The sequence below is a fragment of the Zea mays genome, chromosome 8 (genome assembly GCF_902167145.1).
Source record: "Zea mays cultivar B73 chromosome 8, Zm-B73-REFERENCE-NAM-5.0, whole genome shotgun sequence".
Classification (NCBI taxonomy): Eukaryota; Viridiplantae; Streptophyta; class Magnoliopsida; order Poales; family Poaceae; genus Zea; species Zea mays.
Window position 1 is genome coordinate 70,170,662 of NC_050103.1, and position 142,820 is coordinate 70,313,481.

General features: G+C 46.6%; 6 protein-coding genes and 1 pseudogene across 11 annotated transcripts; 5 read left to right on the plus strand and 2 right to left on the minus strand.

Annotated features, from left to right (window-relative positions):
• The first annotated feature begins 22,474 nt into the window (after positions 1-22,474).
• On the plus strand, positions 22,475-26,214 carry LOC100281972 (ubiquitin-conjugating enzyme E2 N). 2 transcript variants are annotated; one of them, NM_001154889.2, is made up of 8 exons: positions 22,495-22,659; positions 22,796-22,823; positions 22,970-23,056; positions 23,835-23,893; positions 25,367-25,408; positions 25,484-25,557; positions 25,755-25,852; positions 25,953-26,213. In NM_001154889.2, the coding sequence occupies exons 1-8, from the start codon at positions 22,624-22,626 to the stop codon at positions 25,988-25,990; spliced, it is 462 nt and encodes a 153-aa protein (NP_001148361.1). In that variant the 5' UTR covers positions 22,495-22,623; the 3' UTR covers positions 25,991-26,213. The 2 variants fall into 2 exon arrangements, with proteins under 2 accessions (XP_008654942.1, NP_001148361.1); XM_008656720.4 differs by lacking the exon at positions 25,367-25,408 and having other exon boundaries at positions 22,475-22,659; positions 25,953-26,214.
• Positions 26,215-28,732: 2,518 nt separating this feature from the next.
• LOC542667 (CMP-KDO synthetase 1) lies at positions 28,733-32,061 on the minus strand. 2 transcript variants are annotated; one of them, XM_035961575.1, is made up of 9 exons: positions 31,190-32,061; positions 30,638-30,683; positions 30,467-30,553; positions 30,248-30,372; positions 29,844-29,983; positions 29,716-29,767; positions 29,501-29,611; positions 29,357-29,375; positions 28,733-29,271 (listed from the first exon to the last, which is right to left on the minus strand). In XM_035961575.1, exons 1-9 carry the CDS (start codon positions 31,430-31,432, stop codon positions 29,252-29,254), a joined length of 843 nt encoding a protein of 280 aa, XP_035817468.1. In that variant the 5' UTR covers positions 31,433-32,061; the 3' UTR covers positions 28,733-29,251. The 2 variants fall into 2 exon arrangements, with proteins under 2 accessions (XP_035817468.1, NP_001105657.1); NM_001112187.1 differs by lacking the exon at positions 29,357-29,375 and having other exon boundaries at positions 28,797-29,271; positions 31,190-31,492.
• A 661-nt stretch (positions 32,062-32,722) lies between these two features.
• LOC100274598 (putative DUF1421 domain family protein) lies at positions 32,723-36,357 on the plus strand. 3 transcript variants are annotated; one of them, XM_008656442.3, is made up of 4 exons: positions 32,723-33,272; positions 33,347-33,409; positions 33,803-34,078; positions 34,860-36,357. In XM_008656442.3, exons 1-4 carry the CDS (start codon positions 33,171-33,173, stop codon positions 36,036-36,038), a joined length of 1,620 nt encoding a protein of 539 aa, XP_008654664.1. In that variant the 5' UTR covers positions 32,723-33,170; the 3' UTR covers positions 36,039-36,357. The 3 variants fall into 3 exon arrangements, with proteins under 3 accessions (XP_008654664.1, XP_035817262.1, NP_001142422.1); XM_035961369.1 differs by having other exon boundaries at positions 32,948-33,272; positions 33,347-33,494; NM_001148950.1 differs by lacking the exon at positions 33,347-33,409 and having other exon boundaries at positions 32,966-33,272; positions 34,860-36,353.
• Positions 36,358-36,957: 600 nt separating this feature from the next.
• Positions 36,958-41,237, minus strand: LOC100382308 (HSP40/DnaJ peptide-binding protein). Of its 2 annotated transcripts, XM_035961528.1 has the most exons (4): positions 41,168-41,237; positions 38,725-41,026; positions 38,177-38,628; positions 36,958-37,834 (listed from the first exon to the last, which is right to left on the minus strand). In XM_035961528.1, the coding sequence occupies exons 2-4, from the start codon at positions 39,238-39,240 to the stop codon at positions 37,396-37,398; spliced, it is 1,407 nt and encodes a 468-aa protein (XP_035817421.1). In that variant the 5' UTR covers positions 39,241-41,026; positions 41,168-41,237; the 3' UTR covers positions 36,958-37,395. The 2 variants fall into 2 exon arrangements, with proteins under 2 accessions (XP_035817421.1, NP_001168528.1); NM_001175057.1 differs by lacking the exon at positions 41,168-41,237 and having other exon boundaries at positions 37,120-37,834; positions 38,725-38,991.
• A 26,377-nt stretch (positions 41,238-67,614) lies between these two features.
• LOC103635334 (DUF679 domain membrane protein 7) lies at positions 67,615-68,597 on the plus strand. The gene has a single exon (XM_008657814.4). The coding sequence runs from the start codon at positions 67,749-67,751 to the stop codon at positions 68,457-68,459; it is 711 nt and encodes a 236-aa protein (XP_008656036.1). The 5' UTR covers positions 67,615-67,748; the 3' UTR covers positions 68,460-68,597.
• Positions 68,598-115,049: 46,452 nt separating this feature from the next.
• Positions 115,050-115,807, plus strand: LOC109941792 (uncharacterized; annotated as a pseudogene).
• Positions 115,808-122,889: 7,082 nt separating this feature from the next.
• On the plus strand, positions 122,890-124,318 carry LOC100383657 (uncharacterized). Its single transcript, NM_001176301.1, has 3 exons — positions 122,890-123,261; positions 123,331-123,944; positions 124,035-124,318. Exons 2-3 carry the CDS (start codon positions 123,443-123,445, stop codon positions 124,211-124,213), a joined length of 681 nt encoding a protein of 226 aa, NP_001169772.1. The 5' UTR covers positions 122,890-123,261; positions 123,331-123,442; the 3' UTR covers positions 124,214-124,318.
• The last annotated feature ends 18,502 nt before the right edge of the window (positions 124,319-142,820 follow it).

The following is a 142,820-nucleotide window of genomic DNA, read 5'->3' on the forward strand; positions in this document are numbered from 1 at the left end:
ATAGGAACTGGAATCATTAAATTTGGAGTTATAGATTTCAAATTATGAATTTCCTAAGGTTTAATGTGCTTGAGATAGGATTAAATGATAAATTAATTTTCTTACTGTTTTCAAGTCAAAACAGAGACACTAAATGATAGAGAATCTTATTACAAAATTTTAGAAATTGGAATGGCTCAATTTGGAGTACAAATGAATTTTCTATGAATTAAATAAGTTCTAGGAATTGTTTTTGTATTAAAAATGCATTTACTCATTCATTTATTCTAATTTTCCCTTCTCTGGATTGCGCCTCAATTTCTGGTAAGCATAGGGGCTCTGGCGCAAAAGATCCTAAGACACAGATGACACACTAGGTGGACTGCGGGTTGTAATCTCCAAAACTATAAGGGTTCATTTGCAAAACCCACGCCGCGAAGGGGTACGGGTGTCTCTGGTCCGCCCGATTGGAAATCTAGGGTCCCGATTAACCCACTAGGATGACTACCGTGCTTGAACCGAGACCGTCGATCCCCAGATCGACGATGGAAAGCAGATCTCCCAGGGAACCGATGGATCGACAACCTACGGTCGGGATTTAATGCTCCGAAACGGTATAACACATCTAATCGCAACCCTCTAACGTAGATCGCACGGCCTAGGACTTTCCTCCTCAATTCTCTCACTCCCGCGGTCAAAACAGAGGTCGACGCCGGCGGTGCACAGCCAAGGACGGCGGCGCGGCTGTTGAACCCCGCCGGAGCTGACCGAAATCGCGATACCCGCCCCTATTCTCTAATTTGACTCGCTACATCTCGATTGGGCACAGGCGAAACTGGGGAAGGAGATCTTACCGGCAATGGTCGAGGCGAAGGGTCGGCCCGTGATGCCCGATGACTCCACGATGACGGAGCACACGGATGGGGGAATTCCCTGGTCTTCCGCACCTCGGTGCGGCTGAAAGGGAAATGTGCCCTTGGGCCATTTCTAAGTATTTTGGTGATTGAGTGCAAACACAAAGTGCTTAAATGTGAATCTATGCCCATGGATGGACAAGTTGCAAATCACAAGTAAAGGTATGTTTCTAAGCCTTAGTACATTGGTTTTGTGTACTAATATCTCATCTAAGTGTTAGAAACAGGAAGAAGAAGAAAAGAAAAGAAGTGGAGAGTGGCTGTGTACAGCCAAAGGCTGTTTCGGGCTGGGGCACCGGACTGTCCGGTGTGCACCGGACAGTGTCCGGTGCGCCAGACCAGCGTGGAGCAAACCAGCCGCTCTCGGGTTTTTCTCCGGCGACTTTGGCTAAAATTCACCGGACTGTCCGGTGTGCACCGGACTGTCCGGTGAGCCAACGGTCGGCCGGGCCAACGGTCGGCCGCGCGATCGGCGCGCGACACGTGGCCGAGCCAACGGTCGGAAAGGTACACCGGACTGTCCGGTGTGCACCGGACATGTCCGGTGCGCCAACTGTGCGCAGATCTGCATCAGAAAGCAACGGTCGGATGAGCTTTTTATGGAAACAAATCGGGCACCGGACAGTGTCCGGTGTGCACCGGACTGTCCGGTGCGCCACGAGACAGAAGGCAAAGATGGCCTTCCAGATTTGTTCCCAACGGCTTCTAGCTGCCTTGGGGCTATAAAAGGGACCCCTTGGCGCATGGAGGACAACACCAAGCATTCCTACAACCTTTCTAAGCACCAAGACATTGATCTAGCGCATTCGATTCATTGTGATAGCATATAGAGCTCTTGTGGAGTTGTGTACTCTTTGAGTTGTGTTGCGAGCTCTTATTGCTGCTTGTGTGCGTGTTGCTCTGATCTTTTGAAGTCTTGTGTGCGTTGCTCATTCCCTCCCTGGCTCCGTGATTCTCTGTGAACATCTTTTGTAAGGGCGAGAGGCTCCAAGCTGTGGAGATTCCTCGCAAACGGGATTGAGAAAAGAAAAGCAAGAACACCGTGGTATTCAAGTTGATCATTGGATCACTTGAGAGGAGTTGAGTGCAACTCTCGTCCGTTGGGACGCCACAACGTGGAGTAGGCAAGTTTTGTACTTGGCCGAACCACGGGATAACCACCGTGTCATCTCTGTGATTGAATTCTTGTGGTTATTGTGTTTTTGACTCCTCTCTAGCCACTTGGCATAAACTGTGCTAACGTTTAATCAAAGTTTTGTGGCTATAAGTTTAATCTTTTACAGGATCACCTATTCACCCCCCCTCTAGGTGCTCTCAATTGGTATCAAAGCCGTTCTCTTCAAGAAAGGGACTAACCGCCCGAAGAGATGGATCCTAAGGGGAAGGGAATCGTGATCAACGACAAGGAAAAGGAGTCCTTCGTCAACGAGCCAAAAGATGATAAATCCAACGACTCTGGCTCGGGCCACAGACGTAAAGATGGGAAGAAGAAGAAGACAAGGCGCATCAAGGAGATCGTCTACTACGACAGCGACGAATCCTCTTCTTCCCAAAAGGACGACGACAACGACTACAGGAAGACGGTCAATTCGAACTTTTCATTTGATTATTCTCGTATTCCACATAGTTCGAATTCGCATTTGCTTTCCATTCCTCTCGGCAAACCTCCACACTTTGATGGGGAGGACTACGGATTTTGGAGTCACAAAATGCGTAGTCACTTATTCTCTCTCCATCCAAGCATATGGGAGATTGTAGAGAATGGAATGAAATTTGATAGCTCGGATAGCCCTATGCTTATAAATGAACAAATCCATAGAAATGCACAAGCTACTACTGTCCTCTTAGCATCTTTGTGCAGGGAAGAATACAATAAGGTGAGCGGCTTGGACAATGCCAAGCAGATATGGGACACCCTCAAAATCTCTCACGAGGGCAACGACGTCACCATGCTCACCAAGATGGAGTTGGTGGAAGGCGAACTTGGGAGATTCGCTATGATAAGGGGAGAGGAGCCAACCCAAACATACAACCGGCTCAAGACCCTTGTCAACAAAATAAGAAGCTATGGAAGCACGCGATGGACGGATCATGACGTCGTCCGCCTAATGCTAAGGTCCTTTACCGTTCTTGATCCTCATTTGGTGAATAATATTCGTGAGAATCCCAGGTACACCAAAATGTCGCCCGAAGAAATTCTTGGAAAATTTGTAAGCGGGCGGATGATGATCAAGGAGGCGAGGTACGTCGATGACGCGTTGAATGGTCCAATCCACGAGCCTCAACCCATTGCTCTCAAGGCATCGAGAAGGAAGGAGGCACTACCAAGCAAGGTGGCGCAAATTGAGGCGGCCGGACTTAATGATGAAGAAATGGCTCTCATCATTAAGCGCTTCAAGACGGCGTTAAGGGGACGCAAGGAGCATCCCAACAAGACCAAGACGAAGGGGAAGCGCTCATGCTTCAAGTGTGGTAAGATTGGTCACTTTATCGCTAATTGTCCCGATAATGATAGTGACCAGGAAAAGAAGAGTGGAAAATGGGAAAAGAAGAAGAATTACAAGAAGGCAAAGGGCGAGGCTCATATTGGAAAGGAGTGGGATTCGGATTGCTCCTCGTCCGACTCCGACAACGAAGGACTCGCCGCCACCGCCTTCAACAAGTCATCCCTCTTCCCCAACGAGCGTCACACGTGCCTCATGGCTAAGGAAAAGAAAGTAAGTACTCGAAACTCTACTTATGCTTCTTCTAGTGAGGATGAGTCTAGTGATGATGAAATAGACTATTCATGCTTATTTAAAGGATTAGATAGATCTAAGATTGACAAAATTAATGAATTGATTGATGCTTTAAATGATAAGAATAGGCTACTAGAAAAGCAAGAGGATCTCTTGTACGAAGAACATGATAAGTTTGTAGAGGCTCAAAAATCTCTTGCATTAGAAACTAAGAGAAATGAAATGCTTGCTTGTGAATTGTCTACATGCCATGATTCAATTTCTAAATTAAAGAGCATTAATGATGACTTAAATGCTAAACTAGTAGAAGCACAAAAATCTAACTCTTGTGTTGAACATGTTGAAATTTGCACTAGGTGTAAGGATGTTGATATTAATGCTTGTAATGAACACTTAGTTTCCATTTCAAAATTGAATGATGAATTAGCTAGTCTTAATACCCAACTTAAGACTAGCAAGAGTGAATTTGAAAAACTAAAATTTGCAAGGGATGCCTACACTATTGGTAGACACCCCTCAATTAAGGATGGGCTTGGCTTCAAGAGGGAAGCCAAGAACTTAACAAGCCATAAGACTCCTATCTCCACCAAGGAGAAAGGGAAGGCTCCTATGGCTAATAGTGTTAAGAAGAATCATGCTTTCATGTACTATGATAGGAGATACTCTAGAAATGCTTTTAGAAGTAATGATGTATTTGATTCACATGCTTATGACTCTTATGCTATGACTGCTTCTAGTTCTCATGTTATGCATGGTAGAAATGTGTTTAGAAGAAATGTTATTCACCAAATGCCTAGGAGAAATGTAGTTCATAATGCTCCTAGGAAAGTAGTGAATGAACCTTCCGAAATTTATTGTGCTCTAAATGCTTCCTTTGCTATTTGTAGAAAGGATAAGAAAATTGTTGCTAGGAAGTTAGGGGCAAGATGCAAGGGAGATAAAACTTGCATTTGGGTCCCTAAGAATATTTGTGCTAACCTTGTAGGACCCAACATGAGTTGGGTACCTAAGTCCCAAGCCTAAATTTGCCTTGCAGGTTTATGCATCCGGGGGTTCAAGCTGGATTATTGATAGCGGATGCACAAACCATATGACGGGGGAGAAGAAGATGTTCACCTCCTACGTCAAGAATAAGGATTCCCAAGATTCAATCATATTCGGTGATGGGAATCAAGGCAAGGTAAAAGGGTTAGGTAAAATTGCAATTTCTAATGAGCACTCTATCTCTAATGTGTTTTTAGTAGAGTCTCTAGGTTATAATTTGCTATCTGTTAGTCAGTTATGCAACATGGGGTACAACTGTCTATTTACAAATATAGATGTGTCTGTCTTTAGAAGAAGTGATGGTTCACTAGCTTTTAAGGGTGTATTAGACGGCAAACTTTATTTAGTAGATTTTGCAAAAGAAGAGGCCGGTCTAGATGCATGCTTAATAGCTAAGACTAGCATGGGCTGGCTGTGGCATCACCGCTTAGCACATGTGGGAATGAAGAACCTTCACAAGCTTCTAAAGGGAGAACACGTGATAGGTTTGACTAACGTGCATTTCGAAAAAGATAGACCTTGTGCAGCTTGTCAAGCAGGTAAACAAGCAGGAGGAGCACATCACAGCAAGAATGTGATGACCACTTCAAGACCCTTGGAGCTGCTGCATATGGACCTCTTCGGACCTGTCGCCTATCTAAGCATAGGAGGAAGTAAGTATGGTCTAGTTATTGTTGATGACTTTTCCCGCTTCACTTGGGTGTTCTTTTTGCAGGATAAGTCTGAAACCCAAGGGACCCTCAAGCGTTTCCTAAGGAGAGCTCAAAATGAGTTTGAGCTCAAGGTGAAGAAGATAAGAAGCGACAACGGGTCCGAGTTCAAGAACCTTCAAGTGGAGGAGTTCCTTGAAGAGGAAGGGATCAAGCACGAGTTCTCCGCTCCCTACACACCACAGCAAAACGGTGTGGTAGAGAGGAAAAACAGGACGCTCATCGACATGGCGAGGACGATGCTAGGAGAGTTCAAGACCCCCGAGTACTTTTGGACGGAAGCCGTGAATACGGCTTGCCACGCCATCAACAGGGTCTACCTTCATCGCCTCCTCAAGAAGACATCGTATGAGCTACTAACCGGTAACAAACCCAATGTATCTTACTTTCGTGTATTTGGGAGCAAGTGCTACATTCTAGTGAAGAAAGGTAGAAATTCTAAGTTTGCTCCCAAAGCTGTAGAAGGGTTTTTATTAGGTTATGACTCAAATACAAAGGCGTATAGAGTCTTCAACAAATCATCGGGTTTGGTTGAAATCTCTAGCGACGTTGTATTTGATGAGACTAATGGCTCTCCAAGAGAGCAAGTTGTTGATTGTGATGATGTAGATGAAGAAGATGTTCCGACGACCGCTATACGAACTATGGCGATTGGAGAAGTGCGGCCACAGGAACAAGATGAACGAGATCAACCATCTTCCTCAACTATGGTGCTACCCCCAACTCAAGACGATGAACAGGTTCATCAACAGGAGGCGTGTGATCAAGGGGGAGCACAAGTTGATCATGTGATGGAGGAAGAAGCGCAACCGGCACCTCCAACCCAAGTTCGAGCGATGATTCAAAGGGATCATCCCGTCGACCAAATTCTGGGTGACATTAGCAAGGGAGTAACTACTCGGTCTCGATTAGTTAATTTTTGTGAGCATTACTCCTTTGTCTCTTCTATTGAGCCTTTCAGGGTAGAGGAGGCCTTGCTAGATCCAGACTGGGTGTTGGCCATGCAAGAGGAACTCAACAACTTCAAGCGCAATGAAGTTTGGACACTGGTGCCTCGTCCGAAGCAAAATGTTGTGGGAACCAAGTGGGTGTTCCGCAACAAACAGGACGAGCACGGGGTGGTGACGAGGAACAAGGCTCGACTTGTGGCAAAAGGTTATGCCCAAGTCGCAGGTTTGGACTGTGAGGAGACTTTCGCTCCTGTGGCTAGGCTAGAGTCCATTCGTATCTTGCTAGCATATGCCGCTCACCATTCTTTCAGGTTGTACCAAATGGATGTGAAGAGCGCTTTCCTCAATGGGCCAATCAAGGAGGAGGTGTACGTGGAGCAACCCCCTGGCTTCGAGGATGAACGGTACCCCGACCACGTGTGTAAGCTCTCTAAGGCGCTCTATGGACTTAAGCAAGCCCCAAGAGCATGGTATGAATGCCTTAGAGACTTTCTAATTGTTAATGCTTTCAAGGTTGGGAAAGCCGATCCAACTCTTTTTACAAAGACATGTGATGGTGATTTATTTGTGTGCCAAATTTATGTCGATGACATAATATTTGGTTCTACTAACCAAAAGTCTTGTGAAGAGTTTAGCAGGGTGATGACGCAGAAATTCGTGATGTCGATGATGGGCGAGTTGAACTACTTCCTTGGGTTCCAAGTGAAGCAACTCAAGGACGGCACTTTCATCTCCCAAACGAAGTACACGCAAGACTTGCTAAAGAGGTTTGGGATGAAGGACGCCAAGCCCGCAAAGACTCCGATGGGGACCGACGGACACATCGACCTCAACAAAGGAGGTAAGTCCGTTGATCAAAAAGCATATCGGTCAATGATAGGTTCTTTGCTTTACTTATGTGCTAGTAGACCGGATATTATGCTTAGCGTATGCATGTGTGCTAGATTTCAATCCGATCCTAAGGAATGTCACTTAGTGGCGGTGAAGCGAATTCTTAGATATTTGGTTGCTACGCCTTGCTTCGGGCTCTGGTATCCAAAGGGGTCTACCTTTGACTTAGTTGGATACTCAGACTCCGACTATGCTGGATGTAAGGTCGATAGGAAGAGTACATCGGGGACGTGCCAATTCTTAGGAAGGTCCCTGGTGTCATGGAATTCTAAGAAACAAACTTCCGTTGCCCTATCCACCGCTGAGGCCGAGTATGTTGCCGCAGGACAATGTTGCGCGCAACTACTTTGGATGAGGCAAACCCTCCGGGACTTTGGCTACAATCTGAGCAAAGTCCCACTCCTATGTGATAATGAGAGTGCTATCCGCATGGCGGAAAATCCTGTTGAACACAGCCGCACAAAGCACATAGACATCCGGCATCACTTTCTGAGAGACCACCAGCAAAAGGGGGATATCGAAGTGTTTCATGTTAGCACCGAGAACCAGCTAGCCGATATCTTTACCAAGCCTCTAGATGAGAAGACCTTTTGCAGGCTGCGTAGTGAGCTAAATGTCTTAGATTCGCGGAACCTGGATTGAACTGTAGCATACATGTGTTTATGCCTTTGATCATGTTCATTCTGCATTTTGTTGCTTTTTGTGGTGCTCAAGTTGTACAAACACTCCCTGGACCTCACAAGTCCGTTGCAAAGTGATGCACATGTTTAGGGGGAGATGTGTTACAACTTGACCCTTTGAGACTAACCATGTGGTTGAGTTTGCTTGATTTAGTCTCGAAGGAGAATTGAAAGGGAAAGGTGGACTTGGACCAATGAAAGACTTCCACTGCACTCCGATGAGAGGGTAACTTATTCCAAGTCCATCTCATGACCTCTTATTGCCATTTGCTCTTAATTGAAGATTTTGGTGAGGCAATGGGGTTAAAGGGCCAAGATTGATCCCGTTTTGGTGCTTGATGCCAAAGGGGGAGAAAATAAAGGCCAAAGCAATAAATGGATCAGCTACCACTTGAGAAATTTTGAAAAAGTATAATCGAGCTTTTGGTTTGTCAAAACTCTTGTATTGTCTCTTTTGTCAAAAGTTGGCTTCTTGTGGGGAGAAATGTTGATTATGGGAAAAAGGGGGAGTTTTTGAAATTCGTGGTCAAATTTCTTTGGAATGACTCTCTTTATGCTTCAACATGTGTGTTTGACTTAGAGATAGAGATTTGAGTTTGATTTGCAAAAACAAACCAAGTGGTGGCAAAGGATGATCCATATATGCCAAAATTGAATAAAACTTAAATTTGAGTTCTATTTGAAGTGATTTTGCACTTGTTCTAGTTGCTTTATGTTGTGTTGGCATAAATCACCAAAAAGGGGGAGATTGAAAGGGAAATGTGCCCTTGGGCCATTTCTAAGTATTTTGGTGATTGAGTGCAAACACAAAGTGCTTAAATGTGAATCTATGCCCATGGATGGACAAGTTGCAAATCACAAGTAAAGGTATGTTTCTAAGCCTTAGTACATTGGTTTTGTGTACTAATATCTCATCTAAGTGTTAGAAACAGGAAGAAGAAGAAAAGAAAAGAAGTGGAGAGTGGCTGTGTACAGCCAAAGGCTGTTTCGGGCTGGGGCACCGGACTGTCCGGTGTGCACCGGACAGTGTCCGGTGCGCCAGACCAGCGTGGAGCAAACCAGCCGCTCTCGGGTTTTTCTCCGGCGACTTCGGCTAAAATTCACCGGACTGTCCGGTGTGCACCGGACTGTCCGGTGAGCCAACGGTCGGCCGGGCCAACGGTTGGCCGCGCGATCGGCGCGCGACACGTGGCCGAGCCAACGGTCGGAAAGGTACACCGGACTGTCCGGTGTGCACCGGACATGTCCGGTGCGCCAACTGTGCGCAGATCTGCATCAGAAAGCAACGGTCGGATGAGCTTTTTATGGAAACAAATCGGGCACCGGACAGTGTCCGGTGTGCACCGGACTGTCCGGTGCGCCACGAGACAGAAGGCAAAGATGGCCTTCCAGATTTGTTCCCAACGGCTTCTAGCTGCCTTGGGGCTATAAAAGGGACCCCTTGGCGCATGGAGGACAACACCAAGCATTCCTACAACCTTTCTAAGCACCAAGACATTGATCTAGCGCATTCGATTCATTGTGATAGCATATAGAGCTCTTGTGGAGTTGTGTACTCTTTGAGTTGTGTTGCGAGCTCTTATTGCTGCTTGTGTGCGTGTTGCTCTGATCTTTTGAAGTCTTGTGTGTGTTGCTCATTCCCTCCCTGGCTCCGTGATTCTCTGTGAACATCTTTTGTAAGGGCGAGAGGCTCCAAGCTGTGGAGATTCCTCGCAAACGGGATTGAGAAAAGAAAAGCAAGAACACCGTGGTATTCAAGTTGATCATTGGATCACTTGAGAGGAGTTGAGTGCAACTCTCGTCCGTTGGGACGCCACAACGTGGAGTAGGCAAGTTTTGTACTTGGCCGAACCACGGGATAACCACCGTGTCATCTCTGTGATTGAATTCTTGTGGTTATTGTGTTTTTGACTCCTCTCTAGCCACTTGGCATAAACTGTGCTAACGTTTAATCAAAGTTTTGTGGCTATAAGTTTAATCTTTTACAGGATCACCTATTCACCCCCCCCCCCCTCTAGGTGCTCTCAGCGGCACGAACAGCTTTCTCGCGCTCTGGTAAACCTGGTTGACGGCGAGACGGCACGAGCTAGTGGCGCGATGGGGGGTTTGCCGAGGCGAGTCACCGCGGCAATGGCGTACAGCGGCGGCGCACAGGCTCTAGGCATTAAATAGGGCGTGGATGGTGGCCGAGGTGTTTCAATGGCCGACGCCGGAATCCGCGGAGGTAGTTCCGCCCGCGACGGCGTTGACAAGTGCGTGGCGGGGTGCTCGCCGCGGAGTTCGCGAGCGCCGTTGCCCCGGGTGCGCGACTAAGGAGGGTGACCGGTGGGCCCCCGAGCGCAGCGAGACTGAGTCAGACCCGCGCGTTTGTGAGAATGCCAGGTGGGGTCGGCGCGTCGGCGCCAAAAACTATTGCTGTGCGCGCACGATGGGAGGTTGGCTGGTGGGGCCCAGTTGTCAGCAGGTGGAAGTGTGGCTGCGGTGTTAATTGGGCCAGCGCGCGTGGGAAGTTTTGGTGGGCTGAAATGGTGGTCAGTCAGCCCATGAAGTCCTTTATTCTTTTCTATTTTATTCTCTATCCTATTTTCTCTATTTCCTAGTTCAATTTGAATTCGAATTTGAATTCAAACATGTGCTAAATGTATTCGTAATTATATTGTAAAATTAAGAGGTATCAACTCTAAAAATATAGTTTCTCTTTGTATTATATACTCTCCTTTTCTTCTCATTTCCTTTAATCCTCCACCTCATTATCAATATTATATTTTCATTCATTTTATTACTATTGTATTAAATGCACAAACAAAACTCCAACAAGATGCACTTTCTTTTATTTTAGTATCATTGGTTTAATTTAATCATTCTTGATTCTACGTATGCTCTTTTCATGATGCAAATGAGGCACATCAAATAAGGAAATCACTATATATTCCTTGTATACAATTTTGAGTATTACAAATCCTACCCCCCTTAAAAATAATCTCGTCCTCGAGATTTGTAAGAAAAGGAATACACAAGGATTGGTTTGTAACTCGGCTTTTAGTCTATAATTGGTTCAAAAATTCAGGGTCACAAATTTTTTTATAGTCAATAGTGGTGATTTGCAGAGCATAGGTATCGAGCCACATATTATGTAGGATATAAGAAATGGATATGTTAGGGCAAGAATAGCTTGGGGTAAGAAAGTTTACGGTGAGAAAGAACTCCTTGTTGGGTGGTAATGCATCTGAAGGTTGAGTTTGACTTCTCTCCTTCCTTGACGAGGTTGATCTTCTTTGGCCTTCACCCTTAGAGTGTTGCCATCCATGTTAAGGACATATGGTTAAGATAGTTGTCGGTGGTTGGGATGGGTAGGCCCAACAAGGTTTACTTTGCTTTTAGGATAAATTGGTTGGGCAACCTATAACATAGGCTAGGTTGTGGTGGTTCCACAAATGAGTTGGTCTAATACACCAATTTAGGTTTAGCACCCATTTATAGGAATATGATCTAATCTATGTTACCAGTATTAACTAACTTGTTTAAGTAACTTACATTAGATTAGCTCAACTTAAGGTTAGACTTTGTTAGGTTAGATTAACATATCACATTAGATCAAATCTAGAATAAATTGATATGACTATTTTAGACTAGATAAGATCTAAATAAAATTTAGATTATCTCATGGTTGTTATTCTAGAGTGGGATAAATATTCTAATTAGGGCAAGATGAATCCATAAGGATAAGGTAGAATCTTTTGAGGTCAGTTAGATCTATTAGGATGAGATAAAATCTTTTCAAGATAAGATGAGTCTACTAAGGTAATAGAGTATCTTTTAAGATAAGATGGATCTATGAGTGTAGGATAGAATCTTTTAAGATGAGATGGATATTATTAGGCTAGATATTTTAATGAGGGATAACCTAGTTTATCTAGTTATTTTTATAAGCATTTTTTCTTTCCCTATATGTATATGCAGATGTAATTGTGGACATTACTCCACAACCCATCACACTTAATCAAAGATCCAAATCAGACAAATATCATAAGAACAAACACTCAAATGTATAGATACCCATAAAAAATAGTTTTGTTTTTGTTCCTAAGAATGGGTCTCCTATTCCTAAAAGTCACTTTAGGCATATGATTTCAAAGTGTGAAATCCACATTTGTCTTTAGAAGGAAAAGGTAAGAATAATCAGAGTAAAGCGGAATTAGATAATAAAAGATTAAGAAAAGTTTAGAAAGAATCAGAGTAGCAAAGGTAAGTAAGTAAGGGTTTTGTCCATTTCTATCTAGGTTTCATCCTAGAGTCAACATTCCTCTGATACCACTTTTGTCACACCCGGATTTCGAGGCACCAAGACCCGGGCGCGAACATAATCACCAGGTGTGCTGGGACCAAGTCTCACACATATGATGAATCATGGCACAGGATCGAATGTCACATCTTTACTAAATAACAGGAGTTCTATACAAAATAAATAAATAAATAATTACATTATAAGGAGACAACGGTCCAGCAACACAAAGTTGACTGGGAGACGACGGCCTAGACCTCTCACGAACACATCGCAGCATCCTCCATGCGCCTCATCCTGCGGTACCTGTTCTTGACCTGTGGGGGTGTGAGACAGCAAGAGTGAGCTCACATACATTCATCACTCAACAAGTTGTGGGGAATAATGTGCATGAACTCGCCAAAGGTGGGAGCTCACGTGAAGTGTAAGGCTTACCAAAGAGGATGGTTAGAGCTGAGCATTGCTTTTAGAGTTGGTCAAAATTTTATTAGCAATTACTAAGTATAAGTAAATACCAACCCAATTAAGTAGTAGAACAAAAGTAATAACCTCACCTGCGATGCAATGCATATGACAAATTGAGTTTAAGTTCCATAATTTAATCATGTGAGTGTCCGAGCTGCTCATGACCGTGAGCACGGCTAGTATACCAGTTTTACACTCTGCAGAGGTTGCGCATCTTTACCCACAAGTCATGTTACCCATCTGCCAAGAGACGGCCAATCCCATACACCTCTACCGAGGAGGCGAGGCAGGGTAACACTACGAGGCCTTTACAAAGTTCCACTAGCTTCAGAAAACCCGCTACAGTTTATAGGAAGCTCCAATGCAGGAATCCCTCGCATGACCGCCATCACAGCAAAATCATCCCAAGGGCCTCCCTACACTGACCACTCTCCTACTGCCCTTGCCCCTTTCGGGTAAGGTAGTCATCCACTAGCTTTCCTAATTAATCAGCCAAGGGCGTCCATAAACCCTTGTGGTAGCACTGTTTTCCCGGGTGGTTCTCCATGTTCCAATTAACATAATGATCTTAACATGAACAATAAATAACAACTGATAACAAAAGTATAATCATGAATAGTGTAATCTTCATACCCAAAACCACATAAAGCAATAGCAGGTACTACCCAAAAAGTTTAGTGGAGTCAAGGTATAAAGATAATCAAACTAGGGTAACCTGTTGGGTCCCATCAAAATTAACCTATGCAGATCATTATGATTAATCAGAACATGACTGGGTAAAAAGAAGTGATCAAGGGCACAACTTGCCTTTAATGAGCTCCTGCTCAGCTACTTCTACTTGTTGTACTTCAGAATCCACAGTGGCTTGCTCGTCTACTCGCATCAACACAATACATACATAGTATAGCAAAAATTAAAATTGCACCAAACATGTGAATAAGATACACAATAAAAATCTATACATTAAAATGAGATCATAGGAACTGGAATCATTAAATTTGGAGTTATAGATTTCAAATTATGAATTTCCTAAGGTTTAATGTGCTTGAGATAGGATTAAATGATAAATTAATTTTCTTACTGTTTTCAAGTCAAAACAGAGACACTAAATGATAGAGAATCTTATTACAAAATTTTAGAAATTGGAATGGCTCAATTTGGAGTACAAATGAATTTTCTATGAATTAAATAAGTTCTAGGAATTGTTTTTGTATTAAAAATGCATTTACTAATTCATTTATTCTAATTTTCCCTTCTCTGGATTGCGCCTCAATTTCTGGTAAGCATAGGGGCTCTGGCGCAAAAGATCCTAAGACACAGATGACACACTAGGTGGACTGCGGGTTGTAATCTTCAAAACTATAAGGGTTCATTTGCAAAACCCGCGCCGCGAAGGGGTACGGGTGTCTCTGGTCCGCCCGATTGGAAATCTAGGGTCCCGATTAACCCACTAGGATGACTACCGTGCTTGAACCGAGACCGCCGATCCCCAGATCGACGATGGAAAGCAGATCTCCCAGGGAACCGATGGATCGACAACCTACGGTCGGGATTTAATGCTCCGAATCGGTATAACACATCTAATCGCAACCCTCCAACGTAGATCGCATGGCCCAGGACTTTCCTCCTCAATTCTCTCACTCCTGCGGTCAAAACAGAGGTCGACGCCGGCGGTGCACAGCCAAGGACGGCAGCGCGGCTGTTGAACCCCGCCGGAGCTGACCGAAATCGCGATACCCACCCCTATTCTCTAATTGGACTCGCTACATCTCGATTGGGCACAGGCGAAACTGGGGAAGGAGATCTTACCGGCAATGGTCGAGGCGAAGGGTCGGCCCGCGATGCCCGATGACTCCGCGATGACGGAGCACGCGGATGGGGGAATTCCCTGGTCTTCCGCACCTCGGTGAGGCACAAACAGCTTTCTCACGCTCCGGTAAACCTGGTTGACGGCGAGACGGCACGAGCCAGTGGCGCGGTGGGGGGTTTGTCGAGGCGAGTAACCGCGGCAATGGCGTACAGCGGCGGCGCACAGGCTCCAGGCATTAAATAGGGCGTGGATGGTGGCCGAGGTGTTTCAATGGCCGACGCCGGAATCCGCGGAGGTAGTTCCGCCCGCGACGACGTTGACGAGTGCGTGGCGGGGTGCTCGCCGCGGAGTTCGCGAGTGCCGTTGCCCCGGGTGCGCGACTAAGGAGGGTGACCGGTGGGCCCCCGAACGCAGCGAGACTGAGTCAGACCCACGCGCGTGTGAGAATGCCAGGTGGGGTCGACGCGTCGGCGCCAAAAACTATTGTTGTGCGCGCACGATGGCAGGTTGGCTGGTGGGGCCCGGTTGTCAGCAGGTGGAAGTGTGGCTGCGGTGTTAATTGGGCCAGCGCGCGTGGGAAGTTTTGGTGGGTTGAAATGGTGGTCAGTCAGCCCATGAAGTCCTTTATTCTTTTCTATTTTATTCCCTATCCTATTTTCTCTTTTTCCTAGTTCAATTTGATTCGAATTTGAATTCAAACATGTGCTAAATTTATTTGTAATTATATTGTAAAATTAAGAGGTATCCACTCTGAAAATATAGTTTCTCTTTGTATTATATACTCTCCTTTTCTTCTCATTTCCTTTAATCCTCCACCTTATTATCAATATTATATTTTCATTCATTTTATTACTATTGTATTAAATGCACAAACAAAACTCCAACAAGATGCACTTTCTTTTATTTTAGTATCATTGGTTTAATTTAATCATTTTTTATTCTACGTATGCTCTTTTCATGATGCAAATGAGGCACATCAAATAAGGAAATCACTATATATTCCTTGTATACAATTTTGAGAATTAAAAATCCTACCCCCTTAAAACTAATCTCGTCCTCGAGATTTGTAAGAAAAGGAATACACAAGGATTGGTTTGTAACTCGGCTTTTAGTCTATAATTGGTTCAAAATTCAGGGTCACAAATTTTTTTTATAGTCAATAGTGGTGATTTGCAGAGCATAGGTATCGAGCCACATATTATGTAGAATATAAGAAATGTATATGTTAGGGCAAGAATAGCTTGGGGTAAGAAAGTTCACGGTGAGAAAGAACTCCTTGTTGGGTGGTAATGCATCTGAAGGTTGAGTTTGACTTCTCGCCTTCCTTGACGAGGTTGATCTTCCTTGGCCTTCACCCTTAGAGTTGCCATCCGTGTTAAGGACATATGGTTAAGATAGTTGTCGGTGGTTGGGATGGGTAGGCCCAACAAGGTTTACTTTGCTTTTGGGATAAATTGGTTGGGCAACCTATAACATAGGCTAGGTTGTGGTGGTTCCACAAATGAGTTGGTCTAAGACACCAATTTAGGTTTAGCACCCATTTATAGGAATATGATCTAATCTATGTTACCAGTATTAACTAACTTGTTTAAGTAACTTACATTAGATTAGCTCAACTTAAGGTTAGACTTTGTTAGGTTAGATTAACATATCACATTAGATCAGATCTAGAATAAATTGATATGACTATTTTAGACTAGATAAGATCTAAATAAATTTTAGATTATCTCATGGTTGTTATTCTAGAGTGGGATAAATATTCTAATTAGGGCAAGATGAATCCATAAGGATAAGGTAGAATCTTTTGAGGTCAGTTAGATCTATTAGGATGAGATAAAATCTTTTCAAGATAAGATGAGTCTACTAAGGTAATAGAGTATCTTTTAAGATAAGATGGATCTATGAGTGTAGGATAGAATCTTTTAAGATGAGATGGATATTATTAGGCTAGATATTTTAATGAGGGATAACCTAGTTTATCTAGTTATTTTTATAAGCATTTTTTCTTTCCCTATATGTATATGCAGATGTAATTGTGGACATTACTCCACAACCCATCACACTCAATCAAAGATCCAAATCAGACAAAACACTCAAATGTATAGATACCCATAAAAAAATAGTTTTGTTTTTGTTCCTAAGAATGGGTCTCCTATTCCTAAAAGTCACTTTAGGCACAGGATTTCAAAGTGTGAAATCCACATTTGTCTTTAGAAGGAAAAGGTAAGAATAATCAGAGTAAAGCGGAATTAGATAATAAAAGATTAAGAAAAGTTTAGAAAGAATCAGAGTAGCAAAGGTAAGTAAGTAAGGGTTTTGTCCATTTCTATCTAGGTTTCATCCTACAGTCAACATTCCTCTGATACCACTTCTGTCACACCCGGATTTCGGGGCACCAAGACCCGAGCGCGAACATAATCACCAGGTGTGCTGGTACCAAGTCTCACACATATGATGAATCATGGCACAGGATCGAATGTCACATCTTTACTAAATAACAGGAGTTCTATACAAAATAAATAAATAAATAATTACATTATAAGGAGACAACGGTCCAGCAACCCAAAGTTGATTGAGAGACGACGGCCTAGACCTCTCATGAACACATCGCAGCATCCTCCATGCGCCTCATCCTGCGGTACCTGTTCTTGACCTGTGGGGGGGGGGTGTGAGACAGCAAGAGTGAGCTCACATACATTCATCGCTCAACAAGTTGTGGGGAATAATGTGCATGAACTCGCCAAAGGTGGGAGCTCACGTGAAGTGTAAGGCTTACCAAAGAGGATGGTTAGAGCTGAGCATTGCTTTTAGAGTTTGTCAAAAATTTATTAGCAATTACTAAGTATAAGTAAATACCAACCCAATTAAGTAGTAGAACAAAAGTAACAACCTCACCTGCGATGCAATGCATATGACAAATTGAGTTTAAGTTCCATAATTTAATCATGTGAGTGTCCAAGCTGCTCATGACCGTGAGCACGGCTAGTATACCAGTTTTACACTCTGCAGAGGTTGCGCATCTTTACCCACAAGTCATGTTACCCATCTGCCAAGAGACGGCCAATCCCATACACCTCTACCGAGGAGGCAAGGTAGGGTAACACTACGAGGCCTTTACAAAGTTCCACTAGCTTCAGAAAACCCGCTACAGTTTATAGGAAGCTCCAATGCAGGAATCCCTCGCATGACCGCCATCGCATCAAAATCATCCCAAGGGCCTTCCTACACTGACCACTCCCCTACTGCCCTTGCCCCTTTCGGGTAAGGTAGTCATCCACTAGCTTTCCTAATTAATCAGCCAAGGGCGTCCATAAACCCTTGTGGTAGCACTGTTTTCCCGGGTGGTTCTCCATGTTCCAATTAACATAATGATCTTAACATGAACAATAAATAACAACTGATAACAAAAGTATAATCATGAATAGTGTAATCTTCATACCCAAAACCACAAAAAGCAATAGCAGGTACTACCCAAAAAGTTTAGTGGGTAACCTGTTGGGTCCCATCAAAATTAACCTATGCAGATCATTATGATTAATCAGAACATGACTGGGTAAAAAGAAGTGATCAAGGGCACAACTTGCCTTCAATGAGCTCCTGCTCAGCTACTTCTACTTGTTGTACTTCAGAATCCACAGTGGATTGCTCGTCTACTCACATCAACACAATACATACATAGTATAGCAAAAATTAACATTGCACCAAACATGTGAATAAGATACACAATAAAAATCTATACATTAAAATGAGATCATAGGAACTGGAATCATTAAATTTGGAGTTATAGATTTCAAATTATGAATTTCCTAAGGTTTAATGTGCTTGAGATAGGATTAAATGATAAATTAATTTTCTTACTGTTTTCAAGTCAAAACAGAGACACTAAATGATAGAGAATCTTATTACAAAATTTTAGAAATTGGAATGGCTCAATTTGGAGTACAAATGAATTTTCTATGAATTAAATAAGTTCTAGGAATTGCTTTTGTATTAAATATGCATTTACTAATTCATTTATTCTAATTTTCCCTTCTCTGGATTGCGCCTCAATTTCTGGTAAGCATAGGGGCTCTGGCGCAAAAGATCCTAAGACACAGATGACACACTAGGTGGACTGTGGGTTGTAATCTCCAAAACTATAAGGGTTCATTTGCAAAACCCACGCCGCGAAGGGGTACGGGTGTCTCTGGTCCGCCCGATTGGAAATCTAGGGTCCCGATTAACCCACTAGGATGACTACCGTGCTTGAACCGAGACCGTCGATCCCCAGATCGACGATGGAAAGCAGATCTCCCAGGGAACCGATGGATCGACAACCTACGGTCAGGATTTAATGCTCCGAATCGGTATAACACATCTAATCGCAACCCTCCAACGTAGATCGCACGGCCCAGGACTTTCCTCCTCAATTCTCTCACTCCCGCGGTCAAAACAGAGGTCGGCACCGGCGGTGCACAGCCAAGGACGGCGGCGCGGCTGTTGAACCCCGCCGGAGCTGACCGAAATCGCAATACCCGCCCCTATTCTCTAATTGGTCTCGCTACATCTCGATTGGGCACAGGCGAAACTGGGGAAGGAGATCTTACCGGCAATGGTCGAGGCAAAGGGTCGGCCCGCGATGCCTGATGACTCCGCGATGACGGAGCACGCGAATGGGGGAATTCCCTGGTCTTCCGCACCTCGGTGAGGCACGGACAGCTTTCTCGCGCTTCGGTAAACCTGGTTGATGGCGAGACGGCACGAGCCAGTGGCGCGGTGGGGGGTTTGCCGAGGCGAGTCACCGCGTCAATGGCGTACAGCGGTGGCGCACAGGCTCTAGGCATTAAATAGGGCGTGGATGGTGGCCGAGGTGTTTCAATGGCCGACGCCGGAATCTGCGGAGGTAGTTCCGCCCGCGACGGCGTTGACGAGTGTGTGGCGGGGTGCTCGCCGCGGAGTTCGCGAGCGCCGTTGCCCCGGGTGCGCGACTAAGGAGGGTGACCGGTGGGCCCCCGAGCGCAGCGAGACTGAGTCAGACCCGCGCGCGTGTGAGAATGCCAGGTGGGGTCGGGGCATCGGCGCCAAAAACTATTGTTGTGCGCGCACGATGGGAGGTTGGCTGGTGGGGCCTGGTTGTCAGCAGGTGGAAGTGTGGCTGCGGTGTTAATTGGGCCAGCGCGCGTGGGAAGTTTTGGTGGGCTGAAATGGTGGTCAGTCAGCCCATGAAGTCCTTTATTCTTTTCTATTTTATTCTCTATCATCTTTTCTATATTTCCTAGTTCAATTTGAATTCGAATTTGAATTCAAACATGTGCTAAATTTATTCGTAATTATATTGTAAAATTAAGAGGTATCAACTCTGAAAATATAGTTTCTCTTTGTATTATATACTCTCCTTTTCTTCTCATTTCCTTTAATCCTCCACCTCATTATCAATATTATATTTTCATTCATTTTATTACTATTGTATTAAATGCACAAACAAAACTCCAACAAGATGCACTTTCTTTCATTTTAGTATCATTGGTTTAATTTAATCATTCTTGATTCTACGTATGCTCTTTTGATGATGCAAATGAGGCACATCAAATAAGGAAATCACTATATATTCCTTGTATACAATTTTGAGTATTACATCAGTGAACAAAACCTCTTCTCCTCCCTACAAGCTACCGATCTTGTGTGGGGGTCATAGGATTTTGCCTACTGGTTTCAGAGATTTGGAGCCCGGAAATCCGGTTTGTCTCTCTGCTCAAACCCGAGGCAAATCCAGGGTTTTGTCGTGTCTAGGGCTCACGTCCCAATGCCATCTTCTGGCATGTGACAGAGGGGTTAGTTATACACGTTTTTGTCAATGGGGTCATTAGGATTCGAGCTAGGGATCAAGGTGAACACGCTTGGTCTTTGGCTCAAGGTCTGAAATTCAGAATTCTGAATTTCAGAATTCCCTATTGAGTCCCCACTTGAGAAGCTTGCTTGGGGTTTTATTTAAATTATTTTGGCCAAGCTTCCTTAATCTTTATTGTTGCTTATTAAATATACTTCAATGTTTATATTTGGCCTAAGCCATGATTCTATATTTTTCATACTCTTTTGCTTTTTCTCTTCAATTTTGCTTATAGAGCTCAATTAGGGTTTCAACATTTTGCCCTTTTGAAAAACTCATTTGTTTTGAACATGATGCTTTTAAGTATAAACTTAGTGGATCCTTTATTCTTAAGTCAATTTGATGCTCATGCTCAATTTGGTTCACATAAAATGATGGTTCTTGGGTTAGCACTTGAGAAAAACCCTAGGTGACACTGGGGTGTCACACTAGGATTCTCACGAATAAGGTTTACAAGATAAGGATCAATGACGGGAAATGACCTTAGCATGAGTCGAACGATGTTATGGTCCGTCCATCTTGTACTCCCGTAACTCCGGATCTTGTTCACCAGGGTTTTGAACCTGGTGTACGTTTCAGTTGGCTCCTGTCCTCTTTTCATGGCGAATCTCCCAAGCTCACCTTCCATCGGTTCTATCTTGGTAATCATGGTGGCATCATTACCCTCGTGAGATATTTTGAGGGTATCCCATATTTGAATGGCATTGTCCAAGCCGCTGACTTTATTGTATTCATCCCTACATATAGATGCTAACAAAACAATAGTAGCTTAGGCATTTTTTTTATTTGCTCATTAATAAAAACTAGATTATCACTACTATCAAAATGCATCTCGTTTTCCACTATTTCCCATATACTAGGATGAAGAGAGAATACATGAGTTTTGGACCTAAAGTGGTGGATTGGGCATGTTCGTTGTGAAAAATGAAGAAATGGTTCCGGTGGCAAAAACTCGTGCTTTGTATGCACCCCGACACCCGTTTTGGAATGGGTGACGTGAGGCAACGAAATTGCGAGAAACCACCCCAAACATGAGTTTTTGACCTAAAGTAGTGGATTGGGCATGTTCGTTGCGAAAAACGAAAAAATGGTTCCGGTGGCAAAAACTCGTGCTTTGTATGCACCCCGACACCCATTTTTGAAATGGGTGACGTGCGGCAACGAAATTGCGCGAAACCACCCCAAACATGAGTTTTGGATCTAAAGTAGTGGATTGGGCATGTTCGTTGGGAAAAACGAAGAAATGGTTCCAGTGGGAAAAACTCGTGCTTTGTATGCACCCCGACACTTGTTTTCGAAATGGGTGACGTGCGGCAACGAAATTGCGCGAAACCACCCCAAAACATGAGTTTTGGACCTAAAGTAGTGTATTAGGCATGTTCGTTGCGGAAAACGAAGAAATGGTTCTAGTTGCAAAAACAAGTTAAAACCCTTGCGCACTTCATGAAAATCATGTTCATGCCATGCTTGTCTTGGAAAGAAGATCAGTAGCATCCACGATGTTTTGCTCCCGATTGTTTTTTCACTGTCAACGAGGGGAGGGGATCCCCACCTGGATTCATTGCAGAATGTCGTTTTTTGCCAGATGTACCCGTCATTGTAATTGTAAGTCTTCCGGTTGTTAACATACCCCTCATCCTTACCCTATGAATCCAAACCATTAACAGACAGATTCTCCTCATAGCCCGCTTTTCAGAAAATCTCCTGAGAAAAAAGCCGAACCAAACAGACCTATAGACTAGAATATAGATGACGCTAGTGGACACCCTCTAGTGCCCCATTCAACCGACCGATTGAGACTACCCGCAGCGGCAACCGCGAGCCGCCCCTCCCCTTTCCCTGTGCACGCGTATGTGCGCTCTACGGGTGCAACGGTCGACGCTAAAATGCCCCTACACGAAACAATGGTAGTGTGAGTGTTTGAAGTCAGCTAGATCAAGGGGAGTGATGTAGCACCCTTCACTTGCAGAGTGCTACTCATTATTTAATAGTAGAATAAAAATGGTAATAAATAATGAATAGAGTTGGATAATGATATTTTAGAATTGTAGTGGGGTATAGTATAGGGAAAGAATATATAGGGAACTGCTGTGGGGCATGAAAAAATATAGGTAAAATCTAGCTGATTTGGCACAAAAGTGAGATATAGTGAGATAAATTTAGGTGAATCCTGCGGATAGCCTGACGGCTCGTTTGACCTTCGTCTGTCGTCTCGTCTCGTCCACCTCCCCAGCGGCGCGTGAAGCTTGAGGCAATCCCCGCCCTCTCTAGCCCTGCGCAACCAGTTCGGTTCCATGGCCAACAGCAATCTCCCGCGCCGAATCATCAAGGTCCGCCTCGCGAGCTGGTCGCACCCTCTCCGCTCTCGCTAGATCTATTGTGTTGCTCTTCTGCTCTGTAGAATCGGATGCTCTATCTGCTCATATCTGCTGATGGTTAACCTGTTTCGGATTTGAATCTGTGCAGGAGACGCAGCGGCTTCTCAGCGAACCAGGTGTCTGACTAGTTCCGCGCGAGCTCTCTCGGAATTTTGCCATTTTGGTGCAATTCTTAGTCTGCTGCTACTGCGCTGGTCTCGGTTCTCTAGCATGCGCATGCTGTCTGATTTTGCTTTTCTTCTTCTCCTCCTCACGCGTGCAGCACCGGGGATTAGCGCGTCGCCGTCGGAGGAGAATATGCGGTACTTCAATGTCATGATCCTTGGCCCCGCGCAGTCACCCTATGAAGGTGTTCCCCTCATTTATGGTTGGCTTTACTTGGCGTATTTTTGTATGGATAGTCTGTGAGCTTCTAATGCTGTAATGTTTACACTGTTGCATGTGCATTCGATATTGTGAGCCCCGTTTGTAGTGTTGATGTGTTTTGTAGACAATCATCATTGCTGTTACTTGTTAGTGTGTTCTCTTATCCTTATGCAGCCATACGCCTCGTTGTTTCATGGAGAATTCATGAATGAACAGTGAATTAGCATAGATGGATTACCAACATGGTCTAGTAGCAGAGTACAAGTGGTTCATCGCGTCATCGGTATGGATATAAGGCACTAAACAGGAACCTTCATATATTCATATCCATTCATCTGTGCCAAGTGCCAGTTCAAGACTCTAGAGTCTACACCTCTTAGTGGACCTGGTTTTATCAGTCTGCTTTCGGGTATCTAAAGAAGTATGTCCAACCAGAAGTACCTACTCACTTATACATATGATTAGGGGCAAAAGTTTTGACTCTTGTTAGGTTCATACTGGTGGCATATTGACTAATCTGCCCATGACAGAATCCCATTAAATCTAGCTATCATTCAATTTATTGATATTCTTATAATGCAAAAGATTCTTCACCGTCTTCTCTGTTCAATACAAAATAGGTGAAATAAGAGGTGTGTAGATAGTTATTAGGGATGCAAATAGCGACAAGTTCCCATATAATGATTTCGTGTTACCTTCTTGTGCTTATTCATTTGTTCCTGGACGCCTGATATAGTTTAGTCTGTTTATATGTTGAACAGGTGGAGTTTTCAAGCTTGAACTATTCTTGCCTGAGGAATATCCAATGGCTGCCCCAAAAGTAATTTTTTGATCAATCATGAATTTGTTAATTAAATCATTAATTGACATTTATGTTTCCATGTTATATGTGCTTTAGCATTCATTTATCTCAATTGATACGAATTGTGGTTTATTTCCTAACTACAACTGGGCAGAACCAATGTCTTAGGCTCCCATATGAGTAGGGTCTAGTGAAGGGATAAACCGAGACAAAGCCTTTTTCCCGCAAATGCGGACACACTACTTCGAACTCTGACCTGGTACCACCTCAGTGAGATAGCTCTCACCACTGCACCCTGCCCTTCTATTTCCGAACTACAACCATTTGACATATCTAATTCTGCTTGATTAACTTCAAAGTCCTATCAAGAACATATTTATGTTATGTTACTTAATAAAGCCCAGGGCCACCACCCCCCCCCCCCCTCTCTTCCATTTTGCTGTAGGCTAGCTGTCTCTTCCTGTCTTCATATATTGAGTAATTTCACTGTATATTCAGAGGCAGGTCTGATTGAAGGCCAAAGGTAGTCATTGCCCCTCCTGGTTTGACAATTTGTCAAATCGAAAGCTAACCATCCACACTTCTAAACAAAAACACTAGATTAAAGCATGCCTCTATAAGCTTAGGTGCTTCTGGAAGTTTGATCAAGATCCACCTCGTGCGCAGTTGTTTAGTAATGAAAATTTGCTTGCTTCAATTTTATGTCAGTGGTGTTTCTTCTAATGCATGTCTACAGTTTTATCCATTCTTTTTTCTTGTAGAGTCATTATGAAGTTGTACTCACTAATTTGCATTGTAATCCTAATGAACAGAAGTACTAGGAACTTGCTTTTCCTTGAAAAAGAAGCCCTAGCATTCCTAGAGTGGTTTTTAGTACTTCTGAATTCTTTTGTATTCCTTACATATATCAAGACATATTTGTTCTCCTGTTAGATCTTTTGTGCTCCATTCCAAATTGTATGTTGTCCTGACTTTTCTAGATACATTATCTTTATATTACTTTAATTATGTAACTAGATATAATGTATATCTAGGTGCATAGAAAAAACTATGTATATAGAAAAGCTAGAACGATTTATAATTTGGAACAAAGGTTGTATTATTTTCACATAATTTAAACACCTTCCTTTAGTGGTTAGATAGAAGTACAGGCCTGACGCAGTCGTGAGAAGCCTTTTCACTGGGCTAAAGGTCCTGGGTTCAACACAACCTCTACAAAAATGCAGGGACCACCCCACTCATGTAGTCATGTGGGAGCCGCGAGCGCTGGGTCTGTCCTCTGTCCTTGAGTGGTCCGATAGTACTTCTGAATTCTTATTTAACTGGTAGCAGTTATCACACGGACATGGTTAATAAATCGGGAATGTTTTTATTTACCAGTTTGGGGATCAGTGCTGACTTCATTTACAACTGTTCTGTTTATTTGATCTATCTGTCACTTTGCTGTAATATTTGCTGATGGTACTTTTACCTTAACTGCTGCTGTTACAGGTTAGATTTCTCACAAAAATTTACCATCCTAATATTGACAAGGTAGGAAAACGGTACTTTTGCCCCTTTTTTGGTTGCAAGAAAGTGATGGCTCATTTATATCATAATTAACTGCAGCTTGGTAGGATATGCCTCGACATTCTTAAGGACAAATGGAGTCCAGCTCTTCAGATACGTACAGTTCTACTGAGGTAACTGCTTACTTTATTATTTCTCTGACAAACTAGTTCTGATGGTGGGTGATATATGATGCTATACTCTGCATTGTATCAATACAGTATCCAGTTTTCGGCTTGCATATGTAGTTCTCGAGTGTCTACCTACCTCTACGGTTATAGCATATCAGTATGCTAACCATACTGCCCCCCTGACAATATTCGGTCTTCAGCATTCAGGCACTTCTGAGCGCCCCAAACCCAGATGATCCTCTCTCAGACAACATTGCGAAACACTGGAAATCCAACGAAGCTGAAGCTGTTGAGACAGGTACTTGTAGTTGCAGCAAACACAACTGAACAAAGTGGTGGATTCTGCTTCACGTTTATATTACACATGTCCTAATAATGGGCAGCCTTTGGTCTTGCAGCGAAGGAGTGGACTCGCCTGTACACAAGTGGGGCATGACAGCCAAGTGTTGTTCCAGATGTAACAACACTTCCATAGTTTGGGGTCGATTGAACACCCCTCTTGCTTGGTGTGCGCAAATTTGTGAAATGTTGCAATGGGGTAAAAAACAAAAAGCTCCAATCATGCTTTGTACTTGTGGCTGTAGCTCCGTTCGCTGCAGTGCCCATGAACATCAAAGCAGGTGTTGCTTTGTCCGTTCCTATCCGACCATCAGTTGCTTATCCCCCCTGTTCCATGTGTTGTGGCTATGAGGATTCAGATTCATGCTGCCTGGACCAGCAGTCAGCAGATAAGCTCCGGCGCGCACCCCCACCCCACCCACCCGCGCGCGCGCACACACACGTAACATAAAAAAAATGTCTGCCATAAGCTAGCCCTCCCCCGTTTTAGGGGTGTTTGAATGCAGATAATAGTAAATTGCTAAAATTGTAGAAACATCCAAACAACTTAGCTAATAGTTCAGCTATTAGCTATTTTTAGTAAATTAGTTAATAGTTAGATAATTATTTGTTAGCTAGCTAATTTTACTAATAATTTTAGCTAACTAACTATTAGTTCTAATACATTCATTTAAACAACTTTAGTACTTATCATTGTGCGTGCGCCGCCACGACAATAAACCGTATGCCGAAAGAGAGTTCCTGCCCCGTATGCCGAAAGAGAGTTCCTGTCCGATAAGCGAGTCTGATCGCGGTGGCCTGCCTGCTTGTAGTTGGGACTAGTTTTGTCAACTGTGCATGCATCTGGCGTGCTGAGGCTGCACAAGTGCAGAGAACATCGTACCCTTGCCGGACATGCCTGCGGTACACGCATCAACCTCAATAATAAACTCCATTTAAAAGTGGCAGCATCCAATGCGATGCATGGCTGGCGATCATGCATGTCACCATTCCGTGAAAAAGCAAAGGGAAGTTAACTAACTGGTTTTTTGGTCTAAAAGTAACATTGTTTTGCTTTGTCGGCGAAAAAACAAAGGAGGGCTGATGAATGTGTAGGATGGATTGGTTGTCGGCAAGTGTTAGCTGCGTTTACTTGCCTCATTAGTAGGGGCGGATCTAGGGGGTAAATTTGTAAATCCTTTAATAAAACACTGTTAAATTTAGAAAAAAATTATATCATATAGAGAAGTTGACCTTAATGATCCAACAATATTTTTGGTTAGATTCGCTATTGGGGTCACATACTTTTAGGTACGTTATTTCTATTCAAGGTATTTGGTGAACAAAAGATCGCCTAATTTTCCATGGCAAAGTCCTTAGGCCGTTTAAAGCAGTCTATCAAAAGTTGTTCTGGAATGTAGACTGTACTGTTCGCAGAGTGAAGTTTGAATATGGTTATGAGGATAGATATGCTGGAGATAGCCTTAGGGCACATACTTTTGGATATAGTATTTCTATTCAAGAAAAGTAATCCAAGTCGTTAGTCTTTTGAATACTCAGTGCGCGGTGCGCGCTGATGACCGGCCCTGAGATGGTTCAAAAAAAAGCTCGGCGATTCGAAGTCGGTCATGCGTTGCGATGGACGCGATCACGCATTCGATCGCCATCCCACTCGCTCCCTATATAAAGAGCGTTGTGATCGTCAGGGGCAGTTCAGAGTTCGCCGATCGCCGATCCCAGTCCATAGCTGCCCGATCCCGATCCCACAAGCTAGACGAGCTGCCACCTGTCAATTCTACTGCATGGTCACTGCATCCAGCTTCTGCTGGGAGATGAGGAGGCCCCGCCGCGTTCACCTGCTGGCCTGCCTTGTCGTGCTCGCCGTGATCCTAACCTCGGGGCCTTTCGTGGAAACGTCAATGGCGCGCATGATGATCCGCGGCGTAGACCCGCCGCGCGAGCTGCTACCGGCGCTGGCCGTGGTCGTAGCTGCTGAGGCTGATGACGGGCGCCGGAGCGCGGTGAAGGCGACGGCGGAGGGCCGAGGCAAGAGAGAAGTTCCAGGCGGGGCTGATCCGCAGCACCACTGAAACTGAAACACATCACTGTCTAGTGTCTTCTAGTAGGGGGGGGGGGGGGGGGGGGGGGGGCAGCGTTCGGTGGGTCAAGCTAATGATCCACTACAAAAGTACAGTATAAAAAAACATCCGATAATTTGGCCCACTAAGTTTTCGTTCCAGATAGTGTTTGATCTGGCTGGTTTGTTCCGTCACCCAATCATCAAAGTATTATGATTCAAAAAACAATACTGTATCATTTTGGCCACCTCACGAGAAGTTGTAACAACCAATCAAGCCAAATTCAATTGATGATTCAAAATGGTGGGCTTCGCCCCCCCTCCCAACAATCATGTTTCAAAACTGGTGCTTTATATAATAGAGATGGTAAAGAGCCTCTAACACTAGATCTGCTCATACCATACATAAACTCTTTTATTTAATCCAAACACTATATCATCATAAAATGGTGATTTCTACAAAGTGAAAACATTTAATCCAAACACTAGATCATCATAAAATGGTGGTTTCTACAAAGTGAAAACATGGTGCCTTCCTTTAATACAGTAGATGACCAATTAACCGTGGATGCGACATTGGATAATGCGAAGTTGTTGTATTTATTTTAGTCAGTAGTTTCAATACTTAAGTTTCCAAGAATGTATGCAAAATCTATTCTTAATAAAAAAAGTTTTATTTTATAATTTTATAGATATTTAATTTCATGACTCAGTCAGAAAGAAGGTAACCGTGGGAGTTTCATACTCATAAAACCAATTTTCACTTTTTAAAAAAAAACACCGTCACGTCATTAAAATTGTATACATCATCAACATTGTATATATGAAAACTTATTACATGTAAATGGAAGTCTAATGAAAGTTCCGATGAGTCTGGCCTTATATCAATCACGCCTCGCGGCATGGATGGGTCTTTAGCCTTTTGTTTTACACTGTCCAATTGCTTCATCTCCAGAAACGATTTGTTTTTCAATGTAAAGAAGACTGAAAGTAATGCTACTAACTACTGAAGTACAGATACAATCCACCTGCGCGCTGAACTGCTGATTGAGGACTAATGCAAGTGACATATCCAATCACTGAACGTTTTAGCAAGCACAAAACTTCAAGAAGTGATGCACCAACTTCACTTGGTATCATGCTATTCAGAAGACGGGAAAGCACAACCAAAAGTATCCCACCAAGCCAACGCCGATAGCAATGCAAAGCACTTGCTTTCTCTTCGTTTTCTACTGAATGTTTCTCGTTCGCATCAGTGCTTCGATTTTCTCAACGTCCTCGGGTGCATCCACACCATGGGCATCATGGTCCACTTTGATCACCTACAATTACAGAAAGCAAAAGGAAACAAAATTCAGTGGCCTAGGATATAAACCACAGACGGTAAGCCGGTAACACGCTACGCACCATACAAAAAGATATGCTGCTGCACACATTGAAAACATAGTAGCATTCATACAAGTCCATCATGAATAAACAGAACAAACTGCATCAGAGCACTGACAAACAGGCACTGTCTATCTCAGATTCTAGAGTTCCATGCCAAAATACCTTCATCCTATAGCCATTTTCAAGAACTTTTAGTTGCTCTAGGTCCTCTTCCATTTGTAATGGTGTTGGTGGAAGTTCTGGATATATCTTCAAAAATTTTGAATCAAAGCCCTGCGTGAGAGTGCAGTCGGTTAATTAATTAGCCATGTGAAAGTCAGTTAATCAAAGGACCATGAAGCAAATATAAATAAATAAGCATAAGGTTGATAAGATACCGCGATTCCAAGATGAAGAAGATATGGATATTTTGGATTGGCGTTCCCTGATCTGAAATGGTCAGGATCAGGAAATTTCATGTGAAAATACGGTCAATGAAAGAGTTAAATAATTACTGGTGCCTCACTTATTGAATGGAATCAGCCCTCTTGAAAAGTATATTGCGTAGCCCAGATTATCCACAACACACTTCACCCTGTTTGTATCGAATGCATCTTCTGGTTTCAGTGAAGTAACAGCTGTGCTGAAGACTGCATCAGGAGCTCGCTGCAAACCACGTTTGAAGTACAAAGAAACTCGGTCAATAAAAAGAGATCGATAGATCTGCAAAGGTGCAGGGTTTTTAGGCGTACAAGGCCAAGGTAAATTTTAAATGTGTAGCACGCAACATAATTAGAATGATGAATCCGTTATTTTTCCGGATTACGCTTAAAGAAAAGATATAGCCCCCAACTTCCAAGTGCCAAGACCATTTGATTTAAGTGAATAGAAGTACAAGAAACACCAAGACAGTGTTGTGCAAGTAACCACCTGCAGTGACATAACTACACCATCTATTATCTCTGGTTCAATGAGAGGCTCATCTCCTTGAATATTGACAACAATATCATAGTGCTTATCAAGCTTCTTTAGTGCCTCACAGCAGCGTTCAGATCCTATGTTATCAAGCAAATGCCAATAAACACAAACATTACAGTTTTACCACATAATCATGAGATAATATAACATGAAAACAACAGAAATGAGTACCGTTTTTGCAAGATGCTGATGTCATTATAACATCAGCTCCAAATCCTCGACAGCATTCTGCAATTCTCTCATCATCCGTTGCCACAACTGGGGGGGAGGCAGTGAGGCACAAGTGTGGACATGATTAACAAATGAAACCAATCAATAATTACTATTAGCCATCTTGCTTACCAACATGGTCCAACGAAGAAGCTAGCATAACTCTTTCCCATGTTCTCTGTAAGAGGAGATACACAAATTTTTAACTGGACGCGAAAACAAGAAGTAAAAAATATAAAACAAATCAGAAAAGGCAACGATACACTTTCATCGGTTCTGTATTCAGTATAAAAAGGTTAAAGTTGTCAGCACAAGGTGCAGTAGGTATTATACACATTGCCGGATTAATCGCAGACAAGAAACTAGAACCGGCCAAGACCGACAGCTATACCATTTTCCTTGTCCAAACCCCATCAAATCGAAATTCATTGAACTCAAGCCAGACTTTTTTTTATTGCTGAACACTCATTGAACTGTGAGGAATCAAGTCTGGATGACATAACGGCTCACAACATTTCGGTAAGCAACAGAACAGCTACTGTGCAGTTCAGTCTACACGGAAACAGCACAATTGGATTCGACCTCCCCTCGCAGTCCTAACCGCGAGTTGCAGGTACGATCCCCCACCCACCTCGCTCTCTCTGAAAGATGTGACGAGTCCAAGTCAGCAAGAAGGAGACGGACCTGGATCATGGGCTTGCCGAGGATGGGAACGAGCGGCTTGCCCTCGAAGCGCGTGGAGGCGAAGCGCGCGGGTATGATCCCCACCGCGCGGCTGCGGAACCCGGTCGGCCGCCGGTACAGGTACGCAACGGCAGCGGCCGCGGCCGCCGCGCCGAGCGCTAGCCCGTGGAGCACCCAGACGCGGGCGCCCAAGCCCGACGAGGCCGAGGCCGAGGAGTCGGACGACGGCGCGCAGATCGGCATCCCGGCGTCCGCGCCGGGCACGGCCCCCCTCCCCCTAGATCCGCGCGGCGAGCACTGACAGACAATGACACAGTTTCAGTTGAGGAGTCGCGCCGACCGAATCGGAATACGACGAGGTTGTCGTGGACCGTGGTGCGACGTCAAACAGGCCGTAGCCCACTCCCGTGTTGATGGGCCTCAATCGGCGTAGCCCATGTTGGCCATCCATCGTACACCGTCGGCCAACTTCGCTGACTGGACTACCCAGTACCCACCACAAAGTTAACAAGTCGTAAGCCATGGTGGGCTGGTCTGGTGGCCAAGTTGTAATTGTTGAGAGCACAAAGATCGGGTCAGAACCCAAATTTCGTGCATGGATTCGCCTGCTCCCGGTGGGCGGTGGCAGCATGCGGCACTGTGGCCCGCCCCGCCCCGCAACGCCGGCCCGGCGAAAGGGATCACCGGGACGTCGCCAGCCACATCCCACGCCCCCGCGCCGCGCAGCACAGACCACCAGGTTTTTGTGTGGCAGGGCAGGGAGGGGACGTCACCAGCCGGCAGCCAACCCCCGAATCCAAGTCAGCGTGACAGCTCACCTCCAGATTCGCTTCACCCCCGTGCCTATCCGCAGCTCAGAGCTTCGAGCCGAGCCAGTACATTTCGGCTCCGTGGGCACGCTCGCAGCCGCAGCTTTCGGGCGGGAGATCAACGTCCGGGGTTTGGAAAAGGCCGGCCTATGACCAAAAAGAAAAAAAATATGTGTCGCTCTAGATGAAACGTGGACGTGCAGCAGTGTATCTTTAGGCTAGTGCTAGTCCATCCATATATGTATGAGACTCAACCCAAGACCCAAGTTGCCAAGTTGGGTAGGTTTTGGTAAGCAAGATACCATTGACTTGTCGATTGGTCGAGCCAAACCTGCCCGTCTATTTTGAACGCGTCGTCGTCCCTAAAAACAGTGCAGGTCAGATCCACGCAGCAGCTAGCTGCCGGAGTCAAGAACGTAAAACGGTGAACGCTCTAGAAGATCCACACAATTGTAGCCGTCGTCGTAGGCTGGATTATCCTTAACAAACGAGTATACATTTCGGTGTCGCACAAATAATTGCATTCTAGAATAAAGTATGACTGCACGTCTTCCCGAGGATCCAGTTGCACTGGCAGTACGATCTACAGTGTCGCGCGGGATTAGGATTAGGACACGGTGATGGGCGCCGTGTCCACGCAAGTCGTGAAACACGATCGCTGCAAGTCGTGAAACACGCGTGCGGTGCAATAAAACCAGGCGCGTGGCAAGTGGCATTGACCCGCGCGGATCACGAGCGGCTCCACTGCACGGCAACGCGCACGGTCCAGGACCTGACCAACCGCAACGGGCAGGAGGCAGGCGCGCACGCAGGCGCCCTCGCTCGGGTCGCGTCGCGTGACCGCGGCGCCGTGCTTTTCGCTTTCCCCTCAACCACGGCTCCACCGCTCGCGGCGGGACGACTGCACTGCATTGTCGATGCGGGCGCGGAATAAATACGGCGGCCGGCGGGGGTGGGGTGGGGGTGGTGGCTCTTTGCACCGCTTTTTTCGAACGCTACTTTAGCTTTTACTCTTCTTTTCTCTTGGCTTCCGCTCCTCGCCCACGCCTCCTCCTCCAGTCCTCCCTTTCGTCGTCGCTTCCCTCCCCTTCCCGTTCGAATCCTCTGACCACCGCAGAGCCTCCCCCCTGAGGAAACCCTAGCGCAGCCGCCGACCGCCGCCGACCCGTAGCATGGCGTCCCCGGCCCGGCCCGTCGCCGCGTCCGTCTCCGGCGCCTTCGGCCTCTCGCCCGACCCCAAGCGCTGCTCCTTCGACCAGGCGCTCCGGCACAAGGTACGAGCCCGCCCGCCCGCCTTTCGATCTACCCGCGCGAGATCTCCGCGCCTGACGCGTGGGTGCGTTGACAGGAGCGGCCGGTTCGTTCATTGCTCGTTGCCGGGGATGGGGGTGCACCGTGCTGCCTTGTTCTGGTTTGTGCCAACGGTTGCGGGGTTATCGTCTGCGTTGCGTGTGACTGCGGATATGGATCTTCGTTGGCCGCTTTTGAAGCCTAGGGTTTGGGTTCTGCCTTTTCTTTTCCTGGTTATTCTGGCCCGTTGGAGTCAAAGGAGTGGACGAGTTAGCCAGTTGAGGTTTCTCGTTTGTATCGGCCGACTTTTTTATACAAATTCGTGGGGCTCTTGCTACAACTAGGGTAGCATGCCAATTAGGAGATTTTTCCTTAGGCGCCTGATGCAGTGATACGTGAAGTTGTTGTGTTTCTGTTCTCTGTAACTAGACACAGGAGAGATTGTTCATCTTATATGCTGAACTGTTATGTTCATCCTATGTGGTCTAATATGTCTGTTATCCCAATGAATCAGGATTTCCAGGAGAACAGGCTGTTGATGTCATTTGTTAATTTCCATGAGCAAGAGAAGATCTCTAAAGAAATCGTAACACACGCTATAGAAAGCTGCATGAAGAAACAAGCAGATAACCTGTTGAATTCACTGGACGTTATCAGCGGTAGGTTGTCACAGTTGGAGTTATACTGCTATAGACTGGAAAGGTCCATTGGAGAATTACGAAGTGACGTGATGGATTATCATAACGAAGCAAATCTGAACTTCCGGTGCGTTGAAAAGCAAGTGAAAGAGGTATATCATTTTTTGCATTGAAATATCTTAGTACTTTGCTGTTTTTATTTCAGCTCCATTGCATGATGCACTAGGCACTAGCACTACTGTCTGCTGCGAAGTATCATCGCCATTAACCTGAACGCTTTATGTTTGGTTTCAAAATTTTCCGTAACTAGATTCGGTCTCCTGTTTCTTGTAGACTATTATTTAAGTAGCAATTCGCCGAAGTGTTGGTTTATGACTGAACAGTACAAAATATATGTCATGAATGGGCAGTGTTTTCGAACTAAATCATGTAACTGAAATATGATGGGATGATCTGTCAGTTGAATCGTTAGACAAACTACACAAACTCAAGGTTGGATTGGTGGAGATGGAGAAAGGAGGCGCAGTAAATACGAGGGGACTTCGATCTCCTAGAGGCTGATTTATTTGTAGACAATTTTTTGTTTTAGGAATCTATTTATTAAGGGATAGAGGGATTAGATGCTGTAAGAAAGTTTCGTAAAGCTCCCCCCCCCCCCCCCCCCCCCCCCCAAAAAAAGGAAAAACATATGCTGTCTTGCTATGATTTTTCCTTGTTGGCCTAGGGGCTGCGGACCTTGGCTTCTGGTTTTTTTTAAAGGTTTATGGAATGAAATTTTCAAACAATGCCTATTGTATGTAGATATTAAAATTGTGGCAGACTAGTGAGATAAACATGATTGCTGATATCGTGTGCACATTTTTTACATAAAGTTATGTGTAACATATGGTCTCATCATCTCTATGATGACATTTTACCTACTTTCATGGACAGGTTCAGAAATCTGTGCAGGCTGTTCAGGAAAAGCAGGAGCTTGCTGAAACTCAGAAAGAAATGACCAAACTTCAGATAGTACATGAGGATTCTGCACAAAAGAGTGAAGGTACTGCTCCATCAGTTTTCATGAATAGGGAAAATGAGGTTGCCCTTGTGCCATTGCACCAAGTAAATGCTGTTCAGTCACCTCCTGTGCAATTCCAAAGTTGCAGTGGCCTTATTCTACAGCAACTGATGCCAGTCCAAGACCAGCAGCGCTCGAACCAAACCGCTGTGTACTGTATGCGAGGCCAAAGCCATCTGGAGCACAGACAGGCCCAAATGTTCGAAGCTGCTGGTCAATCTCTGCAGACACACACTCGGAAAACTCAGCCACCGACAGTAGTTGAGGTATCTCAGGTAACCAGTCAGGCACCAGAGTTCTACCCTCATCCGCAGCACCAATGGCAACATCAGACCGGCCAGCAGGTTTTCTCACAGGCAAGGCAACCACAACCACATGTACTACAGCAGCAGTACAGCAACATCCAGCAAGGTCCAGCACAGATGGTTCAGCTGCAAACGTCCTCTCCACATGCTCATAGTACACCACAGGTCACAGTAGTATATCCTCCATACGGGCCTCATCAGTCTGCCTGTGGTAATGCTGAGGCACGCAGTGGGGGCATAGTTGTGCCACCTTCATACTCTACAATTTCTTCATCCCACCGGAAGCATCATGAAGCTGCTCCTGTTTATGTACAAAGCAACACAGTTTCTGTTCCACTGGCGGAGCAGCATCAGCAGCTTCATTCACTCGGCAATGGCTCATTTGTACCTCAGCCAAGCAAAGTTAGTCCATGCGGTCTAGCGTCATATACGGTACAAGGGAATGCACAGACCTATAGCCCTGCTTATGGAAGCCCTTCCAGCAATCCTGCTACTATTGTTGCTGTCCTTAATCAACAAGCACATGGCAGTTCTCCCATGGTGCTTCATCACTTGGGACCCCAGTCAGTGCTGAACCATCCGATAGACATTGCTGAAAAGGTTACTCGGATGGGTTACTCGAAGGATCAGGTTGAGGGTCTTGCACTCCGTATGGTGGCTGCAGGCCAGCCTGCAGACCATAACCCCCTGCATGATAGGTTGAGCTCTGTTAGCCATGGTGTAGCTCCTCATGCATGGTCTGGATAGGTAAGAACGACAAATGCAGCCGTCACGCTTACTTATTACTCATGAGGTGTTTGTGTGATATATCTCGGTATGTGCTTTATTATCGTCGGAAATCTTCAGGTATTTCCTCTGGCGTCTTTTTTTATCAGCCAGGATTGCATATCCACCAGCTTATTTTTACCAGTTGGAGGATCGAGATGAAATAAGTCTGTTTAGATTAGTTAAAGTGATCCTGGCATATGTCCTGCCTTTTAATGGACACATGCTTGTAATTTTCTCGTGGACTTGCACACGCATGATTGGAATATAAAACGATACGATAATTTGTTGGTTGCTACTACTTTCTTGCTTGGTCAACTGCTCAGACGCCTGTAGACGGCTCCCTTTGGAATGTCGGAAAGTTTCCTGTAAAAATGAACTGATTCCGGTGAAATCTATATGTTCCAAATGGGACCTGAATTTTCACATAAATTACTCATATAGGATAATCTGAGCTGTGAGAAAAAGATGGATGTGCGGATGTTATTATGAGTCAACATTTTTGGGATGGTGAGATCTCTCGGGTTCCAGCAGTTCCTTGGTCCAAGCGCAGCACAGCTGCATAAACCTTCAGATCAAGGTGATGGCGGTCTGGCGCACATGAACGAACGATGTTCAAATCCACCAGTGTAGTCTAACAGTGCACGATCACCTGCAGGACAGTGTTTTACACGATGATCTGCAAGAGCAAGAGAACCTAAGATCCGGTCTAGATTTTCTTTTCAGTATAGCTTTTCATAAGTTATAAAAATATAATTCTAAATATAACTCGTTTAAAACTAATTATACATTTATTAAGTAACTAATTGCACGTTCATGAAGTAACATATGAAGTAACGAACGAAGTAACGTATGAATGTAAACTGTATGAATGTAGTTTACATTATCATTTAAATAAATGTGGAAATAAACTATATTCATTATTATTTGAATGTGGAAATAAAAACAGTGACCTCGAAAGAAGTATATTTTAGGGGAAGGAGAGTTTTTTTTTATGGAGGGAGTACAATTGCTATTGCAATAACTATTTCTCACACTAAATACAAAGAACGTACGTGTATGTGCTCAATAATTATTCCATCCGACCTTTGCAAGGCTGGAACGACATGGACCGGTGAACAGACAAGCACCACCCGTCTGGAAGATTGCACAAGGAATCCTATGCTGTGCATCTCAAGGTCTCAACCATATACCACCACTAGCTTGTTCTGTACTCAGCGCTCGGTGGCCTGCCTCCTCGTCGTCGTCGTCACGGACGCTGCAAATGGCAGCATCCCCCAGTTCAAGATCAACCAACACGAAAATGTCTGACACACAGCACACCAGAACACGAGGCGCTCTACTGCCCGAGCAGCCTCTTGACGCCGGACTTCTGGTCCGCCGAGAGCCTCGCCGGGAACTTGATGTCGAACTTTATCCGGAGGTTGCCCTTCCTGGACGGGTCCTTGGGGACGGGCATGCCCTCGCCGCGCACCACCTCCTCGTACCCCGGGTGGATCACGGAGCTGATGGGCACCGTCAGGATGCGCCCGTCCAACGTCGCCAGGCGCGCGGTGTGCCCCGTCAGAGCCTCCGCCAGCGGGACCTTCTGGGTCACCACCAGGTCGTTGCCGTCGCGGGTGAACACCGGGTGCGGCTTCTCGTCGATGATGAAGACGAGGTCCGCCGGGATCGTGTGGGGCGTCTCATTGCCCTTCTCCGGGAACGTGATCTTGGTGCCCTTCTTCCACCCGGGCTTCACGTCGATCGTTAGGATCTCTTCCACTGGCATCGTCTTCCTGCACACACACAGGGTAGCAGTGGTCAGTACACAAGCTGCAAATGGAGCTCAGCTCTCTTTTTTTAATGGGTTCTGGAGCTAGCTCACGAGCCAAACAAGTTGGCGCACCCAAATGGCCAAATACAAATAATTTAATTCAACCGAGTGAGCTACACATTGATGCAAGTTCAGCTTGAATTCAACAGCAGAAATTAACCAAGCATAAATCTGGCAGGGATCACTTCATCCAGTTAGCTCAAGCAATTTTAAGGCGTCGCCGGTTCAATTTCAAATACTATTAACTAAGAACAGTAAATAAACGATGCTGGGACCGAGATGAGAAGAGAGAGCAGGCACTTACCCACTGGCGTCAGCAATTTCCCTGGAAATCTTCATCTTCTTGGTGGTGCCCTTGTACAGCTCCTCCAGGCTGCACGGCAGCTTCCGCTCGATGGCCGGCGCCTTCACGGCACGTCCGCCGGTGTGCATGCCGTGCCCGTCCGGGCCGCCGCCGCCGAACGCAGAGCCGAACATATCGTCCCCGAAAATGGACGAGGAGAACCTCGACCCGCCGGCCCGCATGCCGGGCATCCCACTCCCGCCCATGCCGCCGAAGGGGCTGGAGCCGCCGAAGAACTCGGCGAAGATGTCATCCGCGTTGCGCGGGTTAAACCGGAACACCGTCGGCCCGTCGCCGCCGGTGGAGAAGAAGGTTGAGCCCGCCCCGCCGGCGCCCGGCGGCGGCACCTGCCCCTTGAGCCCCTCCTCGCCGTACTGGTCGTACACCGCGCGCTTCTGCGGGTCGCTGAGGACCTGCACGGCGACAACATAGAGCAAGAGCGGGTCACGACATTCGCTCGATTGGGCAGTGAGTCCGGCATGGATTTCTCCGGACGCACGCACACTTACATCGTATGCCTCCGAGATCTGCTTGAACTTGTTCTCGGCCTCCTTCTTGTTATTGGGGTTCTTGTCGGGGTGCCACTTCATGGCGAGCTTGCGGTAGGCCTTCTTGAGGTCGTCGTCGGTGGCGCCCTTGTCGACGCCCAGGATCTTGTAGTAGTCAAGCCCCATGGCTGCTGCTTTGCTTGCTTCCTTCCTTCCTTCCTTCGCGCTTCGCCGCTTTGGTTGGCGTGCCCGCGCTCGTTTGGGCGTTTTCACTGTCCTTGCGAGTTGCGACTCGGTGAGGTTTGTTTGGTACGGGGGAGGAGACGGGAGGAGACAAAAGGGGAAGTGAGAAGCGTCTGGATAGAGGAGGCCTGGAGGCGACGAGCCCGGTCTGGCGACGAGTGCGGAAGCTTCTGGAAGGGGCAGGAGCTCCCACGACTCTTCAAGTGACGTGAGACGGATGTGCACACTGCACAGACAGCTTCGGCGCCGTTTGGATCCAATGGGATACTGAAAATCCAGTTCAAAATATCTCATACAGATTCAATAGATTTTAACTGCTACAGTAGTACTACTAGTGTATGGCGCCCGCCCATGCCTGGGTATCGATCCGTTTAGCAGCATAGTATAATGTATAATGATTGTATATATGTTTGAGAGTAAATAAACATATAAGAGCAAAGCAAAGGAAACCAGGTTCCAGTGTTTGAAGTAGTTGTAAGATAAAAGGGTGTATTATAAGTTGTAACAATATTATATTGTTTCAAGCAAGTTGTACATATACATACACATTTCATAATATAAGAGATAGTTCAGTAAACTATTTATAGTTTTGAACATATGGTTTTTCTCACATTTTATGACACATTTTTTCAGTGCAAACATATAGAAGGGAAACATCGATGAGTTTAACATTTTATCTGCATATATGTCCATTTATAGTTTTGAAGAAAATGAACATATATTATAGGCAGAACATACTTCAATTGCAAGTGGTTGCACATGTATACTTAGGTCATAAAGGTATACCTTTTGCTAGATCTGAACATTAAAAATCAATGTTAATCACTTTTAAGTATGCAACATACCTTAACATAACTATGCTTCTGTAAATCAATAAATACTTCACATGAATCCTCGCAGTTTATAGTATAAAACACAATGTGTTTGCTGCTCTTTCGGCAGTTTTCATTAATAAACAACTGAAAAAAGCATCATGAGCATGAAAACTTTCTGTAGAGTTACTGAAGTGACATATTAAAAAGTATAACTATTTCTAGAGAAGAATATGCAACTTCATTTTAAGAGATGCAATGCTAAGTATAACAATGTCAAACTTGTCAAGAAATTCTCCATCAATTAATCATGGATCACCTGAAGAAAACAACAAATCAAGATACTCAGAAGTATCAAAACAGTTAGGAATCCTTAGCAATATAATAATATGGTAACAACTTATATTATTGTACCTAAGCTTGTAGAATTCTGGAGCAACTGCGCAACTTATTAGTTAGTACTAAGAAAACATCATGTAGTCACTTAAGGTTTTTGTTCTTAGAAAAAAATTATTAACAACCACCATGAGTATTAAATGCACATTAACGTAGAATATCCCCTTAGTATAAGAAAGTAGGATCACGACAATTCAAGAATGGGAGGAAGAAAATCCTTCTTACCTGAGATTGAGTAGCCTAGATTTGATCCCGCTCTTTGTGTGAGGATATGTAAAACACATATGTAGTATGTGTGGTAATAAATTATGTTTTTGTGTATACAAATTACCATGTATGGACATAAAAACGTTGTTAAATAGAATATGGCTGCTGACTTGTACAATCATTTATTTATGCAGTTAAGGGGCATGTTTAAATACTATGTTGTATATTTTCTTGAAAAAAAAGTTGGGGTAAAAAACTGACTACAGTTTGTTTATCGGATAAACTATATTGTTTCAATGGAAATTAAAAGATGAAAAGAACAACACTGCATTGTCTTCAATGGAAAAGGCATATCTGTGTTCAGTAGAACTCGTAGTTTTTGGTGATGGGTTTGTACGATCCCAAATAGCGAATGAACATATAAAATTAATAAGTAAATAAGTCAGATTTCAAGTAAAGTTAACAATGTATCGAGAAAAAGTAAGATGGTTTGTGCTTCATTATTTCACTGATTTAATTTACTGCCCTTAAAAATAGGGTTTTTAATTAATTACAGTGAACTATGTGACTCCCTTGGAACGGTATTTGTATTGACCAAGGATGATGATAATGATGATGGCAGAAATGCAAAATCACAGGACCATTAGCAGCTGAACCTCATACACCTACAATTTGAACAAAAAACAAACAAAAGAATAACCGTAAATAAGGTGTAATGCAAAATGTACATTCTGTAAGTAATGTACAACTATTAATGCCCCTGCAAATCAAATATAGATAAGGAGTATAACATCGAGATCATGTACCTCTTCTATTATGGCTGCAATGTCTCAGTGATGTAGCCTACTTTAGAAGTGATTAGAGACCTCCTCTTGCCTGCACATTACACACCAAGTCATGATAAAGGTTAGGATTAAATAATTGTCCTAAAACCATAGTGTCAAACCATCAAGATTCACATCATTATAAAAAAAATAGAATTTACTATGTCCCGTAGAATTGGAACTAAGCTTATATCCAAATCACCTCGAGCTTTCATCGGAATCAGGACGTCTTTCAAGACTCGTATGAGCTGCAATGTCTCACTGATGTAGCCTGCGTTAAAAAAGATTAGAGACTTGCTCTTGCCTGTATAGTACACACCATATCATGAAAAATGTTAGAATAAAATGATTGTTCTAATATCATATTGTCAAAACATTAAGATTCACATCATTATAAGAAAAATGGGAATTACTATGTTGCCTAGAACTGGAACTAAGCCAATACCTAAATTACCTCGAGCCTTAATCCCAATTAGGACGTCTTCCAGGAGTCAGATCATCTAAACATCACATAGGCTATAGATACCGCAATAAACAAATTCACGGAACTAAAAATTGCAACAGAGTCCACCTAGAGGATATTCATACTCCTGAAGAACATGAGAACAAATTCGATGTGTAAACCTTTTGTGACTTCTTCTCTGCCATGTGGAAGGGGCACCGACTTGCTCTCACCGGTGAACTGGTTCACACACATATGCATGGATTAATTGTTTTCATGGTGGCAGACGTAATTTCAAGCCCCTCCCCCTCCACGACGTCTTTAGATCACGAAGCGAGCAAATGGGCGTGGAGCAGGTCGATATCCTCAAACCATTCCAACTACTTGAACCTAAGCATGGGTTTGTATACCATGCGACGATGAATCTTCAAGCATTGCAATAAAGGAGTACTATAAACAGAACAGAAATAATAACCTACATGTAAATGGGGTAACTTGTTACCAAATTTTAGGGCAGGAACAGTAACCTGCATGCAATCATCGACATAAACATAAAGCAACCTGTATTTGTCGGGGACCATAATTAGGGGTACCCTCAAGACGCCTAATTCTCAGCTGGTAACCCCCATCAGCATAAAGCTGCAGAGGCCTGATGGGTGCGATTAAGTCAGGGATCAGTCCATACGAGCGACTCGATCACGCCTCGCCCGAGCCTAGCCTCGGGCAAGGGCAGCCGACCCCGAGGGGTTTCCGTCTCGCCCGAGGCCCCCCCTTTTAACGGCGGACACATCTCCGGCTCGCCCGAGGCCTTGCCTTCGCTAAGAAGCAGCCCTGACTAAATCGCCGCGCCGACCGACCGAGTCGCAGGAGCATTTAACGCAAAGGTGGCCTGACACCTTTATCCTGACACGCGCCCTCCGGCAGAGCCGAAGTGACCACCGTCACTTCGCCGCTCCACTGACTGGTCTGACAGAAGGACAGCGCCGCCTGCGCCACTCCGACTGCAGTGCCACTTGACAGAGTGAGACTGACAGGCAGTCAGGCCTTGCCAAAGGCGCCATAGGAAGCTCCGCCCGACCCAGGGCTCGGACTCGGGCTCAGCCCCAGAAGACGGCGAACTCCGCTCCGCCCGACCCAGGGCTCGGACTCGGGCTAAGGCCCCGGAAGACGGCGAACTCCGCTCCGCCCGACCCAGGGCTCGGACACGGGCTAAGGCCCCGGAAGACGGCGAACTCCGCTCCGCCCGACCCAGGGCTTGGACTCGGGCTAAGGCCCCGGAAGACGGCGAACTCCGCTCCGCCCGACCCAGGGCTCGGACACGGGCTAAGGCCCCGGAAGACGGCGAACTCCGCTCCGCCCGACCCAGGGCTCGGACTCGGGCTCAGCCCCAGAAGACGACGAACTCCGCTTCGCCCGACCCCAGGGCTCGGACTCCGCCCTGGCCTCTGCCGAACAACCTCCGCCTCGCCCGACCCAGGAGCTCGGGCTCGGCCTCGGCCATGGAAGACAGACTCGACCTCGGCTTCGGAGGAGCCTCCACGTCGCTCGACCTAAGGCACAGGCCCGCCACGTCCACAGGAAGCGCCATCATCACTCTACCCCGAGCCGACTCGGGCCACAGAGAACAAGACCGGTGTCCCATCTGGCTAGCTCCGCCAGATAGGCAATGATGGCGCCCCGCTAGCCCTGTGACGACGGCGGCTCTCAGCTCCCTTACGGAAGCAGGGGGACGTCAGCAAGGACTCAACCGCTCCGACAGCTGTCCCTCCGCCAGGCTCCATTGCTCCTCCGACAGCCACGACATCACACCAGCAGGGTGCCAAGATCTCTCCGGCTGCCACATTGGCATGTACTTAGGGCGCTAGCTCTCCCCCGCTAGACACGTAGCACTCTGCTACACCCCCATTGTACACCTGGATCCTCTCCTTACGCCTATAAAAGGAAGGACCAGGGCCTTCTTAAAAAAGGTTGGCCGCGCGGGGACGAGGACGGGGCAGGCGCTCTCTTGGGGCCGCTCGCTTCCCTCACCCGCGTGGACGCTTGTAACCCCCTACTGCAAGCGCACCCGACCTGGGCGCGGGACGAACACGAAGGCCGCGGGATTTCCACCTCTCTCACGCCCGTCTCCGGCCACCTCGCTTCCCCCCTTCGCGCTCGCCCACGCGCTCGACCCATCTGGGCTGGGGCACGCGGCACACTCACTCGTCGGCCTTAGGGACCCCCCGGTCTCGAGACGCCGACAGTTGGCGCGCCAGGTAGGGGCACGCTGCGTGTTGACGAGCAGTTTCCCGTCAAGCTCCAGATGGGCAGTCTCCAACAACCTCTCCAACCCGGGATGGTGCTCCGTTTCGGGAGTCTTGAGTTCATGTCCCTCGACGGCAGCTACTGAAAGTCGCCTAGAGGGGGGGGTGAATAGGGCGAAACTGAAATTTACAAATATAAACACAACTACAAGCCGGGTTAGCGTTAGAAATATAAACGAGTCCGCGAGAGAGGGCGCAAAACAAATTGCGAGCAAATAATGAAGTGTGACACACGGATTTGTTTTACCGAGGTTCGGTTCTCTCAAACCTACTCCCCGTTGAGGAGGCCACAAAGGCCGGGTCTCTTTCAACCCTTCCCTCTCTCAAACGGTCCCACGGACCGAGTGAGCTTCTCTTCTCAAATCAAAGCCGGAAACAAAACTTCCCCGCAAGGGCCACCACACAATTGGTGCCTCTTGCCTTGATTACAATGGAGTTTTGATCACAAGAACAAGTGAGAAAGAAAAGAAGCAATCCAAGCGCAAGAGCTTCAAATGAACACGGCAAATCACTCTCACTAGTCACTAGGGTTTTGTGTGGAATTTGAGAGGATTTGATCTCTTTGAATGTGTCTAGAATTGAATGCCTAGCTCTTGTAAGTGGTTGAGAAGTGGGAAAACTTGGATGCAATGAATGGTGGGGTGGTTGGGGTATTTATAGCCCCAACCACCAAAAGTGGCCGTTGGGAGGCTGTCTGTTCGATGGCGCACCGGACAGTCCGGTGCCCCCTGCCACGTCATCACTGCCGTTGGATTCCGACCGTTGGAGCTTCTGACTTGTGGGCCCGCCCGGGTGTCCGGTGCACACCGGACAGGTACTGTTTGATGTCCGGTGTGCCAGCATGGGCGTGCCTGACATCTGCGCGCGCTGCGCGCGCATTTATTGCACCGCAGAGAGCCGTTGGCGCGGACATAGCCGTTGCTCCTGGAGACGCACCGGACAGTCCGGTGCACACCGGACAGTCCGGTGAATTATAGTGGACTAGCCGTTGGAGTTTCCCGAAGCTGGCGAGTTCCTGAGGCCGACCTCCCTTGGCGCACCGGACAGTCCGGTGAATTATAGCCGAGTCGCCTCTGGAAATTCCCGAAGGTGGCGAGTTTGAGTCTGCGTCCCCCTGGTGCACCGGACATGTCCGGTGGCACACCGGACAGTCCGGTGCGCCAGACCAGGGGTGCCTTCGGTTGCCCCTTTGCTCCTTTGTTGAATCCAAAACTTGGTCTTTTTATTTGCTGAGTGTGAACCTTTTACACCTGTATAATCTATACACTTGGGCAAACTAGTTAGTCCAAAGATTTGTGTTGGGCAATTCAACCACCAAAATAATATAGGAACTAGGTGTAAGCCTAATTCCCTTTCAATCTCCCCCTTTTTGGTGATTGATGCCAACACAACCCAAAGCAAATATAGGAGTGCATAATTGAACTAGTTTGCATAATGTAAGTGTAAAGGTTGCTTGCAATTGAGCCAATATAAATACTTATAAGATATGCATGGATTGTTTCTTTCTTAGATAGCATTTTGGACCACGATTGAACCACATGTTTTGTTTTTGCAAACTCTTTTGTAAATCCTTTTCAAAGTTCTTTTGCAAATGGTCAAAGGTAAATGAATAAGATTTTGCAAAGCTTTTTCAAGATTTGAAATTTTCTCCCCCTGTTTCAAATGCTTTTCCTTTGACTAAACAAAACTCCCTCTAAAAGAGATCCACCTCTTAGTGTTCAAGAGGGTTTTGATATATTCTTTTTGAAATACTACTTTCTCCCCCTTTTGAACACAATAGGATACCAATTGATAAATACTTTTGGAAAACACTAAGTTTTTGAAATTGGTGGTGGTGCGGTCCTTTTGCTTTGGGCTCATACTTTCTCCCCCTTTGGCATGAATCGCCAAAAACGGAATCATTAGAGCCCATGAAATAATTTCTTCCCCTTTGGTCATAAACAAATGAGTTAAGATTATACCAAAGATGAAGTCCTTTTGCTTGCTCCCCCAAAAATGGAGAGTGGCTTGGAGCGACGGCGAGGGATGAGTTACGGAGTGGAAGCCTTTGTCTTTGCCGAAGACTCCAATTTCCCTTTCAATACACCTATGACTTGGTTTAAAATAGACTTGAAAAACACATTAGTCATAGCATATGAAAGAGACATGATCAATGGTACATTTATGAGCTATGTGTGCAAGCTAGCAAAAGAAATTTCTAGAATCAAGAATATTGAGCTCATGCCTAAGTCTGGTAAAAGATTGTTCATCAAGTGGCTTGGTAAAGATATCGGCTAATTGATCTTTAGTATTAATGTAAGAAATCTCGATATCTCCCTTTTGTTGGTGATCCCTAAGAAAATGATACCGAATGGCTATGTGTTTAGTGCGGCTATGCTCGACAGGATTGTCGGCCATTTTGATTGCACTCTCATTATCACATAGCAAAGGAACTTTGGTTAATTTGTAACCGTAGTCCCGCAGGGTTTGCCTCATCCATAGCAATTGCGCGTAACAATGTCCTGCGGCAATGTACTCGGCTTCGGCGGTGGAAAGAGCGACCGAATTTTGCTTCTTTGAAGCCCAAGACACCAAGGATCTTCCCAAGAACTGGCAAGTCCCCGATGTGCTCTTCCTATTAATCTTACACCCCGCCCAGTCGGCATCCGAATAACCAATTAAATCAAATGTGGATCCCCGAGGGTACCAAAGCCCAAACTTAGGTGTATAAGCCAAATATCTCAAGATTCGTTTTACGGCCGTAAGGTGGGATTCCTTAGGGTCGGATTGGAATCTTGCACACATGCAAACGGAAAGCATAATGTCCGGTCGAGATGCACATAAATAAAGCAATGAACCAATCATCGACCGGTATACCTTTTGATCCACGGACTTACCTCCCGTGTCGAGGTCGAGATGCCCATTGGTTCCCATGGGTGTCTTGATGGGCTTGGCATCCTTCATTCCAAACTTGCTTAGGATGTCTTGAGTGTACTTAGTTTGGCTAATGAAGGTGCCCTCTTGGAGTTGCTTTACTTGGAATCCTAAGAAATACTTCAACTCCCCCATCATAGACATCTCGAATTTCTGTGTCATAATCCTACTAAACTCTTCACATGTAGACTCGTTAGTAGACCCAAATATAATATCATCAACATAAATTTGGCATACAAACAAGTCATTTTCAAGAGTTTTAGTAAAGAGTGTAGGATCGGCTTTTCCGACTTTGAAGCCATTAGCAATAAGGAAATCTCTAAGGCATTCATACCATGCTCTTGGGGCTTGCTTGAGCCCATAAAGCGCCTTAGAGAGCCTATAGACATGGTTAGGATACTCACTGTCTTCGAAGCCGGGAGGTTGCTCAACATAGACCTCTTCCTTGATTGGTCCATTGAGGAAGGCACTTTTCACGTCCATTTGATAAAGCTTAAAGCCATGGTAAGTAGCATAGGCCAATAATATACGAATTGATTCAAGCCTAGCTACGGGTGCATAGGTTTCACCGAAATCCAAACCTTCGACTTGGGAGTATCCCTTGGCCACAAGTCGAGCTTTGTTCCTTGTCACCACACCATGCTCATCTTGTTTGTTGTGGAAGACCCATTTGGTTCCTACAACATTTTGGTTAGGACGTTGAACTAAATGCCATACCTCATTTCTAGTGAAGTTGTTGAGCTCCTCTTGCATCGCCACCACCCAATCCGAATCTTGGAGAGCTTCCTCTACCCTGTGTGGCTCAATAGAGGAAACAAAAGAGTAATGTTCACAAAAATGAGCAACCCGAGATCTAGTAGTTACCCCCTTATGAATGTCGCCGAGGATGGTGTCGACGGGGTGATCTCGTTGGATTGCTTGGTGGACTCTTGGGTGTGGCGGCCTTTGCTCTTCATCCTCCTTGTCTTGATCATTTGCATCTCCCCCTTGATTATTGCCATCATTTTGAGGTGGCTCATTTGCTTGATCTTCTACTTCATCAACTTGAGCCTCTTCCTCATTTTGAGTTGGTGGAGATGCTTGCGTGGAGGAGGATGGTTGATCTTGTGCATGTGGAGGCTCTTCGGATTCCTTAGGACACACATCCCCAATGGACATGTTCCTTAGCGCTATGCATGGAGCCTGTTCTTCACCTATCTCATCAAGATCAACTTGCTCTACTTGAGAGCCGTTAGTTTCGTCAAACACAACGTCACAAGAAACTTCAACAAGTCCTGAGGACTTGTTAAAGACTCTATATGCCTTTGTGTTTGAGTCATATCCTAGTAAAAAGCCTTCTACAGTTTTAGGTGCAAATTTAGATTTTCTACCTCTCTTAACAAGAATAAAGCATTTGCTACCAAAAACTCTAAAATATGAAATGTTGGGCTTTTTACCGGTTAGGAGTTCATAGGATGTCTTTCTGAGGATTCGGTGGAGATATAACCGGTTGATGGTGTAGCAGGCGGTGTTGACCGCTTCGGCCCAAAACCGGTCCGAAGTCTTGTACTCATCAAGCATGGTTCTTGCCATGTCCAATAGAGTTCGATTCTTTCTCTCCACTACACCATTTTGTTGTGGAGTGTAGGGAGAAGAGAACTCATGCTTGATGCCCTCTTCCTCAAGAAAACTTTCAATTTGAGAGTTCTTGAACTCCGTCCCGTTGTCGCTTCTTATTTTCTTGATCCTTAAGCCGAACTCATTTTGAGCTCGTCTTAAGAATCCCTTTAAGGTCTCTTGGGTTTGAGATTTTTCCTGTAAAAAGAATACCCAAGTGAAGCGAGAATAATCATCCACTATTACAAGACAATACTTACTCCCGCCGATGCTTATGTAAGCAATCGGACCGAATAGATCCATGTGGAGTAGCTCAAGCACCCTGTCGGTCGTCATGATGTTCTTGTGTGGATGATGAATTCCAACTTGCTTTCCCGCCTGGCATGCGCTACAAACCCTGTCTTTCTCAAAATGAACATTTGTTAATCCTAAAATGTGTTCTCCCTTTAGAAGCTTGTGAAGATTCTTCATTCCAACATGGGCTAGTCGGCGGTGCCAGAGCCAACCCATGTTAGTCTTAGCAATTAAGCAAGTGTCGAGTTCAGCTCTATCAAAATCTACCAAGTATAGCTGACCCTCTAACACTCCCTTAAATGCTATTGAATCATCACTTCTTCTAAAGACAGTGACACCTACATCAGAGAATAGACAGTTGTAGCCCATTTGACATAATTGGGATACGGAAAGCAAGTTGTAGTCTAAAGAATCAACAAGAAAAACATTGGAAATAGAATGGTCAGGAGATATAGCAATTTTACCAAGTCCTTTGACCAAACCTTGATTTCCATCCCCGAATGTGATAGCTCGTTGGGGATCTTGGTTTTTCTCATATGAGGAGAACATCCTTTTCTCCCCGGTCATGTGGTTTGTGCACCCGCTGTCGAGTATCCAACTTGAGCCCCCGGATGCATAAACCTACAAAACAAATTTAGTTCTTGACTTTAGGTACCCAAACTGTTTTGGGTCCTTTGGCATTAGAAACAAGAACTTTGGGTACCCAAACACAAGTCTTTGACCCCTTGTGTTTGCCCCCAACAAACTTGGCAACTACCTTGCCGGATTTGTTAGTAAGCACATAAGATGCATCAAAAGTTTTAAATGAAAGACTATGTTCATTTGATGCATTAGGAGTTTTCTTATTAGGCAACTTAGCACGGGTTGGTTGCCTAGAGCTAGATGTCTCACCCTTATACATGAAAGCATGATTAGGGCCAGAGTGAGACTTCCTAGAGTGAATTCTCCTAATTTTGCTCTCGGGATAACCGGCAGGATACAAAATGTAACCCTCGTTATCCTGAGGCATGGGAGCCTTGCCCTTAACAAAATTTGACAATCTTTTAGGAGGGGCACTAAGTTTGACATTGTCTCCCCTTTGGTAGCCAATGCCATCCTTAATGCCAGGGCGTCTCCCATTATAAAGCATGCTACGAGCAAATTTAAATTTCTCATTTTCTAAGTTGTGCTCGGCAATTTTAGCATCTAGTTTTGCTATATGATCATTTTGTTGTTTAATTAAAGCCATATGATCATGAATAGCATCAATATCAACATTTCTACATCTAGTGCAAATAGTGACATGCTCAATGGTAGATGTGGATGGTTTGCAAGAATTGAGTTCAACAATCTTAGCACGAAGTATATCATTCTTATCTCTAAGATCGGCAATTGTAACTTTGCAAACATCAAAATCTTTAGCCTTAGCAATCAAATTTTCATTCTCTAATCTAAGGCTAGCAAGAGAAATGTTTAATTCTTCAATCCTAGCAACCAAATCATCATTATTATCCCTAGGATTGGGAATTGAAACATTACAAACATGAGAATCAACCTTAGCATTTAAACTAGCATTTTCATTTCTAAGGTTGTCAATCATCTCACGGCAAGTGCTTAGCTCACTAGACAATTTTTCACATTTTTCAACTTGTAAAGCGTAAGCATTTTTAACCTTAACATGTTTTTTATTTTCCTTGATTAGGAAGTCCTCTTGGGAGTCCAAGAGATCATCCTTCTCATGGATGGCACTAATTAGTTCATTTAATTTCTCCTTTTGTTCCATGTTAAGGTTGGCAAAAAGAGTACGCAAGTTATCTTCCTCACCACTAGCATTATCATCACTGGAAGACTCATATTTAGTGGAGGAGTTGGATTTAACCTTCTTCTTTTTGTCGTCCTTTGCCATGAGGCACTTGTGGCCGACGTTGGGGAAGAGAAGTCCCTTGGTGACGGCGATGTTGGCGGCGTCCTCGTCGTCGGAGGAGTCGCTTGAGCTTTCGTCGGAGTCCCACTCCCGACAAACATGGGCATCACCGCCCTTCTTCTTGTAGTACCTCTTCTTCTCCTTTCGCCTCCCCTTCTTGTCGTCACCTCGGTCACTGTCACTAGATATAGGACATTTAGCAATAAAATGACCGGGCTTACCACACTTGTAGCAAACCTTCTTGGAGCGGGACTTGTAATCCTTCCCCCTCCTTTGCTTGAGGATTTGGCGGAAGCTCTTGATGACGAGCGCCATTTCCTCATTGTCGAGCTTGGAGGCGTCTATTGGTTGTCGACTTGGTGTAGACTCCTCCTTCTCCTCTGTTGCCTTGAATGCAACGGGTTGAGCTTCGGATGTGGTGGCATCATCAAGCTCGTTGATCTTCCTCGAGCCTTCGATCATGCACTCAAAACTCACAAAATTCCCGATAACTTCCTCGGGGGTCATTTTAGTATATCTAGGATTACCACGGATTAATTGAACTTGAGTAGGGTTAAGAAAAATAAGAGATCTTAGAATAACCTTAACCATCTCGTGGTCATCCCACTTTACGCTCCCGAGGTTGCGCACTTGATTCACCAAGGTCTTGAGCCGGTTGTACATGTGTTGTGGCTCCTCCCCTTTGCGAAGCCGGAACCGACCGAGCTCCCCCTCGATCGTTTCCCTCTTGGTGATCTTGGTGAGCTCGTCTCCCTCGTGCGTGGTTTTGAGCACATCCCAAATCTCCTTGGCGCTCTTCAACCCTTGTACTTTGTTATACTCCTCTCTACTTAAAGAGGCGAGGAGTATTGTTGTTGCTTGAGAGTTGAAGTGCTCGATTTGGGCCACCTCATCCTCATCATAGTCCTCATCCCCTACTGACGGTACCTGTGCACCAAACTCAACAACATCCCATATACTTTTGTGGAGCGAGGTTAGATGAAATCGCATTAAATCGCTCCACCTAGCGTAATCTTCACCATCAAAAGTTGGTGGTTTGCCTAATGGGACGGAAAGTAAAGGTGTATGTTTGGAAATGCGAGCGTAGTGTAGGGGGATCTTACTATACTTCTTGCGCTCTTGGCGCTTAGAAGTGACGGAGGGCGCATCGGAGTCGGAGGTCGATGTTGATGAAGTGTCGGTCTCGTAGTAGACCACTTTCCTCATCCTTTTGTGCTTGTCGCCTTTCCGATGCGGCTTGTGGGAAGAAGATTCTTCCTTCTTCTCTTTGTGGTGAGAAGAGGAAGACTTTTTCTCCTTCCGTTTGGAGGAGTTCTTTTTCTTCTCCTTCCTCTTGGTGCGGGACTCTTCCGATGAAGTGCTCCCGTGGCTTGTAGTGGGCTTTTCGCCGGTCTCCATCTCCTTCTTGGCGTGATCTCCCGACATCACTTCGAACGGTTAGGCTCTAATGAAGCACCGGGCTTTGATACCAATTGAAAGTAGCGTTAGAAATATAAACGAGTCCGCGAGAGAGGGCGCAAAACAAATCGCGAGCAAATAATGAAGTGTGACACACGGATTTGTTTTACCGAGGTTCGGTTCTCTCAAACCTACTCCCCGTTGAGGAGGCCACAAAGGCCGGGTCTCTTTCAACCCTTCCCTCTCTCAAACGGTCCCACGGACCGAGTGAGCTTCTCTTCTCAAATCAAAGCCGGGAACAAAACTTCCCCGCAAGGGCCACCACACAATTGGTGCCTCTTGCCTTGATTACAATGGAGTTTTGATCACAAGAACAAGTGAGAAAGAAAAGAAGCAATCCAAGCGCAAGAGCTTCAAATGAACACGACAAATCACTCTCACTAGTCACTAGGGTTTGTGTGGAATTTGAGAGGATTTGATCTCTTTGAATGTGTCTAGAATTGAATGCCTAGCTCTTGTAAGTGGTTGAGAAGTGGGAAAACTTGGATGCAATGAATGGTGGGGTGGTTGGGGTATTTATAGCCCCAACCACCAAAAGTGGCCGTTGGGAGGCTGTCTGTTCGATGGCGCACCGGACAGTCCGGTGCACACCGGACAGTCCGGTGCCCCCTGCCACGTCATCACTGCCGTTGGATTCCGACCGTTGGAGCTTCTGACTTGTGGGCCCGCCCGGGTGTCCGGTGCACACCGGACAGGTACTGTTTGATGTCCGGTGTGCCAGCATGGGCGTGCCTGACATCTGCGCGCGCTGCGCACGCATTTATTGCACCGCAGAGAGCCGTTGGCGCGGACATAGCCGTTGCTCCTGGAGACGCACCAGACAGTCCGGTGCACACCGGACAGTCCGGTGAATTATAGTGGACTAGCCGTTGGAGTTTCCCGAAGCTGGCGAGTTCCTGAGGCCGACCTCCCTTGGCGCACCGGACACTGTCCGGTGTACACCGGACAGTCCGGTGAATTATAGCCGAGTCGCCTCTGGAAATTCCCGAAGGTGGCGAGTTTGAGTCTGCGTCCCCCTGGTGCACCGGACATGTCCGGTGGCACACCGGACAGTCCGGTGCACCAGACCAGGGGTGCCTTCGGTTGCCCCTTTGCTCCTTTGTTGAATCCAAAACTTGGTCTTTTTATTTGCTGAGTGTGAACCTTTTACACCTGTATAATCTATACACTTGGGCAAACTAGTTAGTCCAAAGATTTGTGTTGGGCAATTCAACCACCAAAATAATATAGGAACTAGGTGTAAGCCTAATTCCCTTTCAGCTACGACATGATACTCCTTCCACCGCCGCGCGACGACGACAATGGCGGCCGACAACCCGCCCGCCGGCGGCGGAATCGACGACATCTTCCCCGCATGGTGGAAGAACGACATTCGAGCTCGCCCCGTCCTCTCCCCCGCCAACGGAGGAGGAGGCGGGGCAACCAAGGCCGAGCGGGAGGCAGCACTTCGTCGGCTGTCGAGCGAATCGACGTCCCCAGCGCCCCAACGGGGGGCGCGTCGGGCGTCGACTTCGCGTCTGAGACGAAGGCGAGAGCCGTCCCCCCGCGACACGCCAATCCCGAGCAAGTGGACGACGCCAGCGCGCTCGCGGAGGGCCTGCAGGACGTCGCCCTCGTACCTAAGACGACGGCGCAATCAGTCCCCGACGTGACTATGTCGCTCCTCATCGATCAAAAGGTACTGACTGATTCCCATCCTACGTCATTTCGACTCGGCCTCAACCCGCCTAGCGACCTCGCTTTGGCGGGCGCTCTCATTGAGGCGAGTGCAACCCCGCTGGGGTTTCGTATGCGACCGCCTTGGGACCGATTGACGGACGTCTCGACCTACGGACCCTCTGGGTCCGAGGAAGATGACGATCCCATCATCTGTCGGGATTTCTCTGGGTTTGGCAACCATAGTGCCATGCGGGACTTTATGACCGCATGGGACTACTGCCTCTCCGACTGTTCCGACGGTAGCCGCAGCCTTGACGACGAGGACTGCGGCCCGAGCCGCGAATGTTTCCACGTCGAGCTAGGGGATCCCTACAAAGGCAACCACCTCGGCATGCCGGAGGACGGTGATCTCCCTAGGCCAGTGCCTCGCGCCGACATCCCGCGGGAGCTAGCTGTGGTCCCCGTTCTGACGGGGGGTCACGACCTACAGCTCGAACAAGTCCATGGGGCGCAGGCCAGGCTCGACGAGGGAGCAGGAGCGCTCGAGTCGATCCGCCGGGACGTCGGGCAGGTATGGGCGGGCCAGCCCCCGGCCGGAGAAATACGTCACCTGCCCGAGGGTTTCCAGCACCGCGTCGCCAACGACGTCAGGGTCAGGCCGCCACCCGCATCCAGCGAGGTCGGTCAGAACCTGGCGGCCGCGGCGATGCTCCTCCACGCGATGCCGGAGCCATCAACCACCGAGGGTCGGCGAATCCAGGGAGAGCTCAAGAATCTTCTGGAAGGCGCTGCGGCCCGATGGGCCGAGAGCTCTGCCTCCCGAAGGCAGGGATACCCCTCGGAACCTCATGTCGCGACTTCCCGATTCATGCGGGAAGCCTCGGTCTACACCGGGCGCACGCGCAACACCGCGCCTGCGGCCCCGAGCCACCTCGGCAACGAGCACCATCGTCGCGACCGTCGGGCTCACCTCGATGAAAGGGTGCGCCGAGGCTACCACCCCAGGCGTGGGGGACGCTACGACAGCGGGGAGGATCGGAGTCCCTCGCCCGAACCACCCGGTCCGCAGGCCTTCAGTCGGGCCATCCGACGGGCGCCGTTCCCGGCCCGGTTCCGACCCCCGACTACTATTACGAAGTACTCGGGGGAAACGAGACCGGAACTGTGGCTCGCAGACTACCGCCTGGCCTGCCAACTGGGTGGAACGGACGACGACAACCTCATCATCCGCAACCTCCCCCTGTTCCTCTCCGACACTGCTCGCGCCTGGTTGGAGCACCTGCCTCCGGGGCAGATCTCCAACTGGGATGATTTGGTCCAAGCCTTCGCCGGCAATTTCCAGGGCACGTACGTGCGCCCCGGGAATTCCTGGGACCTCCGGAGCTGCCGGCAACAGCCGGGAGAGTCTCTTCGGGACTACATCCGGCGATTCTCGAAGCAGCGCACCGAGCTGCCCAACATCACCGACTCAGATGTCATCGGCGCGTTCCTTGCCGGCACCACCTGCCGCGACCTGGTGAGCAAGTTGGGTCGCAAGACCCCCACTAGGGCGAGCGAGCTGATGGACATCGCCACCAAGTTCGCCTCTGGCCAGGAGGCGGTCGAGGCCATCTTCCGAAAGGACAAGCAGCCCCAGGGCCGCCCGTCGGAAGAGGCCCCCGAGGCGTCTACTCCGCGCGGCGCCAAAAAGAAAGGCAAGAAGAAGTCGCAAGCGAAACGCGACGCCGCCGACGCAGACCTTGTCGCCGCCGCCGAGTACAAGAACCCTCGGAAGCCCCCCGGAGGTGCTAACCTCTTCGACAAGATGCTCAAGGAGCCGTGCCCCTACCATCAGGGGCCCGTCAAGCACACCCTCGAGGAGTGCGTCACGCTTCGGCGCCACTTCCACAAGGCCGGGCCACGTGCAGAGGGTGGCAGGGCCCGCGACGACGACAAAAGGGAAGACCACCAAGCAGGAGAGTTCCCTGAGGTCCGCGACTGCTTCATGATCTACGGAGGGCATGCGGCGAATGCCTCGGCTTGGCATCGCAAGCAAGAGCGCCGGGAGGTCTGCTCGGTGAAGGTGGCGGCGCCAGTCTACCTGGACTGGTCCGACAAGCCCATCACCTTCGACCAAGCTGACCACCCCGATCACGTGCCGAGCCCGGGGAAATACCCGCTCGTCGTCGACCCCATCGTCGGCGACGTCAGGCTCACCAAGGTCCTGATGGATGGGGGCAGCTGCCTCAACATCATCTACGCCAAGACCCTCAGGCTCCTGCGCGTCGATCTGTCCTCCGTCCGAGCAGGCGCTGCGCCCTTCCACGGGATCATTCCTGGGAAGCGCGTCCAGCCCCTCGGACGGCTCGACCTTCCCGTCTGCTTCAGAACGCCCTCCAACTTCCGAAGGGAGATTTTGACGTTCGAGGTGGTCGGGTTCCGAGGAACCTACCACGCGGTGCTGGGGAGGCCATGCTACGCGAAGTTCATGGCCGTCCCCAACTACACCTACCTGAAGCTCAAGATGCCGGGCCCCAACGGGGTCATCACGCGTTCGAATGCGACGTGGAGTGCGTGGAGTACGCCGAGGCCCTCGCCGAGTCCGAGGCCCTCATCGCCGACCTGGAGAACCTCTCCAAAGAGGTGCCGGACGTGAAGCGACATACCAGCAACTTTGAGCCAGCGGAGACGGTTAAGGCCGTCCCTCTCGACCCCGGTGGCGACACCTCCAAGCAGATCCGGATCGGTTCCGAGCTCGACCCCAAGTAAGAAGCAGTGCTCAGCAACTTTCTCCGCGCGAACGCCGACGTTTTCGCGAGGAGTCCCTCGGGCATGCCCGGCTTACCAAGGGATGTCGCCGAGCACTCGCCGGATATTCCGGCAGGAGCCCGACCCGTCAAATGGCCTCTGCGCGGATGACACCCGGGGGCTGCGCACACCCCCGGGAAAGGCCGCTTGTCATCGTCGACGTTCTGGAGCCCGGAACGCACAAGTTGGCCGGCGGTCAAGGCGAGGTCTACAGCAACGCTCGGAACGTCCGACAGCTACGTCGCGTCTACCCTTAAGACGTTTTCAAGCTGTTCGTACACCTCGCTCCCGCGCAAGTCTCAGTCATCAAGGAAGGGCCGACCTCGCCTCGGCAGAGGCCGACCCTCCCTCGGGGGCTAAAAAGGGGGAACCTCCCTGCGTCAAGACTGGGTGTACCTCTCCGCGTCCAAAATTTTCGATCAAAAAAGGCTTTTTTGCGTTCTCCCGGCTATATCAGAAGCAGGGCCCCAAGGAGCAAACGTGGGTGCATGTAAGTGGCAAGGCTGACTGGGCCGAGGGATTCCTATACCTCCGGGTTAAGGACACCCTCACTCGTCACCCGCCACGAAAAATGACCCCTGCTCGGGAAGCCACCCTGTTATTGACGAACAAAGTCGGATACGCAAAATAAAAGGAAGAGTACGACTCCATGCAAAAGAAGCAAAGTGTTCAGGCCTCGACGGCCACAGGAGGACGCGCGCACATCCAACAGAAACTGGTCCAACAAGAGTTAGGCGTCGCCTTGGGAAGGAGCCGCGCCTTCAGCTCCGTCTCCGCCTTCGGTGAGGTCCATCTCGGCTTCCGGCGACGGCGCAGGGGGGAGGATTTCCGCCTCAAAGGTGGTCGCCAGCACTGCGCTCGGACCCGCGGCGACCGCGTCGAGTCGCTGGATTTCCGCCAGGGCAGCTTCGTCTTCATCAGGAAGACAATACCCCTCGCTAACCCGCTCCAGGTCCACGACGTAGTGGGAAGCGAGCACGGCGAAGGCCCGCCTGACGCCGTGGTGTAGCGCCTCGCGGAGCCTGCCGCGCGCGTGATCGCCCAAGGCTTGAAGGCGGCTTTGAGGGGAGCTTCCTGAGGGGACGTCGCCGGAGCCAAGGGCCCGATAAACGTCCGATATGGCTTCGGACATGGCCGTGAAGTCGGCTTCCCTCTGCTCGGCCGCCCCGGCAAGCGCCTTGGCGGACTCCTCGAGGGCGGACTCGAGCTCTGCGAACAACCAGAAGAAAAACCTCAAACACAAGCAGAGGAAACAAACAAGAGCAAGAACCAAGGATGGTCAAGGCTTACCCCCGGCCAGGGCGCGCTGCTCCGAGGTCGCGGCCTGGGCCGCGGCTAAGTCGGCCGCGAGGGCGTCAGCCCGGCTTTCGGCCTCGGCAGCCCGGCCCCGAGATCGGTCCCGCTCCTCGACGACCTGGACGAGCTCCGACCGCTGCCGTTGCACCTCTGCGCGCGCCGCGGTCGCCTCCATGCGCGCCGTTGCCGCCTCAGCTCTCAGGTCAGCGCAGAGCAACTGGAGGTCCGCTACCTCGGCACCCTGCTGGGAAAGGCGCGCAGTGGCCCTGGCAAGCGAGGTCCTCAGGGACCGCAGCGAGCCCCAGACATCGACTTCGCGGCGGATGAACGACGACTTGGCGGCGCTCCGACCCGACAGATCCTGAGGGAAGGAAGCGGGGCGTCACGAAAAACGCCTCGGTCACAGAAGAAAAACAAAGGTATGCCCGAAACCGTTACCTGGAGGAGCTTGGGGACGTCCCCGCAGAAAGCCTCCAGCAACGACCGGAGCGACCCCACCGTTGCTTCGGCACGCTCGCGGAGCTCGTCCCAGGACTGGTCCTCCCGTTCATCATCGAGAACAAAGACGGGGTCCGAGGCCTCACGGGTCCGGAACCAGAGCAACTGGCGCTGGACCTCGGGGCTCCGCCGCACAGTGACGAGGCCGTCGCCCGGCAGGACGAATCGAGCCTCCCCACCCGCCTCTTCCGAGGCACCAGGCGCCGACACATCAACCAACTCGGCGTCGACAGCCACCGGACGCTCCTCAACCAGGACGGCGGCGACTTCGGTAGCGACAGGCACCGACATGGCCGGCACCACCGGTGGGCTTAGGACCACGTCGGCGTCAGCCGCCTCTCCTATCGCAATGGCCGCCTCGGCAGAGGAGCCGGCCTCGGGAACCTGCTCCACGGCGACCGGCGCCGTCTGAGCCCCCTGAGGTGGAATGCCGTGCGAGAGGGTCGGTTGAACGGCAAGGCCCGAAGCGGCGCTGGCCGCACAAGCCGGCGTCTTCTTAAGTGCCTTCCGGGGTGCCAGGTCGGTCAGCCCATGGCTTCGCTTACTGAGGAGAAAAGAAAAATCACGGCCGAGACCTATGAATAGGAAGCCAAGACGAAGACATTCCGAGGTGCTTACCCACTTCGGGCCATGATCCACCGCGCCTGGGGGGAGGTTTCTTGGATCCCGGCTCCCGAAACAGCTGCCGAGGTCCGCCTCGCCGGCAACTTCGGCGCCACCTTTGCTTTGGACGCCCGGGGAGCAGATGGCCCGGGCACGGTCGCGATGACTCGAGGGTCACCCCCATGCGCTGCCGGTACGAGCGGCGGCCCCTGGGGAGCAGACGCCCTGACCTGGCCCTCCGCAGCCACCTCAGCTCCTCCAGCCGAGGGGTCAGGTGACCTTTCGGGTCGTCCCCGTGCCTCGGGCCGGGACCCCGACGCCCCAACTCCGGGGACTGACGGTATCGGCCCGCTCGGGGGCTGGCTCGACGGCTCCTGGCCACACCCCAGGCTGGGGCTGAGGCTGAGACGAGCGGCCATGTCGTCCTCCTCCTCATCATCGTCGTCATCATCGTCGTCGGGTGTCTCCGGCGACGGCTCCCTTGGGAGTCCTTCCCTCTCCTGCTGGCGACGGCGTTTCTCCAAGGCGTCCCGAGCCCGCCTCCGCTCGCGGGCCCGGGTCTTCTCCGCGTCCTTCTTCTTCTTCTTCTCCTCCGCGGCGACCCGCCGCGCTGCTCGGTCCACCGCGTCCTCCGGGACCCGTGGCAGGGAGGGCTTGTGCCACCCCACCTCCTAAAGAAGGGGGGGAAGAAACCCAATCGTAAGAGCCAGGAGCAACCCGATGTATGAAGAAGGAAGGAGCGAACACTCACCAGAGTCACGCACCCCTGGTCGGGGCGCATCCGAAGCTAGGAGAAGGCGTGGGAGTCCGGCTTCCCCATCGCAGCCGACACCCGCCATTGGAGGGCGTCGAAGGGAAGAGGATCAGGGGACATCCGCGAGCCCTCCCAGTCGGCCTCCGGGGTCATCTCCCAAAGCGACAGCCGCCGCTCCGCCAAGGGAAGCACCCTCCGACGGTGGATGGCGGCAATCACTCCCGCAGCGGTGAGTCCCCCTTCCCGCAACGCCTCCAAGGCCTGGAGGAGTGGCTCGAGGTTCTTCTGCCTCTCGTGCGGGGTCCCGTGGCGCCAGGCGTCGGTGGCAGCGGAGATTACTCGCTGGGAGAACGGCGGGAGCAACTCGCTGTCGTTCCGGAGGTAGAACCACCGGCGCTGCCACCCCTTGTTCGAGGACGCAAGGATGGCGGGAATATACAGCGACGCCCGCGACTGCCTCAGCAGAAGGGTACAGCCGTCGGCCCACACCGCTGCACGGACTTTCCTCTCCCCCGTCGGCGAGGCGAAAAGCTCCGCGCAAAAGAAATGGGTCCACAAATCCCAATGGGGGGCGATCCCCAAGTACCCCTCACACACCGCAACGAAGATGGCGGCCTGCGAGATGGAGTTGGGGGTGAGGTTATGCAACTCCACCCCATAGTGGTACAGGATCGCCCGCATGAAGCGGCCCGCCGGCGCGCCGAATCCCCGCTCGTGGAAGGAGACAAAGCTCACGATGTACCCCGGCGGTGGGGACGGAGCGGCTTCACCCGCGGGAGGAATCCATTCCGGTCGCTGCTTATCGGTGAGGGGACGGACCAAACCCTCGCCGACCAGATCTTCCAGGTCGCTCGCCATCACCGTGGAAAGGGGCCATGGATCACGCGGCGGAATGATGGTCACCCGCTCAGCCATCACCAAGCTAAAGGGGATGGCGGCGCGAAGGGCAGGAAGGGCGGTTCTCTCTTCTCTGGCTAGATCTCTCGGGTTGCGAAAACCTAAGGGGCAGGCAGGAAGCGGAGCAAAGAACCGTCACCGGACCCTCTCCGGGGTATATAAAGACCAAGGCGAAGACGGTTCCAACGTTCCGCCCGGACCGGACGCAGGATTCAAAAACGCGAAGCGAAACAGCCGCTCCTCGAACGGCTCGCGCACGCGCAACGGCAACCCCGCCAACTACTCGCCCCGTCGCATTAACTCCGCGACTGGACAGGCGGCACTTCTGGCAGGAGCAACGGGCGACGCTTCGCCTTCGCCGAAACAACCGCGCCGGAAAAGGTACGCCGCGTCGTTCGGTTTCGTATCCTTTTCCCTTTTTCCTCTTTTCTCTATCTCTTGCGACAGGGACCGGGAAAGGGGGATACCCCGAAAGGGATCCTTCCCCGTGAAGGAACCAGGCTCCGAGCCTCCTTACTGATCAGAGGTTCGAAGGCTAGCCCCCCGAAGGGTTCAACATCCGCCTCAGATCGCGTGGGCCCGACACCCACTACTGGTCAGAGGTTCGAAGGCCGGCCCCCCGAAGGGTCCCACGGCCGCCTCAGGCTACTCGGGCTCCGCGCCCATTACTAATCAGGGGTTCGAAGGCTGGCCCCCGAAGGGTTCACAGTCGCCTCAGACGCCGAGCGAGGGATGACCAGGGGTACGTTCGATACATAACCAAGGCTCGGCCTGCGCTCCCGAGGTACCCTAGGACATTTCCGAGACCAGCGGGAACGATCTTGTAACGGAATCCCATCGGAGGGAGGCATCGAGCCCTCAGACCCCGTCGCCAGGGGACCGGGTCCGGCAGATCACCCGCAGGTACTTTTGGGCGTGCCTCTGGGCCCCTAGCCGACCCCCAACAAACGGGGCACGGACGTCCACTCGGATTACCCGCTTGCAGCTCACCGGAGACACCATGTTTGGTGCCCATCGAGGGTAACATGGCGCTCTCCCCCCTCCTCCTTGCGGAAAGGCGACGTAGGGGCGTATGTAAAAAAGCCGAGTCTGTCCCTGATCGCCCTCTCGCTCTGTGCAGAGGCTCGGGGGCTGCTCTCGCAAACCTGGCTCCGGCCAAACCGTTGACAGCGTCAACATACCAGCCCGAGAACTTGGGCCCTGACCGTGCACCCGGGCTACGGCCTGCTCGCATGAGGGAACAACCAGACCAACCGAAGCATTACACAAGGCATTAAGACCTCGAAGGAGTGAAACCACTCCTCCGAGGCCTCGGGGGCTACACCCGGCGGGTGCGCTCGCGCGCACCCACCGGAACAAAATGCAACCGAGAAAGGCTGGTCCCCTTGCAAAAAAGTGCGACGAAAGCCTCCAAGCGAGTGCTAACACTCCCTTCGAGGCTCGGGGGCTACTGTCGGGGACCATAATTAGGGGTACCCTCAAGACGCCTAATTCTCAGCTGGTAACCCCCATCAGCATAAAGCTGCAGAGGCCTGATGGGTGCGATTAAGTCAGGGATCAGTCCATACGAGCGACTCGATCACGCCTCGCCCGAGCCTAGCCTCGGGCAAGGGCAGCCGACCCCGAGGGGTTTCCGTCTCGCCCGAGGCCCCCCATTTTAACGGTGGACACATCTCCGGCTCGCCCGAGGCCTTGCCTTCGCTAAGAAGCAGCCCTGACTAAATCGCCGCGCCGACCGACCGAGTCGCAGGAGCATTTAACGCAAAGGTGGCCTGACACCTTTATCCTGACACGCGCCCTCCGGCAGAGCCGAAGTGACCACCGTCACTTCGCCGCTCCACTGACTGGTCTGACAGAAGGACAGCGCCGCCTGCGCCACTCCGACTGCAGTGCCACTTGACAGAGTGAGACTGACAGGCAGTCAGGCCTTGCCAAAGGCGCCATAGGAAGCCCCGCCCGACCCAAGGCTCGGACTCGGGCTTAGCCCCGGAAGACGGCGAACTCCGCTCCGCCCGACCCAGGGCTTGGACTCGGGCTAAGGCCCCGGAAGACGGCGAACTCCGCTCCGCCCGACCCAGGGCTCGGACACGGGCTAAGGCCCCGGAAGACGGCGAACTCCGCTCCGCCCGACCCAGGGCTTGGACTTGGGCTAAGGCCCCGGAAGACGGCGAACTCCGCTCCGCCCGACCCAGGGCTCGGACACGGGCTAAGGCCCCGGAAGACGGCGAACTCCGCTCCGCCCGACCTAGGGCTCGGACTCGGGCTCAGCCCCAGAAGACGACGAACTCCGCTTCGCCCGACCCCAGGGCTCGGACTCCGCCCTGGCCTCTGCCGAACAACCTCCGCCTCGCCCGACCCAGGAGCTCGGGCTCGGCCTCGGCCATGGAAGACAGACTCGACCTCGGCTTCGGAGGAGCCTCCACGTCGCCTGACCTAAGGCACAGGCCCGCCACGTCCACAGGAAGCGCCATCATCACTCTACCCCGAGCCGACTCGGGCCACAGAGAACAAGACCGGTGTCCCATCTGGCTAGCTCCGCCAGATAGGCAATGATGGCGCCCCGCTAGCCCTGTGACGACGGCGGCTCTCAGCTCCCTTACGGAAGCAGGGGGACGTCAGCAAGGACTCAACCGCTCCGACAGCTGTCCCTCCGCCAGGCTCCATTGCTCCTCCGACAGCCACGACATCACACCAGCAGGGTGCCAAGATCTCTCCGGCTGCCACATTGGCATGTACTTAGGGCGCTAGCTCTCCCCCGCTAGACACGTAGCACTCTGCTACACCCCCATTGTACACCTGGATCCTCTCCTTACGCCTATAAAAGGAAGGACCAGGGCCTTCTTAAAAAAGGTTGGCCGCGCGGGGACGAGGACGGGGCAGGCGCTCTCTTGGGGCCGCTCGCTTCCCTCACCCGCGTGGACGCTTGTAACCCCCTACTGCAAGCGCACCCGACCTGGGCGCGGGACGAACACGAAGGCCGCGGGATTTCCACCTCTCTCACGCCCGTCTCCGGCCACCTCGCTTCCCCGCTTCGCGCTCGCCCACGCGCTCGACCCATCTGGGCTGGGGCACGCGACACACTCACTCGTCGGCCTTAGGGACCCCCCGATCTCGAGACGCCGACAGTATTGGAGTGAGTGGCTTAAAATTACAGTTGACATAAATGGAGTAGTCCTATCAGCAGCTAGCGGCATGTACTTTGTGGTATTTAAAAGAATTCACATCGAGCACATTTCACACTGTTGTAATCCGAAATGCATAAAATCAATGGTCACGTGTGAGAGAAATTCGGCTTTCCAACTCAGCAGATGTTTTTGTTTTTTTAAATAATAAACAAAATACTGCGGCTCTCATGTCTTTAATAAAAAGAAGAGGTGGCAATAAGATAATTCAAGTAGAATTAATTCAGAGGAAAGACATAAGATCATTTGGCCGGTTAAAATACCTAAAGAGATCTTGTAGGTCAGTTATATATGATCAGGACTCATGAGTATACACAAGCTAAAAAAGAACTCGCGCCTGTAGAGTCCGAATCTGTTCTAATATATATTTGGTTCTATTGCAACACACAAGCATGTTTCCCAATAAAACAAATGATTTTTAGTTAGAAAGAACGAATCACTAGGGTGAAACTGAAGGGGTGTTTAGTTCCCCTGAAGTCATGTGCGCTGCAGAACTTAAAGGCATGTTTCATGTTTGTTATTGAACATCAGAATATGCTCCTTTGAAGTTCTAAAAGTATGATTGGATATAGTTTTGTTCTATTCAGACAATAAAACATACATACCTTGTGTAAAGTATTTGTTCTAGAGTCCTTTTTGCTATTGCTTTATGGTTTCTAACAGGAGATGAATATTATCAAATATGAATATTTAGTAGAAGTACGTAATAATGGGATGAAGAGAATGCTAATGGAAATATACTTACCCAGCATACCCCAAACCCTGAACCCTTGGTACAACTGTATAAGAAAAACAAAGCTCGAAGAACTGAGACCGTGGATCAATGAGCAAAGAAAAATGGTGGCCTTTCGAACCTCAAGGTGTCCACAATTAAAGAAAGTGAAATATGCACTTCATACGGACCATTTCATCCAAAGGAAATCAGATGTCCACCAAAACCTAAACGAATCTAGCATTGCTAAGCCCGCGCATGGAGGATCGAAGGATTAGAAAAGCAAGAAAGTCTCAGGATATTTAGAACCTAGAACCAAACAAACGGAGCCGAGGATCTCCGCCCCATCCGGCACCGGGGACGGGGCTCGCCGACCGAGGAAGCGGGCACGAAGGTAGGGTGGGGGCTGGCCGCGTTTGAGGGGGGAGTGGAGGGACCAGCACGGAGTTTTCGAAGCTTCGAGGTGTATTCGTACGACAGAAGGATGGTTCGTGTAGTGGCCGCTGATTCTGGATCGAACGGCAAAGATAAAAAAAATTGACGTGGACGCCGGACAGAAGCCCTTTTGAACCGGCTTTAAAGTATAGAAATTCATGTCAAAATCTCCTATCCACAACTGGGTGGGTTAAAAGGGGATTATGCAGCCCAACAGTTGGTAAAAAGACAAAAATTACCCTCTGCATCAGCTTTGCAGCACGTCATCAAAAGAAAAGTTAGGGGTAATAAGGGAATCAGTGTTAAACATATAGGTGTAAATATCTGCAATCCAAACAAGTTGGATAGAGATAATGCATAATCAGTATAGTGCAGAATCTAGGATTTTGAATACGTTTATCTCATCCAAACACGGTCTAAAAGGGGATTCTGTGGTCCAACAGTTGGTAAAAAGACGAAAATAATCATCTGCACCAGCTCTACAGCACGTCATCAACAGAAAAGGCAGGGGTAATAAGGGAATCAGTGTTGAACATGCAGGTGTAAATATCTACAATCCAAACAAGTTGGATAGAGATAATGCACAATTCATATAGTGCAGAATCCATGATTTTGAATAAGTCCAAACGCGACCATGTGAGTTAGGCCCCGTTTGGTTCCACAAGATACTAATAATCCCGAAGTGAGAATCTAGAAGAGTAATCAAACAGAGCGTGTTTTGTGTCTTGGATATCCCGCCGCAAGAAAGAATTCTAGTATCTACCCATCGAACTGGATAATCTTGTGCCCTGTTTGGATCTCTAAGGATTTTTAAAATCTAGCTCTTCACATTATCTAAGATTATCCAGTTAGATGGGTAGATACTAGAATTCTCTCTTGCGATGGGATATCCAAGACACAAAACACACTGTTGGGGGCCTTCATCTTCTGAAGGTCCTCAAAAACACGACTAACATGTTTTCCAAGTATAATATATTCACAGGGACCTTCGGCCTTGGGATGAATGTGTACACGATATGAAAGGCGCGATCTAGAAAAATGATGAACCAGTTCCGAAGCTACGTATGGAGAAGCTTCGGCTTAGCGGTGGAAAATGAAACTGACTTAAAGGGGAAAAGGTTGTCTAGTCCTTGATAGATTATCCCTTAGTCAATAGTAAATGTCAAAGGCATGTATGTAATTTTACACAGGCTGCGTCCATTGCCTATAAATAGATGAACAGTAGCACCGTACTGTTCACGCTGACTTGTATTCAATCGCACGTCACACTTGGATTTCTACCTTCTGTCAAGCCGAAGATACAGATATAATTTGATATTGTTACTGTTTATTCATGATTATTCAACGAGAATATAAATAATCTAATGATTTAATATGATTATTCATATTCTTTATGTGGAACGCATGCTTCTGTGTTTACATTACATATTGGATTGATGAAGGTATTACCTTCATGACCTTCGTCGGAAGATCATTATATCCTGAGGGAGATAATGCTTCGGAAGATGAAGGCCTCTAACCATTAACATTTATGTTGTCTTGTTCTTAACTCATAGCATTTGAGAACAAGTTCCCAACATTGACGCACACCTCCGGTGAACTCATTCGACCACTTTTGGCAAACTGTGACATTCGTCATGCCGCCGAAGAAAGCTTTAGCGCTGGGGCTGCATTGCAGCCACTGGACGTCAACCAAGAAACACTGCATGAAGCTAGAAGCCAAAAAGGAAGGCTACAAGTCTAACGCCTCAGGAGGAGGAGTTGGACAAAGAAATAAGGGACCTCGAAACCATCCATCAACAGGTCCAGAGGAAGAAGGAGAAGATGATTCATTTTTCTGATCTTCAGAAGAAGATCGATGAGGCTGCTGAGGAAATGCGGCATCTCACTCAAGATGACCAGGATCGAAGACGTAAACGCAGAGAGGTTTGTCAGGATAGTCTCCACTATACAAGCCACCTCAGCTTCTAATGTCTGTCTAGATTCTCACGCCGGGATTATAAGTATCTTGTGGAACCAAACACGGCCTTGATAACGTGAAGAGCTAGATTTTAAAAATCCGTTGAGATCCAAAGAGGGCAGTTTGTGGTATGAATTCCGCCAGCTCGCTCCGTCTGTTCATCCTCTCATCTTCCCCCCTCTCGCAGTCTCGCTACACCCCAGGAGTGAACAGTCTCAGAGTCCGAGCAGGAACGAGCCCGGCGAAACGGCGGCATAGTACTTCCTACATCTACGTATAAAAAAACAATTCTCACTTCGTATGACAGTTGTCCATTAGTGTTAACGGAAAATACCGATAGTGTAATACTATACTTTAATGTTTTAAATTAATTAAAGTATGGTTAAACTTTGTATTGTAATTGCACTTACCCCGTTTGGATCTTTAATGTCAAGTGGCGATCTGAACGGATGTACCCACCACGCGGCCCCCTTCCGTCACTCAACCTACTGTCGCAAGCTTGACGACGGGCTGGAGTGCATCCGGAAGCAAAGCCACGGCCGAATTGCTCCGCAAAAACACCAGCCCCGTTCGGCCGTTTCTCGTGTAAGCAACCACAAGCTCCCCCGATTTGTTTGTTGATGGGCCTCCCGGGGTTCCTGTAACTTGCAAGCCAAGTGCCGATCAGAACGAAATGGCTGGCTGACACGTCGGCGCAGGCGAACCCGTCATGCACTGCACGCGTTCTCGTTCCCGCGGCCTTTAAATCCCCCGGACGTTCCATGGGCGGCGGCAAAGGCTAATTAACTGGCCGCGCCATCGGTTACATGCGCGCGCCATTATCGCCGGTCGATCACCGAGGAGGCGAAGACGATCTGGTGCGGACGGGTCGATGGCGGCGGCGACAACGACACAGCGGCATGACGACGACAACAACGACGTGGAGTCTCAGCGGGAGCACGATGACGACGGTAGTAGCAGCCGCCGTGAGCAGCAAGAGCAGCGGCGGCCTCTGCTGGTGAAGCGGCGCTCCCTGGCGGACGACGGCGGCGGGATGAGCCCGGTGCAGCGGGCCATCAGCCAGACGTACCAGAGCACGGCGCACCTGGCGAAGCTGCTGCCGACGGGCACCGTGCTGGCGTTCCAGCTGCTGTCCCCGGTGGTGACGGCGCAGGGCCACTGCGTGCGCGCTAACCGCGCCATGGCCGGCGCTCTCCTGGCGCTCTGCGCGCTGTCCTGCTTCGCGCTCAGCTTCACCGACAGCTTCCGGGACGCCGCCACGGGGGCCGTCCGCTACGGCTTCGCCACCCCGTGGGGGATCTGGGCCATCGACGGCGGCGCGCCGCCGGACGACCCGCGCGCCGCGGCCGCGTACCGGGTCCGGTTCCTCGACCTGGTGCACGCCGTGGTGTCCGTCTTGATCTTCGCCGCCGTCGCGCTGCTCGACCAGAACCTCGTGGCGTGCTTCTACCCCGTGCCGTCGGAGGACGCGAAGCAGGTGCTCACCGTGCTGCCCGTCGCCATCGGCGTCGTCGGGAGCATGCTGTTCGTCACCTTCCCGACCACCCGCCACGGCATCGGGTTTCCGCTATCACAGCGCTAATTCAGTAACTTACTGCCAGGAGGATGGATTCATGGCTAACGCTACCTGATTGTAACTTATATTATCAACAGATGGTTGTTTTCGTATACTTCATTCATGCTACAACTTGATGAGCTTGAAATGCACTACTTGTTTGTACTCTTGATGAATTCTGGGTCGCTAGCATGCGTGTAGGTTGCAGGGCAAACGGGTAAACCACGCCAAAATAGCAAGAAACGAGCTGATGCTTGCAAGTAAACCAAGGTTAATTGGATGAGGGGCACCTCAGGAGAGGATAAGTGTTTAGATAGGATACTCTCGTAACACACTAAACACACGCCGCTGCTATTCCAATGGCACGGCGAGCTTTTCGTGAGCGCGCAGAAAAGGAACGAGGCATAGCCGCATAGGGCCGGAAACGAGCCGACATGAGTAAGGGGGTGTTTGGTTTCTAGGGACTAATGTTTAGTCCCTAGATTTTATTCCATTTTAGTTCCAAAATTACCAAATATAGAAACTAAAACTTTATTTTAGTTTCTATATTTAGCAATTTATACACTAAAAAGGAATAAAATGAAGGGACTAAACATTAGTCCCTAGAAACCAAACACCCCCTAAGTTTGGCTCACTAGGTCATCAAGTTTGGTTCGACTTGTCTCCTTACTCAATGAGCTGTAAAAGAATACTCGACTCGTGAGTTATGATTTGAAAAATAATTTTGCAAAAAAACATTGGTGAATATATATTTAAACGTGTTCTTTAACTGTAACTCTGTCGTTTTTGATTCGTGAGCTCTCTCTTTTCGTTTGTGTGTAGGGATGGTAATTAGGTGTGTAGGGATGGTAATTGGGCGGGTAGTACACGGATATATAGTTCGCGAATCTATACCCGCGAGACAAAACTCAACTCATACTCGTACCCATATACGTTCGTGGGTATGGATCTGTATCCATACCTGTTGGGGACCTTCGGCATCCGAAGGTCCTCAAAAACAGGATTTAACAGTATTTCTGGAGTATAATGTGTGAACAGGTATCTTCGGACTCAAGTCGACACCACAGTAGACCAGAATAATACGAAGGTTGGTACAGCGCCGAAGGTGTGAGCAGGAAAGCTTCGGCGTGACAACAGAAAGTGAAACCGACTTAAAGATGAAAAGGCTATTTAGACCTCGACAGATTACTATAGAATTATTATCAACTGTAAAGGGCATGAATGTAATTTTGTATGGGTTGTGTCCCGCGCCTATAAATAGGTGAACAGTACTCCCGTACTGTTCACGCTGACTTGGCATTCGCTTTTTGCGTCACACTTGTACTATCATCTCCTTCCAGTTGAAGGTACACTTGTAATTCAAAGATGTTTACGTCTATGTCTGATAGTAATATATAATTATTTATGTTATCTTTAATATTCTCTATATTTTATCCTTCGTAACTGTATAATAAATTTATGAAGGCACGCTCTTCATCACCTTCGTCCGAAAATCATTATATCCTAAGGGAAATAATGCTTCGAAGGACGAAGGACTTTAGCGATTAACATTTTTTATGTTGCCTTGTTCTTAGCTCCTAGCATTTGAGAACAAGTCCCCAACAATACCCGTACCCGCCGGGTATTCGCTATCCAGTGGATACCCGTTACCCACCCGCTTACTACAATTTTAGCATTAAACACCAAACAACAATTTTATTACATTTCAAAATAATTATCATTCCAATAGCATTAAATGATAATTTCAGCACCAAACAACATGTTGTAGATAAAAATTGAAAAATAAGAATTTATGATAATATATAAATCTGGATGGCCCACACGTTGATATCCATTGGGTAACGGGTATGGATACTAGATATCCATACCCGCAAAAAAATATCCGTGGATACCTTATTATATCCATAACCGTACCCGCGGATATCAAATTCCAGCATACCCATATCCAATGGATAATTATCCGTGGTTATTTACCCATACCCGTGCCCATTGCCATCCCTATTTGTGTGCGTGTTGTTGCTGCTTGTGCTCTTGTGTGCGTTTCTACTATCATCCTTCTCCGGTTTTCATTGTAATCAAATTGAGTAAGGCGTGAGAGACTCCAATTTATGGAGATTCATCACAACAGGATATTAATATAAGAAAGACTATCGTGGCACTCAAGTTTGATCTTTGGATCACTTGAGAGGGGTTGAGCGCAACCATTGACCAAAGGATGTCACCAAAACATGGAGTAGGCATTAGCTGAACCACAACAAAAATCGATATGTCTCTTGTCCATTTACTTATTGCGATTATTATCTTCCTGAGTTCTCTACTCGCTTGCAATATCGCTCATAAGTTTAATACTCAACTTAAAGGAGCAATCAAGTGAAGAGTTCCTACTTCTTCTCTCTTCTTATCCTAACTTGGTTTTAGTTCTCACTAACATTTATTATAAACCAAGTTTGTATTGTTTAGAGTCATTTTTTGCAAAATCACCTATTCACCCCCTCTTTAGATGCTCTCGGCAGCAGCCCACGCAATGCAGAGTCAAATGGTCCCGCTTCGGAAACGCACGAGCCACAGTGTGTCTGTGTGCTTCGATCGTAGCGCTAGCCGCTGGAGTGGGCAGGTATATGTCTTGTCCGCGGTTAATGTTGAGGCACATTGTACTCCAAGCGTCGAGACCGGGTTTCCCCAGCAGACCACACTATGTGTCGCAGGATACGCAGTAGCTAAAAGGGAAACTGGGTTAACCATTTCCTATAATTAATTTTGATGGTTGATGACCAACGCAAACAAGTGAACTAACTAGTCTGTCTAGAATTCATGGATTACAGGTGCATAAGGTTCAACACAAACCAAGAAAGAAATCCGGTTAGGGACACAATAAAAAATGGAGCAAAGAACTTGAGTGTGTTGAAAAATGGCGCACCAGACTGTCCGGTGTGCCACCGGACAGTGTCTGGTGCACCAGGACCATACAACTTCGAATCACCCACTCTCGGGAATTCCAGGGCGCGCTCCGCTATAATTCACCGGACTGTCCGGTGAGCCAGCGGAGCAACGACTCTCTGTGCCAACGGTCGACTCTGCCAAGTGAACAGTGATGAACAGTATCGCGACAGAAGTCAGAGTAGCGAAGTCAGAAGGGCACCAGACTGTCTGGTGCAGCTAGAAGACAAAAGCTCCAACGGTCGACCAGCTCCGAACCCTAACGGTTGGGCTGACGTGGCACGCACCGGACAATGCACAGTGGTTGTCCGGTGGCGCACCAGAATGTCCGGTGCGCCCATCGCCAGCAGCTTTCACCAACGAATATGGAAGTGGTTGAGGGCTATAAATACCCCCCAATCACCCCATTCATATCCATCCAAACATTCCAAACATCTCATTCAATACAAGAGCAAAAGACTGCACTCCAAGACACATCAAATAGATAGAATCATCTCTAAGCCTCCAAATCAACTCAATTACATTAGGGACTTGAGAGAGGGTGTTCTTTTGTTGCTCTTGTCGCTTGGATTGACCTTTTTCTTTTTCCATTTTTATTCTCAAGTGCTTTGTAAGTGGAGCAAGAGACAACAAGTGTGTGGTGGTCCTTGCGGGGTCTTAGTGACCTGTGAGATTAAGGAAGAAGGCTCACTCGATCTAAGTGACTGTTTGAGAGAGGGAAAGGGTTGAAATAGACTCGGTCTTTGTGACCTCCTCAACGGGGACTAGGTTCTTTGGAACCGAACCTCGGTAAAACAAATCACCGTGTTCACTTGCCTTGATTATTGTTTGATTGGTTTTCCTCTCTCTTCAGACTTGAATTTAATTCTAACTCTAACCCCGGCTTGTTTTGTGTGTTTAAAGTTATAAATTTCAGGTTTCGCCTATTCACCCCCTCTAGGCGACTTTCAATTGGTATCAGAGCCAGTGCTTCATTAAGAGCCTAACCAACTCGAAGTGATGTCTGGAGATCACGCCAAGAGGGAGATCATGACCGACGAAAAGGCCGCAAGCTCGGAGAGGACTCTCTCAAGGGAGTCCGGCAACAAACACAAGGAGGAATCCTCTTCCTCCATCAAGTCGCATCGAAGAGGTGACAAGAAGAAGAAGATGACGAAGGTGGTCTACTACGAGACCGACTCTTCGTTACCCTCCACATCAAGCTCCGAGTCGTCCACTACTTCTAAGCGCCATGAGCGAAAGAAGTATAGTAAGATGCCCCTACGCTGTCCCCGTATTTCAAAGCGCGTTCCATTACTTTCCGTACCCCTAAGCAAACCACCATATTTTGATGTTGAAGATTATTGTATGTGGAGTGATAAAATGAGGCACCATCTAACCTCACTCCACGAAAGCATTTGGGATATTGTTGAATTTGGAGCACAGGTACCAAAGGTGGGTGACAAGGATTACGACTCGGAAGAGGCCCCCAAATACGACACTTTAACTCCCAAGCAACTTCTATACTCATCGCCTCTTTATGTCGAGAGGAGTATAATAATGTGCAAGGGTTAAAGAGTGCCAATGAAATTTGGGACGTCCTCAAAACCATGCACGAAGGGGACGAGGTGACCAAGATCCCAAGTAGGAGACGATCGAGGGCGAGCTTGGTCGATTCATCCTCAGCAAAGGAGAAGAGCCACAAGCGATGTACAATCGGCTCAAGACAATGGTGAACCAAGTGCGCAATCTCGAGAGCACCAAATGGGATGACCATGAGATGGTCAAGGTTATTCTTAGATCCCTCATATTTCGCAATCCTACTCAAGTTCAATTAATACGTGGGGATCCTAGATATAAAATGTCTCCCGAGGAAGTTATTGGCAAGTTTGTGAGCTTTGAACTCATGATCAAAGACTCCAAACACATTGTCAACTTGGAGCAAGGTGCCACCTCTACACCCGAGGTGCAACCCGTCACATTCAAAGTGACGGAAGAAAAGAAGGAGGAGTCTACATCAAGTAGGCTTCCAATCGATGCCTCCAAGCTCGACAACGAGGAAACGGTGCTCATCATCAAGAGTTTCCGCCAAATCCTCAAACAAAGGAGGGGGGAAAGACTACAAGTCCCGCTCCAAGAGGGTGTGCTACCGGTGTGGTAAGTCCGGTCACTTTATTGCTAAATGTCCAATTTCTAGTGAAAGTGATAGGGACAAAGATAAGAAGGGGAAGAAGAAGGAGAAGAAGAAATACTACAAGAAGAAGGGCGGCGATGCCCACATATGCCGGGAATGGGACTCCGACGAGAGCTCCACCGACTCCTCCGACGAGGACGCCGCCAACATCGCCGTCAACAAAGGCCTCCTCTTCCCCAACATCAGCCACAAGTGTCCCATGGCTAAGGATGGCAAGAAAAAGAAGGTATACTCTAGAGCCACCCCCAAATATACAACATCTAGCGATGAGGGTAGCTCTAGCGATAATGAAGATGATTTACTAGCCCTTTTTGCCAACCTTAGCATGGACCAAAAGAAAAAATTAAATGAATTAATAGAAACCATTAATGAGAAGGATGACCTCTTGGAAAGCCAAGAGGACTTCCTTGTCAAAGAGAATAAAAAATTGTTAAATTAAAAAATGCGTACACTCAGGAAGTAGAAAAATGAGAAAACTTATCTAAGGAGCTTAGCGTTTGTCATGATTTGTCACACTCGGTTTTATAAGGCAAACCGAATGCGAACCATGTACGTGCCAGGATCAGCAATTCACGTACACAGCAGTTACATAACATGGACATCATCACACAGTGCTCGAATAGTATTAAAAGGGGAAAACATGGTCGATTACATCATATGTCTGAGACATCCACATAGTCTTTACAATAATCAAAGTGCAAAAACGAAACGTAGATAAACGCGACCTTCACAGGCAGCCGACTGGGGGTTGCCGCTAACCCATGCCTAGAACTCGTCGTAGTCTTGGAACTCCTGGAAGTCTCCTTCCACAACTTCATCTTCTCCTGAGCAGTGGCTGCAATGCTGACAACCTAGGATGGGGGGGTTTGGTGTGTAGAGCAAGGGTGAGTACACATCAACATACTCAGCAAGTATCCTGTTTGGCTGTAGTGGGCTAGCATATGTGGGGGTAAGTCAAGCAGTTGCTTTTAGTTGGTCAGATTATTATTACTAGTAGAGAAATCCAAGTTTTAGAATTAACCCACGTTATTAACCCAAACGTACTCCTTTCCTAACGGAAAGAGTACCACTTACCATTACCAGAGTCAATACCAAGAACCATCAATCTCATTGCCACCTGCAATCCGAACATCTCTAATCAAGTACCACTAATCACTGGAGCTCCTTGGCCGCTCATAACCGCGAGCACGGCTGATATATCAGTTTTCATACACTCTGCAGAGGTTGCACACTTTACCCATGAGCTGTGATTCCCTTTTTGCCTCGGGTTGTACGGACCCTTGAACACTCCCAAGGTGAATAGGCAGGGTCTCACTACGTAGCCTTTACAAAGATTCCCCGAGGCTGTAGCCACCCGTTAGGTTTCCTAAATGCACCGCACTCCTCCCCAAGGGGCGAACCAAACTTGGCAGAGCGAGCCGCATACACCGAGCCCCATTAACGGCACGACGGCTAAGCGAACTACACCCCGGTTCCTCTAATTATTCAGCTAAGGGCATCCCATTCCACCCTCATGGTTGCACTGTTTTCCCGGGCGGTCGTCCAACGAACAGGTCCTTACGGAGAGGCACTCGAGAAACCGCTCAAGCCCCCTTGAATGACTCAAGTATAACATCATTAATAAAGAAAGGGAAAACAGTGTATCATTGATAAATCTCATCATGTTCATTGATTAGAGTTGAGCAATAGCATAAAGCTAAACATTAATAATCCAACCTGAATAGGTAAACAAGGACATAGATAACAAAATCTAGTCAATCCTTAGGTATAAATGTGTAATGCGGGAGGTGAATTAAAGAATGTATAGGACAAAGATAGGTCAACGGTCACTTGCCTCCGCCAACCAGCTGCTGCTCAGGGGCTTCTCCTGTGAATTCTTCGGACTCCTCAACCAAACCGTTCTCTATGCGAGTGCAAACATACATTTACATCTTAAATCAGAAAAGGAACAGTACACCATATAAGGAAACAAATTAGTTACACGCGCACATGACAGCAAGCTCGCGCTTACGACCACGCCAAATTAGTGTTAGCGGAAAGGCGCGCGACGACGTGTGAGACCACACGTGCTACGTAAAGGAACTTCCGGCTTGACGACACATTCATATCTTATCAAGTTAAAACACGTGAGGGGATCTAACTACACATAAGCTAGTCTCTATCAAATTACTTATTGAACGAACAAGTAATTACATAGCTTGTGAAAGGATGCGTTGGAGCAGGTTAGGTTAATGTTGTGAACGTACAAGTGCTATTCTTACTATGTATATAAAAGAACTAAATCATTTAAGTGGTCCATCGGTGTTTCATTCGCAAGGCATAAACCACATCAAGTAAATAATAATACTGATAATATGGACAACGCCCGGGCTGCGCAAGGGGCCGGAGAACCGTGGGCAGGCCGACCGAGCTCGAGGCCGTGTGCCATGAGCGTGCCAGGCCGAGCTCCCAGCCACGTCGCGCCAGGGCGAGCATGCCGGGGCGAGGACAGGCGAGCACGGAGCTGGGGCAGGGACCACGCGCGGGCCAGGGGTCTGCGCCGAGTCAGCCACGCCGAAGGCAGGGCGCGCGAGCAGCCGCGGGCGGGCTGCCGAGCCGACCGCGCCGGGCAGCCGCGGACGGGTCACGTCAGGCGTCCGCGAGCAGCCGACCGCGACATGCCGCGGACGTGAAGAAGATGCACGCGCAGGGAGCCATGCACCGCGCTGGGACAGGAACACCAGGGATCGCGCGCTAAAGACGCTAAGGGAGAGAAGGAGAAAGGAGGATGGGGGCTTTACCTCGACGGTCGCCGGCGAGGTCCCCGGGGAGCTCCAATCGGTGATTCGGTTTTCTCCCTGTGCGGTGTCGAGCGAGAGAGAGGCTTTGGGTTGAGCAGGGGAGAGAGAGAAGGCCGGTTTCTTGGACTAGGGCGTCGTGGGTGATTCTCCCGATGTGGGCGCGAGATACGCGGGCGAAAGTTGGAGAAACGGCCGCCGGATTGCATGGTGGCTGAGCCATCGCGCCGCACCTGGCGGCTGTACGCTGCGCGCAGGGCTCTAGCCAGCACCCCTGGCTGCCGCGCCAGGAAGGAGGAGCTGGGCCACTCCAAAAAAAGAAAAGGGCGCGCGTCGAGTGGGCCGTGGGCGACCGGCCCAAGAGGGGGGAAGTGCGGGGGGGGGGGGAGGAAATCCGGTGGGCCTACGCAGGAAAAATCAGTGGAGAAAAGGAAGAAAAAGGGAAAAAGGAAGGGAGGCCAGGGGGAAAAAAGAGGCGGCTGGGCCGCAGGGCGCCGAGCCGGCCCACGACGAGAGAGAAGGGGGGAGGGTAGGCCGCGGCTGGGCCGCACCAGAGGAACCGGCCCAAGAGAGAGGGGGGTTTTGGGATTTTCCTTGCTTCTTATTAGTTCTAAACTCTCTTAATAAGTGAATACTTCACGAAGGCCATGCAAATACACACAAAAGAAAAGATGCGTGGCTCGGCATGATGCAACAACCAAAGGGAAAATCCACTTCTAGGATCTATTAATATACGACACTTTAGAATTTTGAGAATGGGTATGGTGTAGTGGAAAGAAATGGGAAAAGAGAGGTAACCCCCGAATTTGGCGAGTGAAGGAAAGAAAAAGAAAAAATTCAACTCAAAAATTCGGGGCATTACAAACCTATCCCCCTTAAAAGAATCTCGCCCTCAAGATTCAAGGTTGGCTAGCAAAGAGCTCAGGATATTTAGCCATCAGATCATCTTCACACTCCCAGGTTGCCTCTTCCTCAGAGTGGTGGTTCCATCTGACTTTGCACATTCTGATAGTCTTCCTTCGGGTGACTCTGTCTGTAGTCTCAAGGATTTGCGTTGGCTTCTCAATATAGGTCAAGTCCTCCTGGACTTCAAGACCTTCAACTGACAACTGCTCTTCTGGCACTCGCAGACATTTCTTCAACTGAGACACATGAAAGACATTATGCACAACAGACAAATTTTCTAGCAAACTGAGCTGATAGGCCACTTCTCCACGCCTTGCGAGAATCTGATACGGACCAATGTAGCGAGGTGCTAGCTTGCCTTTGACTCCGAATCTTCTGACTCCTCTGATCGGTGACACTTTTAGATAGACGAAGTCTCCAACCTCAAAACTCAGATCTCTTCTTCTTGTGTCTGCATAGCTTCGCTGCCTTGATTGCGCTATCTTTAGATTCCCTCGAACCATCTTAATGTTCTCTTCAGCTTCAAGCAGAATGTCTGGCCCAAACACTTACTTTTCTCTAGGCTGATCCCATTGCAACGAAGTTCTACAACTCCTTCCATAGAGCGCCTGAAATGGTGACATCTTCAAGCTGGCCTGGTAGCTGTTGTTATAGGAGAACCTTGCATAAGGCAATCTCTTGTCCCATCCGGACTGATCTTGCAACGCACAAGCTCTCAACATGTCTTCAAGGATTTGATTGGTCCTTTCGGTCTGACCATCTATCTACGGATGGTAGGCTGAACTGAAATTCAGAAGTGTACCCAAGGCTTCATGCAGCTGCCGCCAGAAATGAGAGGTGAACTGAGTTCCTCTGTCTGACACTATCTTCTTTGGCACACCATGAAGACAAACGATCCGAGACATGTACAATTCTGCCAATACTGCACTGTTGTAGTTGGTCTTGACAGGTACGAAATGGGCTGACTTGGTCAAGCGGTCCACCACTACCCAAATGGAATCGTAGCCGACTCGAGTGCGAGGCAATCTGACTATGAAATCCATACCGATTTCATCCCACTTCCACTGAGGAATTTGCAACGGTTGCAACAATCCAGCGGGTCTCTGGTGCTCTGCCTTGATCCGCCGACAACTATCACACATAGCCACATGCTCTGCGATTTCCCTCTTCATTCCGTACCACCAGAATTTCTTCTTCAGATCCTGATACATCTTCTCACTTCCAGGGTGAATCGAATAGGCTGTCTCTTGAGCTTCCTTGAGGATCAACTCCCGAATAGATTGGACATTAGGAACACACAAGCGGTCTTTGAACCATATCACACCTTCTGCATCTTCCCGAAAATCTTTGCCTCTGCCGTCTAGAATCAGTCGCCGGATCTCACTGATCTTCTCATCATTCTTCTGTGCTTCTTTGATTTCCCGCTCCAGGGTAGGTTCCAACTCAATTGTGACTCCTCGCGTGTTGTTCAGAAATCCGAGACTCAACCTGTCAAACTCTTTGGCCAACTCATAAGGCATCGGATGAGCGACCATCAGATTGACTTGACTCTTCCTGCTCAAAGCATCTGCCACTACGTTCGCTTTGCCGGGATGGTAATGAATCTCCAATTCATAGTCTTTGATCAGCTCTAACCATCTTTGTTGCCTCATATTCCGCTCTGACTGAGTGAATATGTACTTTAGACTCTTGTGGTCTGTGTAAACATCACATTTCTGTCCATACAGATAGTGCCTCCATGTCTTTAGTGCGTGAACCACTGCTGCCAACTCTAGGTCATGGATTGGGTAATTCTTCTCATAAACCTTCAGCTGTCAGGACGAGTAAGCCACAACTCTTCTCTCTTGCATTAACACACATCCCAAACCTGTGTAACAAGCATCGCAATACACCGAGAAGGGCTTGTGCACATCAGGCAAGACTAAGACATGCACTATAGTCAACTTCTCTTTCAGCGCTTCGAAGGCCTCTTGACATTTCTGGGTCCACTTGAACTCAACTTTGTTGCCTAGAAAAGCTGTCATTGGTTTCACAATCTTCGAAAACCCTTCAATGAATCGCCAATAATATCCGGCCATTCCAATGAAGCTCTTGATTCCTCGAGCATCTGTTGGCGCTTTCCAGTTCAAAATGTCTGCCACTTTCTTCGGATCCACAGCCAATCCTTTTTTGTTAATTATATGACCCAAGAACAGGACTTCACCGATCCAGAACTCACACTTGCTCAACTTTGCATACAACTGGTGCTCTCGCAATCTCTGCAATACCATCCTCAAATGACTTGCATGCTCTTCTTCGCTTTGAGAATATATCAGAATATCATCAATAAATACCACCACAAACTTATCAAGATAGTCCATGAATACACTGTTCATCAGATTCATGAAGAAGGCTGGTGCATTTGTTAGACCGAAAGACATCACAGTGAACTCATACAACCCATACATGGTAATGAATGCCGTCTTCGGAATGTCTGAAGGTCGGATCCTGAGCTGGTGATAACCTGACCTCAGATCTATCTTTGAGAACACGCTGGCTCCTCTCAACTGGTCGAACAGATCCTCTATTCTGGGCAAGGGATACTTGTTCTTGATGGTGACCTCATTCAGAGCTCGGTAATCGATACACATCCTTTTGGTGCCATCTTTCTTCTCCACAAATAGGACAGGGGCGGCCCAAGGCAAGGTGCTTGGCCGGATGTAACCTTTCTCTGACAGGTCATCAATCTGCTTCTTGAGTTCAACCAACTCTGGTCTGGATATTCTATAAGCTCTCTTAAAGATGGGGGCGGTGCCAGGAAGAAGCTCTTTGGCAAATTCAACTTTCTGCTCTGGTGGCATACCTGGTAAGTCCTTTGGAAACACATCCGGGAACTCGGACACAACCTTGATACTCTCAATTGGGTCTGCTTCACTGCTATCGACATCCATCTGATAACAACTTCTTTTCTTCGGCTCAGGTGGGACTAACTCGGTCACCACTTCCTCTCCTAGTGGAGACACCAACTTGATTGTCCTCTTATCATAACTGATAACTGCCTGATACTTATCTAGCCAATTCATCCATAGGATGACATCTATTCCCTGAGTACCAATTACTATGAGGTTGGCGGGAAACGCTATCCCCCTTATTTCCACACTTACATTCAAACAAATGTTATCAGCTCGAATTCTACCACCGGCTGAGTCAATTTGAATGGGGGTTGACATGGTAGTTATTGGAAGATTATGTGCTTCTACCCATGATGCAGTAATAAATGAATGCGTTGCTCCAGTATCATATAACACTTCTGCATTATGGGAGTCGACTGGAAACATACATACTATCATGCCGGGGGTCCCTGAACTGCTTCAGCCTCCAAGTGGTTTAGTCTCCCATGATTATAGCGCGGCTGAGAGCGGTTGCCTGCTCCAGGCTGAGACGCATTCTGCTTTGCTGGGGCATTGGGGCCGGACTGCTGCTGGGCTACCTTATTCGGACATTGCGTCACCCAATGGCCTTGCTCTCCACAGTGGAAACATGCCCTGTTTCCAACCTGAGCTGGTGCTGCCTGACTGTTCTGCTGGTTTGCTAGGGCGGGAGGACGAGGTGCCTGCTGATTCTGCCTCTAGAACTGACCTCCTCCTGACTGATTCTGGCGATTCTGATACTGGTGCTGAGGATACTGCCTTTGGAATTGCTGCTGCTGAGGTGGACGCTGGTTCTGCCTGAACTGCTGAGGTTGATTGCTAGAGAAACGAGGACGATTGCTGCTTCCAGGCTGGGGTCCTCTGATCTTGCGCTTGCGATCCTCCATCTCCTTACGCTTCCTCTCTGTCATGATTGCTCTGTCAATCAGGTGCTAGAATGTCGGGAAGGTATGATTCATCAGTTGGTACTGCAGAGGGTCAACCAAGCCTCTCAGGAAATGATACTATCTCTTGGCGTCGGTGTTGACATCTTCAGGAGCATAGTGAGACAGTTGCAGAAACCTGTCCTGGTACTCACTAACAGACGATGACCCTTACTTAAGGGCCAGAAACTCCTCCTTCTTCACTGTCATCAGACCTGCAGGAACATGGTACTGACGAAAGCTACCTCTGAATTCTTCCCAGGTGATGGTGTCGGGGTTGGCATGGGTGGCGAGATAAGACTCCCACCAAGACTGAGCTGCTCCTCTCAAGTCTCAACAGACGGGGACCATACAGAACTTTCTCCCTGTCATCACACTGAGCAGTATGCAACTCCCGCTCCACAGTGCGCAGCCAGTCTTCAGCATCCATGGGGTCAGAAGAGTGAGCAAACGTTGGGGGATGACCTCTCATGAATTCAGCACGCTTGTCCCTGGGCATCTGAGGCATCTGAGGTTGAGGTGGTGGCTGTTGCTGCTGCTGTTGCTGAATGGCAGCCAGAGTCTGACCAATGGCTTGAACTGCCTGGGTCTGCATCAGGAACATCTGCTCGATGGACATCGGGGGCGGGGGCGGCAGTTGCTGTTGCTGGGGTACCTCATCCTGCTGAGCTGCCTGTTCCTGCTGAGCATGCCTTCCTCCTATGCGTCTATTTTCTGACATCTGCAGAATGCAACCACACATCAGAACTGATCTTGAAAATCTTGCAGCATAAGAAAAGAGTATAGAATTCTCCACAACATTGAACAGATGAACATCTTCACTGATCTCCAACACAGACCAACACAGCTTCTCAGATAAAGAGAAAAGTGGCATAAAAGGTTTCCCAACTAGATAACCAACTTCATTAACATATAACAGGTAAACCAAAATGTAGGGGATACCCACACTCTAGTGACAGTTATTACAAAGATCCAAACCAAACATAGTTCATCATGACAAACATAAATGCACAGGATAAGAAAACTACCCTGTCTAACTAAGACTGACTAAGAGCGAGAGACTAACGCTAAGACTGAGACTAAGACTAAAACTAAAACTTCTATATTAAGCATTTATTACAAGACTCAACACTGACGATCTATGGTTCTAAGTCTATCTTGGTCTTGCAGTTGGGATTGCCATAAGGCTGGTGTCCACGCCGAGGTGAGCGGTACGAGTGCTGAGTCCCGACGGGAGCGGGGGAGCCATCATCCAGGTGACGACGCTCCACGCGCTCAGCCCGCAGCTGGGCGATCTCAGCACGAGCCCTACTCAGCTCGTCTAATGCATGGTCCAGCTCCGTGTTTAGCACGACGACTAGGTTGACTGTGCTGCTCAACCTAGGATTGTCCTCACCAACAGGTGAGGCAATCACGCCTCCTGTGCTGCCAGATGGACGGTGGGGGTAATACTTCAGGTTGAGACCATCAGCTACCCCACCGAACACTAAGCAGTAGTGCGAAAGCGCACGCCGTGCGGCATCTTGCATGGCCACCTCAGCTGAGTCCCGCTCAGAGATGGAATAGTTCTCTGAGCATACCTCCGCACCCCAGAGACTGTTCTCCGGACGGCGCACCAAGCAGGTCGTCTCCCAGCGGTCCGGGTAGACCCCGTGACTGTGCTGGAAGACCACACAACGATACTCGATAGACCAAGTACGTCGGTCAAGTGCCCGACGTAGCAGGGTGTCGAGCGCATCATGGAAGTGACACCCGCGAGCAGCATCGCGAGTGATGGGTCGAGCAACCCATCCTTTCGGCTCCTGGTTAGCAGAAAAGTCGGTGTCGTGGCTCGAGCTGCTGTCGCCTCCTCCGTCATCTGGGTCTCCTCCAGCAGCTACTCCAGGGGCTGGGGCGCTCAGTGGTGGTGCAGGGGGCGCCTCCAGGAGGAGCACAGGGGAGCAGCTCCTCACAGACTCTATCTCCTGCTGGAGCGAGAAAGAAGAGCGCTGCTGCTCCTGTCGTCGACGTTCCTGCTCCTCATGCAGGCGGTGGTGCAGCCTCTCCAAGTGGCTGGACTGACCGGCCATAGGACGACAAAGCGGACGCTCCACGAGACGGGAGGGTAAGAAGGGGATGACAGACTTCCGTGCAGTGTGCCTAAGACGAGCCATCTACAAAAGACACCTCAAACATAAGAGTGAGAACAGAACTAGTATGGCCAGCAAGTAATGAACCATAAATAAATGAAGGATTAGAATAAAACACAATTTTCAGCAAGGTATAATATATAGTAGAACATAGGTTTGGTCGATAGGACCAACTTTTGAAGGGATACCAAAGTCAAGGCAGGGACAGAGGTCTATAATCCTTAGAACGACCATTCTACTCTAGGTTAGCGGTCCTACAGTCAGCACGCTTTTGATACCACTTATGTCACACCCGGTTTTAGAAGGCAAACCGAATGCGAACCATGTACGTGCCAGGATCAGCAATTCACGTACACAGCAGTTACATAACATGGACATCATCACACAGTGCTCGAATAGTATTAAAAGGGGAAAACATAGTCGATTACATCATATGTCTGAGACATCCACATAGTCTTTACAATAATCAAAGTGCGAAAACGAAACGTAGATAAACGCGGCCTTCACAGGCAGCCGACTGGGGGTTGCCGCTAACCCACGCCTAGAACTCGTCGTAGTCTTGGAACACCTGGAAGTCTCCTTCCACGACTTCATCTTCTCCTGAGCAGTGGCTGCAATGCTGACAACCTGGGATGGGGGTTTGGTGTGTAGAGCAAGGGTGAGTACACATCAACATACTCAACAAGTATCCTGTTTGGCTGTAGTGGGCTAGCTTTATGTGGGGGTGAGTCAAGCAGTTGCTTTTAGTTGGTCAAATTATTATTACTAGTAGAGAAAGCCAAGTTTTAGAATTAACCCACGTTATTAACCCAAATGTACTCATTTCCTAACGGAAAGAGTACCACTTACCATTACCAGAGTCAATACCAAGAACCATCAATCTCATTGCCACCTGCAATCCGAACATCTCTAATCAAGTACCACTAATCACTGGAGCTCCCTTGGCCACTCATAACCGCGAGCACGGCTGATATATCAGTTTTCATACACTCTGCAGAGGTTGCACACTTTACCCATGAACCGTGATTCCTTTTTGCCTCGGGTTGTACGGACCCTTGAACACTCCCAAGGTGAATAGGCAGGGTCTCACTACGTAGCCTTTACAAAGATTCCCCGAGGCTGTAGCCGCCCGTTAGGTTTCCTAAATGCACCGCACTCCTCCCCAAGGGGCGAACCAAACTTGGCAGAGCGAGCCGCATACACCGAGCCCCATTAACGGCACGATGGATAAGCGAAGTACACCCCGGTTCCTCTAATTATTCAGCTAAGGGCATCCCATTCCACCCTCATGGTTGCACTATTTTCCTGGGCGGTCATCCAAAGAACAGGTCCTTACGGAGAGGCACTCGAGAAACCGCTCGAGCCCCCTTGAATGACTCAAGTATAACATCAATAATAAGGAAAGGGAAAACAACGTATCATTGATAAATCTCATCATGTTCATTGATTAGAGTTGAGCAATAGCATAAAGCTAAACATTAATAATCCAACCCAAATAGGTAAACAAGGACATGGATAACAAAAGCTAGTCAATCCTTAGGTATAAATGTGTAATGCGGGAGGTGAATTAAAGAATGTATAGGACAAAGATAGGTCAAGGGACACTTGCCTCCGCCAACTAGTTGTTGCTCAGGGGCTTCTCCCACGAGTTCTTCGGACTCCTCAACCAAACCGTTCTCTATGCGAGTGCAAACATACATTTACATCTTAAATCAGAAAAGGAACAGTACACCATATAAGGAAACAAATCAGTTACACGCGCACATGACAGCAAGCTCACGCTTACGACCACGCCAAATTAGTGTTAGTGGAAAGGTGCGCGACGACGTGTGAGACCACACGTGCTACGTAAAGGAACTTCCGGCTTGACGACACATTCATATCTTATCAAGTTAAAACACGTGAGGGGATCTAACTACACATAAGCTAGTCTCTATCAAATTACTTATTGAACGAACAAGTAATTACATAGCTTGTGAAAGGATGCGTTGGAGCAGGTTAGGTTAATGTTGTGAACGTACAAGTGCTATTCTTACTATGTATATAAAGAACTAAATCATTTAAGTGGTCCATCGGTGTTTCGTTCGCAAGGCATAAACCACGTCAAGTAAATAATAATACTGATAATAGGGACAACGCTGGGGCTGCGCAAGGGGCCGGAGAACCGCGGGCAGGCCGGCCGAGCTCCAGGACTTGTGCCATGAGCGCGCCGGGCCGAGCTCCCAGCCACGTCGCGCCAGGGCGAGCATGCCGGGGCAAGGACGGGCGAGCGTGGAGCTAGGGCAGGGACCACGCGCAGGCCAGGGGTCCGCACCGAGTCAGCCGCGCCGGGCACGCCGAAGGTAGGGCGCGCGAGCAGCCGCGGGCGGGCTACCGAGCCGACCACGCCGGGCAGCCGCGGATGGGCTGTGCTAGGCGTCTGCGAGCAGCTGGCCGCGGCATGCCGTGAACGTGAAGAAGATGCGCTCGTAGGGAGCCGTGCGCCACGCCAGGACGGGAATGCCAGGGATCACGCGTTAAAGACGCTAAGGGAGGGAAGGAGAAAGGAGGATGGGGGCTTTACCTCGACGGTCGCCGGCGAGGTCCCTGGGGAGCGCCAATCGGTGATTCGGTTTTCTCCCTGTGCGGTGTCGAGCGACAGAGAGGCTTTGGGTTGAGTAGGGGAGAGAGAGAAGGTCGGTTTCTTAGACTAGGGCGTCGTGGGTGATTCTCCCGATGTGGGTGTGAGATACGCGGGCGGAAGTTGGAGAAACAGCCGCCGGATTGCATGGCGGCTGAGCCATCGCGCCGCGCCTGGCGGTTGTACGCTGCACACAGGGCACGAGCCAGCACCCCTGGCTGCCGCGCCAGGAAGGAGGAGCTGGGCCGCTCTAAAAAAAGAAAAGGGCGCGCGTCGAGTGGGTCGCGGGCGACCGACCCAAGAGGGGGGGGGGAGGAAATCCGGTGGGCCTGTGCAGGAAAAATCAGTGGAGAAAAGGAAGAAAAAGGGAAAAAGGAAGGGAGGCCAGGGGGAAAAGAGGCGGCTGGGCCGCAGGGCGCCGAGCCGGCCCACGACGAGAGAGAAGGGGGGAGGGGAAGGGCAGGCCGCGGCTGGGCCACGCCAGAGGAACCGGCCCAAGAGAGAGGGGGGTTTTGGGATTTTCCTTGCTTCTTATTAGTTCTAAACTCTCTTAATAAATGAATACTTCATGAAGGCCAAGCAAATACACACAAAAGAAAAGATGCGTGGCTCGGCATGATGCAACAACCAAAGGGAAAATCCACTTCTAGGATTTATTAATATACGACATAAAGTTAATTCTCTTTAGAATTTTGAGAATGGGTAAGGTGTAGTGGAAAGAAATGGGAAAAGAGAGGTAACCCCCGAATTTGGCGAGTGAAGGAAAGAAAAAGAAAAAATTCAACTCAAAAATTCGGGGCGTTACATGATTCAATTTCAAGTCTTAGAACTGAGAATGCTAGTTTAGTTTCTAAGATTGAAAAGTTGAAAATTTGCAATGATTCCATTTCCTGTCTTAGAGATGAGAATGCTATATTAAATGCTAAGATAGAAGAATTAAATGTTTGCAAATCATCTACATATACTGTCGAGCATGTTTCCATTTGCACTAGATGTAGAGACATAAATGTTGAAGCTATTGATGATCAACTTGCCATGATTAAAAATCAAAATGATCATATAGCTAAGTTAAATGCTAAAATTGCCAAGCATGAGCTCGAAAATGAAAATTTTAAATTTGCTCGTAGCATGCTTTATAATGGGAGACGCCCTGGCATTAAGGATGACATTAGGTTCCAACATGGGAACCAATCCAATGTCAAGCTTAATGCCTCTAAAAAATGTCTAACTTTGTAAAGGGCAAGGCTCCCATGGTTCAGGATAGTGAGGGTTACATTTTATATCCTGCAAACTATCTCAAACAACAAATTAGGAAAATTCATGCTAGGAAACCTCATTCTGTTTCTCATCATGCATTTATGTATAAAAATGAGGCTTCTAGTTCTAGGCATACCACTCACATTAAAATTCCTAAAAATAAAATTCATGCTGCATCAAATAAGCATAATGTTTCATTTAAGACTTTTGATGCTTCCTATGTTTTAACTAACAAATTAGGCAAAGTAGTTGCCAAATATATTGGGGGCAAACACAAGAGTTCAAAGACTTGTGTTTGGGTACCCAAGGTGCTTATTTCTAATGTGAAAGGACCCAATACGGTTTGGGTACCTAAGAACAAGGCCTAAATTTGTTTTGTTGGTTTATGCATCCGGTGGATCAAGTTGGATAATCGATAGTGGGTGCACAAACCACACGACAGGGGAGAAAAGGATGTTCTCGTCATACGAGAAAAATGAAGATCCCCAAAGAGCTATTACATTCGGGGATGGAAATCAAGGTTTGGTCAAAGGCTTGGTTAAAATAGCTATATCTCCCGACCATTCTATTTCTAATGTTTTTCTTGTAGATTCTTTAGATTACAACTTACTTTCTGTTTCTCAATTGTGTAAAATGGGCTACAACTGTCTATTTACTGATGAAGGTGTTACTGTCTTTAGAAGAAGTCATGATTCAATAGCATTTAAGGGAGTGGTTGATGGTCAGCTATATTTAGTTGATTTTAATGATAACAAAGCTGAGCTAGACACTTGCTTAATTGCTAAGACTAACATGGGTTGGCTCTGGCATCACCGACTTGCCCATGTTAGAATGAAGAATCTTCACAAACTTCTAAAGGGAGAGCACATTTTAGGACTAACCAATGTTCATTTTGAGAAGGACAAGATTTGTAGCGCATGCCAAGCTAGAAAGCAGGTTAGAATTCATCATCCACACAAGAACATAATGACGACCGACAAGCCACTTGAGCTACTCCACATGGACCTATTGGGCCCGATCGCTTACATAAGCATCGGCGGGAGTAAGTGTTGTCTAGTTATTGTGGATGATTATTCTCGCTTCACTTGGGTATTCTTTTTACAGGAAAAATTTCAAACCCAAGAGACCCTAAAGAGATTCTTAAGAAGGGCTCAAAATGAGTTCGGATTAAGGATAAAAAAGATAAGAAGCGACAATGGGACGGAGTTCAAGAATTCACAAATTAAAGGTTTTCTTGAGGAATAAGATATCAAGCATGAGTTCTCTTCTCCCTACACACCTCAACAAAATGGTGTAGTGGAGAGGAAGAATAGAACTCTAATGGACATGGCAAGAACCATGTTTGATGAATACAAGACACCAGACCGGTTTTGGGCTGAGGCAATTAACACCGCCTGCTACTCCATCAACCGATTATATCTTCACCAAATCCTCAAGAAGACATCGTATGAACTGCTCACTGGTAAAAAGCCCAATGTTTCATATTTTAGAGTCTTTAGGAGTACATGCTTTATTCTTATTAAAAGAGGTAGAAGTTCTAAATATGCTTTATTCTTATTAACTGGACTAGTTGAAGTTTCTTGTGACATTATGTTTGATGAAACTAATGGCTCCAAAGTGGAGCAAGTTAATCTTGATGAATTAGATGATGAAGAGGCTCCATGCGTCACACTAAGGAACATGTCCATTGAGGATGTGTGTCCTAAGGAATCTGAAGAGCCTCCACAAACACAAGATCAACCATCATCTTCCATGCAAGCATCTCCACCAACTCAAGACGAGGATCAAGCTCAAGATTATGAAAATGAAGATCAAGAGGATGAGCCACCTCAAGAGGAGGTTATGGATCAAGGGGAGATGAAAATGATCAAGACAAGAAAGATGATCAAGAAATAAGGGATCAAAGACCGCCACACCCAAGAGTCCACCAAGCAATTCAAAGAGGTCACCCCATCAACTCCATCCTTGGTGACATTCGTAAGGAGGTAACCACTAGATCTCGAGTTGTTCATGTATGTGAACATTACTCTTTTGTGTCCTCTATTGAGCTATATAGGATGGAGGATGCACTACGAATCCGGATTGGGTGGTGGCTATGCAATAGGAGCTTAACAACTTCACGAGGAATGAGGTATGGCATTTAGCTCCACGTCCTAATCAAAATGTTGTAGGTACCAAGTGGGTATTCTGCAACAAGCAAGATGAGCATGGTGTGGTAACAAGAAACAAAGCCCTACTTGTAGCCAAAGGTTATTCACAAGTTGAAGGTTTGGACTTTAATGAAACTTATGCACCCATAGCTAGGCTTGAATCAATTTGTGCCTTCCTCAATGGACCTATCAAGGAAGAGGTCTACATTGAGCAACCTCCCGGCTTTGAATATAGTGAGTACCCTAATCATGTGTATAAACTCTCAAAGGTGCTTTATGGGCTCAAGCAATCCCCAAGAGCATGGTATGAATGCCTGTGAGATTTTCTTATCACTAATGGCTTCAAAGTCGGAAAGGCTGATCCTACTCTCTTTACTAAAACTGTTGCAAAAGACTTGTTTAATATGCCAGATTTATGTTGATGATATCATATTTGGGTCTACTAACAAGTCAACATGTGAAGAGTTTAGTAGGATCATGATACAAAAATTTGAGATGTCAATGATGGGGGAGTTGAAGTATTTCCTAGGATTTCAAATCAAGCAACTCCAAGATGGCACCTTCATCAGCCAAACAAAGTACATTCAAGACATACTTAAGAAGTTTGGAATGAAGGATGGCAAACCCATCAAGACACCCATGGGACTAATGGGCATCTCGACCTCGACACGAGAGGTAAATCCGTAGATCAAAAGGTATACAGGTCGATGATAGGTTCTTTACTTTACTTATGTGCATCTCGACCGGATATTATGCTTTCTGTATGCATGTGCGCAAGGTTCCAGGCAAATCCTAAGGAAGTTCACCTTAGGGCCGTGAAAAGAATCATGAGATATTTAGTTTACACTTCTAAGTTTGGGCTTTGGTACCCTAAGGGATCTACCTTTGATCTAATTGGGTATTCCGATGCCGATTGGGCCGGTTGTAAGATTGATAGAAAGAGCACATCAGGGACTTGTTAGTTTCTGGGAAGATTCTTGGTGTCATGGGCATCAAAGAAACAAAATTTTGTAGCTCTTTCCACTGTCGAAGCCGAGTACATTGCCGCAGGTCATTGTTGTGCGCAATTACTTTGGATGAGGCAAACCCTTAGGGACTATGGCTACAAATTGAGCAAAGTCCCTCTCCTATGTGATAATGAGAGTGCAATCTGCATGGCGGATAATCCCGTTGAACACAGCCGCATTAAGCACATAGACATCCGGTACCACTTTCTGAGAGATCACCAACAAAAGGGGGATATCAAAATTGCTTATGTTAACACCCACAACCAATCAGCCAATATCTTTACCAAGCCACTAGAAGAGAAAACCTTTAGCAAATTCAGGAATGAGCTAAATATACTTGATTCTCGGAATTTTGATTGAAACATTGCACACATAGCTCTTTTATATACCTTTGATCATGTCTCTTTCATTTGGTGCAAATGCATATTTCTTATTATTCTTGTGCCAAGGTTACGCCTAATGTGTTTTCAAGTGTATTTCTATACTAAGTCGTAGACTGAAAGGGAAATGGAGTCTTTTGCAAAGAACAAGGCTTCCACTCTACAACTCTGACGGTATCATTTACCCTTTGCCGTTGTTCCTACACACTCTCAATTGGTATAATCCTTCACTCTTATTTACTTGTACCAATGGGGAGAAGAATACAGAGGGCTCTCAAGCTCTCCGTTTTTGGTGATTAATGCCAAAGGGGGAGAAAGTATTTAGCCCAAAGCAAAGGACGCACCACCACCATTTTAAAAATTTTACTATATTTTTCAAATTGGTATCTTTCAAAAATAAGTATCTCAATTAGTACTTAATCAAAATAAATTTTCAATTGGTATGTGAAGAAAATTTCTAAATTGGTATCTTCAAAACTTCATATTAAGAATGAAAGAATTTCAAATAAAACATTTTTAAGTGGTATCAAATTTTCAACTCATATGTGAAACAAAATATTTCAATTGATTTCTACTTCAAAACCCTCTTGAAAGCTAAGAGGAGAATTTCATTCAGGGGGAGCTTTCATGTAGTCAAAGGAAAAACATTTGAAACATGGGGAGGAATTTCAAATCCTAAAAATGCTTCTTGCAATCATATTACTATACCTTTGACTACTTGCAAAAGTTTTTGAATAGATTTCCAAAAGATTTGCAAAAACAAAACTTGTGGTGCAAATGTGGTCCAAAATGTTAAATAAAAGAAAGGCAATCCATTCACTCTCATTCTTAGTGATACTTTGAATTGGTTTAAAACTCCAAGTAACCTATGCACATTCATCATAAATGCAAACTAGTTACATTTATGCACTATACATTTGCTTTGGTTTGTGTTGGCATCAATCACCAAAAAGGGGGAGATTGAAAGGGAAACTGGGTTAACCATTTCCTATAATTAATTTTGGTGGTTGATGACCAACGCAAACAAGTGGACTAACTAGTTTGTTTAGAATTCATGGATTACAGGTGCATAAGGTTCAACACAAACCAAGAAAGAAATCCGGTTAGGGACACAATAAAAAATGGGGCAAAGAACTTGAGTGTGCTGAAAAATGGTGCACCAGACTGTCCGGTGTGCCACTGGACAGTGTCTGGTGCACCAGGACCGTACAACTTCAAATAAGCCACTCTCAGGAATTCCAGGGCGCGCTCCGCTATAATTCACCGGACTGTCCGGTGTGCCACCGGACTGTCCGGTGAGCCACCGAAGCAACGACTCTCAGCGCCAACGGTCGACTCTGCCAAGTGAACAATGATGAACAGTACTACGGCAGAAGTCAGAAGGGCACCAGACTGTCCGGTGCGGCTAGAAGACAAAAGCTCCAATGGTCGACCAGCTTCGAACCCTAACGGTTGGGCTGACGTGGCACACACCGGACAATGCACAGTGGTTGTCCGGTGGCGCGCCGGACTGTCCGGTGCGCCCATCGCCAGCAGCTTTCACCAACGGCTATGGAAGTGGTTTAGGGCTATAAATACCCCCAACCACCCCATTCATATCCATCCAAGCATTCCAAACATCTCATTCAATACAAGAGCAAAAGACTCCACTCCAAGACACATCAAATAGATTGAATCCTCTCTAAGCCTCCAAATAAACTCAATTCCATTAGGGACTGAGAGAGGGTATTCTTGTGTTCTTTTGTTGCTCTTGTCACTTGGATTAGCCTTTTTTCTTTTCTCATTCTTATTCTCAAGTGCTTTGTAAGCGGAGCAAGAGACACCAAGTGTGTGGTGGTCCTTGTGGGGTCTTAGTGAGCCGTGAGATTAAGGAAGAAGGCTCACTCGGTCTAAGTGACCGTTTGAGAGAGGGAAAGGGTTGAAATAGACCCGGTCTTTGTGACCTCCTCAATGGGGACTAGGTTCTTTGGAACCGAACCTCGGTAAAACAAATACCCGTGTTCACTCACCTTGATTCTTGTTTGATTTGTTTTCCTCTCTCTTCAGACTTGAATTTAATTCTAACTCTAACCCCGACTTGTAGTGTGTGTTTAAAGTTATAAAATTCAGGTTTCACCTATTCACCCCCCTCTAGGAAACTTTCAGTAGCGACGGGCTTTGCCTGGTGAGGGGAGCAGCGGTCGTCACCGCTCTTCCATGTGACAGCTCCTTTCTGCCTCCTCGTCTGGTGATCTGCGAAAAAGGTGTCCATGCACATGCCCTTGTTATGGTGTTCAATGGCATATTTATGGTTCCTTGTTCCAAACGCTTTCAACCTTCTGGATTTTGTTTCCGAACCTCTTCGAGCAAGGTGTCAGGGCCTGTCCCTTGGCCAGGATTGCAGTCTAAGCCTTTAGGGGCTAGCCCTAGGTTTTGGAACAACCATCCTTGGATGGTGGAATGTGCGAGCTTAGGGTGATGGACCAGGCTAAGCGGTTACACAGCTCTGGACCACCTCTAAGAACATGCTCCTCTCCCCTTGGGCTTAACCCTTCATGACCTAGGCCTTACTTGTTCCAAGGGATGATCCTGAAACAGGTGGTAAAGTTGAAACATAATCTAGGTTTCATGAATGTATTTAGAAATTGGACTCCGCTTCTGGTGCGGCTATAATTAGTCATTTAATTCTTTAATAGTGGTGCTTATTGTAGTCGATCCTAGTTTGGAGCATGTCATGAGTTTGGATGAGGTCCGGACGTCTGAGTATTCATTCCGAGGTACTCGGTCGGCTATTCTAGGGTGGAGTGTGTTGGTCTAGGGTGTCGGACTAAACATTTGGTTGATCCAATCATCATTCACTGTCGAATGATGTTTCAAACTAGACGCTATAATAGGCACTATAATTGGGGGTATTTTAGTACAACAAAAGTTTGGATCCCGAACGATGTACAAATAATCGAATTTGTGTAAGTAGGAAAAGAAATCGATGGATGAGAACTGACTCTCCCTTTGCAATGGGGTACATGTATCACCCGAGACCATGTTCATAAGGGCGACTTTTGACCAGGCTGGGCCTTAGATGGCGCCAGAAACCGTGTTTTATGGGGGTCGACCTTATCAGTCTGGGATTTGAAAAATGTAACCCTGTTATGCGGGAAGTGTCCGTTCTCATGCTACCTTCCGAATGTAAGGTTCGGGACCGACCTAAACCGTCTGAGCTCTGCCATACATCTGATTTCGAGGGGGTAAGCACTGCCTGATAAAGGCTGTTGGCTGCTACCCCGAACGCCATGGAGGTTATGGTCGATGGGTCGGGTCTAGGGAACACCGTCTTGCGTGGAGATCTTCCATGGGCCCTCCTCGTCTTGGCTGGCCACCTCATGCTTGATGAGGTTGCCGAAGGTACAACCCATTAATAGCTGGTCGCCACTGGCACGCCAAGGGATTTGGGACTCAACCCCATCAAGTGTGTGCGTCGGTGGAGACTAAGCATGCCATGAGTTTGTGCGGCGATGGTCGTGGCCACCGCATGCGCCGGGGGACCAGGATACAAGTCAGCGCAAAGGGCTACTCTAGCCCCTGTTCCTGACCCATGGGGCCCTGCCAATGGATTCCAGGGAGGTCATGTTGACGAATGTGTGGCCTTTATCATTATGACTTCCCAAAACCCATTAGAGGGTACAAGAAGTCACTCCTCGCGAGCCAGGGAGGTGACTCCACCTACTATGAAGCATAGCAGCCGAAAGTGTGGCAGAACCGCCCGAATTATTCCAGCTTAAGTGCCTCAGTTACGCCTTAGAGGCCGCAACACACTTAAATCAGAATAACCCGTCAGTCCCTCAGATCTAGTCTGATAAAGCCACTCATCCAGGATCAAATACCACTAACTCACTCGATGGTGAGTCACAGAAGAAATACAATAAAACAGGAAAACCTCAAATTAAGGTACTGGAGTTATTACATAAATCAGAGTTTTCAAGTAGCTGTTATAAGTTCATAAAATAAACTACAGCAGATAATCGATATCGTCGGAAGCGAGGAATAGGGCAAGGCCTAGCCCACTACTCCTCCTGCTCCTCTCCTGCTGGAGCAGCATCCGACTTGACCGTCCAACCCGGTGGCAGGGTGGTAGGCCAAGTCACACCATCAACCATATCCTGAAGCGTACCTACAAAAATTATGCCACAAGCAAGGCTGAGTATACTAATACTCAGGTAGACTTACCCGGTGTGAGGAATCTACTCCTCTACCTCTAGACCATGCAGCTGTTTGGCTGAGGGGTTTAGTTTGCCAAAAGCACTAGCTAAGTCTAAAATCAATTTTTAGCTTTTCCAATTCTAGTATCATTAATTTAGCTAAGTTTGCTCTTTCTAAGCATACATGGCAACAACCATTTATTACAATCAACATGTTATCTCATGTAATCCTCATTTCACTTCTTACTCAATGTAGTACAAGGGGTCAAGCAGTCTCATTAGCTGTGAGAAGCAGACGATTCGAATCAAGTTTTAACCTTGCAAGGTAAACCTAAACACACGACATGTCAGGGCACTCCGTCCCCACACATGTCAATCATCCCCATCGATTCCTTGTTCACGGCCAGGCCTCACCGCCTTGGCATACAGTGCTCCACTGACCCCGGTTGCCACCATGCAGTGACCGCACTTGTACCCACCATAGCTAGCATGGGAGACCCAGTCTCAGGACGCGTGAGGGGTAAAGTTCGCGCCCGGCTTCACTCAGGTACTAGGTTTACCGGTTACCATATTTCCCAACATGTGCTTAGTACATTCAAACGCTTGACTCAGGTATCCACACATTAATCCTTAATTCCTTTTTCTCGTCTCATGGACAAGGCATCCTCCCTGGATCCAAGTCCATAGACCATCATAGATCCCGTTATCAAGATGTATACAATCAATTCCTAACCTTGCGCGAGTGCTAGAAAAATCACTCGACTTCTACCGAGATCCTAATTTAGCAAAGCAGCTACTCGACCTAGCATACTAGTATCCATCTAAAAAAGGAATCCTGAATTCATGCAACTAAGGGTTTCAAGCAACTCCTACACTTAAGTGCACATTACAAGCCTATAAACATTAAGTGTAGTAAAGTAGCATATATATATAACTTGGTGTTGGGGACTTGCTCTCAAATGCTTCGAATTAAGAACAAGGCAACATAAAATATTAAATATTAATGCCCTTCGTCCGCTGAAACATTATTTCCCCAAGGATTTAATGCATTTTGGACGAAGACCATGAGTAGAATATCACGAAGGTCATATCTTCGTGATCAAAATAACAAAATAATATGAAATAAAATATAAAACATGAAACATTAAAGAAAGATGTATCAAAAATAGATAACAATATTCATATATTTTATTACATGAATCTAAACAACAAAACATAATGTTTAGGTACATTTATACCTTCGCCTTGGCAAAGAGTAATAATTCCCGAGCAATGTGTTTGCAAATTACCAAATCCCGTGAACAGTAAAGGAATATTGTTCACTATTTATAGGCACAGGACACATCCTGTAAGGAATTACAATCATACCCCTTATAAAAGTTTACAACAATGACTCGGACCCTTATGGACTAAAAGGTCATTCCATCTTTAAGTCGGTTCGATCCTTCATCTTCGGACACACTATAACACCGAAGCCTCATAAGTGGTAGCTTTGGCATCACATATGAGCAGCTTTTGCCGAAGCTGTTTCTTCCTGCAGGACCTTCGGCGACGAAGCATGGTCCCAACAGTAGCCCCTTCGCGGTGCTAGATCGTTTTTCGTAACGAGTTTGATCTGTGAAAAAAGTCTCTTAGGCTTCGGGAAGTCGAAGGTCCAAAAACACCTTCCCTTAGCTCGTTGCTAAGAAACGATACAGTTTCCGAGCACGGAGCGGTCCCACCATGCAGGTTCACTCTCTCGGTTTTTGCGGCCCACCGTTCAGTGGGTGCGAGCGACTATTTGTCCGGTGTAAAAATCTTGACGATTCACCTTCTTACCTGCAGCACTTCAGCTGAAAACCTGCCCAACACCTTGGAATACATTGAAGGCAAAGTTGATGCACTTGACGAAGTTATTGCTGGGCATGCTGATTTCTGCGCCCTGCTAGCTTCTCGAGGCACGGCTACCGCTTTCCTGAAGGCTGGCTGCACGCACGGGAAGATTGTAAATAGGCCAAACTTCAGTTTGTCACCGGCAGATTTGGTTGACATCCCAAGCCTAGCCCGAAGCATAGGAAATAGGTTCATGACCCAGATTTGGATAAACAGCGGGCGAAAAATAGCTGGTGACGAAGCTCGGAGCCACCTTAAGCCAATGAGAAACTTATACTTGTTACTTTTACCTTCTCCTTGAATTCTGCACCTTTCTCATTCCGTTTTAATATGTGCAGGATGATGAAGCTGAAGAATGACAAGCTGAAGCTTAACAGATGCTCCGAAGGACTTTTCTGCAAAAAATTCTAGAGAAATTTTTGTAATATAATTGTAAAGAAACTTATGTAAATTTGTGCATACCTTGTAATATATCTTTTTTCTTTTATCCGTGTACGATCTGCTTTGCTGTGGACGAAATTTTATTTTTGAGCCGAAGGCGAAAAAACACCTTCCCTTCTTTTCGTACACAACGAAGCATGAGAATTTCCTCTTTCTCCGAAGTTTTTTCCTCATAGCAGAAGCATCTGCCTTTTCTGTATGATATGATGATAATGATCCTATATATGTCTAAATGAATGTTTATGAATGCAAATGTCATGATGTAATGTATCGTGCAAATGAATATCCAAATGTATATTCGAAACCATAATCATAACCTTCATTCCCTTGGGAATGACTCAAATCTTTTTGCCGTTTATTTTTCGGCTTCACCGTTTACTTTTCGGTGTATCAGCGCTGACTTTTCGCTGTAAGCCTCCCTTAGGAGCTTCTTCGCCTTTTACTTTCGGCGGAATCAACATTTATTTTTCGCTGCAAGCCTCCCTTAGGAGCTTCTTCGCCTTTTACTTTCGGCGGAATCAGCGTTTATTTTTCGCTGCAAGCTCTGCATTCCCTTAGGAACGACTTTTGAGCTTCTCCCTGTTTTCTTTTCTTTTTCCTTTGCACTCAATGGTGCGTTCTCAGCTTTTACATTTACATCTTTGGGGGATATCACTCTTATAGAATTGAAATAAGAGAAACGAAAATTACATGTTGTGGCCCCATTAAAAACATTTCTCCCCCTTTGGAAAGGAAAAGGGTACCACAAAAAAGAATAGAAAAAATTACATCACACTAGATATAATATCGCCGAAGCTCATCCGCATTCCATGATCTAGGAATGTCGTTGCCGTCCATATCCTTCAATCTGTAGGAACCGGGTCTTGACGAAGATGCTACCAGAAAAGGTCCTTCCCATTTCAGCTGTAACTTGCCTACTGTCTCTGGGTTGGCTACTCTTCGAAGCACCAAATGCTCTGGTTCAATGTTCTTTAGTCGAACCTTTCTATCACGCCATTTTATTGTTTCAGCTTGATATTTGCTGATGTTTTCCACAGCTTGAAGCCTGATCCCCACTATAGCATCTTTTTCCACAGAGTAATCAGCTTCAGCTTCGTCTTCTGCCAAAGCTACTATTCTTATTGATCCTGCTTTGGCTTCTTCCGGAGTTATTGCTTCGTCACCAAACAATAGTTTGAATAGTGTAAAACCTGTTGATCTTGATATTGTTGTGTTGTGGCTCCATACCACTTTGATTAATTCGTCTGGCCACTTTCCCCTAGGCTGATTGAAGATTAACTTCATTATTCTTGTCATTATGATGACATTAGCCCTTTCAACAAGTCCATTTGACTCTGGATGCCGAACAAATGCAAAATGGATCTTCGTGCCAATTTGATCACAAAATTTTCTGAAAGCTTCGGAATCAAACTGCGTCCCATTATCCACAGTAATAGCCTTCGGCACTCCGAAGCGACAAACAATATTTTGCCAGAAAAACTTTTGAATAGTAACCGAAGTTATTGTGGCTAAAGGCTTTGCCTCAATCCATTTAGAAAAATATTCCACTACCACTACAACATATCTTAAGTTCCCTTGTGCTGGTGGTAATGGACCTAACAAATCAAGACCCCACCTTTGCAATGGCCAAGTGGGTTGTATTAACTGGGTTAAAGACGAAGGTTGTTTTTGATCTCTTGCACATTTCTGACAACCTTCGCATTTTTGGACTAATTCCGCTGCATCCGAAGCTGCCTTTGGCCAATAAAATCCTTGGCGAAAAACTTTTCCCAGCAAAGGCCTAGATCCAATATGAGATCCACACAGGCTTGCGTGTATTTCCTTCATCAATTCTATACCTTCGGTTCTGGATAAACATTTGAGTAATGGAGAACAGACCACACGCTTGTACAGTTCCCCTTCTATTATAACATATGGTCGAGCTCTTGCCTCTATCCTCTTATTATAAGCTTCGTCATCTGAAAGAAAGTTACCCTGAAGGAAAGAGATGATCTCAGTTCTCCAGTCTTCACTATAGACAGGAGATATGTTGAGGACTGCTCTTTCAAGAAGCTCAATCGAAGGTGCTTTTATTGTTTCGAAAAATACTTCCGAAGGTAAGGGCAGCCCCTATGCTGCTGACTTGGCTAACAAATCAGCATGTTCATTTTCTCCTTGAGGAATATTTTTAACAGAAAACCCCTCAAAGGAAGCCTCAATCCTTCAGACCGTGTCTAAATATTTTTCAAGCTTCGGATCTCTTGCTTTATAACTCTTGTCAATATGACCAGAAATAACCTGAGAATCGGTTTTAAGAACCGCCCTTTTAATTCCCATTGCCTTTAATTTCCGAAGACCCAAGAGCAAAGCTTCATACTCAGCAATGTTATTTGTGCAACTGAAATCGAGTCTTGTTGCGTAGCAAGTTTTAACTTTGGAAGGTGCGACCAACACAGCAGCTGCTCCTGCTCCGAAGGTTCCCCAAGAACCATCACAAAACACTGTCCAGACTTCGGCATCTTTATTCGTTTCTTCTTCCTGAGCCCCTGGCGTCCAGTCAGCAATGAAGTCTGCCAACGCTTGGGACTGAATCGAAGATCTATGCACATAATCAATGCAAAATTCATTGAGTTCCGCAGCCCATTTTCCAACCCTTCCAGTAGCTTCTCTATTTCTCATAATGTCCTTCAATGGTTGTGAAGAAGGAACAATTATATTGTATGGTTGAAAATAATGCCGAAGCTTCCTGGAAGTCATCAAAACAGCATATAGCACCTTCTCCAATTCTGTATAATTTTTCTTTGATAAACTAAGGACTTCAGAGACGAAGTAGATTGGGGCTTGCTTTTTGACTTGCCCTTCAAGCTTCTCTTGGACAAGTGTCGCACTTACCGCTGAGTGCGAAGCTGCCACATATAACAACAGAGGAGCCCCTGGCGTTGGTGGAGTTAACGTTGTTAGGTCTATCAAATATTGCTTCAGCTCTTCGAAGGCTCTCTGCTGATCTGGTCCCCACTGAAAAACTTTGGCTGACTTTAGCACTTTGAAGAATGGTAAATTTCTCTCTGCTGATCTAGATATGAATCTGTTGAGAGATGCTAGTCTTCCTGTCAATCGTTGAGCCCCCTTCTTTGTACTTGGTGGTTCCATTCGAAGGATAGCTTCGATTTTATTTGGATTAGCCTCAATCCCTTTTGTTGAAACTAAACAGCCAAGAAATTTCCCTTTCTTCACTCCGAAGACACATTTTTCTGGATTCAACTTTAAACCGGCCTGTCTAAAATTAGCGAAGGTCTCCTGCAGATCAGCAATGTGATTTTCTTGCTTCGTGCTTTTTACAATGATATCATCAACATAAGTTAGCACATTTCTGCATATCTGAGAATGAAGAACCTTCGCTGTCATTCTGCTGAAGCTTCCTCCAGCATTCTTGAGCCCCTCAGGCATCCGAAGGTAACAATATGTTCCACTGGGGGTTATGAAGCTGGTTTTTGGCTCATCCTCCTTCTTCATCCAAATTTGATGATAGCCTGAATAACAATCCAGCAGACTCATAAGCTCTGATGAAGCTGCTGCATCAACTAGGGAATCTATCCTTGGCAATGGAAACTCGTCCTTCGGACAGGCCTTGTTAAGATCAGTAAAATCAATACACATCCTCCATTTACCATTGGCCTTTTTTACCATAACAGTGTTAGCTAGCCATTCTTGGTATTTTACCTCTCTGATAACTCTGGCACTGAGGAGTCTTTTCACTTCATTCCGAGCACCTTCGGCCTTATCATCAGACATCTTCCGAAGCCTCTGCTTTCTGGGTCTGAAGGATGGATCAACATTGAGCGAGTGTTCAATAACATCCCTGTTGACTCCGCAAAGATCATTAGCTGACCATGCAAAAACATCTTTGTTGTTGAACAGAAACCTTATCAAGGTTTTCTCCTGTTCTTCGGACAGTTGGGATCCCAATAGCACCTTCTGCTCTGCTATGTCATCGCATAAGAGCATGGGCTTCGGCTGATGGCCGAAGCAGCTTTCTCCCTTCTGAACTTGTACTGCTCACAAGCTTCAGCTCCATCTATGTTATGGATTGCTTTTGAGTCTGTCCAGTTTCCTTCGGCCCTTCTGGCAGCTTCCTGACTTCCATGAATAGCAATGGGCCCTTGGTCCGAAGGTATCTTCATGCAAAGATATGCTGGATGAAGAATTGCTTCGAAGGCATTGAGAGTACCATGACCAATGATTGCATTGTAAGGGTATTCCATGTCAACAATATCAAACACAACTTGTTCAGTCCTTGTGTTGTTAATAAATTCGAAGGTTACAAGCATTGTGATTTTGCCAAGTGCTGCAATCTGCCTTCCTCCGAAGCCACAAAGGGGATGTGTGGCATCATGGATCTTGTCTTCGGGCTCTTGCATTTGTCTGAAGGCCTTGGCAAATATGATATCAGCCGCACTACCTGTATCAACCAGAACATTGTGGACCAGGAATCCTTTGATCACACAAGAGATAACCATAGCATCATTGTGCGGGTAGTCCTTGAGCTGAAGATCCTCTTGAGAGAAGGTAATTGGGATGTGAGACCATCTTGACTTGATGAAGGGTCCTTGTACCCCTACGTGTTGTACTCTTCTCTGTGCCTCCTTCTTCTGTTTCTTGTTGGCCGGCTCTGAGCATGAACCGCCTGTTATCGGGAGAATCAGCTTCGGAGTCGAAGCAGTTCCAGCTTGGTTGTTGAACGAAGCCATCAACTCAAAAAGTGGAAGTGAGTTCACCAGAGGTGGGCGCCAATGTTGGGGACTTGTTCTCAAATGCTTCGAATTAAGAACAAGGCAACATAAAATGTTAAATATTAATGCCCTTCGTCCGCTGAAACATTATTTCCCCAAGGATTTAATGCATTTTGGACGAAGACCATGAGTAGAATATCGCGAAGGTCATATCTTCATGATCAAAATTACAAAATAATATGAAATAAAATATAAAACATGAAACATTAAAGAAAGATGTATCAAAAATAGATAACAATATTCATATATTTTATTACATGAATCTAAACAACAAAACATAATGTTTAGGTACATTTATACCTTCGCCTTGGCAAAGAGTAATAATTCCCGAGCAATGCGTTTGCAAATTACCAGATCACGTGAACAGTAAAGGAATACTGTTCACTATTTATAGGCACAGGACACAGCCTGTAAGGAATTACAATCATACCCCTTATAAAAGTTTACAACAATGACTCGGACCCTTATGTACTAAAAGGTCATTCCATCTTTAAGTCGGTTCGATCCTTCATCTTCGGACACGCTATAACACTGAAGCCTCGTAAGTGGTAGCTTCGGCATCACGTATGAGCAGCTTTTGCCGAAGCTGTTTCTTCCTGCAGGACCTTCGGCGACGAAGCATGGTCCCAACACTTGGTTATGCATAAAACCGAGGCTTGCCTTCAATTGCTGGGGCTGCGGGGAGATCCTCGATGGCAGGCTCGGGAGCTGGCTCCTGATCTTCCTCGTGGATAGCTCCTTGCTCAGGGATGAGCACGTACTCTCCATCAGCGAGGTTGCAATCTAATGAATGCAATGAGTAAGATATATGCTTGTCATGTTATGCAACTTAGTAACTAAAATTGTAGGGTGAATGATTTATTAACCGGGAATAGAGCTAAGTCTTGCTATTAGAGATTTCTGGGGTATACTTAGTAAGTCTGGGTTAAGTTTGACTACTGAATGGTTAGACCATTTTTAGTGTTCTACTGATTTTCCTTTTTGTACCTTAGTGGTGTTCTTAACAAGATTCTTAGCTGCAATTATTGGGGTGATACTGGTTAATCTTTCTAATCCATCTTTTTATTTCTATTTCCTTTATGCCTTTAAAGTGGGTTTGAACTACAAGATAGTTTTACAAATTTCCAAAAATTCTGTAAACATTACAATGGCTTCTCACTGGTGTGTAACTCTCTTTCTCAAAATTTGGGGCTTAAAAAGTGAGTGGTTGTCTCTGTACAAAATAATTTAATGTCAGGACAGAGGGGGTGTTTTGAACTACAACTCCCTTTTTACAGTGGGTTTATTCTCTAAGGCTTATTTTTGCTGACATTTAGGTGTAATAACATGGTCTTGTACAAAATTTCAACCACTAATTCTTAATGGTTATTTTACTCTGATTTTCTAAAGTTTTTAGCCAAAGGGGTGCTTTCTACTACCATTATACTTGAAAAATATCAAACAACAAATTTCTAAATTTTCTTATCTTCTTCTTTGTGCAAGAGCAATCATTCTAGAAATTGGTAACTTTTTGCTTAAGGGAAAGGTGGTAGGAATTTCTTGAACTAAATGGTCCTTTTTCATAAGGTAGGGCAATGAGTGTTATTATGTAGTTTTAAATAGGTTTTGCATTTTTATCTGGTGGTCTATTCCATTAATAATCTGTTAAAAATTTGTTTGCCCATTGTTGCACACTTTTTGGCTTACTTATGATTTAATTGAAATATGGCTAAATACCAAGTTTTATTTGTTCAACCCACTTAATTTGATGGGCTGGGGTGTTTATCATTTTTGTAGTAGTGTTCTAGTAGTTAGGAGTCTATTGAATTTTTCTTACCAATTTTGAAATGGTCCTTATATTTTTAATAATGGCTTTTCTGGTTTTATTAGTGCCTAATAAAACATTCCACCTTGAATTTGTTCTGGACTAGGGCTCTTTTTATTTTTCCTAGGTTCTTCATTACTTAAGTGAACTAGGAAAAATATGTTCATCCACTGTTCATTATTTTCTAGTGTCTTTCTCATTTTCCTAAGTTTTGGGCAGATATAGTTTTTAATAGATAACCTTGTGTTAATCTTGTATACTGGAGTGCTTAATATTTTTCAACAGTGCCTAAGTTGGGTTTGGACTTCTACAATTTTTCTTAAGTCCAGCATAGAAGCATAACTATTTTCTCCATTTTAATAAGGCTTGGGTAGTTTTCTTATTTAATTCCAAACTCTAAAATTTAAAACAGAAAGCATAGGGTTCAATATTTTTATTTGATAGTTCATAATATTTTTAATCCAGTAAAATTGGTTTGACTAAATTTGGTTGAATATTTCTCAAGGTACAAATTTCCTAAGTTCTCTGCCTATTTTAAAAGAATAAAAAGAAATGGTTTAAAGGAAAAAGGTTTTGCATCTGGGTCCCTAGCGAAAGGTTCTAAGTTCATTACAGACGGGTCCTCGGTTTACTATTCACATGAGTCTATGACTATGCAGAAAACCCCCTAGGTTTCTGCTAAATCGAACCCGTGATCCTTCCCCTAATGGAACAGTGACCGCGGCGGAAGAAAAGGGCGGAGGGGCTTACCGGCGGCGAGATTGCTCTGGTGAAGGGGTCGAGGGTGTAGGGGAGGTCTTGATGGTCACTCCGATGTGCGGATCGTCTGCGGCGATGGTCGGAGTAGGTCGGTCCACGTGCGCAGGCGGGAGAACTCGTCGGCGGCGAGGACTCCAGCCTACCCAGGGCGGTATAGTTCAATTGAATGGTTCAGAGAGCTTCACTGGATGCTAGAGAAGACGTAGGCGCGAGGAATTGGAAAATGGCTTACTGGTTAGTCGTGGCTACGTGCGCCGGCGGGGATTACAACTCCGGCGAGGGTGGAACGGCTTCTCTGGTGAAGTAGCGTCCGATTTCTTGCTTCGGGGAGTTCTACGGGGCTCTGGGAAAGCTGACCGAGGCACGAGATTGAGTGGGGATGGCTTAGAGGGGTCTGGCCACGACGGCCGAGCGCTCGGGTTGCTTGGCGGGCGGCACAGAGCTCGCCGGAGCGAAGTGCTGGGCTTGAGACGTTAAGTGAGGCGCGGAGGGAGTACAACCGAGGCTTGCCTGTTCTTAGTGACGTGGCGCGGTGCACGGGCGGGCGTGGACCGGCGTGGGCGAGCGGGCGTGCACGGCTGGGCGAGGGTACGTGAACTGGCGTGAACTGGGCGTGTCAGCCGCGATCGAACACGTGGCTCCATTGTTTCTGCCCGAGTTCTAACGCTGATAGGGGGCAGATCTTTGCAAATTTGGGCAAGATCGCTGTGTAAGATTTGTTCTCCCGACTACACTCTGTCGTTTGCGCATGGAGCCGAGCGATTTCGGGTCAAGGGCAGAGAGTTGTCGCCTCGGCAATGTGGCAGTGTCACAGGGTGGAGTCCTGAGGCAAATCCCTACCAAGATCATGTCAAACGACCGAATTTTGCTCCCAAATTTCTCCAGGGTGTGTTCAAGGTAATTTGGCGCCTCTTTCTTTTAGGTTTTGTAGATTTGAGTTTTGGAAAATAGAGAACACGACTGAACTTTACAAAGGGCTGAAAATTCAGTTCTGAATTTTCCGAATTTCCCTTTTGAAGTTTAGCTTGAAGGGTCTTTTTGAGAATTTTGCAAAACTTTGCTAATCAAACTTTCTTACTATATTTTGTAGTTTATTTAGTGCATTTTAACTTTGTTATTTGGTTCTCATCATGAGTTTGTGTTTTCAAAATCTTTTTACAAGTTTTTCCCTCTTGCACTAAAATGGCCTATTTAGGGTTATTTAGGGTTTGTGAATTCTTCTCACCCTGAGGTGCATGACATGGTTAAGGCATAATTCTTAAGATGAAAAAGACTTAATTAAACCTTTGTTCCTAATTTTTGAAGTCCTTTACTCAATTTGGTTCACATGTGATAATGGTTATGAGTTAGCTCTGAGAAGAAACCCTAGGTGACACTGGGGTGTCACAGCCTTCCCTCCTTAAAGGAATCTCGTCCCAAGATTCGGGTCAGAGTCCTCCCGAGGTGAAGTGAAGGTTAAGGCTTGCTTGAAGTGGGTGGTTTATTCATTAAGGTTCTTCTTGGCAACTGCTCTTCGAATGTCATCTTCTTTGCAACTTCAGAAGGAAGTCCTTTTAACTTTAGTCTTATAATTAACTCTTTTTATATTAAGATCATTTTTCTTATGTTTAGATTCAAAGGGCAGGGGGAGGGGTTGGGCATGGTTACATACCAATTCCCTTAGGTAGATAATCGGGGAAGTTGGAACATAGAAATTCCTCAGTCTCCCAAGTAGCCTCTTCCTCTGAGTGACTACTCCATTGGATCTTATACATCTTGATCGATTTAGCCCGAGTTGATCTTTCTTTGCAATCCAGAACCTTGGAAGGGTACTCTTGGTACGATAGATCTGGCTCTATCTCCAATTCTGGTTCTGCTATGATCTCAGTCGGCAATCAAACACATTTCTTCAGCTAGGATACATGGAATACAGCGTGGATGGCAGGCATTTTTGGAGTTAACTTCAATTTGTATGCCACATGTCCACATGCTTCTATGATCTCATAAGGTCCAATGTAATGAGGGGCTAACTTGCCTTCGATCCCAAACCTTTGCACTCCTTTGGTGGGTGATACCTTCAAATATACGAAATCTCCCACTTCAAACTGGAGAGGTTTCCTTCTCCTATCATTGTAACTCTTCTGTCTGGCCTGAGCAGCTTCTAGATTCTTCTTGATTAGCTTGACTTTCCTTTTGGCTTCAGTCACTAAGTGAGGTCCAAAAATTTCTCTTTCTCCAGGCTGAGTCCAATTGAGGGGTGTTCGACACCTTCTTCCATATAGGGCTTCGAAAGGTGCCATCTTTAGGCTGGATTGGTAATTGTTGTTATAAGCAAACTCTACCAAAGAGAGGTACTTATCCCAGTTCTTGCCATAATCGATCGCACAAGCCCTTAGCATATCTTCAAGAATTTGATTTACCCTCTCGGTCTGACCATCAGTCTGCGGGTGGTAAGCTGAACTTCTGATTAGCTTGGTTCCCAAAGACTCTTGCAGTTGTTCCTAGAATCTGGCAACAAATTGGGCTCCTCGATCAGAGACAATGGTCCGGGGCAATCCGTGCAAACACACGATTCGGTCAATGTACAGCTCTGCATACTTCTGAGCCTTATTAATGGTGTGCACAGGAAGAAAATGTGTCACTTTTGTCAATCGGTCCACAATGACCCAAATTGAATCATGATGACGAGAGGTGTTGGGCAGACCCACAATAAAATCCATGTTGATGTCATCCCATTTCCACGAAGGTATAGATAGGGGTTGTAAGGCTCCAGCTGATTTCAAGTGGCTTGCCTTTATCCTCTGACATGTGTCACATTCTGCTACATATTGGGCTATCTCCCTATTCATTCGGGTCCACCAATACAAGGGCTTCAGATCATGGTACATTTTGGTGCTTCCTGGATGCATGGAGAATTTGGAGAGATGGGCCTCATCCAAGATCTTCTTCTTGAGATCCTTATTTTTAGGAACCACCAATCTGCTTTCAAACCACAATATACCCTTTCCATCTTGGCGGAAACATTTATACTTTTCTGTCTTCTGATGGAGGTTCTCTTTAATGATTTGCACTCCTTTGTCACTGAGTTGGGCCATAATGATCTAGTCTTGCAAAGTTGGCTCAACGGAAATGTGAGACAAAACACCAGAAGGAATCACTTCAATCTTCATTTTACTCAACTCATCACATAGGGTGTTGATGCGAGAATCCATCATAACACAGTTGCATTGCGATTTCTGACTCAAGGCATCTGCTACCACATTGGCTTTCCCTGGGTGATAGTGTACCTCCAGGTCATAGTCCTTGATCAGCTCTAGCCATCTTCTCTGCCTCATGTTGAGATCAGCCTAAGTAAAGATATACTTGAGGCTCTTATGATCTGTGAAGATGTTGCAGTGGGTTCCCATCAAATAGTGTCTCCACATTTTCAATGCATGAACCACGGCTGCTAACTCCAAGTCATGAGTGGGATAATTTTGCTCATGAGGCCTGAGTGCTCTTGATGCGTAAGCAATGACTCGGTTGTCTTGCATCAAAACACAACCCAGTCCAGTGCCAGAGGCATCACAGTACACATCAAATGGCTTGCCGTTGTCGGGTTGCACTAACACCGGTGCTGTGGTCAGATGTTGCCTCAATGCGTGGAAGGCATCTTCGCACTTCCGACCCCAAACAAACTTGGCTCCCTTCTTCAATAGTTCAGTCATGGGCTTCACAATTCAAGAGAAATCCGGAATGAATCTTTGATAATAACCAGCCAATCCCAAAAAACTTTGAATCTGACGGACAGTTGTTTGCGGCTTCCAGTTCATCACCTCTTGCACCTTATTGGGATCAACAGCTATACCTGCTTGGGAGATAGTGTGACCCAAGAATTTGATTTCCTTTAGCCAAAAATCACATTTTGACAATTTGGCATAAAGACGGTGCTCTCGCAGACGTTGAAGCACTACATGCAAATGACCGACATGTTCTTCTTTGCTCTTTGAGTATACCAAGATATCATCAATGAAAACCACCACGAACTTGTCTAATTTAGGCATGAAGACATAGTTCATCAAATACATGAAATATGCTGGTGCATTAGTCAGCCCAAAGGACATCACCAAATATTCATACAACCCATATCTGGTTGTGAAGGCAGTCTTCAAAATATCACTTGCTCGTATCTTGATCTAATGATAGCCGGAGCGAAGGTCTATCTTGGAAAACACTTTGGCTCCAACCAATTGATCGAAAAGAACATCAATACGAGGCAAAGGATACTTGTTCTTGATAGTCACCGCATTAAGTGGGCGGTAATCTATGCACAGCTTCAAGCTTTCATCTTTCTTTTTCACAAACAAGGCTGGACATCCCCAAGGCGAAGTACTTGGGCGGATGAAACCTTTGTCCAACAATTCTTGCAATTTCTTCTTCAATTCTTCCAATTCCGCGGGTGGCATCCGGTAAGGCCTCTTGGAAATAGGTGTCGTTCCCGGTTGCAACTCGATGGCGAATTCAATATCTCAGTCTGGTGGCATTCCTGGTAATCCATCAGGAAAAACATCCACATATTCATAGACCACTGGAATCTTCTTCAAAGGTAACTCTATCATAGCAAAAGCACATGATCGAGTAGAATCTTGGCTGGGCAGAAATATGGTGAAACTCCCACCGGTTGGGGATTTGATTTCAACGATGCGGCTGGCTACATCTAGCACCACTTGGTGCCGGGTCATCCAATTGGCTCCCAAAATAATGTCCACATTTTCCAATCCTAGAATAAGGAGAGTGGTTTTGACAATGTGGCTTCCTAGCCGAATAGGCACACTTTGATTTAATTGGTTTGAGGCAACCTTGCCTCCTGGCGTTGCGTTCATAAAAGACCCTCGGGTAAGATAGAAAGGCAATTGACACTTAGCACTGAACTTCTGGCTAATGAAGCTATGAGATGCACCAGAATCAAACAGAATTATTGCAGGTTGATTATAAACTGAAAAGATACCAGTCATGATGGGGGCTCCTTCAGGTAACTCCTCTAGAGTAGTGAAGTTGAGCTTCCCTTGCCTGACTTGCACCTTCTGCTTTCTTCCCTTGTCTTGATTTGGTGCTGGCATCTTCCTCTGTTGATTCCTTGGGCAATTCTTGGCATAGTGGCCCACATTGCCACAAGTGAAGCACTTGTTCCCATTTCCCTAGCGAAACTGTTGTTGCTGCGGAGGTTGATTGTTCCTTGGAGCGGGAGCTGGAAAACGACTGGGTGCTAGCTGCTGCTGCTGAGGTGGCCTGATCACCCATCTGCCTGCCTGCTATTGAAATCCCCTGCTCTGATTGTGGGAAACAATCCTGAACCTCTGGGTTTGAGTGGAGGGTGCTGACATTGGTGCCTTCCTCTTCTTCTCTGCCCGGTGAGCTACAATACAATCCTCCTGGGAGATGGCCAGGTTGATCAACTCATTGAAGCTATCAGCCCAAACAGTGTTGAGACGCTCACGCAACTTGGTGTTGAGACCCCTGCGGAAGCGGTCTCTCTTCTTCTCATCAGAATCAGCATGATATCCTGCGTACTGGCACAGGTCGTTGAAGGCCTGAGCATACTGTAATACCGTGCGGGTTCCTTGATTTAGTGTCAAGAATTCATTCAGCTTGCAGTCAAGAATTCCAGCTGGGATGTGGTGTCCTCTGAAAGCAGTCTTGAATTCCTCCCAAGAAACTTCATGACCAGCAGGTAGCATGTCGTGGAAATGGTCCCACCAAGTTCGAGCAGGTCCGCGAAGCTGCTGCGCGGTGAAGCGAGCCTTGGTGTCATCAGGGCAGTCTCCCGTGAGGAGGGGAAACTTGGACTCCACGACGCGCAACCACACGTCAGCGTCCAATGGATCCTCTACCTTGGTGAACAAGGGCGACTGCGTACTCAGGAACTCCAGGTAGGTTGCCGTGACCGGAGGTCGCTGCGGCTGGCCTCCACCGTGCTGCTGAGGGTGGGGCTGGCACTGCAAGAGTTGTCATAGAATTTCGTTCTGCTGAGCCATCAGCTCCTGCACCGTGGGAGCTGGGGGAGGCGGTGGGGGAACTTGCTCGTTATGCCCGCGACGTTGCCTAACTGCCATCTGAAAACAAAGATTGTCGCCATTGTTATACCATTTCACAATTTCGAACAGCATGATTTTATATCATACGGAAAGAAATTGCCATAATCATAACATTAAATTTGAAAGAGGATAACATGGTTACAAACATTTTACTGATCCCAAAAGTCATCATGGGTTACATCTATTAGGGGAAAGTACCCGTAAGCCTAGTCCAAAATCTGTCGTTAACTAAGCTCGCGTAGGTTTCTATCCTCCTAAAGCATCAAAACGACTCATCAACCCTGAGTAGTGGAAGCGACACTGGATACGGGTGAAGGGGGCATCACAGAGGCAATCACATTGGCACCAAGGGCTGGTCCTAACTCCTCGGGATCCTCTTCTCCCTCGCTTCCGGCCTCATTGGCCTCCATCTTCAGGTGGTGCATGTCCAGGTGGTCATTGGCTTCCTCAAGCTCCTGCTGCACAACATGGAGCTAGTTTTCCAAGACGTCGATGGTGTTGTCCCGGATCTCCACCTGCTGCTCTAGGGTGGTGATACGCTGGCTCAACCTTTCCACCTGTAGGTCCTTCTCCACCAGCTCTGAGGACAAGTCGACCACGAAGTCTTCTCGGTTGTCAAGGGTGAGCTTGGTGGTTTGAGCGAGGTTGGCAAGATGTGCCATAACATCGCTCTACAGGGCCTGAAGGCGGTACAACACACTCATGCACTGAACGGTGATCCTCCCAACCAAGTCAGGATACATCGCCCATACGTCCTTCACATGGCTCACACGGTTGCACCACATGGGGTCATCCTTCTTCTCAGCAGAGAAGAGTCCCAGTGGGTGCATCACCATCTCCAGGGGATGGTAGCCACAGAAAGTCGTTAGGGTCTTCATAGCTGCCGCTTCGGTGGCGTCGTCCGTCCTGAATCCAATCGTCTCAGAGTCAAGGGAATGCCAACTCGACTGAAGGGGATGAGCATCCAGAGTCAGCCAGACTCGTCAACGTGGTACCCGATGCTCCTCGTACAGCTGCACCGTGTACAATGGGGGCGTAGGCTAACGGGCGGAGTTGAGCACTTCCCATGAGATGGAAGGAAAACCCTCGTGAGAAAGGAAATCGGAACTAAAACGAGTGTCTCCTCCACTGGCGGGGGTGGGTGAAGTCATCTGCGGAAGGGTATCAGACGTAAAGATTATGGTGGAAGAAAGAAAATAAAAGAGCCTGGGTGGTTTAAAAGGAAGCGGGTTAACTCCATTTTTTACTTCTTTAATTTCTAATCCTTTTAGTTTTATAATGCATGCATGCTGAAAATAACGTATCCTTTCCAAATCAGAAGGGTGCTTTTTAGGGCATCCATTAAAAATCTAAAGACTGGCCCACAGGGCCTACTTAATTTGCCACCTATTTCTCCCACTATTCCTAAGGCCTTTCGTCCTAGGTCTAGCGTTCTAGTCCTGGCAATTCAATCACTAGTTTCTAAGCAAGTTTTAGATTTTTGAAAGTAGGTATTCATGGTTTATTGCTTTCTCTGTGATGGTATTTGCTCATATACCATCTATGGCAGAACCGCCCGAATTATTCCAGCTTAAGTGCCTCAGTTACGCCTTAGAGGCTGCAACACACTTAAATCGGAATAACCCGTCAGTCCCTCAGATCTAGTCTGATAAAGCCACTCATCGAGGATCAAATACCACTAACTCACTCGATGGTGATTCACAAAAGAAATACAATAAAACAGGAAAACCTCAAATTAAGGTACTGAAGTTATTACATAAATCAGAGGTTTTCAAGTAGCTGATATAAGTTCATAAAATAAACTGCAGTGGATAATCGATATCGTCGAAAGCAAGGAATAGGGCAAGGCCTAGCCCACTACTCCTCCTGCTCCTCTCCTGCTGGAGCAACATCCCACTCGACCGTCCAACCCGGTGGTAGGGTGGTAGGCCAAGTCACACCATCATATATATCCTGAAGCGTATCTACAAAAATTATGCCACAAGCAACGCTGAGTATACTAATACTCAGCTAGACTTACCCGGTGTGAGGAATCTACTCCTCTACCTCTAGACCATGCAGCTGTTTGGCTGAGGGGTTTGGTTTGCCAAAAGCACTAGCTGAGTCTAAAATCATTTTTAGCTTTTCCAGTTCTAGTATCATTAATTTAGCTAAGTTTGCTCTTTCTAAGCATACATGGCAACAATCATTTATTACAATCAACATGTTATCTCATGTAATCCTCATTTCACTTCTTACTCAATGTAGTACAAGGGGTCAAGTAGTCTCATTAGCTGCGAGAAGCAGACAATTCGAATCGAGTTTTGACCTAGCAAGATAAACCTAAACACACGACATGTCAGGGCACTCCGTCCCCACACAAGTCAACCGTCTCCATCGATTTCCCGTTCGCGGCCAGGCCCACCGCCTTGGCATACAATGCTCCACTGACCCCGGTTGCCGCCATGCAGTGACTGCACTTATACCCACCATAGCTAGCATGGGAGACCCAATCTCAGGACGCGTGAGGGGTAAAGTCCGCGTCCGGCTTCACTCAGTACTAGGTTTACTGGTTACCATATTTCCCGACATGTGCTTAGTACATTCAAACGCTTGACTCAAGTATCCACACATTAATCCTTAATTCCTTTTTCCCGTCTCATGGACAAGGCATCCTCCCTGGATCCAAGTCCATAGACCATCATAGATCTCGTTATCAAGATGTATACAATCAATTCCTGACCTCGCGCGAGTGCTAGAAAAATTACTCGACTTCTACCGAGATCCTGATTTAGCAAAGCAGCTACTCGACCTAGCATACTAGTATCCATCTCAAAAAGGAATTTGTTCTGGACTAGGGTTCTTTTTATTTTTCTTAGGTTCTTCATTACTTAAGTGGACTAGGAAAAATATGTTCATCCACTGTTCATTATTTTCTAGTGTCTTTTGTGACACCCTAGGTGTCTATTTCGCATTATATCGGGAGATTTATCCTAATCTCGGATGCTCAGTAAAAATTTCTATTCTCGCTCGCGTATGTCTCTGATTATTCGGATTATTCATCCACATTTCACCGAATTCGGAGTTATTCAGTCTCACAGAAGGCCGAATTTGAAGCCTGTTAAAACTTTTATTTTTGTCGTCACAAATGTAAACTCGAAAATCATTCTCGATTTATAAATCTCGTTCAAAACTCATCTAATCAAACGCTCGACAGTTGCTAGTCGAGCTGTGTTCGAATCCAATTTCTCGATGTTCGATCTATGTCCAAAAAATTAATCCGAGTCCGTACTCTCAAGCGGAATCTCCAATGTGTTGTCCTCTAATAATTTTTTCTCCAATTCAGATTAAAATCTCTATGTCCAATCTAAATTCGAAAATCAGCATCGACAATGATTTCTATTAATCCGACTCGCTATGTTTCGATTACGAACCTGAAGCCTATCGACCTCGATTCATTTTATTCTACTTATGCGCGAGAATTTAATTTCCAAGCAACACCCAAATAAAATGTTTCGGATCATTTTATTCTGTGGGCTCGCATTCGTCCGGACCTCAGTTCGCTCTGTTCCCTGCGTTGGTCTCAGTCAACAAGTGAGTTGCGCAAATCAACCAACAGCTGACCACCTCTCTCCTAACCAATTGGCGTCGTCACCCTCCTCAACCAGTCGTTGACACCAGTCTCTTCACCAATTCCTGGTACCAGCCAACCAGCAACATCCGGCCGAGGCCACCAATGCCGCGCGTGGTCGTCGCCTTAACAGCAGAAGCCCTCTGGCAGTCGCTCCCTTCTTCCATTTCTTGGCTGCCAGGCTTCTCACGCACGCAAGCACCTGCTCCTAGCGCACCCGCAGAGCAGCTAATGTCCTGTAGCCGCTCCTTTCAACCAGTGCCGAGCAACCGCGCCTTCGGCCAATGGAATTCCAGCGATGCCTCGTTAAATCATCCCTGCGCTCTCCCTCTCCCTGTCTTCTCTCCCACACGGCAGCAGCCAGGGCGCCATCTCCAAGCTCCAGCCCCTCCTCTTTAGCGCATGGGACAGAAGCCTCCATGGCTGAGCTCCTCTGGTGCAGGCACCCAGCCTCTCCAACTCGGCACCCCTCAAGCACACGGGACCGCGGTGCCTCTGCTCTCCCATCCAGGCGCCCTTTCCCCTAAGCGGATCCATGGTGCTAGGAGGATCTCCTCCTCGGCAGGCGCTCCAACCTGGCGTCCATGGTGCCAATGTCCTGCACAGCATCCCCCTCCCCCAGGCTCCTAGCGCGCAGAGCATTTCTCTAGGTCCGGGCTCGAGCAGCCGCTCCCCTCAACAACTCCCTCAACGCCGGCCTCCTCTGCCCCAAGTCCGGCAGCCCTCCCCAACCAAGCTTCTCCCATGGCGCTGCTACCTCCAGGATGGGGCTCGACACCCCAAAGGTTGGAATCCGACCCTCTCTCTGTTCCCCTCAATTTCAAGCTCCCCTGGCGTTTCTTTTTGCCCTGCAGAAATTCCCCCTGGGCACTGGAGGAGCCAAGCTCGCGCTGGAGCACGGCAAGGCTTGACCGACGCCCTTTCCATGGCTGGCTTTAAGCAGTGGGTCGAGCCCCTCTTCTTGCCATGGCACTTGACCCCTGCTCTTCTCTGCCCCACGACACCCAGCCTTTCTACAGGAGCAAGCGCCCTCTGCATCTCCCTAGCGCAGGAAATCCCCAAGTGCAGGCGCCCAGGACTCCCATGGCCGCTAGCCTCTCCATGCAACCGAGCTCCCTTACTTCCCAGCCATGGACTAGCCTCCGGTGTGCATCGAGCTCCCCCACGGTCGAGCTCCCCTCTGTTGCTGTGGCCAGTGACTCCTTCAGGCGGGTCTTCATCCTGTCACGTTGGACGCCGCTCCTTTTCCCCGGCCACCGTCGAACCAGCGTGGACCCGATCTGCGCTATGCAGCAGCGCCGGTCCACAGCAGCAGCCTCGACATCCCCTCTGCATCGTGCCCTCGGCGTGCTCGATGTAATGCCGCAGCGACGCCCTTCGCTGTGTCACGCTCGCCAAGTCGGGCCTCACGCCGTCACACTGCGCAGCGTTTCTGCGTCGTCGTTAAAACCCATGGTGAGACCCCGCTGTCCCGCGTTTCTCATGTTCAATAAAATGACCAAACTAATAAACTGTGTAATAATTGTGTATGTCGTTTAATCGCAGCATGTGTCGTCGTCGCGCTTCGCGCATCGTTTCTTGACAAGAAGCCAAACCGACATGCATGCATGCACAACTCCACTCGGGTTTCAGCCAGGTTGTTCACTTTAGAAAAATTGTGGTTTTTGTTTTATTTACGATTCAGTCGATGGCGTGAATATGTGTCTGAAAATATAATTGTATGAATGAACGCGTGTAGAGAAGAAACTGAAGTAGAAAATAACTCGGACATTTTTATATTTTGATAGGAAAATTATGCGATGCGTTGTTGATGCGAAAAACTAAGTTACAAAATGCAGATTATGTTTTGGGAAATGCATCGATATGTGTTTATATGAAAAGTATAATTGTTTTACGCAATGTGATGGGATTCGTGATTTTAGAGGGGATATATTTATTGATATGGCGAGTAGTTTAGAAAATGCTAGTTGCGTGGAGGATGTATTGTTAAGACATGAGTGTCGGATTCATATACTAGTGGTTACGCTACGATGATCGAAGTGTCTCGAGTGCACGCCACCATATGGTTGTATGCGAGACAGGGTTATGCGCATGATGAGTTTAGTAAAAATCCAACGGTGTCACTGGTGTTAAGTTGAGGTTTAATTACGCGTGGAAAGTAATAATGGATTTAATACTTAGAACTCTTAGTCGATAGTAAAAATTGTTTTGGTTTATATAGACAGGTGGTGACATGCCCAAGTAGTTGCCGCTTTCTCTATATTTATAAGTCGAGTCGAGACGATGCGTATTGTGCGTTCGATAAATTAGGCTTCACATATAGTGTATAATTGTGCTCACGATTTTGAGCGGACACTCCAAGTAAGTAAAGTAGGTTTGTGATACAAGTGTGTAATGGAGTTAGTTATTTTAGGATAATTATTGAAATACTCGGCTCGTATGATAAACATGTAAGCGTTCGTGATTTGGAAAGTAAATACATAGCGATTGCGATTTGGAGCTCAGTGGTTTACGATTCGTATAGATTGGTCGATGTGCGAAAATACTTGTGAGTATGTGTGTTTATAAAAATGTGGCAGTGTATGTTGAGTCTCGGATTGCGATAATAATAGGCAAGCCGATGTGTATGTTATTTAGCGGTCTATGTCGTTGCTCTAGTTAGCCGACTGTTAGATGGCTTTGGTTAAGCTCGTAATCACTGTGATTTGCTTATTTTGGTCTAGACGCGCATGGTTATGATCGCGGGTAAAAAGTAGTAGTGTTCATGTGATGTCTAAGTTGAAATACAAATTATTAAGTGAAAAGCGCTTCGATATTGATTATCGTAGAGAATGCATAGTTAATTGAGTATGGTACTTCTAGTGTTCAAAATGACACGGATAAGAATTAGTAAATCTACTTATTAGTCCTCATTTGATTAATTTAACGCTAACAAATGGTTAAGTGTTAGAATGGTTCGAGTCTCTAGAACGCGGCAATTCTTGAAGTAAATAGGAGCTGAAATTATTAGTTGCTGTTTTGGACTGCACGCAGTGATTTCCCCGTGTTGTATGTTTGATGAACCAAATCGTGTTTTCTGTAGATATGTGCTCTAGAAAAGTGGTAGATAACTTTATTATCTTGCTGGTGTTAAAATTTGACAGGCATAAGTCTGATCGTTTAGGAGCTATGCTTTTTACAAATTCAGTAACTGAATCTGTCCAAATTCTGTACAGATTTCAGAGAGTGAATTGTTTGCTTAAGCTAATGTTACAATCTGTTCATGGTAATTATAAGAAAGTTGTAGATAGTTTTCTTATCTTGCTTGTTTTAAAATTTCACAACCATAGGCCTGACAGTTTGGGAATTATGAATTTTACAAACTGGTTGCTGTGTTCTGTCCACTAACAGAACATATTTCGAAAACTGTATTGTTTGATTTAGTTAAATATAGAATCACTTCTTGTTGATTATAAAAGTTATGTAGTGCTTTTGCTGAGCTTTTCAAAAAGTCTTGGATCACTCTTTTTGGTGACGTGAAGATTAAGTTATGATAGTTAAAGTGTGAAGACTGAATCTGTCCAGTTCTGGACAGCACAACCTTGATAGTGTATTTTACCCTTGATACATATTAAACCAGCCATGGATGTTTATAAATAATTTGTAGAACATTTAATTAACTTTCCAGAAAGTATAAGATCACTTTGTTTAGATGTCTGAATCTTTAGTTGTGAATTTTTGAAGTTGCAAGTCTAAATCTGCCCAAATCTGGACAGATCTGTTGCATTAGCACTTTTAACGTTGCTAAGTGTTGAATCTTGTTGAGGTGAAAATACCAAATTTGTAGAGCACATTTTAAGCTTTCCAGAAAGTCCTAGTTTACTATTTTTGGATAAATATTTGAACAGTTATGACTGAAACAAGCAACTGCTGTGCTGCTGTCCTAATTTTATTATGTTTGGTGGATTGCTCTACTCTGTGGTGTATTTCTTGAGTCGACTGTTTCCTCGTTTGATGATTGGTTGAACCCGCAGTAATGATAATATAACTAATACAATTGGGCCTAATTATATAAGTAACAAGTATACGTCTCGCTAAGTTAGTGAACCAAATTAGTGAGAGTCTAATAAGTGTTTGCCTAGTGAATAATTTTAAAGCCCAATTAAGTGTCTAGTTCCTTTTCAACTAAGTCTATCTATATATAAGTCGTAGTGAACTTGTGTACTTAACTAATTTAATGTTAGGTAACTAATGGAGAATAAAGTGAACGTGGTAAACACTTGTGTTCATGCTTGTGTGGTCATGTTTGTATTGGTTAAATAAAGTAAGCGTCGTCATCTTTCAAGTGGTAGCGACTACGTATGCCCGATGACGTGTGGATAACTAATGCTAACGTATGGTGGTTTACAGTGTCTTCTAAATTAATGTTAGTTCGCTATTGTGTCTTTGTATATCTTGTGGTATTTTTCATCATATTCATACATATGCATCTTGCATCTCATTTAGGACCGAGAGAGGATGATCGTGCAAGTGATGTGGTGCCAACCACAAGGTGTAGTTGGTGGACGACCCAAGGAAGGATGGACTTAACCAGTGGATGCTCGCCAAGCGAGCATCTCCCTCAGCAAACACTACCTAAGTGTTAAATTCAAGGCAAGCCCCGGTTATATGCATAACCCTTTATATATGCTATTTTACTACTCTTAATGTTTGTAGGTTTGTAATGTGCACTTAAGTGTAGGAGTTGGTTGAAACCCTAATTGCATGAACTCAGGATTCCTTTTGAGATGGATACTAGTATGCTAGGTCGAGTAGCTGCTATGCTTAATCAGGATCTCGGTAGAAGTCGAGTGATTTTTCTAGCACTCGCGCGAGGTCAGGAATTGGTTGTATCCATTTTGATAACAGAATGATGATGGTCTGTGGACACGGATCCATGGGGATGCGTTGTCTATGAGACAAAATTGGAATAAGGATTAACGTGCGGATACCTGTGTCAAGCGTTTGAACGTACTAAAGACATGTTAGGAAATATGGTAACCGGTAAACCTAGTACCTGAGTGAAGCCGGGCGCGGACTTTATCCCTCACGCGACCTGAGACTGGGTCTCGCATTCTAGATATGGTGGGGACAAGTGCGGCCACTGCACGGCGGCGGCCGAGGTCAGTGGAGCATTGTATGCCAAGGCGGTGAGCCCTGGCCGTGAACGGGGGATCGATGGGGACGATTGACGTGTGTGGGGACGGAGTACCCCTACATGTCGTGTGTTTAGGTTTACCTTGCAAGGTTAAAACTCGATTCGAATCGTCTGCTTCTCGCAGCTAATGAGACTGCTTGATCCATTGTACTGCATTGAGTAATAAGTGGAAATGAGATACTGGCAAAAGATGTTGATTGATATAATGTTTGATACCATGTATGAATAGATAGGTTCTCATCTAGTCTGAATTGTTATTATAGAACTTGAAAAATTTAAAACTTGATTTTAGACTCAGCTAGTGCTTTTGGCAAACCAAACCCCTCAGCCAAACAGCTGCATGTCTAGAGGTAGAGGAGTAGACTCCTCACACCGGGTAAGTCTAGCTGAGTATTAGTATACTCAGCCTTGCTTGTGGCATAATTTTTGCAGGTACTCCATAGGATGATTGGTTGATGGTGTGACTTGGCCTGCATCCCCACCACCGGGATAGACGGTCGAGTGGGTTACTGCTTCCGAAGGAGAGGACCAGGAGGAGTAGCGTGGCTAGGCTTCGCCATGATTACTCGGTTTTCTCCGTTAGTTATTTCCGCTGCACTAAAATATTGTTACTGCTTTTGAAACTCCGATAATGAAATCAATATTGATACTTATTAAATTTGTGGTATTATGCTTTATTGTATTTCTCTGTGTCTCACCTTCGAGTGAGCTAGTGGTATTCGATCCTCGATAAGTGGCTTTATCGGACTAGATCCGAGGGACTGACGGGTTATTCCGATTTAAGTGTGTTGCTGCCTCTAAGGGTGCGACATGGACACTTAAGCTGGAATAATTCGGGCGGTTCCGCCACAGCTGGTATCGGAGCGAATACCAGTACATAGAAGTCAATAAGTCATGATTTCCAACCTTTTCTAAAGTAAAACTTGCTTAGAAACCAAGTTGGATAGATATCAGGACGATAAGGATAGACCTAGGACGTGAAGCCTTAGAAAATAGATGGGTAGCTAGGTGGCTATTTATATAGGCCATAAAGGCTATTACTACTACTATTAGGATGTTGTAGAAGCACCCGAAAAATTAGTTAGGTCTGAGAAAACGACTAGAATGAGCATGCATCATGATTGTTGCATTATAATTGTCTCTTGTGCATCAACATGCTTTTTCTCATCTTTATTCCAATAATAAGAACTTGTGAATAATATGATGTACTGCTATGTTAGGAACTATAAGAAATGTCTTACCTCGTGTCAGATTGGTAAGTCTTGTTAGGTCGTGTTATGTGTTTCACTTGTCTTGCTATCTAGGTGGTATTGTAATTGTTCGACCCTTTTTACAAAAAAATTGCCTGTTCTGTTCATAAAAAGGCCCCCACCCAAACAACCTCGAGTTTAGCAAGTGAAACCTCAAAAAAATGCTTGTGTGGGTGTTTTCTAACCCTTGTGTGTTTTGCCCTTGAATTTACACCTGCATAGTTTGTAGAACCCCGTAGCTGGACCGCTAGTTCGACCGAAAGCTTCCTTGTGAACTTATTTATGTTAAAAAAGTAAAACTTCGGTTGGTGTCTGTTGCGCAAAACAATATCCAGCCTAAAATTCTTTTTGGAAACCTTGTCCAAAATCCTCATTAAATTCTCTTCTGCTCAACCTAGAAGCCATCTAGGTTGATGACCTCTCCTTTCACCTGGATCGAGTAAACCTTTACCTTTGTGAATCATGTTGTGGCCTTATCATCCGAATCTCTGGATCTTCCATTGATTCTACCCCGTTATCTGGTTATCTGCTATAACTCGTTCTCAAGTATCAGATGTTGATCTTGCCTAAATCTCTCATTTCTGGTCATTCTCATACCCCCTTCTCTGAGGATCATGATGTTGTTTTATCGATTTTATCTCTAAGCAGTGTGTCCATTTGGATCAATGGATTATGTTGTTGTCTTTAGTTCTCTAATGTCTCAGCAAGTTGCCAATCTTGATCTCATGGTTGGTTCCCCTCATATCCACTCTCGTATAAATCTCTGACCTGATAATCTCCGTGTTAATCATAAAATAATTCTCTGAGTTGAAGAAAATTCTCATGTGATGCTCTTTTGCCAGCAATCTCTGCTTCAACTCCGATCACATTCTTATTTTTTGAGCCATACTCTCATGGGCTCCATCTATTTATGTCACGTGGATTTATCGTTGGTTGCGTTTGGTAATGGTATTATGACTAACAACTGATGGTGCCGCGACGAAACCGAGAGCCTACTATGGTGCACATATGGTTGAGCTGCTCGGCACGCGCTGGTATCGTGATTAATAGTCGTGATCCATTACGAGACTATACTGATATGTTATCTTTTGCGAACATTCTCTCAGAGTGATCACTGCATTTTGTCTCAACATGTTGTGATATTCTATCCAAATCTATCTTCATTATCTTGTCAGATGACATCTTATGAATTGGTACCTATCATCGGTCTGGGAGTTACATGCTTCTCCACCCTTAAAGATCCTCATTCGAATCTCAGGACGAGATTCTTTTAAGGGGAAAGGCTGTGACACCCTAGGTGTCTATTTCGCATTATATCGGAAGATTTATCCTAATCTCGGATGCTGAGTAAAAATTGCTATTCTCGCTCGCGTATGTCTCTGATTATTCGGATTATTCATCCACATTTCACCGAATTCAGAGTTATTCAGTCCCACAGAAGGCCGAATTTGGAGCCTGTTAAAACTTTTATTTTTGTCGACACGAATGCTAACTCGAAAATCATTCTCGATTTATAAATCTCGTTCAAAACTCATTTAATCAAGCGCTCGACAGTTGCTAGTCGAGCTGTGTTCGAATCCAATTTCTCGATGTTCGATCTATGTCCAAAAAATTAATCTGAGTCCGTACTCTCAAGCGGAATCTCCAATGTGTTGTCCTCTAATAAATTTTCTCCAATTCGGCTTAAAATCTCTGTGTCCAATCTAAATTCGAAAATCAACATCAGCAATGATTTATATTAATCCGACTCGCTTTATTTCAATTACGAACCTGAAGCCTATCGATCTCGATTCATTTTATTCTACTTATGCGCGAGAATTTAATTACCAAGCAACACCCAAATAAAATGTTTCGGATCATTTTATTCTGTGGGCTCGCATTCGTCCGGACCTCAGTTCGCTCGGTTCCCTGCGTCGGTCTCAGCCAACGAGTGAGCTGCGCAAATCAACCAACAGCTTACCACCTCCCTCCTAACTAATCAGCATCGTCACCCTCCTCAACCAGTCATTGACACTAGTCTCTTCACCAATGCCTGGCACCAGCCAACCAGCAGCAGCCGGCCGAGGCCACCAATGCCGCGCGTGGTCGTCGCCTTAATAGCAGAAGCCCCCTGGCAGTCGCTCCCTTCTTCCATTTCCTGGCTGCCAGGCTTCTCACGCATGCAAGCACCTGCTCCTAACGCACCCGCAGAGCAGCCAATGGCCTGCAGCCGCTCCTTTCAACCAGTGCCAAGCGACCGCGCCTTCGGCCAATGGAATTCCAGCGATGCCTCATTAAATCATCCCTGCGCTCTCCATCTCCCTGTCTTCTCTCCCACACGGCAGCAGCCAGGGCGCCATCTCCAAGCTCCAGCCCCTCCTCCCTAGCGCATGGGGCAGAAGCCTCCATGGCCGAGCTCCTCTGGTGCGGGCGCCCAGCCTCCCCAACTCGGCACCCCTCAAGCACACGGGACCACGGCGCCTCTGCTCTCCCATCCAGGCGCCCCTTCCCCTAAGCGGATCCATGGTGCTAGGAGGATCTCCTCCTCGGCAGGTGCTCCAACCTGGTGTCCATGGCGCCAGTGCCCTGCACAGCGTCCCCCTCCCCCAGGCTCCTAGCACGTAGAGCATTTCTCTGGGTCCAGGCTCGAGCAGCCGCTCCCCTCAACAACTCCCTCAACGCCGGCCTCCTCTGCCCCAGGTCCGGTAGCCCTCCCCAACCAAGGTTCTCCCATGGTGCTGCTACCTCCAAGATGGGGCTCGACACCCCAAAGGTTGGAATCCGACCCTCTCTCTGTTCCCCTCAATTTCAAGCTCCCCTGGCGTTTCTTTTTTCCCTGCAGAAATTCCCCCTGGGCGCTGGAGGCGCCAAGCTCGCGCTGGAGCACGGCAAGGCTTGACCGACGCCCTTTCCATGGCTGGCTTTGAGGAGTGGGTCGAGCCCCTCTTCTTGCCATGGCACTTGACCCCTGTTCTTCTCTGCCCCACGACGCCCAGCCTTTCTACAGGAGCAGGCGCCCTCTGCATCTCCCTGGCGCAGGAAATCCCCAAGTGCAGGCGCCCAGGACTCCCATGGCCGCTAGCCTCTCCATGCAACCGAGCTCCCTTACTTCCCAGCCATGGACGAGCCTCCGGTGTGCATCGAGCTCCCCCACGGTCGAGCTCCCCTCTGTTGCTGTGGCCAGCGACTCCTTTAGGTGGGTCTTCATCCTGTCACGTTGGACACCGCTCCTTTTCCTCAGCCACCGTCGAACCAGCATGGACCCGATCTGCGCTGTGCAGCAGCGCCGGTCCACAGCAGTAGCCTCGACATCCCCTCTACGTCACGCCCTCGGCGTGCTCGATGTAATGCCACAGCAAGCAGCAGCAGTGACGCCCTTCGCTGTGTCAAGCTCGCCAAGTCGGGCCTCACGCCGTCGCTCTGCGCAGCGTTTCTGCGTTGTCGTCAAAACCCATGGTGAGACCCCGTTGTCCCGCGTTTCTCATGTTCAATAAAATGACCGAACTAATAAACTGTGTAATAATTGTGTATGTCGTTTAATCGCAGCATATGTCGTCGTCACGCTTTGCGCGTCGTTTCTCGACAGGAAGCCAAACCGACATGCATGCATGCACAACTCCACTCGGGATTCAGCCATGTTGTTCGCTTTAGAAAATTTGTGGTTTTTGTTTTATTTACGATTCAGTCGATGGTGTGAATATGTGTGTGAAAATATAATTGCATGAATGAACGCGTGTAGAGAAGAAACTGAAGTAGAAAAGAACTCAGACATTTTTATATTTTGATAGGAAAATTATGCGATGCGTTGTTGATGTGCAAAACTAAGTTACAAAATGCGGATTATGTTTTGAGAAATGCATCGATATGTGTTTATATGAAAAGTATAATTGTTTTACGCAATGTGATGGGATTCGTGATTTTAGAGGGGATATATTTATTGATGTGACGAGTAGTTTAGAAAATGCTAGTTGCGTGGAGGATGTATTGTTAAGATATGAGTGTCGGAGTTCATATACTAGTGGTTACACTACGATGATCGAAGTGTCTCGAGTGCACGCCACCATATGGTTGTATGCGAGACAGGGTTATGCGCATGATGAGTTTAGTAAAAATCCACCGGTGTCACTGGTGTTAAGTTGAGGTTTAATTACGTGTGGAAAGTAATAATGGGTTTAATACTTAGAACTCTTAGTCGATAGTAAAAATTGTTTTGGTTTATATAGACAGGTGGTGACATGCCCAAGTAGTTGTCGCTTTCTCTATATTTATAAGTCGAGTCGAGACGATGCGTATTGTGCGTTCGATAAATTAGGCTTTGCATATAGTGTATGATTGTGCTCACGATTTTGAGTGGACACTCCAAGTAAGTCAAGTAGGTTTGTGATACAAGTGTGTAATGGAGTTAGTTATTTTAGGATAATTATTGAAATACTCGGCTCGTATGATAAACATGTAAGTGTTCGTGATTTGGAAAGTAAATACGTAGCGATTGCGATTTGGAGATCAGTGGTTTACGATTCATATAGATTGGTCGATGTGCGAAAATACTTGTGAGTATGTGTGTTTATAAAAATGTGGCAGTGTATGTTAAGTCTCGGATTGCGATAATAATAGGCAAGCCGACGTGTATGTTATTTAGCGGTATATGTCGTTGCTCTAGTTAGTCGACTGCTAGATGGCTTTGGTTAAGCTCGTAATCACGGTGATTTGCTTGTTTTGGTCTAGACGCGCATGGTTATAATCGCGGGTAAAAAGTAGTAGTGCTCATGTGATGTCTAAGTTGAAATGCAAATTATTGGGTGAAAAGCGCTTCGATATTGATTATCGTAGAGAATGCGTTATTAATTGAGTATGGTACACGCATAAAAATTAGTAAGTCTACTTATTAGTCCTCATTTGATTAATTTAACGCTAACAAATGGTAAAGTGTTAGAATGGTTCGACTCTCTAGAACGCGGCAATTCTTGAAGTAAATAGGAGCTGAAATTATTAGTTGCTGTTTTGGACTGCACGCAGTGATTTCCCGTGCTGTATGTTTGATGAACCAAATCGTGTTTTCTGTAGATATGTGTTGTAGAAAAGTGGTAGATAACATTATTATCTTGCTGTTGTTTAAATTTGACAGGCATAAGTCTGATCCTTTAGAATCTATGCTTTTTACAAATTCAGTAACTGAATCTGTCCAAATTCTTGGTGATTATAAAAGTTATACATGGAATCAAATTGTTTGATTTAGTTAAACATGGAATCACTTCTTGGTGATTACAAAAGTTATGTAGTGCTTTTGCTGAGCTTTTCAAAAAGTCTTGGATCACTCTTTTTAGTGATCTGAAGATTAAGTTATGAAAGTTTAAAGTGTGAAGACTGAATCTGTCCAGTTCTGGACAGCACAACTTTCATAGTGTATTTTACCCTTGATAAATATTAAACCAGCCATGGATGTTTATAAATAATTTGTAGAACATTTAATTAGCTTTCCAGAAAGTCTAAGATCACTTTGTTTAGATGTCTGAATCTTTAGTTGTGAATTTTTGAAGTTGCAAGTCTGAATCTGCCCAAATCTGGACAGATCTATTGTGTTAGCACTTTTAACCTTGCTAAGTGTTGAATCTTGTTGAGGTGAAAATACCAAAATTGTCGAGCACATTTTAAGCTTTCCAGAAAGTCCTAGTTTGATATTTTTGGATAAATATTTGAAGAGTTATGACTGAAACAAGCAATTGATGTGCTGTTGTCCTAATTTTATTATGTTTGGTAGATTGCTCTACTCTGTGGTGTATTTCTTGAATCGACTGTTTCCTCGTTTGATGATTGGTTGAACCCGCAGTAATGATAATATAACTAATACAATTGGGCCTAATTATATAAGTAACAAGTATACGTCTCGCTAAGTTAGTGAACCAAATTAGTGAGAGTCTAATAAGTATTTGCCTAGTGAATAATTTTAAAGCCCAATTAAGTGTCTAGTTCCTTTTCAACTAAGTCTATCTATATATAAGTCGTAGCGAACTTGTGTACTTAACTAATTTAATGTTAGGTAACTAATGGATGATTAAAGTGAACGTGGTAAACACTTGTGCTCATGCTTGTGTGGTCATGTTTGTATTGGTTAAATAAAGTAAGTGTCGTCATCTTTCTAGTGGTAGCGACTACGTATGCCCGATGACGTGTAGATAACTAATGCTAACGTGTGGTGGTTTACGGTGTCTTCTAAATTAATGTTAGTTCGCTACTGTGTCTTTGTATGTCTTGTGGTATTTTTTATCATATTCATACATATGCATCTTGCATCTCATTTAGGACCGAGAGAGGATGATCGTGCAAGTGATGTTGTGCCAACCACAAGGTGCAGTCGGTGGATGACCCAAGGAAGGATGGACTTAACCAGTGGATGCTCGCCAAGCGAGCACCTCCCCCAGCAAACACTACCTAAGTGTTAAATTAAAGGCAAGCCCCGGTTATATGCATAACCGTTTATATATGCTATTTTACTACACTTAATATTTGTAGGTTTGTAATGTGCACTTAAGTGTAGGAGTTGGTTGAAACCCTAGTTGCATGAACTCAGGATTCCTTTTGAGATGGATACTAGTATGCTAGGTCGAGTAGCTGCTATGCTTAATCAGGATCTCGGTAGAAGTCGAGTGATTGTTCTAGCACTCGCGTGAGGTCAGGAATTGGTTGTATCCATTTTGATAATAGAATGATGATGGTCTGTGGACACGGATCCATGGGGATGTGTTGTCTATGAGACAAAATTTGAATAAGGATTAACATGCGGATACCTGTGTCAAGCGTTTGAACGTACTAAACACATGTCGAGAAATATGGTAACCGGTAAACCTAGTACCTGAATGAAGCCAGGCGCGGACTTTATCCCTCACGCGACCTGAGACTGGGTCTCCCATTCTAGATATGGTGGGTACAAGTGCGGCCACTGCACGGCGGCGACCGGGGTCAGTGGAGCATTGTATGCCAAGACGGTGAGCCCTGGCCGCGAACGGGGGATCGATGGGGACGGTTGACGTGTGTGGGGACGGAGTGCCCCTACATGTCGTGTGTTTAGGTTTACCTTGCAAGGTTAAAACTCGATTCGAATCGTCTGCTTCTCGTAGCTAATGAGACTGCTTGATCCATTGTACTGCATTGAGTAATAAGTGGAAATGAGATACTGGCAATAGATGTTGATTGATATAATGTTTGATACCATGTATGAATAGATAGGTTCTCATCTAGTCTGAATTATTATTATAGAACTTGAAAAATCTAAAACTTGGTTTTAGACTCAGCTAGTGCTTTTGGCAAACCAAACCCCTCAGCCAAGCAACTGCATGTCTAGAGGTAGAGGAGTAGACTCCTCACACCGGGTAAGTCTAGCTGAGTATTAGTATACTCAGCCTTGCTTGTGGCATAATTTTTGCAGGTACTCCATAGGATGATTGGTTGATGGTGTGACTTGGCCTCCATCCCCGCCACCGAGATAGACGGTCGAGTGGGTTACTGCTTCCGCAGGAGAGGACCAGGATGAGTAGCGTGGCTAGGCTTCGCCATGATTACTCGGTTTTCTCCGTTAGTTATTTCCGCTGCACTAAAAATATTGTTACTGCTTTTGAAACTCCGATAATGAAATCAATATTGGTACTTATTAAATTTGTGGTATTATGCTTTATTGTATTTCTCTGTGTCTCACCTTCGAGTGAGCTAGTGGTATTCGATCCTGGATAAGTGGCTTTATCGGACTAGATCCGAGAGACTGACGGGTTATTCCGATTTAAGTGTGTTGCTGCCTCTAAGGGTGCGACATGGACACTTAAGCTGGAATAATTCGGGCGGTTCCGCCACATCTTTCTCATTTTTCCTAAGTTTTGGGCAGATATAGTTTTTAATAGATAACCTTGTGTTAATCTTGTATACTGGGGTGCTTAATATTTTTAAACAGTGCCTAAGTTGGGTTTGGACTTCTACAATTTTTTCTTAAGTCCAGCATAGAAGCATAACTATTTTTCTCCATTTTAATAAGGCTTTGGCAGTTTCCTTATTTAATTCCAAACTCTAAAATTTAAAACAGAAAGCATAGGGTTCAATATTTTTATTTGATAGTTCATAATATTTTGAATCCAGTAAAATTGGTTTGACTAAATTTGGTTGAATATTTCTCAAGGTACAAATTTCCTAAGTTCTCTGCCTATTTTAAAAGAATAAACAGAAATGGTTTAAAGGAAAAAGGTTCTGCATCTGGGTCCCGGGCGAAAGGTTCTAAGTTCATTACAGACGGGTCCTCGGTTTACTATTCACATGAGTCTATGACTATGCACAAAACCCCCTGGGTTTCTGCTAAATCGAACCCGCGATCCTTTCCCTAATGGAACAGTGACCGCGGCGGAAGAAAAGGGCGGAGGGGCTTACCGGCGGCGAGATTGCTCCGGTGAAGTGGTCGAGGGTGTAGGGGAGGTCTTAACGGTCACGCCGATGTGCGGATCGTCTCCAGCAATGGTCGGAGTAGGTCGGTCCACGTGCGTAGGCGGGCGAACTCATCGACGGCGAGGACTCCAGCCTACCCAGGACGGTATAGTTCAATTGAATGGTTCAGAGAGCTTCATTGGATGCTAGGGAAGACGTAGGCGCGAGGAATTGGAAAATGGCTTACCGGTTAGTCGTGGCTACGTGCGCCGGCGGGGATTACAACTCCGGCGAGGGTGGAACGGCTTCTCTAGTGAAGTAACGTCCGGTTTCTTGCTTTGAGAAGCTCTACGGGGCTCTGGGAAAGCTGACCGAGGCACGGGATTGAGTGGGGATGGCTTGGAGGGGTCTGGCCATGGTGGCCGAGCGCTCGGGTTGCTTGGCGGGTGGCGCAGAGCTCGCCGGAGCAAAGTGCTAGGCTTGAGACGTTAAGTGAGGCGTGGAGGGAGTACGGCCGAGGCTTGCCTGTTCTTAATGACGTGGCGCGGTCCACAGGCGGGCGTGGTTCGGCGTGGGCGCGCGGGCGTGCACGGCTGGGCGCGGGTGCGTGAACTGGCGTGAACCGGGCGTGTCAGCCACAATCGAACACGTGGCTCAATTGTTTCTGCCCGAGTTCTAACTCCGATAGGGCGCAGATCTTTGCAAATTTGGGCAAGATCGCTGTGTAAGATTTGTTCTCCTGACTACACTCTGTCGTTTGCACGTGGAGTCGAGCGATTTCGAGTCAAGTGCAGAGAGTTGTCGCCTCGGCAATGTGACAGTGTCACAGGGTGGAGTCCTGAGGCAAATCCCTGCCAAGATCATGTCAAACGGCCGAATTTTGCTCCCAAATTTCTCTAGAGTGTGTTCAAGGTAATTTGGCGCCTCTTTCATATTTAGGTTTTATAGATTTGAGTTTTGGAAAATAGAGATCACGGCTGAACTTTACAAAGGGCTAAAAATTCAGTTCTGAATTTTCTGAATTTCCCTTTTGAAGTTTAGCTTGAAGGGTCTTTTTGAGAATTTTGCAAAACTTTGCTAATCAAACTTTCTTACTATATTTTGTAGTTTATTTAGTGAATTTTAACTTTGTTATTTGGTTCTCATCATGATTTTGTGTTTTTCAAAATCTTTTTACAAGTTTTTCCCTCTTGCACTAAAATGGCCTATTTAGGGTTATTTAGGGTTTGTGAATTCTTCTCACCCTGAGGTGCATGACATGGTTAAGGCATAATCCTTAAGATGAAAAAGACTTAATTAAACCTTTGTTCCTAATTTTTGAAGTCCTTTACTCAATTTGGTTCACATGTGATAATGGTTATGAGTTACCTCTGAGAAGAAACCCTAGGTGACACTGGGGTGTCACAGAAAGCCGGCAACGGCCTTGCTCGTGCTCGGCTGCTGGATGGCAATGGCCACCTCAAATACCACCATGCTCTTCTAGGGTTCGCTGCCTACGACCTCGGGCACGTTGGAGCCTTGGTGGGAGTTTATGGTGGTAACCTCAAGCAAAGTGCTTAAGGCTCCCATCGTCTTCTATCTGATGGCGTCGGCGCCGCTGTTGTGATGCTGCTTGAGATCGACGGCAGGCATCTTTAGATGTCGCTTTTTTTGCCCTTCGCCCTACGTCGATGAGTCCTCCTCGTCCGATCTCGTCAGCAAGCGAACGAGGTGTCATTGACAAGGGGCCTGGCTAAGCGCCCTGCCCCTACCTAGCGCGCCAACTGCCATAGTTTCTGGAACCAAGGGACAATAAGATTTGTGTTCGACATGGGTGTTAGCGCGGACTAACTTCGAATGGTGATATACAAGGGGCTCGTGGGTGGATCTGAGGCGAGTTGGTTATACTGGTTCAAGTCGGGGCCCTAGTCCAGTGCAGTACTGCTCGTAATATTGCTTGGAACGTGTTTCAACTGGGTGCTTGTGTGAAGTTGTAGAGATATGGCATGATGTTTGGATGGGGGTTGTTGAAAGTCGCCTAGAGGGGGGGTGAATAGGGCGAAACTGAAATTCTCAAAATAATCACAACTACAAGCCGGGTTAGCGTTAGAAATATAATAGAGTCCGCAAGAGAGGGTGCAAAAACAAATCGTAAGCAAATAATGAAGTGAGACACGCGGATTTGTTTTACCGAGGTTCGGTTCTCTCAAACCTACTCCCCGTTGAGGAGGCCACAAAGGCCGGGTCTCTTTCAACCCTTACCCTCTCTCAAACGGTCCCCCGGACCGAGTGAGCTTTCTCTTCTCAATCACTTGGAACACAAAGTTCCCGCAAGGACCACCACACGATTGGTGTCTCTTGCCTCAATTACAAGTGAGTGTTTGATCACAAGAAAGAATGCCAAAGAAAAAGAAGCGATCCAAGCGCAAGAGCTCAAATGAACACTACAAATCACTCTCTCTAGTCACTAGGGCTTTGTGTGGAGTTGGGAGAGGATTTGATCTCTTTTGGTGTGCTTTGTAATGAATGCTAGCTCTTGTATAGTGGTTGGAAGCTGGAAAACTTGGATGCAATGAATGGTGGGTGGTTGGGGGTATTTATAGCCCCAACCACCAAACTAGCCGTTTGGTGAGGCTGTCTGTTCGATGGCGCACCGGATAGTCCGGTGCACACCGGACATGTCCGGTGCGACAGCCACGTCACCAAAAGCCGTTGGGGTTGACCGTTGGAGCTCTGTCTTCTGGGCCCGCCTGGATGTCCGGTGGCGCACCGGACATGCACTGTTCAGTGTCCGGTGCGCCAGCATGGGCGTGCCTGACCTCTGCGCGCGCAGCGCGCGCATTAAATGGGCCGCAGGTAGCCGTTGGCGCCGAAATAGCCGTTGCCCCGCTGTTGCACCGGACAGTCCGGTGTACACCGGACAGTCTGGTGAATTATAGCGGAGCGGCTGGAGTGAAAACCCGAGGCTGGCGAGTTCCGGAGGCGACTCTTCCTTGGAGCACCGGACATGTCCGGTGTACACTGGACAATCCGGTGAATTATAGCGAAGTCGCCTCTGGAAATTCCCGAAGGTGAGCAGTTCGGAGTTGGAGTCCTCTGGTGCACCGGACATGTCCGGTGCGCCAAACCAGAGGTGCCTTCGGTTGGCCCTTGCTCCTTTGTTTGAACCCAATTCTTGGTCTTTTTATTGGCTAAGTGTGAACCTTTGGCACCTGTATAACTTATACACTAGAGCAAACTAGTTAGTTCAAATATTTGTGTTGGGCAATTCAACCACCAAAATTATTTAGGAACTAGGTGTAAGCCTAATTCCCTTTCAATCTCCCCCTTTTTGGTGATTGATGCCAACACAAACCAAAGCAAATGTAAAAGTGCATAATTTGAACTAGTTTGCATAATGTAAGTGCAAAGGTTGCTTGGAATTGAGCCAATATAAATACTTACATGATGTGCATGGATTGTTTCTTTGTTTTTAACATATTGGACCACATTCGCACCACATGTTTTGTTTTTGCAAATCTTTTTGTAAATTCTTCTTAAAATCCTTTTGCAAGATAGTCAAAGGTAAATGAATAAGATTTTTGCAAAGCATTTTCAAGATTTGAAATTTTCTCCTCTTGTTCCAAATGCTTTTTCTTTGACTAAACAAAACTCCCCCTCAAATAAATTCTCCTCTTAGTGTTCAAGAGGGTTTTAAGATATCAAGTTTTGAAAATACTACTTGCTCCCCCTTTAGAACATAAAGAGATACCAATTTTGAAATTTTCCATCCAATTGAAAACCATTAATTTAAAATTAGGGTGGTGGTGCGGTCCTTTTGCTTTGGGCTCATACTTTCTCCCCCTTTGGCATGAATCGCCAAAAACGGAATCATTAGAGCCCTTTGAAGCACTTTCTCCTCCTTTGGTCATAAAATAAATGAGTGAAGATTATACCAAAGTTGGAGAGATGTATGGAGTGACGGCGAAGGATGAGTAGTAGAGTGGAGTGGAAGCCTTTGTCTTCGCCGAAGACTCCAATTTCCTTTCAATATACCTATGACTTGGTTTGAAATACACTTGAAGACACATTAGTCATAGCATATATAAAAGAGATATGATCAAAGGTATACTTGTGTGCTATGTGTGCAAATTAGCAAAAGAAATTCCTAGAATCAAGAATATTGAGCTCATGCCTAAGTCTGGTAAAAGATTGTTCATCAAGTGGCTTGGTAAAAATATCGGCTAATTGATCTTTAGTGTTAATGTAAGAAATCTCGATATCCCCCTTTTGTTGGTGATCCTGAAGAAAATGATACCGAATGGCTATGTGTTTAGTGCGGCTATGTTCAACGGGATTATCCGCCATGCGGATTGCACTCTCATTATCACATAGAAGAGGAACTTTGGTTAGTTTGTAACCATAGTCCCGCAGGGTTTGCCTCATCCAAAGCAATTGCGCGCAACAATGGCCTGCGGCAATATACTCGGCTTCGGCGGTAGAAAGAGCGACCGAATTTTGCTTCTTTGAAGCCCAAGACACCAAGGATCTTCCCAAGAACTGGCAAGTTCCCGATGTGCTCTTTCTATTAATCTTACACCCCGCCCAATCGGCATCCAAATATCCAATCAAATCAAATGTGGATCCCCGAGGGTACCAAAGCCCAAACTTAGGAGTATAAGCCAAATATCTCAAGATTCGTTTTACGGCCGTAAGGTGTGATTCCTTAGGGTCGGCTTGGAATCTTGCACACATGCAAACGGAAAGCATAATGTCCGGTCGAGATGCACATAAATAGAGTAATGAACCAATCATCGACCGGTATACCTTTTGATCCACGGATTTACCTCCCGTGTCGAGGTCGAGATGCCCATTGGTTCCCATGGGTGTCTTGATGGGCTTGGCATCTTTCATTCCAAACTTGCTTAGAATGTCTTGAGTATACTTGGTTTGGCTAATGAAAGTGCCCTCTTGGAGTTGCTTGACTTGGAATCCTAGAAAATATTTCAACTCCCCCATCATAGACATCTCGAATTTTTGTGTCATGATCCTACTAAATTCTTCACAAGTAGATTCGTTAGTAGACCCAAATATGATATCATCAACATAAATTTGGCATACAAACAAATCATTGTCAAGAGTTTTAGTGAACAAAGTAGGATCGGCCTTGCCGACTTTGAAGCCATTTGCAATAAGGAAATCCCTAAGGCATTCATACCAAGCTCTTGGGGCTTGCTTGAGCCCGTAAAGCGCCTTAGAGAGTTTGTAAACATGGTTAGGATACTTACTATCTTCGAAGCCGGGAGGTTGCTCAACATAGACCTCTTCCTTGATTGGTCCATTGAGGAAGGCACTTTTCACGTCCATTTGATAAAGCTTAAAGCCATGGTAAGTAGCATAGGCCAATAATATGCGAATTGACTCAAGCCTAGCTACGGGTGCATAGGTTTCACCGAAATCCAAACCTTCGACTTGGGAGTATCCTTTGGCCACAAGTCGAGCTTTGTTCCTTGTCACCACACCATGCTCATCTTGCTTGTTGCGGAAGACCCATTTGGTTCCTACAACATTTTGGTTAGGACGTGGAACTAAATGCCATACCTCATTTCTAGTGAAGTTGTTGAGCTCTTCTTGCATCGCCACCACCCAATCCGAATCTTGAAGTGCTTCCTCTACCCTGTGTGGCTCAATAGAGGAAACAAAAGAGTAATGTTCACAAAAATGGGCAACACGAGATCGAGTAGTTACCCCCTTATGAATGTCGCCGAGGATGGTGTCGACGGGGTGATCTTGTTGGATTGCTTGGTGGACTCTTGGGTGTGGCGGCCTTGGTTGTTCATCCTCCTTGTCTTCATCATTTGCATCTCCCCCCTGATCGTTGCCGTCATCCTGAGGTGGCTCATTAATTTGATCTTCTCCTTCATCAATTCGAGCCTCGTTCTCATTTTGGGTTGGTGGAGATGCTTGCGTGGAGGAGGATGGTTGATCTTGTGCTTTTGGAGGCTCTTCAGATTCCTTAGGATACACATCCCCAATGGACATGTTCCTTAGCGCTATGCATGGAGCCTGTTCTTCACCTATCTCATCAAGATCAACTTGCTCTACTTGAGAGCCGTTAGTCTCATCAAACACAACGTCACAAGAAACTTCAACAAGTCCTGAGGACTTGTTAAAGACTCTATATGCCCTTGTGTTTGAGTCATATCCTAATAAAAAGCCTTCTACAGTTTTAGGAGCAAATTTAGATTTTCTACCTCTTTTAACAAAAATAAAGCATTTGCTATCAAAAACTCTAAAATATGAAATATTGGGCTTTTTACCGGTTAGGAGTTCATAGGATGTCTTCTTGAGGATTCGGTGATGATATAACCGGTTGATGGCGTAGCAAGCGGTGTTGACCGCCTCGGCCCAAAACCGATCCGGTGTCTTGTACTCATCAAGCATGGTTCTTGACATGTCCAATAGAGTTCGATTCTTCCTCTCCACTACACCATTTTGTTGTGGAGTGTAGGGAGAAGAGAACTCATGCTTGATCTCTTCCTCCTCAAGAAAGCCTTCAATTTGAGAGTTCTTGAACTCCGTCCCGTTGTCGCTTCTTATTTTCTTGATCCTTAAGCCAAACTCATTTTGAGCCCGTCTCAAGAATCCCTTTAAGGTCTCTTGGGTATGAGATTTTTCCTGCAAAAAGAACACCCAAGTGAAGCGAGAATAATCATCCACAATAACTAGACAGTACTTACTCCCGCCGATGCTTATGTAAGCAATCGGGCCAAATAGATCCATGTGTAGGAGCTCCAGTGGCCTGTCGGTCGTCATGATGTTCTTGTGTGGATGATGGGCTCCAACTTGCTTCCCTGCCTGGCATGCGCTACAAATCCTGTCTTTCTCAAAATGAACATTTGTTAATCCTAAAATGTGTTCTCCCTTTAGAAGCTTATGAAGATTCTTCATTCCAACATGGGCTAGTCGGCGGTGCCAGAGCCAACCCAAGTTAGTCTTAGCAACCAAGCAAATGTCGAGTTCAGCTTTATCAAAATCTACCAAGTATAGCTGACCCTCTAACACTCCCTTAAATGCTATTGAATCATCACTTCCTCTAAAGACAGTAACATCTACATCAGTAAATAGACAGTTGTAGCCCATTTGACATAATTGGGATACGGAAAGCAAATTGTAATCTAAAGAATCTACAAGAAAAACATTGGAAATAGTATGGTCAGGTGATATAGCAATTTTACCCAATCCTTTGACCAAACCTTGATTTCCATCCCCGAATGTGATAGCTCGTTGGGGATCTTGGTTTTTCTCATATGAGGAGAACATCTTCTTCTCCCCTGTCATGTGGTTTGTGCACCCGCTGTCGAGTATCCAACTTGAGCCCCCGGATGCATAAACCTACAAAACAATTTTAGTTCTTGATTTTAGGTACCCAAACGGTTTTGGGTCCTTTGGCATTAGAAACAAGAACTTTGGGTACCCAAACACAAGTCTTGGAGCCCTTGTGTTTGCCCCCAACAAACTTGGCAACTACCTTGCCGGATTTGTTAGTCAAAACATAAGATGCATCAAAAGTCTTAAATGAAATGCTATGACCATTTGATGCAATAGGAGTTTTCTTTCTAGGCAACTTGGCACGGGTTGGTTGCCTAGAGCTAGATGTCTCACCCTTATACATAAAAAGCATAATTAGGGCCAGAGTGAGACTTCCTAGAATGAGTTCTCCTAATTTTGCTCTCGGGATAACCGACAGGGTACAAAATGTAACCCTCGTTATCCTGAGGCATGGGAGCCTTGCCCTTAACAAAGTTGGACAAGTTCTTAGGAGGGGCATTAAGTTTGACATTGTCTCCCCTTTGGAAGCCAATGCCATCCTTGATGCCAGGGCGTCTCCCATTATAGAGCATACTTCTAGTAAATTTAAACTTTTCATTTTCTAAGTTATGCTCGGCAATTTTAGCATCTAATTTTGCTATATGATCATTTTGTTGTTTAATTAATACCATGTGATCATGAATAGCATTGATATCAACATCTCTACATCTAGTACAAATAGAAACATGCTCAACATTAGATGTAGAGGGTTTGCAAGATTTTAGTTCTACAACCTTAGCATGCAACATATCATTCTTAGTTCTAAGGTCGGAAATAGTAGTATTGCAAACATCAAAATCCTTAGCCTTAGCAATCAAATTTTCATTTTCTATTCTAAGGCTAGCAAGAGAATCATTCAATTCCTTAATCTTAGCAAGCAAATCATCATTATCATTTCTAAGATTGGGAATTGAAGCATCCCAAACATGAGAATCAACCTTAGCAATTAATCTAGCATTTTCATTTCTAAGGTTGTCAATTGTGTCATGGCATGTGCTTAGCTCACTAGATAATTTGTTACATTTTTCTACCTCTAGAGCATAAGCATTTTTAACCTTAACATGCTTTTTGTTTTCCTTAATAAGGAAGTCCTCTTGAGAGTCCAAGAGATCATCCTTCTCATGAATAACACTAATCAATTCATTTAATTTTTGCTTTTGTTGCATGTTAAGATCGGCAAAAAGGGTACGCAAATTATTCTCCTCATCACTAGCATTATCATCACTAGAGGATTCATATTTAGTGGAGGATTTAGATTTAACCTTCTTCCTTTTGCCGTCCTTTGCCATGAGGCACTTGTGGCCGACGTTGGGGAAGAGGAGTCCCTTGGTGACGGCGATGTTGGCGGCGTCCTCGTCGGAGGAGGACTCGATGGAGCTCTCGTCGGAGTCCCACTCCCGGCAAACATGGGCATCGCCGCCCTTCTTCTTGTAGTACTTCTTCTTTTCTCTCCTCTTTCCCTTCTTGTCGTAGCCCCTGTCACTGTCACTAGATATAGGACATTTTGCAATGAAATGACCGGGCTTACCACATTTGTAGCACACTTTCTTGGAGCGGGGTTTGTAGTCCTTCCCCCTCCGTTGCTTGAGGATTTGGCGAAAGCTTTTAATGATTAAAGCCATCTCCTCATTGTCGAGCTTGGAGGCGTCAATTGGTTGTCTACTTGGTGTAGACTCCTCCTTCTTCTCCTCCGTTGCCTTAAAAGCCACCGGTTGTGCTTCGGACGTGGAGGGTTCGTCAAGCTCGTTGATTTTCTTTGATCCTTTAATCATGCATTCAAAGCTCACAAAATTCCCGATCACTTCCTCGGGGGTCATTAGTGGGTATCTAGGATTACCACGAATTAATTGAACTTGAGTGGGGTTAAGGAAAATGAGAGATCTTAGAATAACCTTAACCACCTCGTGGTCATCCCACTTTTTGCTCCCGAGGTTGCGCACTTGGTTCACCAAGGTTTTGAGCCGGTTGTACATATCTTTTGGCTCCTCCCCTTGGCGAAGACGGAAGCGACCGAGCTCCCCCTCGATCGTTTCCCGCTTGGTGATCTTGGTGAGTTCATCACCCTCGTGCGCGGTCTTGAGTAGGTCCCAAATCTCCTTTGCATTCTTCAACCCTTGCACCTTGTTGTATTCCTTCTTGCTTAGAGAGGCGAGGAGTATGGTTGTAGCTTGGGAGTTGAAGTGCTCGATTTGAGCCACTTCGTCCGTATCGTAGTCTTCATCCCCTACGGATGGTACCTGTGCTCCAAACTCAACAACATTCCATATACTTTTGTGGAGTGAGGTTAGATGAAATTTCATTAAATCACTCCACCTAGCATAATCTTCGCCATCAAAAGTTGGCGGTTTGCCTAATGGAACGGAAAGTAATGGAGTATGTCTAGATGTACGGGGATAGTGTAAGGGGATCTTACTAAACTTCTTGCGCTCTTGGCGCTTAGAAGTTACGGACGGTGCATCGGACTCGGAGGTAGATGTTGATGAAGTGTCGGTCTCGTAGTAGACCACTTTCCTCATCCTCTTGTGCTTGTCGCCTGACTTGTGGGAAGAAGATTTTTCCTTCTTCTCCTTGTGGTGTGAGGAAGAAGATCTTTTCTCCTTCCGTTTGGAGGAGTCCTTCTTCTTCTCCTTCCTCTTGGTGCGGGACTCTTCCGATGAAGTGCTCCCTTGGCTCGTAGTGGGCTTGTCGCCGGTCTCTATCTCCCTCTTGGTGTGATCACCCGACATTACTTCGAGCGGTTAGGCTCTAATGAAGCACCGGGCTCCGATACCAATTGAAAGTCGCCTAGAGGGGGGGTGAATAGGGCGAAACTGAAATTCTCAAAATAATCACAACTACAAGCCGGGTTAGCGTTAGAAATATAATAGAGTCCGCGAGAGAGGGTGCAAAAACAAATCGTAAGCAAATAATGAAGTGAGACACGCGGATTTGTTTTACCGAGGTTCGGTTCTCTCAAACCTACTCCCCGTTGAGGAGGCCACAAAGGCCGGGTCTCTTTCAACCCTTACCCTCTCTCAAACGGTCCCCCGGACCGAGTGAGCTTTCTCTTCTCAATCACTTGGAACACAAAGTTCCCGCAAGGACCACCACACGATTGGTGTCTCTTGCCTCAATTACAAGTGAGTGTTTGATCACAAGAAAGAATGCCAAAGAAAAAGAAGCGATCCAAGCGCAAGAGCTCAAATGAACACTACAAATCACTCTCTCTAGTCACTAGGGCTTTGTGTGGAGTTGGGAGAGGATTTGATCTCTTTTGATGTGCTTTGTAATGAATGCTAGCTCTTGTATAGTGGTTGGAAGCTGGAAAACTTGGATGCAATGAATGGTGGGTGGTTGGGGGTATTTATAGCCCCAACCACCAAACTAGCCGTTTGGTGAGGCTGTCTGTTCGATGGCGCACCGGACAGTCCGGTGCACACCGGACATGTCCGGTGCGATAGCCACGTCACCAAAAGCCGTTGGGGTCGACCGTTGGAGCTCTGTCTTCTAGGCCCGCCTGGATGTCCGGTGGCGCACCGGACATGCACTGTTCAGTGTCCGGTGCGCCAGCATGGGCGTGCCTGACCTCTGCGCGCGCAGCGCGCGCATTAAATGTGTCGCAGGTAGCCGTTGGCGCCGAAATAGCCGTTGCCCCGCTGTTGCACCGGACAGTCCGGTGTACACCGGACAGTCCGGTGAATTATAGCGGAGCGGCTGGAGTGAAAACCCGAGGCTGGCGAGTTCCGGAGGCGACTCTTCCTTGGAGCACCGGACATGTCCGGTGTACACCGGACAGTCCGGTGAATTATAGCGAAGTTGCCTCTGGAAATTCCCGAAGGTGAGCAGTTCGGAGTTAGAGTCCTCTGGTGCACCGGACATGTCCGGTGGCACACCGGACAGTCCGGTGCGCCAAACCAGAGGTGCCTTCGGTTGGCCCTTGCTCCTTTGTTTGAACCCAATTCTTGGTCTTTTTATTGGCTAAGTGTGAACCTTTGGCACCTGTATAACTTATACACTAGAGCAAACTAGTTAGTTCAAATATTTGTGTTGGGCAATTCAACCACCAAAATTATTTAGGAACTAGGTGTAAGCCTAATTCCCTTTCAGTTGTCTTGCCCCTTCATAGCTCAAGGGTAGACTTTACAATACGGACTTGTATTCTACTATTGTGGAGTTTGGCCCCGTGCTTCTGGGCCTCATAGCCCATGTGGTCACGTTTGTTGGGTCATGCTTCTAGGCCTTGCCGAGACGTGCGCCGTCGTACCTCTGGTATGACATCGTGTCCCGTCTGCTTCCCTGGTTATACACCGATTTGGACGTGACAGTGTTTGGTGGGTTCTATTTGAAAGGAAAATGTGCCCTTAAGCCATTTCTATAAATGTTTTGGCGATTAGATGCTCAACACATATTGTTTTGTGCTAAGTGTCAAAGACATGCAAATGAAAAACAAGGTATGATTCTAGACTTAGTAAATTGTTTTTAATACTAACATATTCCAGTAAGTGCTAGGAACCTTGTCAAATCAAAAGAGAATGGATTGGAGAAGTTTGGCTATGCCTAGCCAAACTTGCACCAACCTGCGGTGCACCGGATTGTCCGATGCTCAGGCTGGCGCCCCCGCCGAATAGGCCGCTCTTGGGAAAAACTCAGTGTGTCGTGGCTATAATTCACTAGATTGTCCAGTGTGCACCGAACTGTCCGGTGAGCTAGCCCCGCCCACGGCCAACGGTCGACTCGCGAAGGTGTCAGAGACGGTAAGAAGGTCGCAGTGGTCAGAAGGTCGCACTAGACTATCCAGTGTGCCACCGAACTGTCTAGTGCGCCACAAGGACCGGCAGATCCAATGGTCGACTGCTACAGACCCCAACGGTCGGCTGACGTGGTAGGCACCGGACAGTGAACAATGCCATGTCCGATGCGCACCGGACAGTGAACAGTGCCAAGCAGATGGTTCATTTTGAATAGTAAACTGTGAACAATGAACTGTCCGGTGCATACACACATTTGGTTCATTGTGATTGAGATTCGAGCACTTCTTTGAGTTGTAACTTCGTTGTATTGCTTTTGTGTGCTCGTTCTTGTCTTATGCGTGTTGGTGTTGCAACTCTCGCTCTTGTGTTTGATGTTATTCCCTCCTTACTCCTGTGCTCATTCGAGATCTTTTATGTAAGGTGTGAGAGACTCCAAAGTGTGGAGATTCCTCACAAAGAGATATTGTTGAGATAAAGAGAACACTGGTATTCAAGTTGATCATTGGGTCACTTGAAAGGGGTTGAGTGCAACCCTCGTCTGTTGGGACACCACAACATGGAAGTAGGCAAGTGTTCTACCTTGGCCGAACCATGTGAAAAAATCGATGTGTCACTTGTCTTTATTCTTATGTGATTCTCTCTACGTCTATTCACTTTACTTGCATAATTGTTGTAAGTTTAATACGCATCTTGTGAAGAGCAATTAAGTGAAGAAGTTTACTCCGCTTGTACTTCTCTCTTGAACTTGGACTTAGTTTTCACTAATCTAATATTAGTCCAGGTTTGTGTTGTTAAGCTATTTTTATAGGATCACCTATTCACCCCCCTATAGGTGCTATCAATTGGTATCAGAACCGTACTCTTCAGTCAGGGACTAATCGCCCAAAGAGAGATGGATCCTAAATGCAAGGGGATGATGATCAACGACAAGGAGAAGGAGACTCTCTACGTTGACGAGCCAAAAGGTAACAAGCCCACTGACTCAGGCTCGAGTCACAAGAAAAGGGATGGGAAGAAGGAGAGGCGCATTAAGAAGACCATTTACTACGACAGCGACGCCCCATCCTCTTCACCAAGGGACGACAACTCGTCCTTGAAAAAGAAAACGGTTAATCAGAATTATTCTTTTGATTATTCTCGCATGTCGTACAGTTTAAATGCTCATTTATTGCCCATCCCTCTTGGTAAACCCCCCACTTTGATGGAGATGATTTCTCATTTTGGAGCCATAAAATGTGTAGTCATTTATTCTCTCTACATCCTAGCATTTGGGAAATAGTTGAGAATGGAATGCATTTTGATAGTAGCGACAATCCCATATTTATTAATGAACAAATTCATAAGAATGTCCAGGCTACTACTGTGTTGTTAGCGTCTCTCTACATGGATGGGTACAACAAAGTGAGCAGATTGGACAATGCCAAGCAAATATGGGATACCCTCAAAATCTCTCATGAGGGTAATGACGCCACCATGATCACAAAGATGGATCTGGTGGAAGGAGAACTAGGAAGGTTCGCCATGAAAGGGGGAGAGGAGCCAACCAAAACCTACAACAAGCTCAATACCCTGGTGAACAGGATTCAAAGCTACGGGAGCACAAGATGGACAGATTATGACGTCATTCGACTCATGCTAAGATCATTTACTGTTATTGATCCTCATCTTGTAAACCTCACTCATGAAAATCATAGGTACACCAAAATGACGCTCGAGGAAATTCTCGGAAAATTTGTGAGCGGGTGCATGATGGTAAAAGAAGCAAGGTATGTGGATAATATTGCAAATGGACCACTGCCTATTTATGAGCCGCAACCCGTTGCTCTCAAAGCAACAACTAGCAAGGAGTGGCTACCTAACAAGGTAGCACAAG

Excerpts from the sequence above, each read along its gene's own strand:
- LOC100383657 (NM_001176301.1), top strand. The coding sequence starts at position 123,443 with ATGGCACTTGACCCCTGTTCTTCTCTGCCCCACGACGCCCAGCCTTTC. Across the intron at positions 123,945-124,034 it reads CGTTGTCGTCAAAACCCATG|CATATGTCGTCGTCACGCTT; the intron begins GTGAGACCCCGT and ends GTTTAATCGCAG.
- LOC100274598 (XM_008656442.3), top strand. The coding sequence starts at position 33,171 with ATGGCGTCCCCGGCCCGGCCCGTCGCCGCGTCCGTCTCCGGCGCCTTC. Across the intron at positions 33,273-33,346 it reads ACCAGGCGCTCCGGCACAAG|GAGCGGCCGGTTCGTTCATT; the intron begins GTACGAGCCCGC and ends GTGCGTTGACAG. Across the intron at positions 33,410-33,802 it reads CACCGTGCTGCCTTGTTCTG|GATTTCCAGGAGAACAGGCT; the intron begins GTTTGTGCCAAC and ends CCAATGAATCAG.
- LOC100281972 (NM_001154889.2), top strand. The coding sequence starts at position 22,624 with ATGGCCAACAGCAATCTCCCGCGCCGAATCATCAAG. Across the intron at positions 23,057-23,834 it reads CGCGCAGTCACCCTATGAAG|GTGGAGTTTTCAAGCTTGAA; the intron begins GTGTTCCCCTCA and ends TATGTTGAACAG. Across the intron at positions 25,409-25,483 it reads ACCATCCTAATATTGACAAG|CTTGGTAGGATATGCCTCGA; the intron begins GTAGGAAAACGG and ends AATTAACTGCAG.
- LOC542667 (NM_001112187.1), bottom strand. The coding sequence starts at position 31,432 with ATGCCGATCTGCGCGCCGTCGTCCGACTCCTCGGCCTCGGCCTCGTCG. Across the intron at positions 30,373-30,466 it reads ATCAGCATCTTGCAAAAACG|GATCTGAACGCTGCTGTGAG; the intron begins GTACTCATTTCT and ends TTGATAACATAG. Across the intron at positions 29,612-29,715 it reads TTCTTCATCTTGGAATCGCG|GGCTTTGATTCAAAATTTTT; the intron begins GTATCTTATCAA and ends ACTCTCACGCAG.
- LOC103635334 (XM_008657814.4), top strand. The coding sequence starts at position 67,749 with ATGGCGGCGGCGACAACGACACAGCGGCATGACGACGACAACAACGAC.
- LOC100382308 (XM_035961528.1), bottom strand. The coding sequence starts at position 39,240 with ATGAGATATTTTGAACTGGATTTTCAGTATCCCATTGGATCCAAACGG. Across the intron at positions 38,629-38,724 it reads AGATCTCGGAGGCATACGAT|GTCCTCAGCGACCCGCAGAA; the intron begins GTAAGTGTGCGT and ends GTCGCCGTGCAG. Across the intron at positions 37,835-38,176 it reads GAAATTGCTGACGCCAGTGG|GAAGACGATGCCAGTGGAAG; the intron begins GTAAGTGCCTGC and ends GTGTGTGTGCAG.